The sequence below is a fragment of the Protomyctophum bolini genome (genome assembly GCF_963924005.1).
Source record: "Protomyctophum bolini genome assembly, chromosome: 19".
Classification (NCBI taxonomy): domain Eukaryota; kingdom Metazoa; phylum Chordata; class Actinopteri; order Myctophiformes; family Myctophidae; genus Protomyctophum; species Protomyctophum bolini.
In genome coordinates this window covers 11,615,894-11,760,072 of record NC_137880.1, presented here as the reverse complement: position 1 = coordinate 11,760,072, position 144,179 = coordinate 11,615,894, and the positions used below count along the sequence as shown (strand labels likewise).

The window sequence follows — 144,179 nt, the reverse complement described above, 5'->3', positions numbered from 1 at the left end:
TTTCAGTACAGACATTCCATGTTCAAGGCCTGTTCCTCCTACAGCTCAATGCTGCAGTAATTTGAACTTTTCAAGGCTAGAATAAAAAATAGAAACGCAAAAGCACCCGGAGACATCTGCTGAATGCCCAAAGGTGCCGTGGCGTAATGGTGTGGAGCGCTTGGCCCGATGCCTCTGCTACAGTCAGCTGGCCGGTTCAAGTCCCATGTCATGACATCAAGGTGCTGGAGGACCATCGGGAGTTCCTCCTACAGCTCAATGCTGCATTAATTTGAACTTTTCAAGGCTAGAATTAAAAATAAAAACTCAAAAGCACCCGGAGACATCTGCTGAATGCCCAAAGGTGCCGTGGCGTAATGGTGTGGAGCGCTTGGCCCGATGCCTCTGCTACAGTCAGCTGGCCGGTTCAAGTCCCATGTCATGACATCAAGGTGCTGGAGGACCATCGGGAGTTCCTCCTACAGCTCAATGCTGCAGTAATTTGAACTTTTCAAGGCTAGAATAAAAAATAAAAACTCAAAAGCACCCGGAGACATCTGCTGAATGCCCAAAGGTGCCGTGGCGTAATGGTGTGGAGCGCTTGGCCCGATGCCTCTGCTACAGTCAGCTGGCCGGTTCAAGTCCCATGTCATGACATCAAGGTGCTGGAGGACCATCGGGAGTTCCTCCTACAGCTCAATGCTGCAGTAATTTGAACTTTTCAAGGCTAGAATAAAAAATAAAAACTCAAAAGCACCCGGAGACATCTGCTGAATGCCCAAAGGTGCCGTGGCGTAATGGTGTGGAGCGCTTGGCCCGATGCCTCTGCTACAGTCAGTTGGCCGGTTCAAGTCCCATGTCATGACATCAAGGTGCTGGAGGACCATCGGGAGACGGTGCTCTCTCCCCCTGTTTCCTGAGATGTAACGGTTGGGGCTTATGTCTGAAAGAACCCTGTCCAGCTAATCTTTTACCATGAAAATGTCCAATTTAACATACTCTTACCACCTCTCAGTGTGCCATTTTCCAACTGGCCTGGAAGCCAGACATAAAAGAGGGACTTTCCAACCAAGTTTTGGGCCACCTCAATTTCCCAAATTTGCAATTTCCGCAATTTGCAATTTCCGCAATTTCCGCAATTTCCAATTTCCCAAATTTGCAATTTCCGCAATTTCCGCAATTTGCAATTTTCAATTTCCGCAATTTGCAATTTCCTCAATTTCCGCAATTTCCAATTTCCCAAATTTGCAATTTTTCGCAATTTCCGCAATTTTCAATTTCCGCAATTTGCAGTTTTTCATTGTTAAAATTCATATAGTCACAGACTATTCTGTCAGATGATGGGCCAAAATGCATTGATATTTCTTTTTAAAAGTTTGACCTAATTCTTATCTGTAAAACTTTAGGTAGACAGGGTTCTTTCAAACATAACCCCCAAATGCTACTTTTCAGGAAACAGGGGGAGAGAGCACCGTCTCCCGATGGTCCTCCAGCACCTTGATGTCATGACATGGGACTTGAACCGGCCAGCTGACTGTAGCAGAGGCATCGGGCCAAGCGCTCCACACCATTACGCCACGGCACCTTTGGGCATTCAGCAGATGTCTCCGGGTGCTTTTGAGTTTTTATTTTTTATTCTAGCCTTGAAAAGTTCAAATTACTGCAGCATTGAGCTGTAGGAGGAACTCCCGATGGTCCTCCAGCACCTTGATGTCATGACATGGGACTTGAACCGGCCAGCTGACTGTAGCAGAGGCATCGGGCCAAGCGCTCCACACCATTACGCCACGGCACCTTTGGGCATTCAGCAGATGTCTCCGGGTGCTTTTGAGTTTTTATTTTTTATTCTAGCCTTGAAAAGTTCAAATTACTGCAGCATTGAGCTGTAGGAGGAACTCCCGATGGTCCTCCAGCACCTTGATGTCATGACATGGGACTTGAACCGGCCAGCTGACTGTAGCAGAGGCATCGGGCCAAGCGCTCCACACCATTACGCCACGGCACCTTTGGGCATTCAGCAGATGTCTCCGGGTGCTTTTGAGTTTTTATTTTTTATTCTAGCCTTGAAAAGTTCAAATTACTGCAGCATTGAGCTGTAGGAGGAACTCCCGATGGTCCTCCAGCACCTTGATGTCATGACATGGGACTTGAACCGGCCAGCTGACTGTAGCAGAGGCATCGGGCCAAGCGCTCCACACCATTACGCCACGGCACCTTTGGGCATTCAGCAGATGTCTCCGGGTGCTTTTGAGTTTCTATTTTTACATTCTAGCCTTGAAAAGCTCAAATTACTGCAGCATTGAGCTGTAGGAGGAACAGGCATTGAACATGGAATGTCTGTACTGAAACCCTGATGATTAGACCACTGCACCATCAGTCAGACACTCTCAGGCAAAGTCTCCTGGTAATTTTGAAGTGATCTTTTGTTCGTTAGCCTTCAGTTAGTAAAGCTTAAATAACACAGCATCATATTAATCAGATCTTTCTTAGCGCTGTTGAGGTCTTCTTTTGTATGATAGTGTAACAGCCGGGAATCGAACCCTGGTCTCCCACGTGGAAAGCCAACATCTTAACCACTACGACAATTAGAGTTATCCTTGTTTTTCATAATTTTGGACCATGGTCTATAGCCCATATCGTACGGCATACTATAGCACGCCGTTTTTCATCATTTTTGAGGATTTGAAAAAAATGAAAAAATAAAAAAACGATGGGTTATAGCCCATGTTTTTTGAAATTTTGAAAAAAAAAGTTAGCCTCGTTTCTCATCATTTTGGACCATGGGCTATAGCCCATATCGTACGGCATACTATAGCACGCCGTTTTTCATCATTTTGGAGGATTTGAAAAAAATGAAAAAATAAAAAAACGATGGGTTATAGCCCATGTTTTTTGAAATTTTGAAAAAAAAAGTTAGCCTCGTTTCTCATCATTTTGGACCATGGGCTATAGCCCATATCGTACGGCATACTATAGCACGCCGTTTTTCATCATTTTGGAGGATTTGAAAAAAATGAAAAAAATAAAAAACGATGGGTTATAGCCCATGTTTTTTGAAATTTTGAAAAAAAAAGTTAGCCTCGTTTCTCATCATTTTGGACCATGGGCTATAGCCCATATCGTACGGCATACTATAGCACGCCGTTTTTCATCATTTTGGAGGATTTGAAAAAAATGAAAAAATAAAAAAACGATGCGTTATAGCCCATGTTTTTTGAAATTTTGAAAAAAAAAGTTAGCCTCGTTTCTCATCATTTTGGACCATGGGCTATAGCCCATATCGTACGGCATACTATAGCACGCCGTTTTTCATCATTTTGGAGGATTTGAAAAAAATGAAAAAATAAAAAAACGATGCGTTATAGCCCATGTTTTTTGAAATTTTGAAAAAAAAAGTTAGCCTCGTTTCTCATCATTTTGGACCATGGGCTATAGCCCATATCGTACGGCATACTATAGCACGCCGTTTTTCATCATTTTGGAGGATTTGAAAAAAATTAAAAAATTAAAAAACGATGGGTTATAGCCCATGTTTTTTGAAATTTTGAAAAGAAAAGTTAGCCTCGTTTCTCATCATTTTGGACCATGGGCTATAGCCCATATCGTACGGCATACTATAGCACGCCGTTTTTCATCATTTTTGAGGATTTGAAAAAAATGAAAAAATGAAAAAAACGATGGGTTATAGCCCATGTTTTTTGAAATTTTGGAAAAAAAAACTTATCCTCGTTTCTCATCATTTTGGACCATGGGCTATAGCCCATATCGTTCTAGTCAGGGTTCTAGTCTCCTGAAGAACATTTTCACTGTCCATCTAAATTCTAAAAGGCTGGTTTAAATGAGACATGGGCTATAACCCATCGTTTTTTTCATATTTTCATTATTTTCAAATCCTCAAAAACGATGAAAAGCGGCGTGCTATAGTATGCCGTACGATATGGGCTATAGCCCATGGTCCAAAATGATGAGAAACGAGGATAACTCAAATTGTCGTAGTGGTTAAGATGTTGGCTTTCCACGTGGGAGACCAGGGTTCGATTCCCGGCTGTTACACTATCATACAAAAGAAGACCTCAACAGCGCTAAGAAAGATCTGATTAATATGATGCTGTGTTATTTAAACTTTACTAACTGAAGGCTAACGAACAAAAAGATCACTTCAAAATTACCAGGAGACTTTGCCTGAGAGTGTCTGACTGATGGTGCAGTGGTCTAATCATCAGGGTTTCAGTACAGACATTCCATGTTCAAGGCCTGTTCCTCCTACAGCTCAATGCTGCAGTAATTTGAACTTTTCAAGGCTAGAATAAAAAATAGAAACTCAAAAGCACCCGGAGACATCTGCTGAATGCCCAAAGGTGCCGTGGCGTAATGGTGTGGAGCGCTTGGCCCGATGCCTCTGCTACAGTCAGCTGGCCGGTTCAAGTCCCATGTCATGACATCAAGGTGCTGGAGGACCATCGGGAGTTCCTCCTACAGCTCAATGCTGCATTAATTTGAACTTTTCAAGGCTAGAATAAAAAATAAAAACTCAAAAGCACCCGGAGACATCTGCTGAATGCCCAAAGGTGCCGTGGCGTAATGGTGTGGAGCGCTTGGCCCGATGCCTCTGCTACAGTCAGCTGGCCGGTTCAAGTCCCATGTCATGACATCAAGGTGCTGGAGGACCATCGGGAGTTCCTCCTACAGCTCAATGCTGCAGTAATTTGAACTTTTCAAGGCTAGAATAAAAAATAAAAACTCAAAAGCACCCGGAGACATCTGCTGAATGCCCAAAGGTGCCGTGGCGTAATGGTGTGGAGCGCTTGGCCCGATGCCTCTGCTACAGTCAGCTGGCCGGTTCAAGTCCCATGTCATGACATCAAGGTGCTGGAGGACCATCGGGAGTTCCTCCTACAGCTCAATGCTGCAGTAATTTGAACTTTTCAAGGCTAGAATAAAAAATAAAAACTCAAAAGCACCCGGAGACATCTGCTGAATGCCCAAAGGTGCCGTGGCGTAATGGTGTGGAGCGCTTGGCCCGATGCCTCTGCTACAGTCAGTTGGCCGGTTCAAGTCCCATGTCATGACATCAAGGTGCTGGAGGACCATCGGGAGACGGTGCTCTCTCCCCCTGTTTCCTGAGATGTAACGGTTGGGGCTTATGTCTGAAAGAACCCTGTCCAGCTAATCTTTTACCATGAAAATGTCCAATTTAACATACTCTTACCACCTCTCAGTGTGCCATTTTCCAACTGGCCTGGAAGCCAGACATAAAAGAGGGACTTTCCAACCAAGTTTTGGGCCACCTCAATTTCCCAAATTTGCAATTTCCGCAATTTGCAATTTCCGCAATTTCCGCAATTTCCAATTTCCCAAATTTGCAATTTCCGCAATTTCCGCAATTTGCAATTTTCAATTTCCGCAATTTGCAATTTCCTCAATTTCCGCAATTTCCAATTTCCCAAATTTGCAATTTTTCGCAATTTCCGCAATTTTCAATTTCCGCAATTTGCAGTTTTTCATTGTTAAAATTCATATAGTCACAGACTATTCTGTCAGATGATGGGCCAAAATGCATTGATATTTCTTTTTAAAAGTTTGACCTAATTCTTATCTGTAAAACTTTAGGTAGACAGGGTTCTTTCAAACATAACCCCCAAATGCTACTTTTCAGGAAACAGGGGGAGAGAGCACCGTCTCCCGATGGTCCTCCAGCACCTTGATGTCATGACATGGGACTTGAACCGGCCAGCTGACTGTAGCAGAGGCATCGGGCCAAGCGCTCCACACCATTACGCCACGGCACCTTTGGGCATTCAGCAGATGTCTCCGGGTGCTTTTGAGTTTTTATTTTTTATTCTAGCCTTGAAAAGTTCAAATTACTGCAGCATTGAGCTGTAGGAGGAACTCCCGATGGTCCTCCAGCACCTTGATGTCATGACATGGGACTTGAACCGGCCAGCTGACTGTAGCAGAGGCATCGGGCCAAGCGCTCCACACCATTACGCCACGGCACCTTTGGGCATTCAGCAGATGTCTCCGGGTGCTTTTGAGTTTTTATTTTTTATTCTAGCCTTGAAAAGTTCAAATTACTGCAGCATTGAGCTGTAGGAGGAACTCCCGATGGTCCTCCAGCACCTTGATGTCATGACATGGGACTTGAACCGGCCAGCTGACTGTAGCAGAGGCATCGGGCCAAGCGCTCCACACCATTACGCCACGGCACCTTTGGGCATTCAGCAGATGTCTCCGGGTGCTTTTGAGTTTTTATTTTTTATTCTAGCCTTGAAAAGTTCAAATTACTGCAGCATTGAGCTGTAGGAGGAACTCCCGATGGTCCTCCAGCACCTTGATGTCATGACATGGGACTTGAACCGGCCAGCTGACTGTAGCAGAGGCATCGGGCCAAGCGCTCCACACCATTACGCCACGGCACCTTTGGGCATTCAGCAGATGTCTCCGGGTGCTTTTGAGTTTTTATTTTTTATTCTAGCCTTGAAAAGTTCAAATTACTGCAGCATTGAGCTGTAGGAGGAACTCCCGATGGTCCTCCAGCACCTTGATGTCATGACATGGGACTTGAACCGGCCAGCTGACTGTAGCAGAGGCATCGGGCCAAGCGCTCCACACCATTACGCCACGGCACCTTTGGGCATTCAGCAGATGTCTCCGGGTGCTTTTGAGTTTCTATTTTTACATTCTAGCCTTGAAAAGCTCAAATTACTGCAGCATTGAGCTGTAGGAGGAACAGGCATTGAACATGGAATGTCTGTACTGAAACCCTGATGATTAGACCACTGCACCATCAGTCAGACACTCTCAGGCAAAGTCTCCTGGTAATTTTGAAGTGATCTTTTGTTCGTTAGCCTTCAGTTAGTAAAGCTTAAATAACACAGCATCATATTAATCAGATCTTTCTTAGCGCTGTTGAGGTCTTCTTTTGTATGATAGTGTAACAGCCGGGAATCGAACCCTGGTCTCCCACGTGGAAAGCCAACATCTTAACCACTACGACAATTAGAGTTATCCTTGTTTCTCATAATTTTGGACCATGGTCTATAGCCCATATCGTACGGCATACTATAGCACGCCGTTTTTCATCATTTTTGAGGATTTGAAAAAAATGAAAAAATAAAAAAACGATGGGTTATAGCCCATGTTTTTTGAAATTTTGAAAAAAAAAGTTAGCCTCGTTTCTCATCATTTTGGACCATGGGCTATAGCCCATATCGTACGGCATACTATAGCACGCCGTTTTTCATCATTTTGGAGGATTTGAAAAAAATGAAAAAAATAAAAAACGATGCGTTATAGCCCATGTTTTTTGAAATTTTGAAAAAAAAAGTTAGCCTCGTTTCTCATCATTTTGGACCATGGGCTATAGCCCATATCGTACGGCATACTATAGCACGCCGTTTTTCATCATTTTGGAGGATTTGAAAAAAATGAAAAAAATAAAAAACGATGGGTTATAGCCCATGTTTTTTGAAATTTTGAAAAAAAAAGTTAGCCTCGTTTCTCATCATTTTGGACCATGGGCTATAGCCCATATCGTACGGCATACTATAGCACGCCGTTTTTCATCATTTTGGAGGATTTGAAAAAAATGAAAAAATAAAAAAACGATGCGTTATAGCCCATGTTTTTTGAAATTTTGAAAAAAAAAGTTAGCCTCGTTTCTCATCATTTTGGACCATGGGCTATAGCCCATATCGTACGGCATACTATAGCACGCCGTTTTTCATCATTTTGGAGGATTTGAAAAAAATGAAAAAATAAAAAAACGATGGGTTATAGCCCATGTTTTTTGAAATTTTGGAAAAAAAAACGTATCCTCGTTTCTCATCATTTTGGACCATGGGCTATAGCCCATATCGTTCTAGTCAGGGTTCTAGTCTCCTGAAGAACATTTTCACTGTCCATCTAAATTCTAAAAGGCTGGTTTAAATGAGACATGGGCTATAACCCATCGTTTTTTTCATATTTTCATTATTTTCAAATCCTCAAAAACGATGAAAAGCGGCGTGCTATAGTATGCCGTACGATATGGGCTATAGCCCATGGTCCAAAATGATGAGAAACGAGGATAACTCAAATTGTCGTAGTTCTTAAGATGTTGGCTTTCCACGTGGGAGACCAGGGTTCGATTCCCGGCTGTTACACTATCATACAAAAGAAGACCTCAACAGCGCTAAGAAAGATCTGATTAATATGATGCTGTGTTATTTAAACTTTACTAACTGAAGGCTAACGAACAAAAAGATCACTTCAAAATTACCAGGAGACTTTGCCTGAGAGTGTCTGACTGATGGTGCAGTGGTCTAATCATCAGGGTTTCAGTACAGACATTCCATGTTCAAGGCCTGTTCCTCCTACAGCTCAATGCTGCAGTAATTTGAACTTTTCAAGGCTAGAATAAAAAATAGAAACTCAAAAGCACCCGGAGACATCTGCTGAATGCCCAAAGGTGCCGTGGCGTAATGGTGTGGAGCGCTTGGCCCGATGCCTCTGCTACAGTCAGCTGGCCGGTTCAAGTCCCATGTCATGACATCAAGGTGCTGGAGGACCATCGGGAGTTCCTCCTACAGCTCAATGCTGCATTAATTTGAACTTTTCAAGGCTAGAATAAAAAATAAAAACTCAAAAGCACCCGGAGACATCTGCTGAATGCCCAAAGGTGCCGTGGCGTAATGGTGTGGAGCGCTTGGCCCGATGCCTCTGCTACAGTCAGCTGGCCGGTTCAAGTCCCATGTCATGACATCAAGGTGCTGGAGGACCATCGGGAGTTCCTCCTACAGCTCAATGCTGCAGTAATTTGAACTTTTCAAGGCTAGAATAAAAAATAAAAACTCAAAAGCACCCGGAGACATCTGCTGAATGCCCAAAGGTGCCGTGGCGTAATGGTGTGGAGCGCTTGGCCCGATGCCTCTGCTACAGTCAGCTGGCCGGTTCAAGTCCCATGTCATGACATCAAGGTGCTGGAGGACCATCGGGAGTTCCTCCTACAGCTCAATGCTGCAGTAATTTGAACTTTTCAAGGCTAGAATAAAAAATAAAAACTCAAAAGCACCCGGAGACATCTGCTGAATGCCCAAAGGTGCCGTGGCGTAATGGTGTGGAGCGCTTGGCCCGATGCCTCTGCTACAGTCAGTTGGCCGGTTCAAGTCCCATGTCATGACATCAAGGTGCTGGAGGACCATCGGGAGACGGTGCTCTCTCCCCCTGTTTCCTGAGATGTAACGGTTGGGGCTTATGTCTGAAAGAACCCTGTCCAGCTAATCTTTTACCATGAAAATGTCCAATTTAACATACTCTTACCACCTCTCAGTGTGCCATTTTCCAACTGGCCTGGAAGCCAGACATAAAAGAGGGACTTTCCAACCAAGTTTTGGGCCACCTCAATTTCCCAAATTTGCAATTTCCGCAATTTGCAATTTCCGCAATTTCCGCAATTTCCAATTTCCCAAATTTGCAATTTCCGCAATTTCCGCAATTTCCGCAATTTGCAATTTTCAATTTCCGCAATTTGCAATTTTTCGCAATTTCCGCAATTTTCAATTTCCGCAATTTGCAGTTTTTCATTGTTAAAATTCATATAGTCACAGACTATTCTGTCAGATGATGGGCCAAAATGCATTGATATTTCTTTTTAAAAGTTTGACCTAATTCTTATCTGTAAAACTTTAGGTAGACAGGGTTCTTTCAAACATAACCCCCAAATGCTACTTTTCAGGAAACAGGGGGAGAGAGCAACGTCTCCCGATGGTCCTCCAGCACCTTGATGTCATGACATGGGACTTGAACCGGCCAGCTGACTGTAGCAGAGGCATCGGGCCAAGCGCTCCACACCATTACGCCACGGCACCTTTGGGCATTCAGCAGATGTCTCCGGGTGCTTTTGAGTTTTTATTTTTTATTCTAGCCTTGAAAAGTTCAAATTACTGCAGCATTGAGCTGTAGGAGGAACTCCCGATGGTCCTCCAGCACCTTGATGTCATGACATGGGACTTGAACCGGCCAGCTGACTGTAGCAGAGGCATCGGGCCAAGCGCTCCACACCATTACGCCACGGCACCTTTGGGCATTCAGCAGATGTCTCCGGGTGCTTTTGAGTTTTTATTTTTTATTCTAGCCTTGAAAAGTTCAAATTACTGCAGCATTGAGCTGTAGGAGGAACTCCCGATGGTCCTCCAGCACCTTGATGTCATGACATGGGACTTGAACCGGCCAGCTGACTGTAGCAGAGGCATCGGGCCAAGCGCTCCACACCATTACGCCACGGCACCTTTGGGCATTCAGCAGATGTCTCCGGGTGCTTTTGAGTTTTTATTTTTTATTCTAGCCTTGAAAAGTTCAAATTACTGCAGCATTGAGCTGTAGGAGGAACTCCCGATGGTCCTCCAGCACCTTGATGTCATGACATGGGACTTGAACCGGCCAGCTGACTGTAGCAGAGGCATCGGGCCAAGCGCTCCACACCATTACGCCACGGCACCTTTGGGCATTCAGCAGATGTCTCCGGGTGCTTTTGAGTTTTTATTTTTTATTCTAGCCTTGAAAAGTTCAAATTACTGCAGCATTGAGCTGTAGGAGGAACTCCCGATGGTCCTCCAGCACCTTGATGTCATGACATGGGACTTGAACCGGCCAGCTGACTGTAGCAGAGGCATCGGGCCAAGCGCTCCACACCATTACGCCACGGCACCTTTGGGCATTCAGCAGATGTCTCCGGGTGCTTTTGAGTTTCTATTTTTACATTCTAGCCTTGAAAAGCTCAAATTACTGCAGCATTGAGCTGTAGGAGGAACAGGCATTGAACATGGAATGTCTGTACTGAAACCCTGATGATTAGACCACTGCACCATCAGTCAGACACTCTCAGGCAAAGTCTCCTGGTAATTTTGAAGTGATCTTTTGTTCGTTAGCCTTCAGTTAGTAAAGCTTAAATAACACAGCATCATATTAATCAGATCTTTCTTAGCGCTGTTGAGGTCTTCTTTTGTATGATAGTGTAACAGCCGGGAATCGAACCCTGGTCTCCCACGTGGAAAGCCAACATCTTAACCACTACGACAATTAGAGTTATCCTTGTTTCTCATAATTTTGGACCATGGTCTATAGCCCATATCGTACGGCATACTATAGCACGCCGTTTTTCATCATTTTTGAGGATTTGAAAAAAATGAAAAAATAAAAAAACGATGGGTTATAGCCCATGTTTTTTGAAATTTTGAAAAAAAAAGTTAGCCTCGTTTCTCATCATTTTGGACCATGGGCTATAGCCCATATCGTACGGCATACTATAGCACGCCGTTTTTCATCATTTTGGAGGATTTGAAAAAAATGAAAAAAATAAAAAACGATGCGTTATAGCCCATGTTTTTTGAAAATTTGAAAAAAAAAGTTAGCCTCGTTTCTCATCATTTTGGACCATGGGCTATAGCCCATATCGTACGGCATACTATAGCACGCCGTTTTTCATCATTTTGGAGGATTTGAAAAAAATGAAAAAAATAAAAAACGATGGGTTATAGCCCATGTTTTTTGAAATTTTGAAAAAAAAAGTTAGCCTCGTTTCTCATCATTTTGGACCATGGGCTATAGCCCATATCGTACGGCATACTATAGCACGCCGTTTTTCATCATTTTGGAGGATTTGAAAAAAATGAAAAAATAAAAAAACGATGCGTTATAGCCCATGTTTTTTGAAATTTTGAAAAAAAAAGTTAGCCTCGTTTCTCATCATTTTGGACCATGGGCTATAGCCCATATCGTACGGCATACTATAGCACGCCGTTTTTCATCATTTTGGAGGATTTGAAAAAAATGAAAAAATAAAAAAACGATGGGTTATAGCCCATGTTTTTTGAAATTTTGGAAAAAAAAACGTATCCTCGTTTCTCATCATTTTGGACCATGGGCTATAGCCCATATCGTTCTAGTCAGGGTTCTAGTCTCCTGAAGAACATTTTCACTGTCCATCTAAATTCTAAAAGGCTGGTTTAAATGAGACATGGGCTATAACCCATCGTTTTTTTCATATTTTCATTATTTTCAAATCCTCAAAAACGATGAAAAGCGGCGTGCTATAGTATGCCGTACGATATGGGCTATAGCCCATGGTCCAAAATGATGAGAAACGAGGATAACTCAAATTGTCGTAGTTGTTAAGATGTTGGCTTTCCACGTGGGAGACCAGGGTTCGATTCCCGGCTGTTACACTATCATACAAAAGAAGACCTCAACAGCGCTAAGAAAGATCTGATTAATATGATGCTGTGTTATTTAAACTTTACTAACTGAAGGCTAACGAACAAAAAGATCACTTCAAAATTACCAGGAGACTTTGCCTGAGAGTGTCTGACTGATGGTGCAGTGGTCTAATCATCAGGGTTTCAGTACAGACATTCCATGTTCAAGGCCTGTTCCTCCTACAGCTCAATGCTGCAGTAATTTGAACTTTTCAAGGCTAGAATAAAAAATAGAAACTCAAAAGCACCCGGAGACATCTGCTGAATGCCCAAAGGTGCCGTGGCGTAATGGTGTGGAGCGCTTGGCCCGATGCCTCTGCTACAGTCAGCTGGCCGGTTCAAGTCCCATGTCATGACATCAAGGTGCTGGAGGACCATCGGGAGTTCCTCCTACAGCTCAATGCTGCATTAATTTGAACTTTTCAAGGCTAGAATAAAAAATAAAAACTCAAAAGCACCCGGAGACATCTGCTGAATGCCCAAAGGTGCCGTGGCGTAATGGTGTGGAGCGCTTGGCCCGATGCCTCTGCTACAGTCAGCTGGCCGGTTCAAGTCCCATGTCATGACATCAAGGTGCTGGAGGACCATCGGGAGTTCCTCCTACAGCTCAATGCTGCAGTAATTTGAACTTTTCAAGGCTAGAATAAAAAATAAAAACTCAAAAGCACCCGGAGACATCTGCTGAATGCCCAAAGGTGCCGTGGCGTAATGGTGTGGAGCGCTTGGCCCGATGCCTCTGCTACAGTCAGCTGGCCGGTTCAAGTCCCATGTCATGACATCAAGGTGCTGGAGGACCATCGGGAGTTCCTCCTACAGCTCAATGCTGCAGTAATTTGAACTTTTCAAGGCTAGAATAAAAAATAAAAACTCAAAAGCACCCGGAGACATCTGCTGAATGCCCAAAGGTGCCGTGGCGTAATGGTGTGGAGCGCTTGGCCCGATGCCTCTGCTACAGTCAGTTGGCCGGTTCAAGTCCCATGTCATGACATCAAGGTGCTGGAGGACCATCGGGAGACGGTGCTCTCTCCCCCTGTTTCCTGAGATGTAACGGTTGGGGCTTATGTCTGAAAGAACCCTGTCCAGCTAATCTTTTACCATGAAAATGTCCAATTTAACATACTCTTACCACCTCTCAGTGTGCCATTTTCCAACTGGCCTGGAAGCCAGACATAAAAGAGGGACTTTCCAACCAAGTTTTGGGCCACCTCAATTTCCCAAATTTGCAATTTCCGCAATTTGCAATTTCCGCAATTTCCGCAATTTCCAATTTCCCAAATTTGCAATTTCCGCAATTTCCGCAATTTCCGCAATTTGCAATTTTCAATTTCCGCAATTTGCAATTTCCTCAATTTCCGCAATTTCCAATTTCCCAAATTTGCAATTTTTCGCAATTTCCGCAATTTTCAATTTCCGCAATTTGCAGTTTTTCATTGTTAAAATTCATATAGTCACAGACTATTCTGTCAGATGATGGGCCAAAATGCATTGATATTTCTTTTTAAAAGTTTGACCTAATTCTTATCTGTAAAACTTTAGGTAGACAGGGTTCTTTCAAACATAACCCCCAAATGCTACTTTTCAGGAAACAGGGGGAGAGAGCAACGTCTCCCGATGGTCCTCCAGCACCTTGATGTCATGACATGGGACTTGAACCGGCCAGCTGACTGTAGCAGAGGCATCGGGCCAAGCGCTCCACACCATTACGCCACGGCACCTTTGGGCATTCAGCAGATGTCTCCGGGTGCTTTTGAGTTTTTATTTTTTATTCTAGCCTTGAAAAGTTCAAATTACTGCAGCATTGAGCTGTAGGAGGAACTCCCGATGGTCCTCCAGCACCTTGATGTCATGACATGGGACTTGAACCGGCCAGCTGACTGTAGCAGAGGCATCGGGCCAAGCGCTCCACACCATTACGCCACGGCACCTTTGGGCATTCAGCAGATGTCTCCGGGTGCTTTTGAGTTTTTATTTTTTATTCTAGCCTTGAAAAGTTCAAATTACTGCAGCATTGAGCTGTAGGAGGAACTCCCGATGGTCCTCCAGCACCTTGATGTCATGACATGGGACTTGAACCGGCCAGCTGACTGTAGCAGAGGCATCGGGCCAAGCGCTCCACACCATTACGCCACGGCACCTTTGGGCATTCAGCAGATGTCTCCGGGTGCTTTTGAGTTTTTATTTTTTATTCTAGCCTTGAAAAGTTCAAATTACTGCAGCATTGAGCTGTAGGAGGAACTCCCGATGGTCCTCCAGCACCTTGATGTCATGACATGGGACTTGAACCGGCCAGCTGACTGTAGCAGAGGCATCGGGCCAAGCGCTCCACACCATTACGCCACGGCACCTTTGGGCATTCAGCAGATGTCTCCGGGTGCTTTTGAGTTTTTATTTTTTATTCTAGCCTTGAAAAGTTCAAATTACTGCAGCATTGAGCTGTAGGAGGAACTCCCGATGGTCCTCCAGCACCTTGATGTCATGACATGGGACTTGAACCGGCCAGCTGACTGTAGCAGAGGCATCGGGCCAAGCGCTCCACACCATTACGCCACGGCACCTTTGGGCATTCAGCAGATGTCTCCGGGTGCTTTTGAGTTTCTATTTTTACATTCTAGCCTTGAAAAGCTCAAATTACTGCAGCATTGAGCTGTAGGAGGAACAGGCATTGAACATGGAATGTCTGTACTGAAACCCTGATGATTAGACCACTGCACCATCAGTCAGACACTCTCAGGCAAAGTCTCCTGGTAATTTTGAAGTGATCTTTTGTTCGTTAGCCTTCAGTTAGTAAAGCTTAAATAACACAGCATCATATTAATCAGATCTTTCTTAGCGCTGTTGAGGTCTTCTTTTGTATGATAGTGTAACAGCCGGGAATCGAACCCTGGTCTCCCACGTGGAAAGCCAACATCTTAACCACTACAACAATTAGAGTTATCCTTGTTTCTCATAATTTTGGACCATGGTCTATAGCCCATATCGTACGGCATACTATAGCACGCCGTTTTTCATCATTTTTGAGGATTTGAAAAAAATGAAAAAATAAAAAAACGATGGGTTATAGCCCATGTTTTTTGAAATTTTGAAAAAAAAAGTTAGCCTCGTTTCTCATCATTTTGGACCATGGGCTATAGCCCATATCGTACGGCATACTATAGCACGCCATTTTTCATCATTTTGGAGGATTTGAAAAAAATGAAAAAAATAAAAAACGATGCGTTATAGCCCATGTTTTTTGACATTTTGGAAAAAAAAGTTAGCCTCGTTTCTCATCATTTTGGACCATGGGCTATAGCCCATATCGTACGGCATACTATAGCACGCCGTTTTTCATCATTTTGGAGGATTTGAAAAAAATGAAAAAATAAAAAAACGATGGGTTATAGCCCATGTTTTTTGAAATTTTGAAAAAAAAAGTTAGCCTCGTTTCTCATCATTTTGGACCATGGGCTATAGCCCATATCGTACGGCATACTATAGCACGCCGTTTTTCATCATTTTGGAGGATTTGAAAAAAATGAAAAAAATAAAAAACGATGGGTTATAGCCCATGTTTTTTGAAATTTTGAGAAAAAAAGTTAGCCTCGTTTCTCATCATTTTGGACCATGGGCTATAGCCCATATCGTACGGCATACTATAGCACGCCGTTTTTCATCATTTTGGAGGATTTGAAAAAAATGAAAAAATAAAAAAACGATGCGTTATAGCCCATGTTTTTTGAAATTTTGAAAAAAAAAGTTAGCCTCGTTTCTCATCATTTTGGACCATGGGCTATAGCCCATATCGTACGGCATACTATAGCACGCCGTTTTTCATCATTTTGGAGGATTTGAAAAAAATGAAAAAATAAAAAAACGATGGGTTATAGCCCATGTTTTTTGAAATTTTGAAAAGAAAAGTTAGCCTCGTTTCTCATCATTTTGGACCATGGGCTATAGCCCATATCGTACGGCATACTATAGCACGCCGTTTTTCATCATTTTTGAGGATTTGAAAAAAATGAAAAAATGAAAAAAACGATGGGTTATAGCCCATGTTTTTTGAAATTTTGGAAAAAAAAACGTATCCTCGTTTCTCATCATTTTGGACCATGGGCTATAGCCCATATCGTTCTAGTCAGGGTTCTAGTCTCCTGAAGAACATTTTCACTGTCCATCTAAATTCTAAAAGGCTGGTTTAAATGAGACATGGGCTATAACCCATCGTTTTTTTCATATTTTCATTATTTTCAAATCCTCAAAAACGATGAAAAGCGGCGTGCTATAGTATGCCGTACGATATGGGCTATAGCCCATGGTCCAAAATGATGAGAAACGAGGATAACTCAAATTGTCGTAGTGGTTAAGATGTTGGCTTTCCACGTGGGAGACCAGGGTTCGATTCCCGGCTGTTACACTATCATACAAAAGAAGACCTCAACAGCGCTAAGAAAGATCTGATTAATATGATGCTGTGTTATTTAAACTTTACTAACTGAAGGCTAACGAACAAAAAGATCACTTCAAAATTACCAGGAGACTTTGCCTGAGAGTGTCTGACTGATGGTGCAGTGGTCTAATCATCAGGGTTTCAGTACAGACATTCCATGTTCAAGGCCTGTTCCTCCTACAGCTCAATGCTGCAGTAATTTGAACTTTTCAAGGCTAGAATAAAAAATAGAAACTCAAAAGCACCCGGAGACATCTGCTGAATGCCCAAAGGTGCCGTGGCGTAATGGTGTGGAGCGCTTGGCCCGATGCCTCTGCTACAGTCAGCTGGCCGGTTCAAGTCCCATGTCATGACATCAAGGTGCTGGAGGACCATCGGGAGTTCCTCCTACAGCTCAATGCTGCATTAATTTGAACTTTTCAAGGCTAGAATAAAAAATAAAAACTCAAAAGCACCCGGAGACATCTGCTGAATGCCCAAAGGTGCCGTGGCGTAATGGTGTGGAGCGCTTGGCCCGATGCCTCTGCTACAGTCAGCTGGCCGGTTCAAGTCCCATGTCATGACATCAAGGTGCTGGAGGACCATCGGGAGTTCCTCCTACAGCTCAATGCTGCAGTAATTTGAACTTTTCAAGGCTAGAATAAAAAATAAAAACTCAAAAGCACCCGGAGACATCTGCTGAATGCCCAAAGGTGCCGTGGCGTAATGGTGTGGAGCGCTTGGCCCGATGCCTCTGCTACAGTCAGCTGGCCGGTTCAAGTCCCATGTCATGACATCAAGGTGCTGGAGGACCATCGGGAGTTCCTCCTACAGCTCAATGCTGCAGTAATTTGAACTTTTCAAGGCTAGAATAAAAAATAAAAACTCAAAAGCACCCGGAGACATCTGCTGAATGCCCAAAGGTGCCGTGGCGTAATGGTGTGGAGCGCTTGGCCCGATGCCTCTGCTACAGTCAGTTGGCCGGTTCAAGTCCCATGTCATGACATCAAGGTGCTGGAGGACCATCGGGAGACGGTGCTCTCTCCCCCTGTTTCCTGAGATGTAACGGTTGGGGCTTATGTCTGAAAGAACCCTGTCCAGCTAATCTTTTACCATGAAAATGTCCAATTTAACATACTCTTACCACCTCTCAGTGTGCCATTTTCCAACTGGCCTGGAAGCCAGACATAAAAGAGGGACTTTCCAACCAAGTTTTGGGCCACCTCAATTTCCCAAATTTGCAATTTCCGCAATTTGCAATTTCCAATTTCCCAAATTTGCAATTTCCGCAATTTCCGCAATTTGCAATTTTCAATTTCCGCAATTTGCAATTTCCTCAATTTCCGCAATTTCCAATTTCCCAAATTTGCAATTTTTCGCAATTTCCGCAATTTTCAATTTCCGCAATTTGCAGTTTTTCATTGTTAAAATTCATATAGTCACAGACTATTCTGTCAGATGATGGGCCAAAATGCATTGATATTTCTTTTTAAAAGTTTGACCTAATTCTTATCTGTAAAACTTTAGGTAGACAGGGTTCTTTCAAACATAACCCCCAAATGCTACTTTTCAGGAAACAGGGGGAGAGAGCACCGTCTCCCGATGGTCCTCCAGCACCTTGATGTCATGACATGGGACTTGAACCGGCCAGCTGACTGTAGCAGAGGCATCGGGCCAAGCGCTCCACACCATTACGCCACGGCACCTTTGGGCATTCAGCAGATGTCTCCGGGTGCTTTTGAGTTTTTATTTTTTATTCTAGCCTTGAAAAGTTCAAATTACTGCAGCATTGAGCTGTAGGAGGAACTCCCGATGGTCCTCCAGCACCTTGATGTCATGACATGGGACTTGAACCGGCCAGCTGACTGTAGCAGAGGCATCGGGCCAAGCGCTCCACACCATTACGCCACGGCACCTTTGGGCATTCAGCAGATGTCTCCGGGTGCTTTTGAGTTTTTATTTTTTATTCTAGCCTTGAAAAGTTCAAATTACTGCAGCATTGAGCTGTAGGAGGAACTCCCGATGGTCCTCCAGCACCTTGATGTCATGACATGGGACTTGAACCGGCCAGCTGACTGTAGCAGAGGCATCGGGCCAAGCGCTCCACACCATTACGCCACGGCACCTTTGGGCATTCAGCAGATGTCTCCGGGTGCTTTTGAGTTTTTATTTTTTATTCTAGCCTTGAAAAGTTCAAATTACTGCAGCATTGAGCTGTAGGAGGAACTCCCGATGGTCCTCCAGCACCTTGATGTCATGACATGGGACTTGAACCGGCCAGCTGACTGTAGCAGAGGCATCGGGCCAAGCGCTCCACACCATTACGCCACGGCACCTTTGGGCATTCAGCAGATGTCTCCGGGTGCTTTTGAGTTTTTATTTTCTATTCTAGCCTTGAAAAGTTCAAATTACTGCAGCATTGAGCTGTAGGAGGAACTCCCGATGGTCCTCCAGCACCTTGATGTCATGACATGGGACTTGAACCGGCCAGCTGACTGTAGCAGAGGCATCGGGCCAAGCGCTCCACACCATTACGCCACGGCACCTTTGGGCATTCAGCAGATGTCTCCGGGTGCTTTTGAGTTTCTATTTTTACATTCTAGCCTTGAAAAGCTCAAATTACTGCAGCATTGAGCTGTAGGAGGAACAGGCATTGAACATGGAATGTCTGTACTGAAACCCTGATGATTAGACCACTGCACCATCAGTCAGACACTCTCAGGCAAAGTCTCCTGGTAATTTTGAAGTGATCTTTTGTTCGTTAGCCTTCAGTTAGTAAAGCTTAAATAACACAGCATCATATTAATCAGATATTTCTTAGCGCTGTTGAGGTCTTCTTTTGTATGATAGTGTAACAGCCGGGAATCGAACCCTGGTCTCCCAAGTGGAAAGCCAACATCTTAACCACTACGACAATTAGAGTTATCCTTGTTTCTCATAATTTTGGACCATGGTCTATAGCCCATATCGTACGGCATACTATAGCACGCCGTTTTTCATCATTTTTGAGGATTTGAAAAAAATGAAAAAATAAAAAAACGATGGGTTATAGCCCATGTTTTTTGAAATTTTGAAAAAAAAAGTTAGCCTCGTTTCTCATCATTTTGGACCATGGGCTATAGCCCATATCGTACGGCATACTATAGCACGCCGTTTTTCATCATTTTGGAGGATTTGAAAAAAATGAAAAAATAAAAAAACGATGGGTTATAGCCCATGTTTTTTGAAATTTTGAAAAAAAAAGTTAGCCTCGTTTCTCATCATTTTGGACCATGGGCTATAGCCCATATCGTACGGCATACTATAGCACGCCGTTTTTCATCATTTTGGAGGATTTGAAAAAAATGAAAAAAATAAAAAACGATGGGTTATAGCCCATGTTTTTTGAAATTTTGAAAAAAAAAGTTAGCCTCGTTTCTCATCATTTTGGACCATGGGCTATAGCCCATATCGTACGGCATACTATAGCACGCCGTTTTTCATCATTTTGGAGGATTTGAAAAAAATGAAAAAAATAAAAAACGATGGGTTATAGCCCATGTTTTTTGAAATTTTGAAAAAAAAAGTTAGCCTCGTTTCTCATCATTTTGGACCATGGGCTATAGCCCATATCGTACGGCATACTATAGCACGCCGTTTTTCATCATTTTGGAGGATTTGAAAAAAATGAAAAAATAAAAAAACGATGCGTTATAGCCCATGTTTTTTGAAATTTTGAAAAAAAAAGTTAGCCTCGTTTCTCATCATTTTGGACCATGGGCTATAGCCCATATCGTACGGCATACTATAGCACGCCGTTTTTCATCATTTTGGAGGATTTGAAAAAAATGAAAAAATAAAAAAACGATGGGTTATAGCCCATGTTTTTTGAAATTTTGAAAAGAAAAGTTAGCCTCGTTTCTCATCATTTTGGACCATGGGCTATAGCCCATATCGTACGGCATACTATAGCACGCCGTTTTTCATCATTTTTGAGGATTTGAAAAAAATGAAAAAATGAAAAAAACGATGGGTTATAGCCCATGTTTTTTGAAATTTTGGAAAAAAAAACTTATCCTCGTTTCTCATCATTTTGGACCATGGGCTATAGCCCATATCGTTCTAGTCAGGGTTCTAGTCTCCTGAAGAACATTTTCACTGTCCATCTAAATTCTAAAAGGCTGGTTTAAATGAGACATGGGCTATAACCCATCGTTTTTTTCATATTTTCATTATTTTCAAATCCTCAAAAACGATGAAAAGCGGCGTGCTATAGTATGCCGTACGATATGGGCTATAGCCCATGGTCCAAAATGATGAGAAACGAGGATAACTCAAATTGTCGTAGTGGTTAAGATGTTGGCTTTCCACGTGGGAGACCAGGGTTCGATTCCCGGCTGTTACACTATCATACAAAAGAAGACCTCAACAGCGCTAAGAAAGATCTGATTAATATGATGCTGTGTTATTTAAACTTTACTAACTGAAGGCTAACGAACAAAAAGATCACTTCAAAATTACCAGGAGACTTTGCCTGAGAGTGTCTGACTGATGGTGCAGTGGTCTAATCATCAGGGTTTCAGTACAGACATTCCATGTTCAAGGCCTGTTCCTCCTACAGCTCAATGCTGCAGTAATTTGAACTTTTCAAGGCTAGAATAAAAAATAGAAACTCAAAAGCACCCGGAGACATCTGCTGAATGCCCAAAGGTGCCGTGGCGTAATGGTGTGGAGCGCTTGGCCCGATGCCTCTGCTACAGTCAGCTGGCCGGTTCAAGTCCCATGTCATGACATCAAGGTGCTGGAGGACCATCGGGAGTTCCTCCTACAGCTCAATGCTGCATTAATTTGAACTTTTCAAGGCTAGAATAAAAAATAAAAACTCAAAAGCACCCGGAGACATCTGCTGAATGCCCAAAGGTGCCGTGGCGTAATGGTGTGGAGCGCTTGGCCCGATGCCTCTGCTACAGTCAGCTGGCCGGTTCAAGTCCCATGTCATGACATCAAGGTGCTGGAGGACCATCGGGAGTTCCTCCTACAGCTCAATGCTGCAGTAATTTGAACTTTTCAAGGCTAGAATAAAAAATAAAAACTCAAAAGCACCCGGAGACATCTGCTGAATGCCCAAAGGTGCCGTGGCGTAATGGTGTGGAGCGCTTGGCCCGATGCCTCTGCTACAGTCAGCTGGCCGGTTCAAGTCCCATGTCATGACATCAAGGTGCTGGAGGACCATCGGGAGTTCCTCCTACAGCTCAATGCTGCAGTAATTTGAACTTTTCAAGGCTAGAATAAAAAATAAAAACTCAAAAGCACCCGGAGACATCTGCTGAATGCCCAAAGGTGCCGTGGCGTAATGGTGTGGAGCGCTTGGCCCGATGCCTCTGCTACAGTCAGTTGGCCGGTTCAAGTCCCATGTCATGACATCAAGGTGCTGGAGGACCATCGGGAGACGGTGCTCTCTCCCCCTGTTTCCTGAGATGTAACGGTTGGGGCTTATGTCTGAAAGAACCCTGTCCAGCTAATCTTTTACCATGAAAATGTCCAATTTAACATACTCTTACCACCTCTCAGTGTGCCATTTTCCAACTGGCCTGGAAGCCAGACATAAAAGAGGGACTTTCCAACCAAGTTTTGGGCCACCTCAATTTCCCAAATTTGCAATTTCCGCAATTTGCAATTTCCGCAATTTCCGCAATTTCCAATTTCCCAAATTTGCAATTTCCGCAATTTCCGCAATTTCCGCAATTTGCAATTTTCAATTTCCGCAATTTGCAATTTCCTCAATTTCCGCAATTTCCAATTTCCCAAATTTGCAATTTTTCGCAATTTCCGCAATTTTCAATTTCCGCAATTTGCAGTTTTTCATTGTTAAAATTCATATAGTCACAGACTATTCTGTCAGATGATGGGCCAAAATGCATTGATATTTCTTTTTAAAAGTTTGACCTAATTCTTATCTGTAAAACTTTAGGTAGACAGGGTTCTTTCAAACATAACCCCCAAATGCTACTTTTCAGGAAACAGGGGGAGAGAGCACCGTCTCCCGATGGTCCTCCAGCACCTTGATGTCATGACATGGGACTTGAACCGGCCAGCTGACTGTAGCAGAGGCATCGGGCCAAGCGCTCCACACCATTACGCCACGGCACCTTTGGGCATTCAGCAGATGTCTCCGGGTGCTTTTGAGTTTTTATTTTTTATTCTAGCCTTGAAAAGTTCAAATTACTGCAGCATTGAGCTGTAGGAGGAACTCCCGATGGTCCTCCAGCACCTTGATGTCATGACATGGGACTTGAACCGGCCAGCTGACTGTAGCAGAGGCATCGGGCCAAGCGCTCCACACCATTACGCCACGGCACCTTTGGGCATTCAGCAGATGTCTCCGGGTGCTTTTGAGTTTTTATTTTTTATTCTAGCCTTGAAAAGTTCAAATTACTGCAGCATTGAGCTGTAGGAGGAACTCCCGATGGTCCTCCAGCACCTTGATGTCATGACATGGGACTTGAACCGGCCAGCTGACTGTAGCAGAGGCATCGGGCCAAGCGCTCCACAGCATTACGCCACGGCACCTTTGGGCATTCAGCAGATGTCTCCGGGTGCTTTTGAGTTTTTATTTTTTATTCTAGCCTTGAAAAGTTCAAATTACTGCAGCATTGAGCTGTAGGAGGAACTCCCGATGGTCCTCCAGCACCTTGATGTCATGACATGGGACTTGAACCGGCCAGCTGACTGTAGCAGAGGCATCGGGCCAAGCGCTCCACACCATTACGCCACGGCACCTTTGGGCATTCAGCAGATGTCTCCGGGTGCTTTTGAGTTTCTATTTTTTATTCTAGCCTTGAAAAGTTCAAATTACTGCAGCATTGAGCTGTAGGAGGCACAGGCCTTGAACATGGAATGTCTGTACTGAAACCCTGATGATTAGACCACTGCACCATCAGTCAGACACTCTCAGGCAAAGTCTCCTGGTAATTTTGAAGTGATCTTTTGTTCGTTAGCCTTCAGTTAGTAAAGTTTAAATAACACAGCATCATATTAATCAGATCTTTCTTAGCGCTGTTGAGGTCTTCTTTTGTATGATAGTGTAACAGCCGGGAATCGAACCCTGGTCTCCCACGTGGAAAGCCAACATCTTAACCACTACGACAATTAGAGTTATCCTCGTTTCTCATCATTTTGGACCATGGGCTATAGCCCATATCGTACGGCATACTATAGCACGCCGTTTTTCATCATTTTTGAGGAATTTTTGAGGAATTATTGTCTAATTCCAACCCAGGAGCCAATGGGGGCATGGTCCCGCCCCTACCTCTCAGTAATTCCAAAACAGCACGGCGGCGGCCATCTTGTTACAGTGTGCGGTGGATGGAGGTATTCATAATTTTAATAAATCGTACAAGGTGTTTGGAAAATATTTAAAGGCAGCAGGGCTTTCTCCAGGGGCCAATAAGGGAACGATTTTAATTTGGAACATTTCTGTCCATTTTTGGCTTAGTTATGGACATGTAGTATCTAGCATGTTAGCTAGCTGCTGGATGATGATGATGATGATGCATCATGATGGGTTCTTCTTATTATGTGTGAATATTTCATATTTTTTTATTAAATCGTACAAGGCGTTAGGAAATTAGTGAAAGGCACCGTGGCTTCAACCAGGTCTCACCAAGGAATCGATTTTAATTTGGAACTTTTTGGTTCATTTTGGCATAGATATGGACATTGCAGCATATGTTAGCATTAGCTGCAATGGGTTCTTCTCATTATTGCGAACGCAGTGATTGCGAATTCAGTCAGCACTTACTATGAGACCTAGCAGATCATGTCTGTCTGTCTGTCTGTCTGTCTGTCTGTGTGTGTGTCTGTCCCGCTATCCAAATATGGAGTGTGTTGCATCAGCAATCACTCAGCTCCATATATGGGCACAAAAGGGGCCAGGTCCACTCAGCTCCATATATGGGCACAAAATGTGGAAAATTATGTAATATGAGCCAGATTGTAGATTGGCTATTTTAGTATTTTTCTTGTTTTATTTATTTAACTGTCTAGGCCTATTCACATGCAATGAACACAAAGCAACACGAAAAGCGATGGTAATAGTACTATTAGCCAGCTTCTGCTGACCTATATGGGGTGCGAGGCCCTGCATTGCTCAATAACCTGCTTTGATGACACTTTTGTCCTTTTGTATGTTTAAATCAAATGTCAAATTATAGTTCAAAGACACCAAGAAGATAGTCTGTGATTACAATATCAATTTAAAATGTATTACCCATTTCTTGTTTCCTGTTTTCCACTTTATTGTGATTTTAAATGATCCTTCACCTGACTGTGGACCAGCCCAGTGTCTCTGACATTAGCTCCGAGCCTCTCTCTTCACCGTCCAATGGCTGCCATCAGTCTCCGTCCACTCATCATCCGCCAGCCTACCTGCTGCCTCCTCCTCCTCCTCCTCCTCTTCCTCCCCCTATCCAGCTCATCGCCCCTGGACTTCAGCCCATCGCCCCCCAGCTCCATGCGGCGAATCCGACGATGAGAGCGCCCCTCACTTCACATTGTTGGGATTCTTCAGTGGTGCAATTATATATACGCACGCATGTTTCATGATAAATGCTTTTATGTGATGTAAAGTGATGTAAAGCGGTATTCCATGTTGAGCTGAACACACATGTTCTGAATCTACCGGACCCCCCACTGGTATTTAATGCACTGTGTTTCCTGCATGTCGAACCACACGCATAGAATACTGTAAACGTTCCTCTTATTATTCAGCCTTCACCTCAATACCTTACTCGACATTTTTGTTGAAATGTTATGCTTTTTGTCCCACTCTCCGTAATTTATTATGTCCTTGTTAACAACCTGGCAAGACTAATTCATTGCATATGCAAACTTATCCTTTCAAGTGATTCTTATTCAATAGGCCTACTTTGTACACAGGGTCCCAGGGGTCTATCATTAACCCCCTCCCTTTTCCCACTACATTGAACGAATTTGCCGAAAATAGCAGTTCTAAAGAGATGACAACGTGTCATGTTGCGACGCCTTGTGAGCTGGTAGATCGGCTATTCTCGCTGAGCGTTTGCCTATTATGGCATGCCCAGAATAGGGATGCCAGGGTTCATGTGGTTAAAAGCATTCCGCTCATTAGCACAGCTGTATAGACTATAGACAGTTAATTAGAGTAGATCTCCATCATTCTAACTGTGTGTCAATGCCATACTTGATCAAACTACAGTGTCACACAAAAGCGTCAAAAGTGGTAGATCTGCAAGCTCGAGCTTGCGGATCTGCCACTTTTGCTTTTTTCTTTTGCTATTTTGTGATTTGAATCCTGAAAAGTAACAGTTTTGGACAGAGGCGATATATTTTGATCTCCCTTTGACATTCATTTCTGTTTTCTCCTTGCTCTCTCTGCCCCCCCCCCCACCCCCTCCCCCCGGCCAAATCACCCCCACTTCTTTATCCTACACCTGTAAACATGTGGTTGTGTGACAATAAAATGGATTCTTGATTCTAAACAACAAGGCTGCCAAAGGTTCAGATTATAGAAGAACACATGTGGTCAGTGTAAATATAGAATGTCCCCCCTGCCCCACCATTGGTGTCACATATACAGGCCTTATATATATATATACCGGTTATATATACCACATACCGGAGGCGGTTACCCAGTTCACGACAACCTGTTCTCTCTCTCAGTAAGGTTTGAGGTCCAACAAAGATTCAACAAACAATTGCAAATACTTTTGGACACAGTTTAAATATTTCTTCCCACTGGGCCACTGATTCCATGACATCGATTGCGGCCGGCGGCCGTGACACATCTAACATCTTATAAACAAGATTCAAAGGCTTTATCTGTCACATGCTGTCACAAGACTGACCAACTATTATATAACATAGAGTATCATTTTGGTACGATAATAACATGTCAAATAGAAGCAGCAATGATTACTAAAGTGGAATATAAAGTGTAGTATAAAGTATAAGCATAGTTCTGTGCACAGAACTGCATTACACACAGACATCGGTGCAGAGAATGACCATATACTGGCACAATTCAGATTTACAATGATTCTACCCATCTTCATTCTGAATTTGACTTGTTGCCATCGGCCAGGAGGCTTAGGGCAAAATTAGCTAAAAAGAATGGTTACAAAACTTTGTTTGTGCAAACTGCTGTGGACATTTTAAATATAGTGTAAATAGTGTAATCCCCACTGTTCATGATCACTGTTGCTGTGTTAATGTGAATGCATTTTATATAGTATTTTAATGCACCTGTGTATTTTAAAGACGAATTTCCATTTTATGTCAATTGGACAATGGACAATAAAGTTTTATTTATCTTTATCTTTATCTAGACTACTACAGCTATTCGGTAGAGGCCGACAATTTAGATTTTGGTTATATATGTCGTAGTGAACAGTAAAATAATAAAATGTACAAAATACATGTAACTGACTGAATAAAAAAAAAAATATGAACTAGAACTGCACTCTGTCGAGTGCATACTTGCTTGTTGCACACTAGTAGGCCATAAATGGCCAACTAGTGCGCAAGCAGAGCGCGCAAGTACTTTCGACCGCTGTAAACTGTCAAATCTCAGTATCTCTGTGAAGGAACGTTTGAAATGTATAATTATTAGGTGTAACTATTTGCTACCTACTTTATGCATATAAACACCTAGTATTATTAAGTATGGTTCAAGTTTCTATCTATATAGTCATATACGTATACTATATACATAATCAGTAAAATAATGTATGCATGTATGACTAGCTCTCAATGATGACGTAAGACATACGTATACATATACATATACTATATAGAGTATGTAGTTGTAAGTTGATTAGCGGTATACTGTGGCTACTTTGCGCCAAAAACCGTGACAGCCAACCCGCCATTTGATGCGTATGCAAATAAAACAGCAGATTTGTGCCTGGTTTGCTGGGACCAGATTACATAAATGACCATATTTCTTACATCATCATTGAGAGCTAGTCATACATATACACACCACGTACTCTGGTCCCAGCAGATCAGGCACAATTTGATATTTTATTTTACTGATTATGTATATGATACGTATGACTAGCTCTAAATGATGACGTAAGACATACGTATACATATACATATACTATATAGAGTATGTAGTTGTAAGTTGATTAGCGGTATACTGTGGTTACTTTGCGCCAAAAACCGTGACAGCCAACCCGCCATTTGATGCGTATGCAAATAAAACAGCATATTTGTGCCTGGTTTGCTGGGACCAGATTACATAAATGACATATTTCTTAGGTCATCATTGAGAGCTAGTCATACGTATACTGTATAATATAGTATGTGTCCCAGCAGAGCAGGCACAATTTGCTATTTTATTTGACTGATTATGTATTTAAAATGTTTATTCTTGTGTTTAGTTTCCAAGATGGTCGCAGCACCAGGTGGGGGTGGGCGGAGGTGAGCGGGTGCATGGGGTCAACATTTTGTTTGATGGGGGGAGGGGACAGAACACATCCATCAAACCTGTGTTCAGACACAAGTCAGGTGTCAGACACAAAGCAAGTGTCTTGAATGAAGGGTGGGGCCGAGTAAGGCCTTTATTGCAGTAGAATGCAGACTCATATATTTACTATTGAAGTAAATATAGTGTGGTTACCAGTAAGATGCCTAAGGGCGAGAAGCGACATCGCTAAATATAGTGTGTTTGCCAGTAAGACGCCTAAGGGCGAGAAGCGACATCGCCCTAAGCTGGCGCTTTGGCATGGGGGGTCAGATCAACATAGAATGAATTCTGTACTGGCCATATAAGGAGCACGTCTTGAGTGTACAGGGTTTGATGAGGTCAGATCAACTTATGGAATGTTAGAACAGGTCAGCTCCATATATGGAGATCTAAGGATGGTAGCGGGGACATTATCTTGAGTGTACAGGGCGCGGCTGCACAAATAACTTTTGGATTGTATAGGGTATCAGCTGGGAATGCCCCTTTACCTGAATACCCTGCATATATTGGCAGATCAACACTGACATCATCATTTAGATCATCAGGTGGGAATAACGACACATCAACTGACAGCAGACTAAACAGCATAAAAGAAACCTCTCGGCTTTCAACCAACGCACGGTATACCTTCAACGGTCTCAAATCCTACAGGAACCAAGCAAGACACAGGATACAGCTAGGACACAGCACGTAAAAAACAGGACTCAAGACACCACACTCAAGACAGGGGCTGATGTCACGTGATGTCACGATGACCCGGGGGCTTGTCTGGGGTGAGTGACGGCGAGAGTGACGTGTCAGTGGGATACGTGTCAAAAATGCAAGGTTTCATAGTTAACTGCGACCAAAACAAAATGCATGTAATTGACTGAATTAACAAATATACCCTATATGAATAATTGAGCAACCAAAGTAAAAATATATATAAAATACTTGCAGCAGAATGCAGACTAAGATATGCAAATTGCAGTAAATATAGTGTGGTTATAAATGTAGCAATTCTGAGCTGGATGGTACGGGGAACTGCCCGAGGTGGAGTACAATTTGTGAAGAAATTGTGCAAAAGTCCAACAAAAATGACACGTCTGTGCTCAAAGTCAAACATGTGCACACACTTTTCCGTTTGTTTGAGGTCAGCTCAATCATCACACACACCTCAAAAACAAGCTTCTATGATTGCGGCCCCTCTGGTTGTTTTGTTAGCTTTGTTTACACAATACTGTACTGTACTCCCTCCAACTGTACACAGCTACTTTCCCCATTGGCCCATTCTTTAAAGAGTTGTGCTTCAACACTTGCTTTGGCAATGTAATAATAGGGTTTCTCATGCCAATAAAGCTCCTTTGAATTTGATTCAAAATGTGTTTGCTCTGTAGTTATATAAATGTTCCTTGCAGACACCTGCAGACATAACGTGCAGTAGTGGGACAGAGGGAGGGGTAGACTGTGGTCTGATGCAACGTGTTGCTTCATTGCTCAGCAGAGAACTGAACTCAGAACAGCTCCTTGAAACGCACTGGAATGTTGCATCAGCCACCGGTCAAGCTCCAGAGTGATGCCACAGCCGACCAATTACAAACACAGCCCGTTTGAGTGACAGCCCACAGACCAATGCCTTCGAAAAGGGCACACGCGTAACTTCGAGAATTCCAACCAATGGACTAGCTCGTGCGTCATGAAATCCCGCCCCTAGGTGGCGGACCAGCATCTGATTGGACAGATTGCCTTAATCGCCCGCCCACTGTCGAAGCTCATTGGTCGGATGCTGCTGTTTCGATACACCCCTCGAGACAGAGAGGATAAAACCGTGCTAGCTCGTCGTCTCCATAATATCGAGGAACAACAGACGCATCTTTATTTCTCCGGATGGAGAATCGAGAATATTGACGAGAAAAGAGCCTTAACAATTTAAGCCGTGTTAGAGCCCGGATATCGGTTATTAAGTTACATTTCGGTTTTCAGTTGCTTTTGAAAGAAACGCACGTTGGCCGGTAAAAGCTGGCCACAAGCTTGTAGCTGTCGCCCCGTTCTTATCGACCCGAGAGCCTCGCAAGGCCCGGCCATGGCTTTTTAACGCGGCTATGCGGCAACACTAAACGCACCAGGCATGCATCAGGCACGACCACGCGACCCCCCTTCCATCACAACTGCTCCGCAGTTGGGCTCCGGTACCGTCCGAGGTATCCCGTTGAGCCAGCCCGTCCCCTTGCTCCTGGACCGGCGGAAGACAGCGACGCTGACCGCCACCTAGTCGGCTGGAAAAGAAAGAGGCCCTGCCATTTTTATTTTGGCCCTTTATAAAGAAACATCGCTAACATCTAAAGTTATCCACGTCGTTTTATTTATCAACAATAACAGCATGAAGCCTCAAGACATCGTGTCCGGAGTGAAGGCCACGGCCACCAGTCTGTGGATCTTCGGATATGGCTCGTTGGTGTGGAAGCCCGACTTCAAGTACCGGAGGAGCCAGGTCGGCTTCATCAGGGGCTTCAAGAGACGCTTCTGGCACGGAGACAACTTCCACCGTGGAAATGATGACTTGGTAAGATGATTCAGATCAATCAACCAATCAAATCAATGTCTTGTTATCCGTCATTTATTTATACATGTATTTATTGGTACCACCCACACGCCACACCTTGCTCGTCTGTGGTTATATCTGTACTCTGTACCAGGCAGGCAGAGATCATATTTGTGACCCATTTTTATCATCTTGTCCCCGCCCTTCTCCCTCTCTCTCTCTCTCTGTCTGTCTCTGCAGCCCGGTAGAGTGGTGACGCTGATTGAGGATGATGACGTAAGTGGAAAACGTTTGACTTTTTTTTCCTATTTGTCATTTCTGTTGGGGAAAGCAGCAAATCTTTAGTGCTTTAGCCTGTTCTATGCCTGATTTTATATACGAAATGGCCGCTGTACATTCAAGCTTTAGTTCATGCATAATGTCCCTCCCTCACAAAGATGGCTGACATTCCTCTCTCCCGTCCCTCCCTCCCACCCACAGGCGACCACGTGGGGCGTGGCCTTCGAGGTGACCGGCTCCCAGGTGGAGGAGTCCCTCAAGTACCTGAACGTGCGCGAGGGCGTGCGCGGCGGCTATGTCACAAAGGCGGTGGAGTTCTTCCCCGACGGGGGCAACGATGACAAGGAGGCCATGACGGCGCCGGTCCAGGCGCTGGTGTACATCGCCACCGCGGACGCCCCTCTCTTCCTGGGGCCCGCCAGCCCCGAGCTGATCGGCGCCCAGATCGCCGTGTGCCGCGGCAAGACGGGCCACAACCTGGAGTACCTCCTCCGCCTGGCCGACTTCATGAGGCAGAGCTGCCCCCGCGTGGACGACCCGCACCTGTTCGCCGTCGAGACGGCCGCTCTGGCCGTGGTGCCATACCTGTTGGCGGTCCAGTAGTCGGATTGATACTCTCTCAAAATACTGTGGATAATAAAGTAGATATAACACAATACATACTGTACCACACACACATATATATATATACTGAGGTTTTTCCATCTAGGGCATTTAGGCTGATATTAAAAGCACCTTCTAAACAAATTTTATGTAAAACTTTTTGTATTCCAAAGATTTACAGATATTCATGTTGCTATAACGCAATCCGGGAAAGCGTCCCTTTCCCGGATTGAAAGGTATAGCAATGTATATGCTTTCCACGTCTAAATGGGTTAATCCAACTAATTGAATTATCAGATTTATAATATATATTATCCAAGTCAAGATTTTCAAAATAAAACTAGCCGACCTACAAGCTCAACTCTTGGTGTGAGCTTGCAATTGTAAAATGGTATTTAAACATTAAGACACACCCCTAAACTTGATTAATTGACGCTAAGATCATCTGATAGTTGCAGCCCTGTTTCCATGTCATCCAACCGCCTGTAATCAATATTTGTGTAGGTCCTTGATGTATTTGTTAAACACTGTAGTTTCAAAGTGAGTCCCATCCGTCCACTGAACACAAAAGCCATTAAACGCTGTGAGATGACAAAAAGGGAAGCATGAATTTAAATGTGCAGAGAACATGTTTTTTTTTTTTTTTTTCTGAGCATGATCGTTAAGTTGTTTTAAAAAAAAGTTATCAAGTCTGTTCAGTTGGGTGAAGTTTTACTAATGAGCATTATGGTTTTATCTCAGTTTTTTTTTTGCCATTCTAAACAAACTTGTCAACCTATTCTTTTTTTGCACAGATGTCTGCAACTGGCTGCTGTGGTTTATTTCTATGCCTTTGTTTTAAAAGGTTTGATTTTTGGCACGGTTTCCATCTAAGTGTGTAACAGCAGATTACAATAAATGGTCAAAAGAAATTCATGGTTTGTTTCTTTGGAAAATTAATGTTATTTATATTAATGTCATTAGATCAAACTTCTCTCATTCTAAAAATCACTCTTATACATTTTTCATATTGAACTAACTTCTAGATGTTGAAATAATACTGGATCCCCATTTTGATAGTTCTTAAGTTTGATTTTAGTTTGGTAGGATTGAGTACCGGTAGTTTTTTTTAGTTTCAGGTAAAAATAAAAGTTTCAAAATGCGTCATTTTGAGCTTGTATGTGTGACGCTGTACTGTAGTATGATCAGTAGGCCATTCATTGTTAGAATATGGAGGTTTTTGCCTGACAGCAACTACTGTATTTACAGAAGCTGCCAAAGCTACAGTGAAAGATCAGATAGCATTACGGTCAGGCAGATGCATTGTATCTCCATATTTCAACGTTTTCCCCTGTAAATGATTACCCTACTTTGTTGTCACTAAAGAGTAGCTGATTTACAAGCTTGCAGTGTGCCGGGCCGCAAGACATTGAGCTTGTAGAACTGTTATTTTCCTTGGGGATGGGGGCAGGGGGGTGGTTCCATGGACTCTTACAGGTCTCAAGTAAAGTAAAACATACAAAAATTGTACATGAGTAAATTAAATTAGTTACTCCACCACTAAATAACCATTTACACGTGCTGAGTGACCGATGGCAGTGTTCTTTATCGCCGTAAATGACGATAAAGAAATAAATGCATGCTTGTGGAAATCAAATGACCTTACCTAGGTGTTTGTTGACCCTGCACAGAATGTCAGGGTGTCACTTTGATATTTGCCTTAAAGTAAACACATGGTAGAATTAATCACACTAATCACACACGTGCACTGCATGCACGGAACAAACACACACACACCACAAATAGCTTGGAGCAAATCGTCTGTCATGTGGAAACCTCATTATGTCCAAAACTTGTACTTTTCAGGATTAAAATTAAAACGTAAAAAGTAGCATATCTAAACGCTCAAAATAGACCTTGTGGATCTGATACTTTTATGCTTTTCTGTGACTATCAAGTAGTGAGTGTTAATTTACAGGGGGAAAAAACACAAGTGTTCCCCATTGCTATTTGCTACTGCATGGAGACAGGAAGGCCAGGAACATACGCACCCACAACACCTGACACCGTCTGGCTTCAAGCCAGCAGGCGTTATAATACTGCATGGCCTTACTGCGTTAGTGGCTGACCCTGAAGGTGGCTATACTGGCTAGCCGCCTAGAAGAGGGGTCTGTCTCTATATGCGTGTGTGCCTGACTTGTTTGTCTCAAATTGTCTGGAAACTAATCTCACAAACCACTGGAGCGATCAGTGCCATATTTCCTGTGCACACTGCCAGTAGAACCAACTTATAGTACTTACTTAATCACCTTCGTTCCCTGTGGAACATGAGGCTTCAGATCAGTTGCGACTTATGTCCCATCCTGTGCACAAGGAGTGGCGCAACAACATGCAACATTCCGCATACGTGTTGTATTCTTTGATATATTTAATTTAATGTCATAATGGACGTCATTGGGGCTCGTGTCGAGCAGAAACCAAATTTAGAGATAACAGACATCAATATGCCATGATCAATACACCAGAAATAAATGATAGGCCTAAAAGCTGAGTGCCAGCACCTTTAGTGTAATTATGGCGTGGGCGCTATAACAGAAACGATGCCTCATTACAAATCGAATCTTGCCAAGTGCTCCTGCAAAGAAATATGGTTGCTGTCGGGTAGAACTCCATATTCTAACTTTTTGTGGTTTTTCTGTACAGCAATGACATAGAACAGACAGAAAATTGGACAATACAACATTGGAAAAACATTGCCTGATGCGATGCATCACATTAGGCAATGTTTTTCCAATTTTCTACTGTCAGAGAATTAGTCTCTGTAAACCCCCAGTGTGCATGACAATCCCAGTAGTTGTGAAATACTCAGACCTGCCCATGTGGCATCATCAACGGCCATGCCACGTTCAATGTCACTGCTTTGCTTGGTTTGAACTGCAGCACATCGTGTTGACCCCGCCGATTGATATGTATCGTGTTTTATTTGATTTGATTTATTTGTTTTTCATAGTTATGTCTTTGAAATATCTCGATTATTGTCATTGTTGTGTTTGTGAATTAATGCATGGGACCCGAATGGACCTATCCTTTTGGACCAATGTGCTATGACTGTATCATGTACCCATTTTCTATTGTCTAATAAAATAATCAATCAATCAATCAATCAAAACCATGTGTACAGTACATGCCTATAAAAGCAGTCCATTGCTGCCTTCAGATTAGCTGGTTAGAAATCTGCGTTACTCGTGTACCCATTACGGTGGCCGTTGAGTGTATTCTTTTCAGGGATCGGCCATGAGAATTGTCACATGTCAGGGGCAACCATCAATTTGAAAGGTCGGAGAATCCCTGCATTAGTGCAACGTGTAAGGAAGGAGGGTGTGTGTGTGTGTGTGTGTGTGTGTGTGTGTGTGTGTGTGTTGGACCTGACAGGTTGGACGTGACTCAACTCAGAGTGCTTCCAGGACGGGAGCTTATGTAAGCGTGACCTCTGTCACCTGGACGTCCTGTGTTTACAGTCTGCTCCACCGAGAAAGTCACACACACACACACACGCACACGCCCAACAACACAACGAGAAACCCAACAGACACCATAGCAATGGGAAACAATAATGTGACATTTCTTAAGTCAGGAATAACTTTGGTCATTTATTTATTAAAGAAAGGAAATTATCAGATCAGGATTCGGAATGAATAAAGTATCTACTTCCTGTGCACAGTGCCAGTAGAACCAACTTAGTATACTTACTTACTTAATCGTCTTCGTTGGAACACAAGGCTTCAGTTGCGACTGTCTGCTTCCATCCGGTCCTATCTGTGCACAAGGGGAGAGGTGCAACACACCACCAACATGCAACATTCCACATGTTTTCTTTAATTTCATAATGAACGTCATTGTGGCTCGGATTGACCAGAAACCAAATTTGGAGATAACAAACAGACATCATCAATATGCCATAATCAAATCAAATAATAGCTGAGTGCCAGCGCCTTTAGTGTCATTACGGCGTCGACGCTGTAACAATGACACAATGCATCACACTACAGCATCACGCAAAAGTATCAGAATGTAAATTGTAATAACATGGGAGTGTTCAGAATGTGCTCGTTGGGCAAAACAAAGAATTCAGCTGCTCAGTTTTCCCAGAGCACTAGCAAACTCTAGCAAACTTTGGCCAACTTTGGTCGTACTAGGCGGAAATTGTAAAAAACTAACAGACATTCTTTTCCCATTGGACCCTCAATACTTTTGCAAAGATTGCATTTTCTTCTAAGAATTCTGGATATTTGCATCAAGCAGGTATGCAACATTATATAACTCTAGTTTTACAGGTCTTAAAATAACAAATGGTTTAAAAAAAGGAAAGAAAAACTACAATTGATCAAGAACGAGTCAGCGGACAGATTTAACACTCGTTTATTTTCACTTGGCTTTTCCTGTTAGTAAAATGGCAGATTTTCTTTTCATATGTACACATGAACTATAAAAATAGACAAGAGAATGAGCGAAAAACCAGCAGGAAAACGCGGCTCTTAATATTATGTACACCGATAGAGAACATCATCATATAATCAGCATATCATCACGCTATTAACACAAAACTAGAGGAACCCATGGGTGCTCAGTGAACGCAGGAGTCGGGGCACACTAAGCCATTTAATCCATAAACATCAAACATCACAGCATAGACATAGAACAGCGCTTCCCAACCTTTGCTGGACCCACTTGAAAATCTAAAAAAAACTTTCACGGCCCACCCATGTGTGTGCATTTTCAGAGCATGTTTATTTTAATGATCAATCAATCGATTATGTGCTGACTTGGATCAGTGGAACTTGCGTACCTATTTATCGGTATCACAATGTAAACTAATTTTTCACGTTTTTGAACAAGAAATACTGTGAGTTTTTTTTGTTGCAATATCCTCACAGCCCACAGGTTGGGAATCGCTGATCTAGCACAACACACTTCTCATTAGAATCGTCAGTGAGTATCCTTCCTGTTAAATATAAAGAAAATGGCTTTGATACATTTTAGCTCGTGTGAACATATGATTCACATCTGTCATGAACTGCCACACATAAATTAAATACCTAACTTGAAGTCATACTGTGTACATTTTTCAATTAAACAAAAGATATTTTTGATAAATAAATGTTTCTGACAACTTCTCTAAAAAAATGTTTTAGTTGCGAGTGTCTGCCCCAACAATAACCCCAAAATGAAGCAGGTGACCGCAAGTGTACCGGAAATGTATTTTTCTTTTCTTTAAAAAAATAAATAATACATGTATCCTTTCTGATCATTACCTTCAAAAGCATTCTCTGCGCTATGCAGCGTTCGTTTTGGAGCCAGTATTTATTTGGGATAGTTTCAAACTGAATTCTGGGAATCGCAGTTCGAACAGACCATAGACAGGTGGGCTTGCAATGACAACAGAGCTCATGGGCCTCGCCATAAAAGGCCACCAAACTGAATGATACAACAGCATGACTAAGAAACCTCCAAAGAGTTTGACGTGTGGGCAGCGCTTTTACATCAATCAAATTTCAAACAACATTGTTCAAAATATATTAACTGCTCTTTTCATGTGTCCTTCAGTCGGGACAAAGGCTTTTTTCCTCCGTAACGACACTGGTTATTCACATCTCTTCATTACAAAAATATAAGAGCTCTATTAGAAAAGCTCTACGGCACAGGGTCACTGAAAAGTTGGGATGGACAATTATCTACCGACAATTAAATAACCTACCGCGTGTTAACGCGTGAGCAACCACACTAAAGACTAAAAACCAAGGTTGACGGTAAGAGCCCGACCGGTGCCACGTTTTTAGGTCCAACGCTGGTCCCAATTTTGGGGGAGTCCTAGACCAGTGGTTCGCAAACATTTACATTTCAAGGACCCCCCCTCAACTCTGACAGTATACAGATGGAACTAAATGGACCCTAACAAGTTTCTATTTGAGACACATTCAACCAGAACTATTTCATTTAACCACTTAAGCCCTATTCAAAAAATATCTGATCTGTACAAGCTTCAAAATCTGCTATTTTTGAAAACTTCTGAAAGGTTTTGCGTATAACGACACGCCCCAAAATAGGGACACCCAAGTTCAAAGCGGTTAGAAATCGGTACGTATCGGCTGCACAAGTGTCAATATCGTTGTGAAACAAAAACCTCTAATAATGGCCAATATATCAGCCAGTCCGATATATCTCGGTTCGGGCTCTAGCCTGACGGAAGACATGGCTCAGTGCGTGTGACACGAAATGCCTCTTTAGCTACGTGATGATCGACTTGTCTCGTCGATCAGACGTGTCACCAACAAGGTAAATGAAAAGTACAGCGTGTGTCTTCTGCAAAATAAAAAAAAAAGCGAATGGAAAACCTCTTGTGGTCACAACGCTGACGGAAATACTCGGAGCAGATAGTTTCTGCTGACTGGGAAAAACATGAAAATAACAGACGTTGCGAGGAACTGCGACAGACTGTACCATGACCATAATGTGTGTGTGTGTGTGTGTGTGTGTGTGTGTGTGTGTTGTGGGCTAATGCAGTGGTTCTCAAAGTGGGGGTCCCCCGGGGAGAGCTTGAGGGGGATCTCCGACAAAACGAGTTAATCGTCGCTGTTGTCGTGAAGAAACCTCTTATCTCCATATTTTAACTTTTTGTGAGTTTATTGTAAGTTTAACGCCCTACAGCAGATCTACAAGCTCGAAACGTGGCTCAAAGCATTGAGTTTCGACCTTGTAGATCTGCTACTTTTGATATTCTTTCTATTTCTATTGAAAACGAACTAAAAGTAACAGTTTGGGACATACAGGTTTATACCCGACAGAAACATATAGCATCAAAACCAGTCAAGCATTATTTGATACTATTGCTATTTTATAGTTTTGAAAAAAGTGGAGGGGCCGATCATGCCCCCCAAAAATACTGATTTGGGGGTCCTTGACATGAAAAGGTTTGAGAACCACTGTGTCAGTGCGTGTGTGTGTGTGTGTGTGTGTGTGTGTGTGTGTGTGTGTGTGTGTGTGTGCGCACATGTTAGCAGCATGTTGAAGGGCAGCCAGTCTCAGCTACTGTAAATACTGTTGCCTGTGTTTACAGATGAATCACAGTGTGAGCAGGTCACTTGTGTGTGTGTGTGTGTGTGTGTGTGTGTGTGTGTGTGTGTGTGTACTATTGCAGTTGTTCTCAAAGTGGGGTCCAGGGACCCCCACTGCTAAATATGTTAATATAACATCACAATCACTTTAACCCAAATTTATACTTATTACTTAAAAATAGCTCACAAACGTGTTGTGAGCTTGTAGCTTGGCTATTTTTGAAAATGTTTGAATAATGGCACATCAAATTTACAGATGGGGGTCTGTGGCTAAATACATATCAATGTGGGGGTCCTTGACATGAAGATATTTGAGAACCACTGTATGTATGTATGTATGGTCTCTGTCAGGTGGAAACCTCCTATGTCCAACACTAAAAGCAAAAGTAGCAGACCGACAAGCTCAAAACGTAATGCTTCGCGCCGCATTTCGAGTTCGTAGATGTGCTACTTGTCTTTACATGCTTTCGTGTGACACTGTAGTATGACCAAGTAGGGCGTTAATTGAGCAGTGGAGACGAATAACAGTCTAAGTCCACACTAATTATCCATAATGTATAAATCATAGATAAGTGGTCAGGACAGCTGTGGGTCAGAATAAATTATGGACTGTTATTCGTCTCAACTGCTCAATTTACAACAAACAACCAAAGTTAGTACATGGCGATAAGAGGTTTCTGCCCGACAGCAATGACAATGTGCTGTATGCGTGCCGTATGGGCGCCCCCTGGTACTACCGGGCCCCAGGCCCTCCGGGTCCTTTGCCCTTCCTGGGTGGAGTGTGGCTGGGATGGTGCAGGCTGTGTGCAGGAGGGTGTTTCTGGGGGCTTGCGGAGGGCTGGGCGGAGGCCGGCACCGCGCCGGCTCCACCGAAAGCCCCCGGGCCGGCTCCGGGCCGACCCACCGACAGCGACGAGGGAGGCTGCAGGGGGACGGCTGCAGAGATGCCTGCTGGGAAAGAGGAAAAGGACGGTGCAATTGTACAACGGCTCACGGAATAAGGAACATCTGTGAATTGTGAGACAGCGTGAAAAGAGCCACATTTCCTAAACACTGAACACGTCATGTTGTAAAATGATGCCGGTAATTATCATTCTAAACCCATGTTATATAATTATGTTCTAGAATCTACAGCCAAAACAGTAGACGAAATCACAGATCGAGTGTGTGTGTGTGTGTGTGCGTGCGTGCGCTAACCTTTAGCCACGCTGTAGCCATAAGCAGCGTAAGCGGCAGCGGATGCGGCCGCCGCTCCCGCCATAGCTCCTGCCATGGCGGCCGCGCTGCCGCCGGCCGCCCTGCGGCCCCGCCCCTTTCCCGCAGACTTGGTCCCGGTCCCGCCCCCGGATCCTTTGGGCCGCCCCCGCGACCGGCCAGCAGAAGAACGGCCCCTGCACGGACTGACCGTCTCCTGACCGGACACACCTGAGCACACACACACACACAACCATAAACAACCTCTCTGTTATTTACACATTGACCGTCATCTCAAAAGCAACGCTTGACCACCATTGACGTAAAATGTAGTCTTTTCCTGTTTGCAGTGATTGTGATCAGTGATGGGGAGTGCATACACCCCTTCCTCGTCCCACTAGTCACAGACAGTTTGATGTTCTATGAAGGCCCTATACACATCTGGTAGGGATCCACAGACGTCTTCAACCATCCTCTGCAGCCGCCATATTGATGCCGTCTATCTGACCCAGTAAGTCCACTGACGTTGTTATGGACCTGGGTTGAAGGGCCTAGCTTTACACAGCCGCCTTCCCTCATGCCGTTGCGTATGCTAGCAGAGGACAGCACTGTCGACGTAATGAGTTCATCAGGGATGTGGCTCTTCAAACAGCCACAGGTGGTGGTGGTGGTGGTGCACCAGGTATGCGGGTGGCCTTTAGCACCTGCCAAGCTTATACCACAGAGACGAAAAAGTCTGTGTCTCCTGGCTTGAACAGGAAGCGTCGTGAGAGCTGAAGAGTCAGGGTGGGATGCGTGGGATGTCAGGGTGGCATCCCACCCTGACCACCTCTCTTCAGCAGTAGCCTCGCCCCGAGTAATAAGACAATGATATAGTAGTCTCCGTGCCGTCTGCAGTCTGCAATGCATGCCAGGACCCTCGAGACAATGTCAATGAGGCCTGGTCTATCCCTCACATACCGGCAAGTATATGGCAGGAGCTCTAAGCCATTGCTGGCCTGCTCTTTTTACTCCATCGATCAGGCCTGATGGAGGGGGGAGAGAGAGAGAGAGAGAGAGAGAGAGAGAGAGAGAGAGGCAGGCTCCAGCCTGGCGTTGACCGGGTCTCTCTGACTACTGGAGACGAGCGCCGCTCGGAACGCGGAGAGTTTTCCAGAACAGAGTGTCATTACACAGCATTACTTATCATTACACTAAGACCTGAACCGAAACCACTGCTGTTCTCCTCTTCCATAGACTGTGTGTGTGTGTGTGTGTGTGTGTGTGTGTGTGTGTGTGTGTGTGTCTGGTACGGAGCCTATAAGCCCTGCTTTATCCCTGTAGCCTCTCTCACTCTCATCCTTGCCTCTCCCTCTCTCTCTGTGTCTCCTGCTGGGATCCAGTAAAGCAGCATTAGAAAACCACACAGTCACACCACATCTCTCTGAGGAGAGACCTCAGGTCCACTGTCAGCCAGCACCATTTTACTGTCCTTTAAACAGAAGGGAATTAAGGAATAAGAGAGCAAGGAAACCAAGAAAACAGGGAGAAACGCCTGGTTTATCTCTTTATCAGACATCGGTCTGATGAAGAGGCTCCAAACGTTCCGTCCAAATGATGGAAGCAAAACATTTCAAATGTTGGAGCATGAAGTGGGCCAGACCATACATGGGCTACTGGCGGCCCGGGGGTTAATACTGATATATTAGTGTTTTCAGCTGTTACAATTCCAAACATGATACACTTTAATTACGTCGGTCTATATAATTATGTAGCTTAATTGACTAGCATTACAATGTTAATGTTATTTATTTATTGTTATTTATTTAGTTCAAGTTAACTTAACTAACTAAATGCATTTGATATAAAATAAAAATGTTACTTTTCAGGATTCCAATTCAAAACCAGCACAAAATAATTCAAATATAGCAAAAATAGCTGATCAACAAGCTCAAAACACATTGCAGTGCGAGTCATATTATGCACTTCATGCTCTCCTATCTCTATCGTTTTAAATAGCCAACGCAAAACTCTAAAAGGACACGGTTTTAATGGGTTAAAAAACATGCATTTCCTTTTTTGGGGAAATTAAGTCTGTAGACGGATTTATAAAAAACAAACAAAAAAAACACAATATTTTCATCATAAAGGTACTGATAAACTGATAGGTGGCTGATTAAATAATTGCGACTGTACGTCGCTTTTACTATGAAAACCTGCATTTCCCATCAGTCAGTGTGTCGTGTCACGCCCATGTCACGCCTCCATATATGGTCACGCCTCGTGAGTCGTGACACCATCATATATGGCCGTCTCCATATATGAAGATCACAACACTGACCTCATCAAATCCTGGATAGCCATACATGGAGAAGACTGGATCATCACCTAGATCTGCATATATGGAGCCAGCCAGCAACTCTAGATCTGACCTCAAACCCTTAGATCTCCAAATATGGAGCTGACCTGTTCTGACATTCCATACGTTGATCCCCACCCCACCTTCCTCTTCGATGTCTCCCTTTTGACTGATGTCCATTCAAACTCTAGATGGGCCCGCCCCAAAGTTATAGTAGAGTTCTCAACAGGCCCTGAAAATTAAGGCCCGGCCCTACCTGGGCGCTCATCAAACCCTGTACACTCAAGACGCTGCCCCCCGCTGCCATCCTTAGATCTCAATATATGGAGCTGACCTGTTCTGACATTCCATATGTTGATCTGACCTCATCAAACCCTGTTCACTCAAGACACGCGCCATATATGGCCAGTACAGAATTAATTCCATATGTTGATCTGACCCCACATCCAAAAGCACCAGTGCTCGCCCAGCAGTCTGCCGTCAACAAGGTGGATGCGTGCACGTGACCTCAAGGCGTCTCACTGGTACAATACCAGTAAAGTACCAGTAAATACCGGGAAGCGAACGCAGCTGAGACCCTGCAGATCATGTCTGTCTGTCTGTCTGTGTGTCTGTCCCGCTGTTACTGTATATGTGGACCTGGCCCCTTTTGTGCCCATATATGGAGCTGAGTGATTTGTTTGTGATTGATGCAACACACTCCATATTTGGACGTACACTCCATATTTGGACGTATAGCGGGACAGACAGACACACAGACACACAGACAGACATGATCTGCTAGGTCTCATAGTAAGTGCTCACTGCATTCGCAATAGGTTATTATGTGTGAGCGTAGCGCGTTGCTTGGAGTGCCGCCTGGCCGCCCCGGCCAAGTTGGATGCACCGTGGAGATTTCAAAAACCCACCCAGAAGCACAAGCGCCCAATGTTCTGTTGTTGTAGTAAATAGATCTGTCAGAACATTGTTGTCACCAAAACGGCACAGATGTTTCCTGAGTCCCAACATTACCTCAGACGTTCAACAAGGGATTTAACCCGCTTAGACCCGAGGCCGATTCCACATTAATGTCTTCCAAACAGTTTTGTGAGAAACTTGTTGTTTCTCAAACCTTTTCATGTCAAGTACCACCCGAAAGTATGTTTATTTGGCCGTGAACCCTCATCTTAAAATATTTCGTTCCATGGACCCCCAGAAGTACAGATTTAGGTTTTTAAAGCGGAAAAACGTTCGCTTTAGAAAAAACATATATTTAAAGATTTGCGCACATTCTTTTATGATTTTACAAAAGTAGCCAAAGTATAAAATGAAGGTTAAAAGTGGTTAAAATCTAAAGTGACATGGATGCTCGTGGTTTAAATGGCTTAAAAGATTGGAAGATTGTCCAGATTGGACAATCTTCACACAAATGAATGATAGCAGAACTATTCATAGCTACAGTATGCCCTAATTATAACATCATTCAGATATATCACTTTTATATTACTGGTGTGTATTGAACTATCTTCCAAAGGAACACAATGGAAATAAGCCTTCCATTCCAGATTATTTTTTGTACGCACATGTTTTTACTTGTACATGTCATTAAAGAATTCAATCAATCGAGCAATCAATCAAGCAATCGAGGATTCACATTTAGAGCAGCTACAGCTATGGATTATCTTTTAGCCTGTGACCCAGGCTAAAACAAATTTGAGAAAATTGTGTTGTCTTCCTTGGGACCCAAACTAGTGAAAATCTACGTCTGCTACTTTATAATTTGAATCCTGAAAAAGGGACAGTTCGGACATATGAGGGTTCCAACCATCCGAAATGAATCTAAAATGACACTGATGTTTTAACGTGTCGTTAAAGCGTATTCCTCCAGCTGCACGCTGAAGCCTCACTGTAAGCCAAGTAAAACAAACAGCCCTATACAAGATAGTATTATCATGTTGGATTGATATGGACAGGGGGGGGGGGGGGGGGGGGGGGGGTTAGTGGGACTTCCACGGAGGTCACGGAAAACGTAAACAGTGTTCCACACCGTTATCAAGTTTTAAATGTCTTTGGTACCTCACAATCACACTGCCCTTCAACTCAGAGCTGATTGCGTAGGTTTACATAGCGTCCGTCTCTGTCGGGTGGAAACCTTATATGTCCCGTTTGTGTGACGCTGTAGTATGATCAAGTAGGGCGTTAATTGAAGAAGAAACACAAAAAGTTAAATTATAGGAGATAGGAGCTTTAGACTGAGCATACATGGGCAAACTGGCGCCCTGGGGTCCACATGCCGCCCCCCACCTTCACTTAATGCGGCCCGCATAGGTTCATATCCGAATACTGATATATTACTTATTTCAGCTGTTACAATTCCAAACATGCAAACATCAATTTCTTAGTAGCTTAATGGCTAGTATACCAAATGTATTGTCTTTTTAATGTATTTGTATTTAAGTTCATGAAGTTAACAAAAGTAGGCCTATATGCATTTGAAATTAAATACAATTTAAACTTTTCAGGATTCCAATAGCTAAGAAATAATTCAGAAGAAATAGCAAAAATACAGTAATAGATCTACAAGCTGTGCGACGCGTTTTGAGCTTGTAGTAGATGGTGTATTTTTTTGCTACTAATGACAAAGTAGGGCATTAATTACAAACACATCTAAAACATGGAGATAAGAGGTTTCTGCCCGACAGTATATGTAATCTGACCCTTTGGAGTGAGTGTGGATCATCAATGCCCACCCCTGCCCCAGAACAACTAAATGACATAAAGCAAACGACTTGGGATTTAGGAGGCATTTGTAGAATCAGCCTCTGGTCTTAATGGATTAAGGGAGAACCGATATTTAGTACATGATGTACAATATGTTTGTGATTGCCGTGTGTTCTGTGTGCTGCCTAACACACGTCTTCCATTACTACGCTGTGTAAAACGGTTCTATTATTGAAACGGAGAAATAAACAACGCAGACCGCGTCGGGATTAAACAATCAAACAGTACGGTAATACCAATAAAAATAATAATTAAAAAGTTAAACACAATTCTTGCGTGTCTTTTCTTTGTGTGTGTGTGTGTGTGTGTGTGTGTGCGCGCATATGTGTGCATGTGCAATGCATTAACCAATACGGTAATACAGATAAAAAGTTATTAAAAACACTTTTGTGTGTCTATCACTTCAGTGATGCTTGCGGAACTCGACTTCGTCTCGTTCCCCTACCGCATCACTGTCGTGGCAATAATCACGTTAAACAACACCCTCTCGTGTGATATTGCTTAATTAGTGTAGGGATTGACTTTACCATCTACATGCTCCACCTGGCGGCATGGTATCAGATGGAAATCAATTGTGGCAAGTGAGAACTTGAATCCATGCAATAATTAAAATGATGCCTTTTCAGATGTTGTTGATGAGGACAGTAGAGAAGTGACCATTTTGGAAGTGCAAGTACATTCGACCACAGTAACAACGGCGTAAGGGCCGATTCATACTCCTATTTTAGAGCCGAATAAAAGTCGGTTCGGCGCTGTAGAGCCTACATTACAATGTGACGTCATTTGAGGTTCGGGGGGGGGGGGGGGGGCGGGGACCGTCCTAAAGTCGTCTCTTCGGTGCTACTGAAAATGTCTGACGAGCCGAAATCATTTCGGCACTACAGCGCCGAAACAGCGGTAAAATAGAATCGGCCCTAAGGATTCCATTATACAGCTTGGACGGATACAAATGTCAACTGCTTGTGTTCATATAATTTGGAAGCCTCGGGATTCGGGAATATCCATAAATTAGTTGCGAGAGGCATGCAGGGAATGCATGCAGGGAATGCCCAAGCCAAGAGTTATGGCATTGATTAGATTCTGTTCAGTGTCTGTGATAATTGCCAGGCGCCACATATGGAGGAGACGATGCTTCCTGTAACCGTGATCCGTATCCTGGAACACTTTCCCCAAGTTTGTGTATCTACTATTGTCTGTGTCCAAGAATCCCCCCCCCTGTCCCCCGTCAGGGATCAGAGCCATGCTGGCTTGTGGTGGACATTTTGGTCAAAATTCCATTTTTGCCACAGACAAACAAAATGAGGACACTGGACAATAATATTATCAGACACACGTAAAGAGCTAGTCCTGAATGGTCATAACGGGTCTGTAACTCTGAGAGTGATCATTTGAACACTAAGGGGGGAGTTAAGGGGGTCCTTGTAAATAAAACATTTGAGAACTGCTACTAGTTGGACTCCTAATATGCTAGCCATAGTAAATAAGTGTCCGTATATTCTGAAGAAGACTTGACATTGATTAACAGGGTCTTAACATCAAAATAAGAACATTATAACGTGTAAAAAATCACCCGTGTGAACTGAGTGGTGCAAATGCCCCCCACCTCCCTCTCTCTCTCTCTCATTAGCAGGCAACAGTGCAGCACTATCCCTTTCTCTGTTTCTGGCGCCCCATACTGGTACTCATTAACGTCACATACATAGATGAACAACACATAGGTGTACACGGACATTGCTGTTCCTTGGAGTCGTTGCGCCACTCAAAAAAGAAAAGAAAATCTAAAACCTGACACTTGGACAATTCCAAGTCTTTGCCACGCCCACGGACACATCAATTTGTCCATGTACTGTACGGACATACTGTACGGACGCCCCCCCTGCTCACCGTTCATGTTGTCAGACAGGGATCCAGACAGGGAGGTGGGGCTCTGGGGGGCTCTGGGCGTGGAGGACATGGGCTCGTCCACGATGACCAGCATGTCACTGCTGCTCTCGTCTGCGTCCACTGGCACCGAGCCAGGCTGCGTGTCACTGTTCACCGACACCTGGACAACACACACACACACACACACACACACCGTGTCAGAAATAACAGTGACAATCAGTGGCGTACCAGGAACAAGGCGGAATGAACCGTGTGTGTGGAGGAAGGTGGGAAGGATGAACCCATGAAATGACAGAGACGAATGAAAGGCAGGATGTTGAGCGGAGGAGGACAGACAGTAATGCACGCATAATAACAGCGCACACATTATAGAGAAGGCGTTTAGGCAACTTTCAGACTGTCGGCCCCAAATCAAACTTTAGGCCTACCCAGATTAGATGGGTTTTAACAATTCTGAACAGGAAAAAAAGGGAAAACTTTTTTCTTTTTTTTTTTAAACAAATCTTCTCTTCTGGGGGTCTGTCCCTAGTACAAAAATATTTCCAGATGGGGGTCTGCGGCCACATACATATCAATGTGGGGGTCCTTGACATGAAAATGTTTGAGAACCACTGCGATAATGATGGACTACTTTCCTTCCTCAGCTGTTTTGCTTTTGTTTGTGTTTACCACCATTGTTTGTACGAACACCCAAAATGAGAAGAACTGACGGTCAAAGATGCTATAGAGGCAACCGCAGAGATGGTGGTAAACAGAACATTTATTTTCAGGTCGGGATACCATTTTATTTTTATTTTATTTTAGAGAGAGAGAGAACTCATACAGGCTACAGGATAGACATGCGAAATTGGACGCGATGGCACAAAGAAGTGAGCAGAGAACAACCTGAAAATGTATTTTCTGTTTAATAAAGCGCTGGAGAGACAGGGAGACCCCTGTTACTGAAATACTCTATAGCAACCGTTACTATTAGAATATTGAGCTTTCACTTTTTAACAAAAAAACTTTTAACCAAATATATCACGTTCTGAAAGTGGGGTCCGCCAGGGGTCCTTGGGGGTGGGGGGGTTCCAATGGGTCTCCATTGATAGTAGTTAACATAGCATCACAATATTAACCACTTATATGTTGGCTACTCAAACTGCTATTTATTAAAATGGACGGATCTTCTCTTCATGGGCAGTGCACATTTACAGGCCCATTTGGTTTCATTTTACGCTCTCAAGAGTAACATTTTTGTTAAACATCTGCATTACTAAATTAATTTAACAAGAAGTCTACACAACTAGATAATGTAGAAGAATTGTTACTTTGATCAACATTTGCCTGTTATCTCTCCGAATGGTACCACATCAACACAGCATGGAATTGTGGATAAAGAACTATCCAACAACAACAAAATATTCTCTAGTCTTCGTGTCTTAGAGGCTAAGTGTCGTCAAATGGTGGTCCGTGGCTCAAATGCTGAATAAATAATGGGTTCTCGATATGAAAAAGGTTGAAAAGCACTGTCCTGGAAGGAGGAGAAAAACACGCACCTCGCTGAAGGGGCTGGGCAGGGCGGAGGAGTCCATGTCCACGCTGACGTAGGAGTCGTCCGCCGACAGGTTGGAGTTGTCTGCGGACGGAGCGACGGCGTGAGGGATGACCAGGTTCACCTCCTTCCTCCTCTTGGGCTCACACTCCTCACTCTTCTTCTGAACGGAACGGAGTTGTGTGCATGTTAACGGAGTCGTGTGCATGTCAACGGTTTGGACGCCACAAACACTTAGCCGAGTTATATTTCATAATGCCCAGGTAGCCACAGACGTTTAAGACGGCTTATGACGAATTAGCCTTTGATCCAGAGTTTTAAAAAATATTTTCACCGGTTTTTAGCATCATTGTTAGCCCCCGCTAACCTCCATGGAAGAAACAGACAAATACCGTAATTGTCCGTTCACACGCAACGTGCACGCAGACTTCACTAACATTGTGGCTCATAATGCGCCAAAATGCGATGTTCGGGCTTGATAAAACATTAATTTGAGATCGCACGATCAAAAATGAAGATCAGACGGACACAACAGAGCTCTGTGGCTGGCATGGAATGGCCAGCAACAGAGGTTCAAGCTTATTTCGTTCATTTGTCTGGCACTTTCCACCTACCGCCCCCTATGGTAACGGGTTAACTGGACCATGGATTAAGGTGGCTTCACCTGTGTGTTTAATCATCCTGCCTGTCGGGAGTTATTTCTCAACAACAACCGGCGCAGCGTCAATTATCCCGCTTATTGCACGGCTACTTAATAAATAATTGAATACATTCTTTTCAGCATGCACGTTTGACATGCATTCATAATGCATGTCAAACTGGGCAACCTTGAAATGAAGAAAGGTTAGAGAGTGGTTACTGTGTGTGACTTTACAGTATTACTGTGTGTGGCTTCACCTTGTCATTGAGAACTACTGAATTACGGTGTGTGACTTTACCTTCTCAGCATATTTCTCTCTCTTCCTCTTGCGGTCCTTCACTTTGCTGGTCTCCTCCTGTTCTCTCTTCTCTTCCTGCCTCATACGCACTGCAAAGCACACACAACACACACTTAAAACTTGGACCGTTTGTGTGTGTGAGTGAGTGTGAGTGTGAGTGTGTGTGTGTGTGTGTGTGTGTGTGTGTGTGTGTGTGTGTGTGTGTGCGTGCGTGCGTGCATGTGTGCGTCACAGAATTACCAGACGGCCAGAGTAACATGTTAGCGGTATTTACGTATGTGACTTTGTTAATGACTTTGACACATTCTGGTAGCACTGCATCACCCCATATGCCAGTTTGCATTGCTGTAGGAACACACTTGGGTTAACAAGATCAACCAGAACTAACAGGGTAGTCAACTAGTGGTACGTACTGTACATACACGTACAGTATTGCCAGGTGATGTGAGTAATGCAGCAGGCGGCCAATGGATCCGGATTGAAAATGAAGCCAAAGAAGACGTCAATGAGTGGCATTTTTACAAATGATGTTCCTGCTCATTTTAAAATGGATGATAAAGTGGGGCATGCTTCTTTTATAGTGTTCCAATGGTGAAGAGTGAGGACATCTCTGGACATGAAGGTGATGACATTTGGAGTCCTTTTCAATATGGGAATCGTCAAGGTTCAGCATGACATACAGTACTGTATCGGATTGACATGACATTACAGTTGATTATCTCCAGTCCTCATGGAAGTGAGGTAAATCCTGCTGTCGACTTGAAGTCAAAAGCATTTAACTTGAGGTGTAAGAACTTCTCGCCCACTGTAGAATGGCGTCAGGCTATTTTGGCCGGACACCATTGGGTGCGATTCTAAATGTTTTTTGAAAAGTAATCAATTGGAAAGTTATTCTCTCCCCTTTTACTACTTGGTCTATAAAGCTTTGAATGGTTTGTGGCCAAAACACATTTCTGATCTAGTACGATAACATGAACCACCCAGACGTCTCAGGTCATCTGGGAAAAGGTCTGCTCTGTGTCCCTAAGACCAAACATAACGTGGGGAAGCAGGATTTAGTTGTTATGCACCACGTATCTGGAACAAACTCCCAGAGAAATGGAGGTCTGCTGCCGCTCTTATTTCTTTTAAAACAAAACTAAAGACCTTTGTGTTTGCCGCTGCCTTTGATCGAGGTACTTTTATTTTTCTCTTCTGCACTGTAACTGTATCTGTTATTGTTTTATTCTATTTCTGTTTTTCCTTTGCTTGATGTTCTGTGTAAAGCACACTGAATTGCCTTGGTGTTGAAATATGCCTTGCATATAAAACTGCCTCGTGTTGCTGCCTGTATTTTTTGTCTTTCTTTTTTTACTTTATACCCTGAAATCTACAGACAAATATAATTTAAAACTTTGACGATATACATAGTAAGTAGCCTTGCCGAGCCATGAGGCCCATAGGGCAGGAGCCTATCTCCTGTTTCTGTAGCGTGAAGCAGCTACAAGTACACCCCCTGGACATGACGCTAGTATGTCGCAGGGACTTACCCCCAATCCAACCCTTGGTGATATACATGCAGTGTATATATATTTTCTTTTTATCAATGACATGACATGCATGCACCTGTCTGTGTGTGTGTGTGTGTGTGTGTGTGTGTGTGTGTGTGTGTGTGTGTGTGTGTGTGTGTGTGTGTGTGTGTGTGTGTGTGTGTGCGCGTGTGCGTGTGCGTGTGCGTGTGCGTGTACATACATTTCTTCTCCAGCTCAACGTCGTCCAGCAGTAAGCTGACCACTTCCTTGGGCTTCAGAGTGTCAGGTTTGAAGTTTCCTCCAGAGATGACCACACGCTGGATCTGTGGACACACCGTCAACACAACTCAGATGCTGCAGTCCACTGATCTCAAGTCAGTGTTTCAGCACATGCTGTCGGGCATAAACCTCTTATCTCCATATTCTAACTTGGTTAGGTGAATTTGAATCAGTAACAGTTTTGGACATACAAGGTTTCCACTCGACACAGACCTCAGGGGTCTGTAATTGGTACACTCCTTTTTCCCCCCTCTACACCAATAATAGCCGGTCTATATAAGGTTGTAGATTGGCAATTTTTGACCCAGAATTGCCAGGCATGTGGTTAAAATGGAAACGAGTGCTTGGATTTGGGCTTGCCAAAATGCCAATTGTGTCTCCCAGTACTGTAATAATGCTTAGTAAAGCCTCAAAGACTTTTTATTTAAGAAATTGGATTTAACTTTGACATGGATGCTTGCTTTGGCTATAATATTCAGAAAATATCAGCCACTTGCACATGCCATCTCTGCATGTGGGTACAATTGTAACAATTGCTCGGATATTTGGCAGCTATGATACAGTATACTGTGTGAGAGGATTGTGCAAATTGTTGGACTGGCAAAACAGGCAAAACAATGAGTCAAATATTGTTCTGTGTCTGGCAGTCTGCCAGACAAGACGCTGACATTTAACAGTTGTAGTAGCCTGCAGAGAAAATACAGTAATCTCTGATCTTGACTCTGATATGTTTGGATCTTTTACACGATTTATGTCTCTGGTTGAACTTAACTCCATGACTGTACTCTGACCACTCTGGTGCGTCACTGTTATCCAAAAGAATAATCAACAAATCAAACCATGGCATTTTCAGCATGAGGGCAATAAAGTCACCACAGATCCTTTGATTTTGGGTTGATTTTAATCATTTGTTTAGTGTGGAATGCCTATAAGATTGCTCATAGAATTCACATCTGGGATGCATTTATTGACAGCCCATACAACCTACTGGGGACCAACTTCATAGAAAAAACAGGTTCTCTCAAAGTTTGAGTGACTGGATCCCTGACTAATATTTGTTATCGTTCCATATGCCTCATATTGACAAATGTCATCTTATCAATATGAGGCACATGGAACAACAGAAAATATGGAATATGAACATTTTTCAACATGGAAACGTCGACGATTCTAGAAACGTATTGCGACAGGCCTGTGTGTGTGTGTGTGTGTGTGTGTGTGTACCTCGCTCTTCTCCTTGGCCCGCTGTAGGATCCTCTCCTCGATGGTTCCTTGGCAGATGAGGCGGTACACAGTGACCTGTTTGGTCTGACCCAGCCTGTGAGCTCTGTCCATGGCCTGCTGATCCACCGTGGGGTTCCAGTCACTGTCATAGAAGATCACCTAGAGAGAGAGAGAGAGAGACACTATTAATGGTATCTAATCACCATATTGTGTAGCGTTGCTGACCTTTCGCCTGTCATGCAGTTTTCGCAATGATGCACTAGAGCAGGGGTCCTCAACTAGAAATGCTGAAGGTCCACTAATAATTTTTGAAAGAGACTAAGGTCCGGTCCCATTAGTGAAATGCTGAAAGGTCCACTACATTTTTTTGAAAGAGACTAAGGTCCGGTCCCATGAGCGCGGCGCGGGCCACACAGTGAACAGCGGAGAGCGGGGCTCTATATTCTTTAGTACAGTCACACCAAGGGAAGCCCAGGGTCCACAGAGAGGTGGCCTATAAGGTTCCCCTACACTAGAGCATCATTGCTCAGAAACTAGTCTGTGCGTTCTATAAATACTTAAAACAATGGAAAGTTATTTCTTCTACACAGGAGGCTATTTTTATTTCCTGAAAAGTAATGATTTCGGACATACAGTACAAGGAATCTACCCAAGGGGAGGAAATCAAAACAAATAAATCAACAAAATGGACATTTCAGCTGAAGCTAGTTCCAGTCGGTTCCCGGTTGTTGCAGCTCCAGCTTGTTGTACGGGTGGATTTTACTGTCATGATATGGTATTGATGAGGTGACTGTTTGCAATGAAACTATAGTATTGTCATGATATTGTACTGATGAGGTGACTGTTTGCAATGAAACTCACGGTGTCTGCTGCAGTGAGGTTGATGCCCAGTCCCCCAGCCCTCGTACTCAACAAAAACACAAAGATATCCGTCCTGCACAGGGAGAGAGATAGAGAGAAATTTGTAAATTGTAGAGAAAAACGCACGCACGCACGCACGCGCACCCACCCACGCACACACTTTAGATGGTGATTTTATGAATTCTTTGACGTTTCTAATCAAAACCCTAAAGCCGAAATTCTCTGTGCACGATACTGGCACACAACTATGTCTAAATCAGGCATAACTCCAACCCCGATCCCCCCCCCAAAACTAACCTCTAAATAACTCATCCAGTGACCCTAACCCCAGCCTGAGTCTTTTCCCGACTGAAAGCCCAACCCAACTCCCCAAGTCTTGTCTTTTAACTGACCAGGGAAATTGTCCTCACAACGTCTATTTCTCAAATTCTACAATACTCGTGGACACACGCGCTCACACACGCACAGACAGACAGACAGACAGACAGACAGACAGACAGACAGACAGTGTAACATTAACCATGCTATTAGCATATGGACAGTGATTGTGTGCAGGGTGGATGGAACAGTGGTGAACTTCATGGATGTTTCACAAAACCGCAAACTCTACATATCCCCCCCACCCCCACAGAGACAAAGCCCCTATCCCACAGACACACTAATGCAAACCAGAGCATACCACACACGCACACGCACACATCTGACTCTGCACAAAAAACATACAGATGTGCGCAGTCGCATGCGCGCACACACACACACACACACACACACACACACACACACACACACACACACACACACGATGTGCCATTCATCCAAAGAAACAACACGATTGATGGACTGATCGATAAAAACATGCTCTGAAAATGCACGCAGCCCACCCATCTGACTACTATACTTCAACCACTGCGATACACCATTGTGTGCATGCTTATGCATACAGATTGTGTGTGTGTGTGCGCGCACGACTGCACGTGTGTGTGTGTGTGTGTGTGTGTGTGTGTGTGTGTGTGTGTGTGTGTGTGTGTGTGTGTGTGTGTGTGTGTGTGTGTGTGTGTGTGTGTGTGTGTGTGTGTGTGCGCGCGCGTGTCCTTGGCTGTTATAGGCAGTTCGTGTGGAGGAGAAGATGCCCATGAACTGTCAACCCATTAATTGTAATTTGTGGATTCAAATAAAATAAGGAATAGAAAACCTCAAACCCACCGACTCTGGAAGTCAGCCACCATGTCTCGGCGTTCAGAGATCTTAGAGGATCCATCCAGACGCATGTAGGTGTGTTTACGATGGACCATGTACTCCTGGAAGAGAGAGAGACGGAGGGGATATCAATGGGACTGGTATGGTATCGGCATTTCATCATTTTAGTGGCAGCAGTGGTAGCAGTATATTAGAAGTGTTAGTGGTAAAAGTAGTAGTAATACTGGTGGTATTAGCAGTATTATAGACAGTGTAGTGTTATGAGTCAGAAGGTTCCCAGGTCCAACTGTTCAAGCAATGCTAATAATAACACCGAAAATCGTGGTTTGTGGGTTTTTTCGTTTCGACATGTTTCAATGAAAAAGAACACACAACACACCTCTCACCCCCGCGTGGAATTCATGAATTTTAAACATGATGATCGTGAGGTTACTAAAAGCGTTACTTTCTCAGACCGCGGGAGGGATTACTCAACCTGGACCAGGGTCAGAGATCACTGCTGGTCATAGAGCAGAGTGAGCTGAACTGCTGTTCTGTTTTTTTTTGCAGTTTTAAGTGGATCTCTGAGGAACAGAGAAGATAGACTAGATATTTCCGGTCGAAGGTTCCAAGACGTTGGGGTGGACACTGGACAAGCACTTAATATTTAAAGCTGCAATGCCGAGGTTTTATGTTCCATGCACCCGATATTAGAACCTGGGTCTCGTGGCAGAGCCGCTTGTCCAGGGGAGACATACTGTAGCACTGACCTGCAGATCTGACCTGAGATCAGATTCTAAAAATGTCTTCTACATCCTGACAGTTTTCTGAAAAAGCTATGTTTCTATCAGTCTGTCAGTCGTAGCGGGCCACTCGGTGGCGCACTATGAGCTTGTAGATCTGCTATTTCTCAATAGCTAAATCACAACATTATGGGTAACCAAAAGGGGTTCAAGCCCCAAAATGGGTTAAAGAAATGTATACATTTTAAAACCAACAAACAATTCCAAGAAAGTCCATGAATATAAAAAAATAAATAAAGAAGTAGTGAAACTAGCCAATCTACGCCTGCGTCAATCAGTTATTTTCACTAGCTTGGGTCCCAGCAGGCAAACGTCTCATTTCTCTTTTGGGTCACGGGCTAAAAGGTTTGGGAACCACTGGACTATATGGTATGAAACGACCTACTTTTTCAATCAAATGAGTTCCGCACTGCAGCTTTAATAAATGATGTCTGCATGGGGCCAAGCAGCGCACAGAGGTCCCACACACACACACACACACACACACACACACACACACACACACACACACACACACACACAACTTCTAGAAAACCACAAGCATGTTCCCTAAGACACATTGAGAAACAGAAATTGATATTCTATACACCCGATTTGTGCTGAGCTATGCTTGGTGTGTGTGTGTGTGTGTGTGTGTGTGTGTGTGTGTGTGTGTGTGTGTGTGTGTGTGTGTGTGTGTGTGTGTGTGTGTGTGAGAGAGTGAGAGTGAGAGTGAGAGTGAGAGTGAGAGAGAGAAGCGACTAACACATGGGCACTTTATACATCGGCTATTTGAAAATAGCCGATCTAGAAGCTCACAATGCGATGTAATACGTTGTAGAGCAGCTTGTAGATATTTTTGGAACATTTTAACAACACAAATCTGGTCCCTGGCACAAAATGTTTTCAGATGGGGATACGCGGACAATTACATTATTCATCTGGGTGTCCTTGACATGAAAATGCTTGAGAACCACTGGTTTAAACAACATTTAGGAAGCAAGACCCAAATAAACAACTACATTTTAGAAACAAGCTAAAAAAACATAATAATTATTATAATAAGCGGACATGGCAAGGCCGTTGTGTGTGTGTGAGAGATGGCGTTGTGTGCGATGGGAAGGGGGTGGTGGTGTGGGTGGTTGTGGGTATATGGGGGTGGGGCTGGGATAACACTGATGAGGTGACAAGTCGATCTGCCCTCAGCGACCGCAGACTCCGCCAAAACATCTCAACCAATCACGCCTCACCTCGAGAGCCGATGACGACTCGCACAATCGTCACCTTCCCCGGCAATATCCATCATTTGACATGTTGTCCTGACAACCCCCCCCCCCCCACACACACACACACACACACACACACACACACACAGCTACACCCAACAGGGGTGACCCCCGGGGTCCCAACGTTCCCCCCCCCCCGCCCCGGCTCAGTGTCTGGCTCCGTTCCCAAACATCCCCATCTGCTGTGAGTGAACGCTGCACTAGAGGGAACATTAGCCTGGCAGCTCCGATGTAGGCCGACAGCCTGGGATGGAAGAAGTACTCACATTTTGTTTTACTTAAATATCAATACCACAATGTAGAAATACTCTGATAACCCAATTTGGGGCGGGAACCCCTATTGGTGTTAGCATTATGTCATGCTTTAGCTATTGAAAAATAGCAGATCTACAAGCTCTACAAGCTTGTACAAGATCTACATGCTTGTAGGTCTGCTATTTTTTTTTAAATCGAAGAACCACTGACATAGAAACATAGGCTTTTTCAGAAAACTGTCAGGATGTAGAAGACATTTTTTTAATCTGATCTCAGGTCAAAATGGGTTAAAAGTAAAAGTCCTCCTCTATTCCAAACTTCCAGTACTTGAGCAAAAGCACAACAGTGGAAGGAAGGCACTGGAGCAGTCTCCAATGGCCTTTATTAACAGGCTACTGATAAAAGCGACAACGTTTTGATGTCAATGCATCTTTGTCCGGTCATGAACACGATGATAATACTGAATATTTGGACATACTCCAGTACAGGAAAACATACCTAACAAGAACGAGTTAGTTTCCACCGTTGCCAACACCACCATGCTACAGTATAGCAGCTGGCAGAATGGAACCTTCACCTCCCTGCTAGAATCTCATGCTTGCTTTGGCACACTCATAGCTCTGGGTTTTGCAACGCTATACTTCTGGTTATCACCACAGAATTAATTAAATTGTCTCCAAAGCGCAGATTGCATCAATGTAAACGATGCAAAGGCACCTCCCTGACAGAATGCCCAGCAGCAAATATTTTATTTGGGCACTCCCAGAGCCGCCGCGATATTGAGGGGGCGGAAACAGAGTGCTCGGGCTCTGTTCATGCAGCCTGAACTGAGACACGCTGGAGTTGGAAATACATTGTTTTCAATGAGGGCGGCGCAAATAAGAGCTATTTTAAGCATGTGTGCAACACGACAACTGTTTTAAAGTATTGTACAGTAACAACTAAAGTATCTTTAATGTTTATGTCGTACGATTACTACAAACAATCTAAAATAAAGGGATTTAAGATCATTAAAGCTGGGCTGTTTGCCTGAGTCCAATGCATTTCTGCCTATGTCCGGTCCAGGACTTGTCCCAGTTGGTTCTCAATAGAAGAGAAGAGGTTTTTTTAGGTATGACTTTGGTCAGTACAGCATTCAGTCAATGCTGTACTCCTGCAGCCAACCATGCATTAGGTGGGTCCAGATTCTTCCACACAAATTAACGGAAATTCGATTTCAAGGTCGGTTAACCAGGCTAAGAAAGTCCCAGGAGTGGATCATAAAATTCATACAATCATATAATTAGGATATCTAAAAGGTCAGAGGACCTTTGACGAATGACTGTGAGCTTCAGTTCTTGAGCATTTCCCATGACCCTACCATATTGCCGACAGCACAGAACTGCAAAAAGTGGCAGAAGAAGAAAAAACGGTAGAAAAACAATAGGGGCCTTCGCCCCTTCGGGCTTGACCCGTAATAATGACATTATAATGTTCAGACAAGTATATAATGTGTCTAATAAAGAGTGATGATCTTGAATTGAATATACTGTTCTATAAATTTGGAATCCGGTGCATCCTGCTATTGCCACTATTACCTATATCTCCCATTAACATGACCTACAGTATGCTATTCTTAATATTGTTAAGGCTTTCCATCTGCATCCCATGAGTGAAAGATGCTGCAGAAGGCTTATTATTATTACGGACCGGGCAGCTATGCTGCCAGTTGCTCTCGAATGTATTTCCTCCCACCAGGCACATTCCATTCCATTTGAGTTATAAACCTGTAAGGGTCCATTTGGTTTCGTTACCATCTATCATCTAGCTCGGGGAGCCCCCTGGAACCCCTTTAAGGACCCCTGGGAGTCCCCGAAGAGCAAATTGTTTAATGCGTATGGATGGGGGTCGTATTGTGTTATCGTGACTCCTATCCCGAGCGTCACCCGGACATGACGATTTGGACGTGAAGGAAAAAAGGGGGAAGCTAATTGGCTGAAGGTCGCATACATCTGCAATCTGGAAGTACTTGATGCCTGTCTCTGGCTTATTATTTGGGGGCTGGCACTGTCCTGCCAGCGTAACGCGAGTCAGTCACCAGCACCACCGCAGTGCGATACGCTTAAAGCAGTCTAAACAAACACGGAGGCAGAGCGCATGCAGTTAACATGGAAACGCTGTCTGTATAAGCACTGAGGCTCTCTGTTAGGAGACTGCTGACACAGAGAGAGAGAGAGAGAGAGAGAGAGAGAGAGAGAGAGAGAGAGAGAGAGAGAGAGACAGAGACAGAGACAGAGAGACGGACGGACAGACAGACAGACCACCCAGAGAACCAGTGAGATGGGCTCCCCAAAAATGTGTCTTCATCCTGGAGTAGCCAACTGGCCACAAAACAGTGACAAATGCCTGTCCACATCTGTACCTCTCTCTCTCCATCTCTCTCTCTCTCTCTCCGTTTCTCTAAGAACGTATCGTTGCTGTCGGGAGAAACCTCTTATCACCACATTTTAACGCCCTACTAGCGTCACACTAAAGTATCAAAAGTAACAGATCTACAAGCTCAAGTGTTTTAGTAGCTATTCTTCCTGAAAAGAAACTATTTTTGGACAGACATACAGTATGACGATGTTTCCACCCGACAAGAGACAGGAGAAAAGTGGCAGCCCAGTGTAAACTAAACCCACTGGTTATCACCAATGGTCCACAGTCCACTAGTGGTCTGTGGCGTCATCACAGTGGTGGTGGTCCATGGGAGAATAGCAGCGTGGCTCAGAGCCTCTCCTTGAAGACCAAAAAGCTTAAAGGGCAAGACCACAAAAATATTCGTATGCTCCTCATTGACTTACATTGTACAGGAAGTTATAGCCTGTAAAAACGATTGCAAATAAAGCTGATTCTGACAATAGAACACAGTAAATTCCTGTTGATTTTACTATTTGAAGATCCGGATCCAGATCTGCAGATGCAGTGCGCATTTTCTTCCTAATGAAAGTAGCAATATCAACAGGAAGTTGACACTTTTGTTTGTGTTTGGTGATGTTCTACCGTCAGAATAGTCTTAGTTCGTGTTCGTTTACAGGCTGCTCCTGAGCCACTGTACAATGTCATTCCATGTGAAGCATACAGTACTTTAAAGTATACATTTCTAGTCAATGGAGAAAGTATTTTTGATTTCTTTCCCATCTTAGTTGTTACCTCATGGCAAATACTAACACTCAATACAAGACCAGAGGTGACCGAGCCTTCGCGGTGTCCGGCCTCAGACTCTGGAACACCCTGCCACTCCACGCTATGCTCAGTCATTGGAGGTTTTTAAATCCTAACTAAAAGGACACATTTCTTCTCGCTAGCTATTAGTGCTGTTTGACCGTGTTTGATATGCAGCATAAATATATGTACAACATATATGTTGTTTAATTTGATTTGTTTCCGTTTCTAATTTGCTTATTTCTTTTTCTCGGGTTTTCTTTCTTGTCCGTTTGTATTTTAATATGCTCTGTGCAGCACTTTGGTTCAACCTTGGTCGTTAGGACATTTGCAATTATAAATAAAGCTTGATTTTATTTTATTTAGGCTGATGGATAAGATGTTTGGCTTTAGCGTCTCTTCCTGTGCGGCCGCGAGACCTGGGTTCAAATCCTGGGCGTTATACAGTAGATATTATGTATAGTATAGTTGTAGTTGAGGTGGGGCAGGTCCTTGAGCATTGTTCCAAATACTGTATGCATAGGTTTCTTTTAAGTCCATTCATCTTAGTGAAAGCTGAAAGAAAGAAAAAAAAAAACGCATATCATCTAAGATTAGAAATACGTAACCGTCGGTTCATTTGTTTAGACCGTTGTCTTCATTGTGTTTCGGTGAGTGACAAACTCAATCGAAAACCCCGCCGAAGTGGAACAAAGTATAAGAACCGTAAAAGGTGTGTCTGTGTCTGCTGGGTGCGACGGTGGCATTATTAGCCATTAGCGTAGAATCATGGCTAAGCTGGGCGTTATCAGCTCAGTCATCTAAAAGCATTCCCAGCGCTGTGCATTTCCTACATGAGACGTTCCCACTGTTCCCATAGCCTGTCCAGACACACAGGAAGACGGTCCTTAAGCACCTGGGCTGGGCCCCGTCTGCCCTCACTAGACTAGACTCTGCACTGGAGGCGGAAAACAAAAAATAACTAAAGATTAGTTGTGGAAGAAGTACTGAGATTTGACTTATATTATAACACATTATTATCACTTAATGTATGCTTTGTATTAATCATCTAAACCAAATGAGTAAATTGTTGTAGTGGTAAAAAGTACAATGTTTGCCTCTGAAATAAGAGTGGAGCCGAAATAGGTACAGTAATTGAGTAATAACCTTCCACCACTGTTACTGGTGACCTCTCACGCCAAAGCTCCAATGACGTGATGTCACCAGTTCCTGGTGAATAAGCTACATTTCCGCGTGACGCTACGGCTACGGTGACAGAACAGGCCGCCACCGGTTCATTGTTGTTCAGTGGGAGCCGTTCAAGAGTGGCAACACTTCCTGTTGAGAGGCTAAGTCAGCTCAACACCAGCAAACCAGAACACCGTATAAACATTAGTTTTAGCCATATCAAAAGTAGCAATTGAAATAAATCCCAAAAAGAGAGCACATCCAAAATGTCAAATCAATGGAGGACAAAGTACTCACATTTTCATTTTTTTTATCAGGAGCACGCATGCACCGAATAAAAACAACCTTACGTTCACACCTCAAGAAAGTTTACAAAGCAGCCGAGTGTCACACCAGCGCATCTATCTATCCATCCATCTCTGTCGGGTGAAAACCTCATATGTCCCAAACTGTTACGGTTTAGGATTCAAATCAAAAGCATCAAAAGTAGCAGATCTACAAGCTTCAAAACACGTCGCTTCGCACCACGTTCCGAGCTTTTGTATCTATACTACGTTTGGTGCTTTAGTGCGACTCTGTATTATGATCAAGTAGGGTGTTGATTTACAGAAAACACACACTATGGAGATAAGAGAAGAGGTTCCTGCCCGACAGCAGTGATGTGTTGCATTTCTCTCCCGTCTAGCTGAGAGGCCCCTCTCCCCGTCATGCCCTCATGAACCCCCACCTCCTCCTCCTCCTCTTACTTCTTGCCAGCGCTCTCCCATCTGTCTCCCTCGCTGCAGATGAGGCCTGCCAGCTAATTAGGGCCCTGACCTGTTAATTAGCACCGCTAATGAGAGCAGTTAACGAGGGACAGGAGGTCGGGACGCCTCCCGACCAGGACAGACTGGTTGACTGACAAACAGAAAAAAGGAGGTGTGTGTGTGTGCGTACGGGGTACAGTACCTCCAGCAGGTCGATCATGCGGGTCATCTGGGAGTAGATGAGGACACGGTGACCCTGAACCTTCAGTCTGCACAGCAACACGTCCAGGGTGTGCAGCTTCCCGCTGTCTGTGATCAGGCTCTCCTTATCTGAGAGAGAGACACGCAGAGAGACAGAGAGAGAGGGAGAGGGAGAGAGAGAGAGAGAGAGACGTCTTTATTAAAATACTAAAGGAACACAAAGGAGTCCAGAGTGTGCTGCAGCTTCCTACTGTATGTGATCAGAGTCCTTATCTGAGAGAGAAATGAGAAGCATGCAATAAAAGCTCCATGGTCTGAACCTAACCCCTCCCCCTATATGTTGAGCTAAACATGTTAAGATGTTCCAACACATGTTCTTCACTTAGAAAGGAGCCAGCTTAGATGGTTGGGGGGCGTCTAGTAAGGACGCCTCCCCAGCGTCTCCCTACGGAGGTCCTCGCTGCACGGCGCAATGGGAGGAGAGGAGACCCCCGGGCAGACCAAGGATCAAGTCCCGACCCTTTGGTGTGGTTTGGGCTTAACACCCATTTGTGGGTCCCGGACACATTTTGTTCGGGGGCCTACATTTCTTTTTTCTTTTGTTATTAATTATTATTATTATTATTTAAAAACATTTTGCAAAGACATCCCCCCCCCCCCCCAAAAAGGTTACATTTTCATGAATTCAAAACAAGTGCAATGGTTTTCTTAAATAAATATATATCATGGTGAAATCAAAGAAAGAATCTAAGAAATTCCATGAATTATGTAGCAAATTAAATGTTTAAAGGAGAATTTCAGACTAGAAGGCTTTCTTGCCTTTATTTGTAGTTGTTATGTCCCCACCAAAGGGGTCCAGGTGTTATTTTGTGCAAAAACACATTATTGGCTAATTCCCCTACCATAAGCCGTCAATGGGGGTTGGGTTTTAGTGCTAATTTGCTTATTAAGAAGTATTAAAGTGTGCCGCTTGGGATACTATTTAAGAAAAGGTAAGAAAGCCTTCTAGTCTGAAATTCTCCTTTACACAACGTGGTGCAAAGTGATGCGTTGTAGATCTGCTATGTTCACTAGTTTGGGTGCCAGGCAAACGTCTAATCTCTCGTTTGGGTTACTAAAAAAGTTTGAGAACCACTAGACTACATAGTATAGTCCTCACACTACTGAGAGACAGAGAAAGAGCATGTTGCTATGTTAAAATAGCTTAATTTATAGATCTATAAAAAGATGAAATATGAAGATACAAGGTTTTATTTCTGGCCCGACAGTGACGATAAAAACACATGCTCTCGCTGGCCACAGTAATACAGAGAGAGAGAGAGAGAGAGAGACTGCATCGACGAAACCTCATATGTCCAAATTCAAACATAACAAAATGACCAGATCTACAAGCTTTTGTATCCGCTACTTTTAACACTTTACTGTGACGCTGCAGTATGTTTAAAAAAAAACAACGTACAGTAGAAAACGGAGATACGAGGTTTCTGCCCTGACAGAGACGATAAAGTGTAATTTACACTTGGTGTCACAGCGGGCGGCGCGGTGGAGAACCAACCCCGGTGAACAGTTGGTCTCGGACGCCCCATCGGGTGACCTCCAGCCTGACCATACAGTAATCACCAATCAAACAAGACCCCCAGCCCGCTTAGCGATCTGACCCTGTGACTCCGCCGGGCCACGAGGAGTTAACCTCAGCCGGGACAATGGGCCCAGAGAGAGAGAGAGAGAGAGAGAGAGAGGGAGAGAGAGAGAGGGAGAGGGCAGGGGCTAGCCATCGACCCGCTGACAGGCCCGTGGTTGTTGACTGCGGGGGTCCATGACCCCTGAGCGCGGGGGATGTGTCCGGGGTCAAGGGGTCAGGGGGGCTGGGGGGCACACGAGACTCCCTTTGGGGGAATTGGGGGGGTGGGCTTTTCTATGCCCCGCGCTCAGCTTCGACACTTGTTCACTGAAACCCTTCTGCCGTATAGCAGACCCCCATTATTCTGCATGGTTTCTGTGTCCTGAGAGGCACGTCATCGTAGACAGCGCCTCGTAAGCGCGACATATGTCACGCGACACAAAAGAGGCCGTGAGGTCATTGCAGAGCAAAGGGACGACTGTTGAGTTGCTTTATTATGAAGATGGTTCAACTATCAGTTCATATTGAAGAGCCTATAGCTGATCTACATAGACACGTTGTGAGCTATATAAGTCATTTTTGTCGAAAGTTAAAAACGACGCTAAAGGTTTAGGCGTAAGGAGCTTACTTACCCCCTTACGTTTTAGGCGTAAGTAAGGTAGGCAAAACAGGGACCATAGTTTTTATGGCAACTATGACTTGGGCCCAAAGAAAACCCACACACACAAGCAACAGTTGTTGAAACTTGGACTAAAAAACATCATCCCCTCGATTCCCCTGGTTCACAGAAGTAATTTCTGTAACATGGGGTCCTCAAAATCGTCTCATATAAGCGTTAAAAAATAAACAAGCTGTCTCTGCGTTATTGTCAGGGAGGTGTCTCCGTATCGTTTACGACAGTCAGTCACTCATATATGATACAGTCTGTTTCTCAGTCAGTTGATTCTTCATATCCATATGAGTGAAGCGGCCGCGATGACATTTATTTATTTTTCAAACACAGTTCTTATATGAGGTGGTCTAAAATCCCCTATGGGGATTACAATGCAAATAAAAAAGTACATGAACCTGTGGTTGTGCGCCCTCTACCGATATTGACGTCAGACATCGGTGCTCTATAAAAACAAAATAGTAAAGCAATGAAAACAATCCAATTTTATGAAGTCTTATATTTTCGGTCTCTGCACAACCCTGAGTGTGTATAAATGGACCTGTAAGGGTCCATTTGGTTCCATTTATACACACAGAGTTAAATGAACACAGGAGACATTAACGCGTGTACACAAGGACATCCCATCGACTGCTGTTAGCCGCAATACTAGCGCACATGCTAATGTGTACCCGGGCTGAACCTTGAGCTCTGACCCCGGTGTGTGCGACACCCCGCAAGGGTCACGTCCTGCCGAGGTGTTAAAGAGGAACTAATACAACAGATGAAGTGACTGCGGGGACCCACTCTGGGGACGGACCAAAGCCTGCTCACCTCTGGGGTCACTGCCGAGTGGTGTCAGCTTGTCAAACACACACACACACACACACACACACACACACACACACACACACACAGACCCATGCCGCACACATGCAGCACAGAAGCTGTTCTTGTTAGCAAATGTACAACGTATACTAATGGCCTAGTTACATAGCAGTACATATATATTATACACTCAAAATTCAATTGCAAGATTATTGCGACTGTAGGTCAGTCCGTCTTTCCATCCGTCGTTCCATCCGTCACGCCACCATATATGGCCGTCAGACCCTCACACCTCGTGACACGTCACGCTCCATATATGGCCGTCTCCATACGAAGACAACAACACTGACCTCATCAAACCATGGATAGCCATACATGGAGAAGACCTGCATATTTGGAGCCAGCCTGCAACTCTACATCTGACCTCAAACCCTTAAATCTCCATATATGGAGCTGACCTGTTCTGACATTCCATTATGTTGATCTGAGTCTGACCTCATCAAACCCTGTACAGACACACTCCATATATACTGGATACTGGTATCCTGTATAATTTCAATGAGGACAATCTGGTACAATCTTGCAATTAAATGTTAAGTTGCGGTGCTTCCATGTTGGTACATGCATGAGCATGGAAGCATGTCCGTCATGAATACTAACACATGAGAACAGTTTGTGATTTACCGTACATTGTTTGAATATGTACTGCTGTGTAACTATACTATGTGTACCTATTATGTAATTAAGATTGTGTTGCAGCACAGCACTCAACTGTTTATTTTATCATCCTTACATTCAAACTGAAATCCTGAACAGATACTGTCTCCATACACACACATGAGAGGAGAGGAGAGGAGAAGAGAAGAGAAGAGAAGAGAAGAGAAGAGAAGAGAAGAGAAGAGAAGAGAAGAGAAGAGAAGAGAAGAGAAGAGAAGAGAAGAGAAGAGAAGAGAAGAATTTGATCTGGGTAGAGAAAAGACAGGGGAGACAGAGGAGGAGAACGAGACAGATTAAAAGAGAGAGTGCCGCTGAGAGACACACAGAGAGAGGAGTGGGTCCGTATAGCGCTGTGGTCACAGATCCAGTAAGTCGGTATTATTCGGTGGTGATGTTGTGGTTTGGAGCAGTCGGGGCCCCTCGTAACCGCGGTGCCAGGCTAACCAGGGGCCCCCGCGCGGCGCTCCCACCAGCGTCACTCACTGGAGCCACCCCGCCCGCCACCCACCCAAAACGCAAACCCACCGGCTCCCTGGCAAAGCTGCAAAAAAATTACTTTTCTATAAGGCTGAATATTGTTCAAACCCTGTCATTCTAAAGCCGGGGAACACATTATAAGCAAAACCTCCAGACGCCTTCCTAAAGTCATATTTAAAGATGGGTTGTTGTTGGGTTTTGTTTTTTTTTCCTTCGGGGGGACCACATGAATTTGGTCGATATTGAAATAGTCAAGGAGCCAAGCCTGTGCTATAGAAACCTCTCTCTCTCTCCCACTAAACTCATTGGACTATTTTCTCCTCCCCTGTTTACAAACATTGAGTAATAAGTCATACTTAGCATACAATAAAACAGCCTCCACCATGCCAGTGGTTAGCGTTCCGTGGTTCAACCCTGTGGGAGGCACCGCAAGGCCTCCAATCCCCAACAGAAGTGCATTCAAGAGGGTTTTTGTTTTAAACCGTTTCAGACATGCTTTGTTACCAGGAAGTGATCTTATTCCCCACTGAAGGACGTTTTCGCAGTCTCTGTTACCAAGCCGCATGTTATACTTCATCGCTCAGAGGTCTCTTGTGGTGACAATAGCTCACGCAAGCCATTTTTCCACCACGAATACAGCCGAAATAGGTGATCTCTTCTTTGCTTGAAGTTGCGATTATTAGGTCGTCGACTCTGATGTTCTGAAGCCAGATTGGAATTGAAACAGCGGTTTTCGTTCTGTGAGACAACTACTGATCTGTTTGTGAATTCATCTCTCTATAACATTTATGGAAGACATTAAAAAACGTTGATGACAAAAAAAATACATTTATGGAAGAAAGGATGGGAACAGGGCGGTAGTTGGACGGTTCTAACCTGTTTCCTTTTTCATACAGAGGGATTACTCTCGGCTGTTTGAATTCTTGTGGGACGTGACAGTGATAGATACATTTGTAATGTGGGCTACCATGGGAGCAATAGAGAGAATCTGGGGATGTTGTCATGGCCAGTGGCCTTGGTTGGCTGAGGGGCGATCGTTTTTTTTTGTTGGACATCTGCAGTTTTTCCTGATTTAACTGAGAACTCGCTAAGTGAACATTGTTCCATGCATGGCTTTTGTTTTTTAAGACTTGACTATGTTTACATTTTCTCCAAAGTCAATAAGTTACTGAACTCGCATGAATAATTCATCGTGGTTGGCTTAACATCATTGCACGATTAATAAGTCTGACGTCAGAAATCAATCATTTCTCCAGGGGGCCACGTTCATGTTTCACGGTCCTGTCAGTGAGCCAACTACTTTGTTTTGCTGAAAAGAAGCACATTAATAGAAACAACGTGTCATGATGCAGTGAGTTGTTATCTTGGGAATCAATTGTTTTCGGGAAGCAACGGAATCGTGTGATAGAGCATAAACTACAAAGAAAGAGAGAGAGAGGCACATAGACAGAGAGAGAGAGAGAGAGAGAGAGAGGCACAGACACAGACAGAGGGGTGGTGAGGTTCATTCATATACGTGCTCCATATAGAAACAGTGTTGTTTCCAAGTGTTCCGATCATGCCCTAAATAAAGCAACGCCAAGCGGAGGATGAATGAGTGTTGGGAGGGCTGGGTGGTCCTCCCCCAGTCCAACTCAACACTTATGGCTTATATAATAAGCTGCATATGTATGTGCGTGTATGTGTGTGTGCGTGCATGCGTGCGTGCGTGCGTGCGACAGCACAGCTCATTACAGAACATCGTAAAAAGTCAGCAAATTGGTCCCAGCGAGCCAAATATGAAATGTTACAGGATTACAGGATTAGAGGCACAGCCCCGGTAACTGATCTTTAAGCCACAGAGCGGTCAGTTTTCAAACTTTTTCGGGTCGAGGTCCAAGGACGTCCCAAATTGATCTGAATTTGGCCACGGACCCACCATCTGAAGAGGTCTTGTGCCAGAGATCCCGCAGAAGAGAAGATTTGTTTTAAGAAATAGCAGACGTACAAGCTTGTAGATCTGCCATTTCTGAATAGCCAACGTATGAATTGATGAAGTGGTTAAAATGATTGCGATGCTGTATCAACTACTTTTGCTGTGGACCCCCATACTTTGGGAACCAATGCTCTATATGGCCTAGAATGTAAAAAAGAATATGGACGAAGGAAGCCACGACGTCTCCCATTGGTTGCTAGACCCGCTTTGAATCCACCATTTCAGCCAATCCAAATACAGCACCTTGGAACAATGCAAAACAAAGCAACCCCGGAAACAAACACTATTGGCTGGAACTGGCGAGGCCCGGGGCGTCACTCAGTAGAACCAGTAGAAGCCCCAGATGTGTAGCCTACTTTATCATAAAAATACAAAAATAAACATAATTTACAAGAACGCACATCATGATAATTGAAAGAAGACTTTACACTAGTAGCGACTGAAAGCAATAGTATCAACTTCTGGGGCCATCAGAGAACTGCAGCGTTTGAATTACTTCATACAGAACCCGGGATCGTTGCTGCCTGCTTTAAGTCCAGTTTCAACTTCGAACATAGCCGATCTAAAAGGCACACAACTCGTCACAGCTGCGAGGCGCTGTGGGCTTGCCTTGTTGATCGCCCTGCGCTCCTCCCCCCGGCGTACGCCAATGCATAAATCACGCAGTAGGTCCAATTCAACGGTGAATCCGTAACTTTTACATCCGTTGTCTCTCTCTCTCTCTCTCTCTCTCACCAGAGAGAACCGATCTGAGACGGTGGTTCAATCTGATGGTAGTGTCCAATCTGGATGAATCTCGGATTCAAATAACTTTATTGGCATCGTCAACAGTTGGTAGGTGGTCTAAATGTCTCAAATGAAGAGTAGACGGACCACCTCCAATCACTGTAGAAGACGTAGTACCGGTAGTTATATTGAAGTAACATACATAAATAACATACTATACAAATAGGTTAATATAGCATTTTATGGATTGTAGCTTTTCTACACACATATACTGTATAGCAATAGCCTCAGTTCCACTCATCCAGCAGATGAATGATGCAGCTATGAGATCACACACGTGCACACACAAAGAACCCTGACACGCCCTTACATTATTGTTATGTTTATTACCGTTTTGTTTTATTACTCTTGCTATTTTTATTGCTTTATTCCCGCACCACTGGCATTGTCACATTTAATAACGTGATTGTTTTATTGATTTTATTGTAGTGCTGCGTTGTTCTATTTACTGTTTACAGACGGGGCTTTTTGTTGTACCGTGTTTTAACTTTTTACACTTAAAGCCGCACTATGTAACTTTCCTCTTTAAGCCCGGTTTCTGTGCTGAAATGTTTTACCTAATAGTCAATAGGGCCTGCCTGCTTGCTCAGGGGATGAATTGAATGTTGACCATCAGCCAAGATTTGTGTCAGGTCTTGTGTCTACAGGTCACTGGTCTACTGTCCTGTGTCCTGTCCTGTGTCTCCAGGTCACTGGTCTACTGTCCTGTGTCTCCAGGTCACTGGTCTACTGTCCTGTGTCTCCAGGTCACTGGTCTACTGTCCTGTGTCCTGTCCTGTGTCTACAGGTCACTGGTCTACTGTCCTGTGTCCTGTCCTGTGTCTACAGGTCACTGGTCTACTGTCCTGTGTCCTGTCCTGTGTCTCCAGGTCACTGGTCTACTGTCCTGTGTCCTGTCCTGTGTCTACAGGTCACTGGTCTACTGTCCTGTGTCCTGTCCTGTGTCTCCAGGTCACTGGTCTACTGTCCTGTGTCCTGTCCTGTGTCTCCAGGTCACTGGTCTACTGTCCTGTGTCCTGTCCTGTGTCTACAGGTCACTGGTCTACTGTCCTGTGTCCTGTCCTGTGTCTCCAGGTCACTGGTCTACTGTCCTGTGTCTAGAGGTCACTGGTCTACTGTCCTGTGTCTAGAGGTCACTGGTCTACTGTCCTGTGTCTCCAGGTCACTGGTCTACTGTCCTGTGTCTAGAGGTCACTGGTCTACTGTCCTGTGTCTCCAGGTCACTGGTCTACTGTCCTGTGTCTCCAGGTCACTGGTCTACTGTCCTGTGTCTCCAGGTCACTGGTCTACTGTCCTGTGTCTCCAGGTCACTGGTCTACTGTCCTGTGTCCTGTCCTGTGTCTCCAGGTCACTGGTCTACTGTCCTGTGTCCTGTCCTGTGTCTCCAGGTCACTGGTCTACTGTCCTGTGTCCTGTCCTGTGTCTCCAGGTCACTGGTCTACTGTCCTGTGTCCTGTCCTGTGTCTCCAGGTCACTGGTCTAATGTCCTGTGTCCTGTCCTGTGTCTAGAGGTCACTGGTCTACTGTCCTGTGTCCTGTCCTGTGTCTCCAGGTCACTGGTCTACTGTCCTGTGTCCTGTCCTGTGTCTAGAGGTCACTGGTGAGACGACAGACATGACCTTTGAAAATGTCATCACAAAGCGGGTTCAAGAAGAGGACAGTTACATAGTGCAGCTTTGATAGTGGAAACGGACCATCTCTAGAAGCTCACAACCCATCGGAGCACGACAAGTTGTTGTGTTAAAATGAAAATGTTTCAATATGGAAACAATTATGGCAATTTATGCAACGATAATTGTGATTAGGTGATTATGTAATAATTTTGACAGGCCTAAAACACATGTTTTGGAATAGTGCTATACAAATCAAATGACTGACCAGCCGGCCTGCTGCTCCTTCCCTCCATATTTACACCCCCCCCCCTGCCTCTCTCTCTCTCTCTCTCTCTCTCTCTCTCTCCCCCCCCCCCCCCCCCCCCCCCCCTCCCCACAGTGTAATGTGATCCCTGGCCTGGCTGCAGGGTCCAGAGCAGGGGGTCTCACACGGTCCTGACCCAATTAAGAGGCCCTGCTGCCAGATAATGATCCCTGACCGACTGCCCCTGATGCCTGGAGCCCTGCATGGTCCTGTCTGTGTGGCCCTCTGCCTTGGACCCGTTTGTATATACCTTGACTGTACCCTGACTGGCTCGGTTTGTACCCCGTTTGTACCCTGGCCATGTGATCATCATCTCATTAACACAGCGTTTGTTTGTCGTATTGCAAAGCTATGGTTAAAGCATCGTAGTGTACCTGCAATATGTAAATTGAAGATGAGAAGTTAAAATTAATGTTTTTCACGCTCCCTAACCACAAAACAGCGCCGTTTGCATCTCCAAACACACGTGATGTTGATTCCCTTCCCCTATCCGTCCTATAAATTGTAAACGGTGCATTTTATATAGCGCCTTCATCCATGTCGCTTCACGTAGATTGTGCGATACATTCACCCATTCACACACATTCATACACCAATGGCGGAGGAAACCATACACGGCACCAACCTGCTCATCGGGTGCAATTAATGTGGCTCAGGGTCTTGCTCAAGGACACATTGACTCTAACTCACTAACTCTGGGGGATCTAACTGGGAACCGGAAGGTTCACTGCTGCCCGCTGTATCCTGTCTTCCTATACTGTACATTTTCCTGCATCATGTCTTCAGTCCTACATTCTGTCCTATATCCAGTCTTATAGTCTATAGCCTGCCCTTCCTTGATTTAATTTATTTCTTCATTACCATGAAAGAAACATCAATATAACATATCATAATGTTACATCTAATAAACGCAAACATATAGTTCAACTGCATCCCCAGGGTCCACATAGAGCAGCACACATATAGACAGGAGAGAGAGAGGGTGATGAAGAGGAGAAAGGAGGCGAGAGTGTAGCAGAGAAGAGAGCCCCGTACAAAAGAAACCGATCCCAGACGATGAAAGATGGATAGATGGTTATGTGAGATAGAGAGACAGATGGACGGCGAGATCCAATGAGCGATCGGATCTCACTGTAGACCCCGCCGATCAATACGTCAATGGACAACACTTGTTCAGCATCGGCCAGGAGGACATATTAACCCCCGCGCCACGCCGCCCCTCCCCCGCTAAAACTTAATTTCCTCTCCGGTCGGGAGACCAGATGCTGGCACACGGACGTCTGATGTAATGACCCGTGTCGGCGATGGACGATGATGATGAACGGCTCAATGTGACAATGTGACTAGAGATGTCCAATGATATCGCCCCCCCCCCCCCCGATATTAACGGGCCGATATCTATCTATGAATGTGTGTACAGTACGTGTGTACGTCTGTAATCCACGTAACTCGAAAATTGTTTGCCCCACCGACGTCAAATTAGACACACGCGTTCCACACCACCACAGGGAGTGCAGTGTCCAGTGTCGAGTCCATCGGATAGCCGGTTGTCCAGAACCAGCACAAAAGCCTCTGCCCAGTCTCTGGACCCATGAGTGATCACCCCTATATCTCCATATATGGAGCTGGCCTGTTCTGACATCACAACACTTGGGCATGCCTGACACAGAACTCCAAATATAGGAATAAAGGGACAGAGACAGATACAGAAATATCCATATATGGGCATGAAAGGGACACAGACAGATGGAGGAACGCGTACTCTGACGAAGTGGTTCTCAATGTGTGATGAGTTGCTGTCTCTACAGAAGTGGTTCTCAATGTGTGATGACTTGCTGTCTCTACAGAAGTGGTTCTCAATGTGTGATGAGTTGCTGTCTCTACAGAAGTGGTTCTCAATGTGTGATGAGTTGCTGTCTCTAAAGAAGTGGTTCTCAAGCTTTTTTTTATTTCAAGGACCCCGAGTTTAGTAGGTTATTAAAGGCCCCGGACCCCCATAACTCTGAGAGTGTACAAATGGAATGGTGTGTGTGTGTGTGTGTGTGTGTGTGTGTGTGTGTGCCATTGTTGACACCAAATACCTTGGCTGAAATGTTCGTGAAATGTTCGCCCCGATGTGACACGATGCCCAGAGAAGAGATGGTAAGGTTCAAGTGGCTAACAACACAGCCTCTCATTAAGATAGATTACATGGTTCACAGAGAACAGTAGAACACTAGCACTACATGGAGAATGTCACCCCCTACTGGACAGCCTGTCCTCTTCTCTCTCCATTTCTCCCTCTCCTCTCCTCTCCTCTCCTCTCCTCTCCTCTCCTCTCCTCTCCTCTCCTCTCCTCTCCTCTCCTCTCCTCTCCCTCTCTCGCAGCCATAATATAAATGTGTATGCGCGCACATACTGCACACACACACACACACACACCCAGCAGACAGACATACGCATCCGTCCGAATCAAACGTGCACCGCAGGCGACACACTTGCACACATGAAAATATCATACTAAAATTCAGCGAATGTCTGTCTGTCTGTCTGTCTGAATGTCCCTGACAGCGCTTTATCTCAACATTGCCTGGCCCAATCACTCCCACTTTTCACACACAGGCATGGACCATAATTACATGGAGGTCTTAATGGAGCCCTTTTTCAGATTTGACACATTAATGATTTATAATGAATTTATTAGTGGATTAAAAAATGCAAAAATGGGTATTGTACTGTCTATATCACATGAATATGAATGCAAAGTAGCGGTCCATGTGTGGACAGGCTACCTGTCGCCGTTGTGCATGGTGAGATGTGTGCAAACCGTGTAGTTTATCAGGAGAAGAATACCAAAGGATGCAAGATTTATCAGTGAATTAAAACCACACCGGGCGCAGTACCCCCCCACGGCCACAAGAGGGGGGCAAATATCTCACAACGGGTAAGGGCTAGTAAATACAACACATCAATGTTTGTTCTTCACATCTCACGAACACACACATCATTTTGTGGCTCGCTCGCTTCTAATTATGGCGCACGGCGCAGAGGCCACACACACACACACACACACACACACACACACACACACACACACGGTATTTCCGTCTGACTTAGGAATGTTCTACAAATAACATGCAGAACCACGCTGCTCATAAGCATCCATAGAGAACATCAAAGAGAGTTGGAAGCTCTCGGTCTGTCTCAAGTGACGGAGGCCAGATAGGGAGCAGAGGTCAGAGGTCATCACTGCATGCCATGCTGGCTCGTGGTGGACATCTTGGCACAGACACACATACAAAATGAGTGGACGATAAATAATGTCACCAGAAAAGCACAGCTATAGCCCCGAATGACCAGAACAGTTCTGTGACTCTGAGGGTGTTCCAATGGAATTAAACTTATTGTTGTTCCTCCCCCCGATAAGATGGCCGACCCCGATATCACCGCGGCCCGCGGAGTTACTCACGCCACGGCGCTCGAAAACAAACAGACGTTCCTTCGCTTCAGACATTTGTTCTGGTGGCCTGAGCGTGTGGCGGTGTGGCGGGGGGGGGGTCTTTGGAGGGTGGGGGTGTCTCTGGGAACCAGTCCACTGTCTATTATATTATTATTCTATCTACTGTCCATTATCTGGGCCTTGATGTGGCCGTTAACAATGTGTTGTGCTGCTGCGGAGACCGTGGCACACTGTGTTGGGTCACTTCCTTCCTGCTCAGCGCTGAGAACCTAACGTGGGAGAGAGGCGCGCGCGAGAGAGAGAGAGAGAGAGAGAGGGAGAGGGAGAGGGAGAGGGAGAGGGAGAGGGAGAGGGAGAGAGAGAGAGAGAGGGAGAGAGAGAGGGAGAGAGGGAGAGAGGGAGAGAGAGAGAGAGGGAGAGAGAGAGAGAGAGGGAGAGAGGGAGAGAGGGAGAGAGAGAGAGAGAGACATGGGCGCTTGTCAGCACTGACCGTAGTGCTTCATTTGTGTGCGCCGAAATTGGCCGATCTACAAGCTCACAGCGTGCCGCGGAGGCGACGCGTTGTGAGCTTGTAGATTGGATTAGGCCTCTCACAATGAAAGTCTGACCGCGGCTGAGTCAGTCTGTGTGTGTGTGTGTGTGTGTGTGTGTGTGTGTGTGTGAGAGAGAGAGAGCAACATAGAGGTGAGCGTGGGAGAGTGTACTAATGTGAGGTGAGAGACACCTTGTGAATGGATGCAACACACACACACACACACACACACACACACACACACGCTAGCATTACCTAACACGCTAACGCTAACAGAGTGCTGGAACAATAAACTTCAGCTAAACTTCCTTGCTTTGTCTGCCCCCCCACAGCCCCCCACCATACAACTTCACAAGACTGTTCACACACACACACGCACACACACACACACACACTCTCTCTCTCTCTCTCTCACGGTTGACGTTCCATTTTGCACATAAACACAGCGTTGCACACATACAGTAATGAGTTTCATGTGTGGGATAATATCGTCTCTGTTGGGTGGAAACCTCATATGTCCAAAACTGATTACATTGTCAATGTACAGTATAGTAGTAGGTGCAGTGGATGCATTTGCAACTTCTGTGGACTACGTAGCTTGCATACAAGAAGGCACTACTCGCTACCCGACGGCCCCGTCTCCCGCGTACAGCTACCGGGAAGAGAGGCATCCATTCAGCGGCACAGAATGTCCGCACACTGTCGGAATAGCGTTTGTTGGACTTCCAGGCCCATCAGAACAACTATAGACGAATTCAGAAACGGGTCTCATGGCCGCAGGTAGCTTACGTATTTCCTGTAGGCGGAGCCGACATAGCTGCGGGGTAAACCCGCACCTCTTCTACTACAGTTAACTGTAGAGTGACTGATGTTAGTCTGCCTCAAACGTTAGGCCTACTCTTTTACCTGCTTTTTACACAACACTAACATTACAAAGATGCCCAGAACATCGGGATGAACCTGTGTAGAGAGTGTACAGAAGTGGCAACATAAAAAAACCGGTATATTTCTCTGGTGATCTGGTGAACATGACCTACCCACGGACTGGTTGGTTGTTGGAGGGTTTCCACAACTTGGGATGTCCAAAGGCAGAAAGACTGCTTCAAATATTGGCAGTCTCTGCTGCCATATATGGCAGAGCAGCCGTTACTTGGTTGAGTGCCATGCGTGTATGCGTGTATGCGTGTGTGCGTGCGTCATTACCGGGTATCCTGATGTAGGACCAGCCGTGTTGGGGGCGGATGGCCGTCACCCCCCCGGGACGGGCCGCGTGGAACGCTCCGGCCCTCGACAGCCAATCGGAAGCCAGCTCCAGGGAGCCGTACAGGAAGCAGTTCTTGGGGGCCACGCCCCCTCCTGCGCGGACCACCCGCCACTCGTACGCGGCGCTCCGGTCGTCACAGTAACGCTCCAGGGGCGTCGTCGTCACCTAGGAAAGCACGCAGGGCGATTTGAAGCACTGTTTGGCAAACAATGGATCCATTTTGATAGTGAGGTGACAATTTAACCCATTTACCACTGAGAACTGATTCTACAAATGTCTTCTAAATCATGTCAGAATTCTGAAAAACCTGTTTCTGTGTCAGTGGTTCTCAAACTATTTCAGGTCAAGGAGCCCAAACATTATATGTAATTGGCCTGCCGACCCCCTTCTGAAAATATGTTGTTCCAGGGACCCCCCCCCAGAAGAAAAAACATTTGCTTTGAACGAATATATATTCTAAGATATTGTCTCTTTATTGTTAATGGTGTTTAATGTTTGTACCGTTTGATTTACATCACCATATCAACATGAGTTAGACTTTAATATTAGTGCCCCTCACTTCACACGGGTGTGATTTTTCGTTAAAAAGGAATTTCCCTGACCCCACCCCCCCACCCCACAGGTTGAACAGCATAGACAGAAAGGATAATAAGCAAACGGATAAGAAAAATATTACAATACAGCAAAAAAGCTAGAGCAAGACAGGTTCATACACACATGCACACAAAGCTGAGCGTAGGCGGGGCTGGCGCACCTCAAACTATTATAACTTTGGTTTACGGTGGTATGTTCTTTCTCAAGTATGGATACGCAGGTGTGACTGCAGTTGACCCGACTGATTGAAGCTCTTGTCACACTGTTTGCAGTGGTATGGTTTTTCTCCACTGTGGAGACGCAGGTGAGTCTTAAGACTATCTAACAGACCAAAACTCTTCTCACAATGTTTACAGTGGTATGCTTTTTTTCTCCAGTGTGGATACGCTGGTGTTTCTGTAGATCGGCTAAGCGACTGAAACTCTTTTTACAGTTTTTACAGTCGAAAGGTTTTTCTCCACTGTGGAGATATAGGTGAGTCTTAAGACTATCTAACCGACCAAAACTCTTCTCACAATGTTTACACTGGTATGGTTTTTCTCCACTGTGAAGACGGAGGTGTATCATTAGATTATCTAACCGATTGAAGCTCTTGTCACACTGTTTACAGTGGTAAGGTTTTTCTCCGGTGTGGATACGCATGTGTTTCTGCAGATCGGCTAAGCGACTGAATCTCGTGAAACACTGTTTGCAGTGGTATGGTTTTTCTCCAGTAGTATGGATACGAAGGTGTGACTTCAGGTGACTGGACGTATTGAAACTCTTGTCACACTGTTTGCAGGTGTATATTTTCTTTCCTGCGTAACTCGGCTGACGTGTCTTCACGTCTCCCACCTGAGCCACATTCTTGATAAACTGTTGACGACCGTCATATTCTGGTCCATCCGTGTCTCCTTGTCTCTGGCTGGCTACAGGGCTGTAGATTTGCTGACAGGCGGCTGAGGGCGTCTGTTCGTTCCTCAGCGCTTGGCAGTAGAGGACGTCGGTGTGGCTCCTCTTCGGGTGTCGAGGGAGGAAGGTGGAGGAACAGGCATATGGGCACTCGGAACAGGAGAAATGAGTCTGGACATAATATTGGGACTCACTCCTTCCTTCCATCGTCAAATCTGATGCTATATATGGACTGTGATGGGGCTGAGGGTTTTTGGTTCCTCTCTGCGGGTTGTCCTTTACTTTATATTAATCTCTCCATCTTCTCCGTCCGTCCCACTTCTCAGTCTGTGTCTAAGCCCTATAGGTAGACAAAAGTCTACACCTCGCACTGAGATGAAGTGAAAACGACAGTCCACACTTTATGAAGGCAGCCGAGGAGCTGAGGTCTGACGTCACACACAACATAAACCGTTGCAGTGCAAGCCTGGTAATGGTGAGCAGCGCAGGCCGCCCATGTTTGAGCCAATTGTCTACACTATGACATAATAAATTATGACAACATCTCCATGACTGCAAAGATCATAGAAGCCATGCCGATCCGGTGTGAAACCTCACCTCATTTTCATAAAATCTGCCTCATAGTGACGACGCCATTAACTTCCATTGACGTCCCTGGACCTCAGACGAAGGGTGCTCCAGGGGGCGACAATGGCAGTCTAGTGTTGTTTTGGTCTGACGTCACACACTGTATAAACCGTTGCAGTGCAAGCCTAGAAATGATAACTGGCAGAGAGGGTATACGGCTCGGTGAGCTACGACCTGCTTCACTGCTTTTTACAGATGATGTGTTCCTGACAGTGCCATCGGTCCAACACCTTCAGCTCTCACTGGACCGGTTCGCAGTCGAGGGTACTGGAACAACATATTTTCAGGTTGGCGGCCAATTACATAGAATTTTTGGGGTCCTTGACATTAAATAGTTTGAGAACCACTGATATAGAAACATGAGATTTTTCAGAAAACTGTCGTCCTCAGGTCTAAATGGGTTAAGTATCTTGGGGTCTGAGGGGTGAGGAGTGAGGGGGGGACGGAGAAGGAGATCAGCCGGAGAATCGGAGCAGCAGGAGCGGTATTGCAGTCGCTGTACCAAACTGTAGTGATGAAAAGAGAGCTGAGCCAGAAGACAAAGCTCTACCGAGCAATCTTAGTATAAAAACAAAATAGTATAAAAACTAGTCAAACATTGGCCAAATTGTCAAATACTAGCCGATAGTTCTTCAATAATAGAAAACAGAAAAGACACTAGTATAGAGCCCTGAGGGACTCTGGTCAACCATACATGGTTAAAGATGAGGTTCAGGTCAGGAGGAGCGTTTGGTGATGAGGACATGCTGAGCACGGCATTTTTCTGACCACTCAAAGCTCACCCTACCGGTGTCATGACCACATCGATGTGTTCTCCATTGATCTGTTTCTCCTTTTCTAGGAATAGGAATTTTGAGGACGGTTAAAAGGTTATGGTTAGGTTAGGACAACAGGAGAAACAATGTTTTGATGTCACCACAAAGATAGTAAGACAAACACGAGTGCGCGTTCGTGCATGGTGTGTGTGTGTACACATGCGTGCGCCGTGCGTACAGGAGGAAAGTAAACATGTAGAGGAGCTCAGCAGTATCAAACTGTGCAGTGAGGCCTTTTTAGAAACCGTTTGTTTTAATACAGCTGGAGACACTGCTGGATAGTAACCCTACACACAAGCACACACACTCACACACGCACGCAGTACGCACGCACACGCACGCACGCACAACTGCATTACTATACTTGTGTGGACATGAATGTTTTAGGCTATTTAACTTTTATTTTATTTTTAAACAAATTCCCATATAAGCCCCACACCGAAAATAGATGATCTACAAGCTCTGCTATTTCCGGTATACAAATCTGGCGTGCAGCTAAGTATAAATCAGGCATGAATCCAAGCCCAAACCCTCTCTAAACTAACCTCTAAACGGAATATTTTTTCTTAATTGTAAGCCTAACTTCCCAGATGTTTAACCATAAAAAACAACGATTTATCTTGTGAGGACCAGGAATATTGTCCTCACACTACGCCAATGTTTTCTTAGCTTTAATTAAACAGAATCTACCCAAACTAAAGAGCATTCTTCGGCACATTTGAGTGCTGCTACAGTATGTTTGTGCAAAATAACTTTTTCTTCAATTCTACAATATCTATTATTATAATATGAGGTTCACATGCCTTCAGGGCGCTCACATCTAGCGCCACAAATAATAATAAAAGAAATAGGAAAATGAAAGGACTAAATAAATAACTTCCGGAGTGGTCGGTGTGTTTGGCTGCACACGCAAAATGGGACAAAGTCAATACAAAAGGCAGAAATGGTAGGAGCCATGTCAATATCGCTCAATAGCGCGGCGCAACGCTGAAGTGCGTTATGCAGCTGGTGACTAGTGACGTGTGATAATTAGAGATGTAATGGGCGCAAACATAGCAATGCAAAGTGGGAAGTGGGTGCAGTGATAGCGGTTTCGCGATAACCCCACTTCCGCCCACTTTAAATTCAGAGCAGTGGTTCTCAAAGTGTGGTCTGAGTTAGGGTTGGGTTACAATTCTGCCTTTTAAGAAAGTTTCATGAATGTGCATGATCACTTCTCTTAGGAATTCACTTGTCGCCCAATGTATTCCTGTTTTCCTGTAATCCTGTATTCCTCAAATTCTAGTGTAAAACAGTGTAACCGGTTATACATTTTGCACACTCTCAAGAACTGCACACCTGTAAGGGTCAACTAGGAATCCTTGAGGGTCCCGGGACCCCACTTTGAGGATAAAAGACAGAAATGATGTGTGGTTCTCAATCATTTGCGGGAACGTTCTAGGGATGTTTGGCCCTGACAAAGATAGCAACACACACACACACACACACAGAGAGAGAGAGAGAGTCATGTCTCACCCTGGGCGTAGCAGTGAGCACGAACTTGGGTGGTTGTGAGGGCCGACAGGGTCTCAGGGTGACCGAGTCTCCGTCGTGGATCAGCTCGTCAGTGTGGCCCACTGCACCTGGACTGTACGCTGTGAACAACAACCCCTGCACACACACACACACACACACACACACACACAATGTTAATATGGGTTCGATAAAAAAACAGTTGTATTCAAAACAAGTGAAATATGCAACACATCCCTTTTAAATGAGTGAAGATGTGTTCCATCAATATCATGACGTGGCAGAAACCTCTTATCTCCATATTTTAACTTGTTACGTTTTGTTTTGTTGGTGTTAATCAGATGTAGGCTTGAACTGAACAGAATCTCTCTGAGAGTGTACAAATAGTTACAAATGATGTTACAAAGGTTGCACACCAGTACAGGGCCATTTGTATACACTCAAGGACACTTTGAGACCCACTGGTGTAGCAGAGTGTTTTCCAGTGAGCCAAACACGCACCATAGCTACACCCTGACTCTGTTTGACCAGAATGGAACAGAGCCTTCATTAGTATCAGCGGTAACACCTGTGAAGGAAGTAGGGAAGAGGCCCATGTTCTTTCCAAAATGGTGTGCGCGCAACTGTGCATATAGAGCCCATTCACAAAGATATTTGGAGAATTGAGCTCATTGGCCTGCTGGCAAATAATATGAGACAGATCTGTGTAGCAGTTTACACCATTAGCTGCGGAAAGTCCGAAACACGCTCCTGGCAGAGACAATGAACTGGTATGAAAGCCATTTAGATCACAGCACCGAGGAGGCCTTGTTTATGTCAATGGTTCGCTTAAACGCTATTATTTCAAGAAACCCCTGATCTTGTGTGATATTATAAACCAGTGGTTTTCATATCAAGGTCCATTATTTATTGGGCATTTGAGCCACCCGAAACTAAAGAATATTTTTTTATCGTTGGATAAGACTCTTCAGAGCGCCATTGAGAGAGTCTTTGAGAGAGTTAAATGAAACCAAATGGACCCATACGGGTGCATTTGGTTTTTATGCTCCAGAAATCTAGAACAAACTCAAAGCTGTGCGTACGACATGTTTTCTGTGCGTACGACATGTTTTCTGTGCGCTGTGCGTAAGACATGTTTTCTGTGCGCTGTGCGTAAGACATGTTTTCTGTGCGCTGTGCGTACGACATGTTTTCTGTGCGCTGTGCGTAAGACATGTTTTCTGTGCGCTGTGCGTAAGACATGTTTTCTGTGCGCTGTGCGTACGACATGTTTTCTGTGCGCTGTGCGTAAGACATGTTTTTCTGATTAAACGTCTAAATGTTAAAACTATCCAACCTGATGATTCATGCTATAGCTATGGAGGATAAATGGTGCAGAACGACTATAGGCCAGAAACATGATGGATAAACAGTGCCACCTAGTGGCGGAGCTGGGCACATAGCACCTTCTCTGACTGAAGAGAAGAGACCCCACACACACACACACACACACACACACAGGGTGATATATTTGCGATTCGATATCGTGACTTTTTTCCAAAGTTAGTTGCTTTTATTATACTACAATATTTTAATACAAAACTATTCTAAACAATATAGACCATGAAAGGTTAAATCATACACTTCAATACAGCCAGATAAAGTCGGTCAGTCTTTCTGACATGAATGAATGAATGAATGATTGAATGAATACATCACAATGTGTGCGTGCGTGTGCTGACCTGAAGCAGAGTGCTGGTGTGTGTGCTGGGCCTGCTGGTGGGCCGGTCGGGCCACAGGATGAGGTCTCTACGACAGAGGAACGTCCTCCTGGGCTCCCCTCCCCCTCCTCCTCCTCCTCCTCCTCCTCCACACTCTGTCTCCGTCTCCACAGGGCTGAACAGGCGTCCCTGGTGGAGCCGGTACGCTGCTTTCAGAGACAGGAAAAGAGCTAACCACCTGAGAGAGAGAGAGAGAGAGAGAGAGAGAGAGAGAGAGAGAGACAGCTTCCATCAATCACTGAATTCTGCAGTGTGTTGTTGAATAATGACTAAATAACAGACCGCTACAGTATATAGTCAAAAGCTCAGAGCACCTGGGCTCATATACTGTATCAATCTGCATCGCTTGATATTGTGCCGTATCCAACATGGCAGCTACTGTATGTAAACATGGCTCTCATAATGTATTTCTTTTGAAGCGAGACATAGGCAATGCCATAACCAAATATTGAATCTATTTCATCAACATTTCGTTGATAATGACCTGCTCCCCATTACATTGATCATCCCTTGCAGTAGCATGTGAATGGTTTCCGTTGCTCAGCTGTATGATGTTCTCGGGGAAAGTCTGACAGTACCTGACCAGAGTTCCCTGCAGCATGAGGATGGACATCTCAAAGTCTGACAGTACCTGACCAGAGTCCCCTGCAGCATGAGGTTGAACATCTCAAAGTCTGACAGTACCTGACCAGAGTTCCCTGCAGCATGAGGATGGACATCTCAAAGTCTGACAGTACCTGACCAGAGTCCCCTGCAGCATGAGGTTGAACATCTCAAAGTCTGACAGTACCTGACCAGAGTTCCCTGCAGCATGAGGATGGACATCTCAAAGTCTGACAGTACCTGACCAGAGTTCCCTGCAGCATGAGGTTGGACATCTCCGCAGGAGACATGTCTATGAAACGTAGGAACGAGAAACAACTTCCTTCATCATCCCCTGGAGACCAGAGAGAGAGAGAGAGAGAGAGAGAGAGAGAGAGAGGTTTTCATTTTTACAATGTTGCTTGTTATTCACATATTCTCATCATCATTGTTTGGATTAATGTCCTTCACTGAGTATTATACTGCATCAAGCATCTTCTTATCTCCATATATTCTAACAGGTCTACAAGCTCACAACGTGTTGATATAGACTGGCTAGTTGAATATTTGACTGACAGCAGGTGTGGTGTGAGGTGACGTGTTAGGAATGGAACTTACGTCTTCTATGGAACAGAGAGCGCTGGATGTGATCTGGAGAGAACGGAGACAACAGCACCTGTAGCAGCCTGTGTGAGAGAGATATGGTACACTGTTAAACCTCTGTGTATGTGTGTGTGTGTGTGTGTGTGTGTGTGTGTGTGTGTGTGTGTGTGTGTGTGTGTGTGTGTGTGTGTGTGTGTGTGTGCGTGCGTGCATGCATGCATGCGTAAGTAAGTAAGTACATTTCTATAGAGCACCGAAGTCTGACGTAATTTAAACATCGTACCTGGGGTCACATTTTTCCCCCACTCTGAATTCGGATTAAATATCGCGTCACATAAGAACAAATGATCCTCATATGGATATGAAGCATCAACTGATGGCTATAAAACGCTACGGTTACTGCCGCCGAATTAGTTCAAATTTGGCCAGAAACAGACTGTGTCAAATATGAGTGACCGACTATCGTAGACGATACTGAGCCACCTCTCCGACAATATCGGCGAGACAATGTTATTCTCCATAGAGAAATTACTTCCGCAAACCGGGGGATGAGCGAGTGACGTCAGGACTTCGGTACTCTTATACTTGTGAGGACCAAATTGTCCCCACAAGCATGCTAGAATTGGCAAATCTTGAGTGTTTTTGAGTGTGTGCACTCACTTGTTCCTGGCCTGGTTGTGTGTGTCCAAGAGTCCTTGTCGGTACATGAATCTGGACATGGCGTACGGCCTCCGGGACATGTGGAACGGCGACCGAGTGTCTTGCCGCTCAAACAGGTCTGGGTGGTTACACACCTACACACACACACACACACACACACACACACACACACACACACACACACACACACACACAAGGGAAGGGGAGAGACGCCATGTGAATGCGTTGGAGCCCGAGGAAGGTGCAAACAGAGGTGCAATCTTGCATTTTTATGGCTCAGGAGTGTGACAAATGTTTGGACACACGCACAGATATCTGTTATAAAGGATATGGCCATGGACGCCCATCTGAAAATGTTTTGTGCCAGCCCGCCAGGCACCGCAACATTATGTACAAGCTTGCAGCGCGGCACTAAGTGACACACTGTGAGCTTGTGCCTTATATCTGCTACTGTTGAATACGCTACATATAAATGGATGAAGGGGGTTAAAAAGATTTTGATGCTGTGTTAACACATTTAGCTGGGGACCCCCCGAAACCGCCCTATGAGCTTGTAGATATATGCACATTGTTAAAGCTAACATCTTTGCTTCTGAGGGTCCCTGAAACAAAATATTTGAGATGTGGGGGTCGGCGGGCAAATTTATATAATTTTGGTGGGTCTTTGACCTGGAAACGTTTGAGCACCACTGATGGTTTAAGTGTATGTAGTGTATGGTTATGAGAGCCAGTAGGACTGGCTGGGTGGGTAGTATAAAGTAGTAGAGGGTACCTACCTTCCTGAACTGCATGACCAGGTTCATGAGGGAGGAGGTGGTGGTGTGGGACTGCTGAGAGCTGCCCATGGACGACTGCAGCAGGTCCTCGATGGAGATCTTGTTCCTCAGGGCGCGGTACAGCAGCCGCTGGCGACACGTCAGCTGACAGTAGGTCAGGATCTCGATCTGGGAACGCGTTTGATAATTAGTTCACCCCCAAAAAAAAAACATGATCATCAGCCAAGTACTATGATTATACAGGAGAATGATTATTTTAAAAAATCTAAAGAAAGTGTACAGAAAGTGTTTTTTATGTGGACACAACCACCAGTTCACGAAGTATGCCTGGTGTTCAGGTGGGTGGTGAATGGTGATCCACCTGAACTGAAACCCACAGCTGTTGTATGATAAAGGGGGAGAGGTTAGGGGAGGGGTTGATATTGTATATGTCACTAACGTGGTGTAATTCGATTGGGCCTTTTGACTCAAAGGCTTTCAGCTTTAAGGGAAGAAACCACAAATACGCAGGGAAGACATATTTCAATATTCTAACCACACATGGGGGTCTATTAGACGTAATGTTAACTCCATAGACACATACTGTACAAAACAGAAAAAGTACAACAATCACGGCACACTTAAATAAAACTATTGTGATTGGTTGATTTGGGAATAAATGCTTTGTTGAGTTTCTTAAGTTTTGAGTAAAACATAACACAGGTTGTGGCTTTAGTCTGTCTGTCTCATGTTCTCCGTCAGAAGTGAAGATACATTTTCAAAACAGCTATAAAGTGTACAAGAGGAAGTGAAGCAGCAGCAGTAACAGGTAACAGCAGCAGTAAAGTACAAGAGGTTCCCAGACAGACAGACAGACAGACAGACAGACAGACAGATAGACGGACGGTGCCAAACACCTACGCTGAACTCTCAGCTGGAGTCGTGAGCGGAACGCGATATTCTCTGCTATAAATTGATCCGTCAAACTATGGAGTGATTCATGCGAGTTCACTGTTCCAGAGGCTTTACTCTGCTGGACTCAGTTTGAAAACACGCCATTTGAAGTACCACAATGTAGAAATACTACAATACAAAAGTAAAAGTCCGGAATTCAAGTACAAAAGTGTTGGTATAAAAATGTATTTAAAGTACCAAAAGTAGAAAGTACTCATTTTTGCACAATGTGCAGAATGTCCCAATTCAAGTTTTCAAATGTATAAAAATCTTTAGAAAATAGCAGATCTAGCGGATAGCAGATCTAGCAGATCAACTCACAAGTTTGTAGATCGACTATTTTCAAATGGCCAAAATGTATCTGGCTGTGGCGTTTAATGTATGTTTTGTAATAATAATCAAATTTGAAAACTAAAGTTTTCAAATAAATGTAGAAGAGTAAAAGTACAATTAAGATTATTGGAAATTGCAGTACTCTCTGCTAACTCTACTTAGTTACTATCCAGTCCACAACTGAAAACCACCTAGTAACTGTTGCTCTGTTGTGCAACACGCCTCCCACGGATCCATACATCAATCAGACATCCTTCAAGGGATTGAGACGCTGCGTTTGGCAACAACACATTTGTCTACGTCAAGACGTGATGGACGGTGTTGTCCTACAGAGCAGGGGTTCACTAATCAGTGGTCCTTGAGGGGGCTTCCAGGTGGTCCCCAGCTAAATGAGGGAGAGTTGGTAACCAAATGGACCCTTAATAGATCTTTAACTCTTGAGAGTGTAAACCAAATGGACCTCTAAAGAGTTCAATTATTGTTAAAAAAACGAATTTACAATATGTCTACACAATTAGTGAATTTAGAAGAATACTTTGATTTCAGCAGCTCTTGCCTTGAGTTCCTTCGCCGGGCTTCTCTACGCATTTATGCGTGCATGTAAAATGGACTAGTATAGTTGACTGTAGGGTGCGAAGTGTGGATGAGGCCGGATTAAACAGAAATGAGTCAAACTCATCCATGCATGCAATCGGGTTCTGCACACACTGCTCATCTTCTCGCATCCATTTCGGGCCACTTTTCCGTGTGCTTCCTCTTGGCTTCTTTTCTGGGGTGGCAAGAGTGTTGTGAGCAGCTCTTATGCAGGCCGTGTTGGAATAGGCGTTACCTGTGATGGACTGAGTGAAGTTAGTACGAAGGAAGGCAACCTATTCAGCAGGGAGAGCTGTGAGCATCTCCCAGAAGTCAGGCAGGCAGCCACCTCCCATACTTATTGTTGTCGTATGCTACCATCTACGATAGCATAGCACACAGAGAGCTGACATACTGCAGATATGGACCGCATGCACATTCTGCATTAGCACATCTGTCATGGACAGGACGTCTCTCCAGTATTCTGCCATCTCACTGACCTCTAATTGGGAGAAAAGGTTTCTGATGAGATTCTTGAGATCAGCATCAGTGCTGCATGAGCAGCAGCAAGGGATTCCTGGGAGTGACTTGTATTCCTCAGAATATCAAGATTCTCTCCTGCCTCCTCTGTTAGGTTGGGTATCAGCCTCTCCTTCGCCAGCTGACTCATAAGTGCCTCATACATCAACAACGCTTCGCCTCGCCTTGTTATTTTGTTTTTTGTATTGTTATCCATGATTGTAAATGTCTTTGCCATGTGAAGAAGAAAGAAATCGTATCCAACGATAACAAAAAAGATTCTTGGGACTGAGAGGCCTGTCTGTGAGGCCTCACAGACACAGACACAGACACAGACACAGACACAGACAGGTCTCCCCTGTACCTTGTCTGAAAGCTCGTTCTCCACGTCCTTCTTGATCCTCCTCAGCATGAAGGGTTTGAGGATCATGTGCAGCCTGGACAGCTGGTCTGTAACGACACATCACATTTACATCACATTAAACGCATCACATCACAGCCTGGACAGCTGGTCTGTAACGACAACATCACAACACAACTAGTCCTACACACAAACCACACAACGCAAACATACATCACATCTACACACATAAACCACACAACACAAACACACACACATCACAGATCACATCACAGCATTCAGCAGCAAACTAAACACATGAACCACATGCTTGACGGCCGGAGAAAAGAAACACATCAACTCCCTTCTACCCCGAAGAAGGCAGAAAAAGTCAGGTCGAATCCAACAAGTGATCAACTCAACCATGCCTGTTGTGGAAGGGAGCTTCCCTTCCAGGAGATATGAGCTCTATATCGTCTCTGTCGAGTGGAAACCTCATATGTCCCAAAACTGTGACTTTTCAGGATTCAAATTCAACAACAGCAAAAGAAGCAGATCTACAAGCTTAAAACGTGTCGCTTTGTGGCGCGTTTCAAGATTGTGGAACTGCTACTTTTGAGTGACAGTGTTGTGTGATCAAGTATGGCGTAAAATTACAGATAACTTAAAATTGGGAGATAAAAGGTTTCTGCCCGACAACAACGATACGCAAGCTGCTAACTCTCTGTCCAATGCTGCGGAAGGTTGTTCGAGGGAGAGGGGGAGAGAGGACCCAGAGCTCCTGGGCTCTGTGTCCCCGCATAGGAGGGAGAGGTCTCTGTCCTTGGCTGTGGGGGATTTTTAACAGAGAGGGGAACAACCGAGACCTCCTGGCTGGGCTACTATGAAACACTTTGAACATTCTTTCACCGAGCCTGGTGAGCCATAGTCTTCTTACTCTGGATGGCAAACACACATCACAACTAAACACATAAACCACACACGTAAATGGAGCGGAGAGGAAGAAAATGCATGATGTCAGCTGGCAAAGAAAGCAGTAGAACAAACACCCCCCCATAACAGTTGGCTACAATATGTTCTTTATATAAACAAATGTACTTTTCTTTTCTGGTCTTTTTTGACTGGCTAACAGCAGGGCTCTTGGATGACATTCAGTATGTCTGTCTGTCTGTCTGCCCAGTCCACCACTTTCCTCCCAAACAAGATACCTGCTCAAAAACTAATGTCCGGATTAGGGATGAGACGATATGAACATTTCATTTTCATGTCATGATTATTGTTGCCAAAATAATCTACGATTTATTATTTTAGTCTGTAAAATACCACTTTAGTAAACCAGACTTGCACCCCGGCATCTATAATTTGGTTGCTAAGATTAGCTGCTATTTTTGGTGAAGAGATTTGGTGTCGACAGTACAGAGGTCAAACTCAGGTCCAGTGTACGACAGACAATTTCACGATAAAATAAAAGCTCAGTGATATGAGCATTTATTATCACGATGGCCTATAAAATAATTAATATCGTCCCATCACTAGACCAAAAAAGCACACTTTTTTTTGCTTCTAGAAGCAGCTTTCATTTAAAAAAAAACGGATTTGCATAGAGATTACATCGAAATAAGAAGCAGCTTCTTATTTCAACTTCCTTGGTGTGTATGTGGCTTTAGGCAAACATTTCTGTTTTAAATGCTTTGCAATCGTGGAAATCCATCTGAATTCGGAGCTTAAAACCGCCACAGTTTACTCACTCTCGTCGATGCACGACTTGTTCTCGGCGTGGCTCTCGATGTCCTTGGAGAACCACTCGTTGAACTCATCGTGGGAGTCGAACAGTGTCGGCATGATGAAATGTAGAAGAGCCCACAGCTGTGACACACACACACACACACACACACACACACACAAGATGTGATAGTGACCAACAAAAGATCCAAGGGTGATCGAGCCTTCGTGGCGGCTGCCCCCAGGCTCTGGAACACTTTGCCCTTTCACATCAGAGCTGCCCAGTCCACTTTTTAAATCTTTGCGTAAAGGACCACTTCACCACTTTTCAACCTATCTTCATATAATAGTCCTCACTAATAATCTTGAAAAAAATGGCGCATTTCTTTTTCTACCGTCTGTGTCACATAGGAGGGCTGTGGGCAGTTAGGAAACCGTCTTCCAGTGACATCATTGGTGGGGAATACAAGCTAATAAAAACTGCAGGCTTTCTAGTCCTGAAAAGTTGCAATGCAAAAATGGAAGCCATCGTTCTCACGATAATGAAAATCTAAACATTTTTGTAAAAAGATCTTGTTTAAAAAATAATCTAGCCTAATGATGATGTCACTGGAAGACGGTTTCTAAACGGCCCACAGCCCTCCTATGAGACACAGACTGAGTAGAAAAGAATCGTGCCATTTTATCATGATTATTAGTGAGGACCTATTATATGAAGATAGGTTGAAAAGTGGTGAAGTGGTCCTTTAAGACCCACTTATTCTCCCTGGCTTGCCTTTTAGTGTCAGTTGATATAGCCCTGTTCCCCTCACTAGTGCAACAGCCTGCTTTGTTTGCTCCTTTTGTATTGTCTGCTTATATTGTATAGTTTTGCTTTCATTTCTTCTGAATGCCTGTTTGTTTTCATGGCTGTTTATATTGTATTGTTTTGTTCTTTGCTTCTTTTGAACCTGTACAGCACTTTGGTTGACCTGGTCATGTAAAATGTGCTATATAAATAAAGTTGAGTTGAGTAGAGGCTATAGCACGACACCAGCAATGCAACTAAGTATTTAAACCCATTCTGGCCTGACCTCAACATTTAAAAAAGATCTTCTAAATCCTCCAGTTTTCTGAAATAAATATTTTCACGATTTTTCAAAAATAGCAGACCTACAAGCTCGAAGCACGCCACTCGGTGGCGCGCTATGAGCTTGTAGATCTGCTATTTTTATAACATAATGATAATAATAACATAACATAAATATAACACAGCTAAATTATAACATAATGTTTAAAACACCAAAAGGGGTTCCCGCCCAAAATGGGTTAAAAAACATTACTTTCCATCATAAAACACCCATTTTTCTTGTGATAACCAGGAACATGGTCTTCACAATGTTCTTAGCGTACGTATGATTCATGATGACTAGTATTACCATGTTTTTGTTTACTGTAAGTTGCTTAATTAAGAGCGTCTAAATTGTAAATTCTAAACACACAAGCATGCATTTTGTGTGCACACGAGCACACGAGCACACGCACACACACACACACCCAGGACTAACCTCAGCCATGGTGTTCTGGATGGGTGTTCCAGTGAGCAGCAGTCGGTTCCTACACTGAAACTGTAAGAGAATCTTCCATCGAACACTGTCCACACGTGCGTGCACGCGCACAGACACACAGACACACAGACACACAGACACACACACACACACACACACACACACACGTTGTGAACTTGGTGATGTGATATTTTCGGAGAAGCTCTAGCAACAATTAAAACAAGCAGAACGTGAACTTGAAGAACCCGTGAGCATTTTGGAGATGTCTTTCCAAATAGAAACTGTGAGGAAATAGATTGCGAAGGAACCATTTTCATGCAGCTAATATTTATTCCAGAATAAATGAATCCATTGCGTCATTGTGCTATGCTTTATTTTATGCCTTTGTAGCTCATAACTGCCACAAAACATACGAGACATTTTGCCAGTTCGACGTGCACAGGAGTCACACGGAACTGAGAAGTCTTCCTCACACTCCATTCCTCATATCTGTATTTAAAATGTTCCTCTAAGCAGCAGAAGTGTGGGTGAGAATTCCTTGTGTATTTTGATCAAAGACAAAAATGTGTGCTTCTGCGAATCTGCGTGTGTGTGTGTGTGTGTGTGTGTGTGCGTGCGTGTGTGTGTGTGTGTGTGTGTGTGTGTGTGTGTGTGCGTGCGTACCTGGTACTACTCTTCAGGGCCTGGGCCTCGTCCAGGACCATGTACTGCCACTTGACCCTCTGGAAGTACTTGACGTCCTGGACCACCAGCTGGTAGCTGGTGATCACCACGTGGAACGGAGCATTCTGCGTGTACACCGTCTTCTGCAACAGGACACACACATGACACATGTCTTCTGCAACATGACAAACACATGACACATGTCTACTGCAACATGACACACACATGACACATGTCTACTGCAACATGACAAACACATGACACATGTCTACTGCAACATGACAAACACATGACATGTCTACTGCAACATGACAAACACATGAGTCATGACACATGTCTACTGCAACATGACAAACACATGACACGACTTCTGCAACACAAACTCTCTCTCTCTCTCTCTCTCTCTCTCTCTCTCTCTCTGTCATTTCATGCCACGATCCCATTGCATACATTGACTGTACCAAATAGGCACCAGGTTCTTGCACGCGCATGCCACACGAAACCAGGGAGAGGATATAGTCCATAATTTCACTACAATATATATATATATCCATCATTTCCATTGCTATTATCATCATCATCATTACTATCATCATTATCATCTCCTTACGTGGCTCCAGAACTTCCGGATGACCTTGCGATCGTGAGGGTTCCCCCAATATGGCAACACCTGAGGGACAACAAAGACCATACAGTGAGTCATTTACTAACTCAGGTTGATATATCACAAGTTAAACTCAAATATGCACTTTAATAGACTGTTTGGACAACACTTGTGAACGTCATTATACTGTAGTATGTAGTGTAGGTAGTCTAGGTACATAGCACTTTATTTGAAATAGGTTTAATTTAAAGGTAAAATGTATAGGTTAAAAACAGGTTAAATTGCATTGCCTGCAGTCAATGTAAGTCTCTAATAAAGACTCTAGTTTTAGGTAGTTGTGTTTGTTATGCTTGTTTAGTGTATTTTTGTGAAGATAAATAAGCCCTCTGGTATTATTGTGTTTTCATCCTTGTGATGCTATACTGGAAAGTCAGGAAAGTTGTGCTCGTTTTATGTCACCAAATAAAACCAATCAATAAAGAGCACAGTTAGTACAATGAGACATCACCGGTGGGTGTTTTTCTTTCCACGCCTATTCTACACATTCTAATGAATCCAATTTTCTGAAAAACTTTCAGTGTTTCTATGTCAGTGGTTCTCAAACCTTTTCATGTCAAGGACCCCAAAAAGGCAAAAATTATAGATATCTCCAAATATTTTGTTCCCGGGGAGACCAAGAAGCAAAGATTTGAGGTAAAAATGTTCGCTTTAAAAATATATACATCCAAAGATTTGCAAACATTTTCACGGTTTTGCAAAGATAGCTGATCTACATGCCACTTCGTGCCACAATATGAGCTTGTAGATCTGGCATTTATGAAAATCTAAAAGGACACATTTGTTCACTTCTGAGTGAACAACAGTACAATTACAGTGTTTTCCTTCATAATTCTCAGCGTTGTATATGAGCCGCTGAATGAAGGACTGAATGAAGGACATGGAGGCCGAGCATGCATTGTGTTCTTCTGCAGGAATGTCAGCGCTCTTATCTGCAGCGGAGCCAAATTGGATATTTTCACAGCTCATTAGTTAAACACACACGAGTTGATTTATCGTCAGCTGAGCACATCGAGCGATGCACGTCACTTTGGGATTGTGTGTGTGTGTGTGTGTGTGTGTGTGTGTGTGTGTGTGTGTGTGTGCGTGTGTGCGTAAAAAGAGTAAAGATCTGAGCACTAGTGTAAAGGAGAGGAGGGCGTAAAATCAAAGTACTTTAATCATGTCTAAAACATTTTTTTAATGTTTTGACCAGAATTGGTCTTCACCATATCAGGGCAAATAGAATAGACCAGGTCTGTTCTATTTTTGTAAGTGTGTGTGTGCGTGCGTACGTACATGCGTGCGGGGGCATGTCATATATTTAGAAACACAATTTATATACGGCAGTAGCCACTTGGGAAGCATTTTTATAGTCTTTGGTATGACCCGGGCGGGGATCAAACCCCAACCTCCCAGTCTCAGGGCTCTAACCGCAAGGCCACTGAGCTCTGGGTAAAGCTGCTAATATAAATGACCTTTTTACCATTTACCAAAACAATCTCAGACCTGTCAGTCTGATGCAACACTGCCTCCCAGTGGCTCTCGCTAACCCTGTAGGCCGGGGAGTGTAGATTCTCATCTACACTGAATATTATATGTTTACCTGACCATATATGACCATATTTTATATTGAACATATGACCACCTTGAGGAGGACTCACCTTGAACTTGGGGACAAAGCGTGTGAACTCCTGGTGCCAGTTGTTGAGCGTGGAGGCGGGAGAGATGATGAGGAACGGACCCCAGATGTTGTCTCTCTGCAACAGCAACGACAGCACACACGTTCAACCAGGCACGTGCACACATATACAGCAAAGGGGGGCTTCAGCCGCTGCCCTGTTACCCGTATTCAGGAGAATTGCCTGTTTCCGAACTCTCCCGCACATAAACGCAGCATTTTGAGTTCATGTCCTATGTGTAGAAATCCATGTCCGCATCTTCAGTAGCTAGAGTGCAGGCAGCGCGTTGTGAGCTTGTAGATCCGCTATTGTTTTTATAGTTAAGTTCCCTTTTAGGGAATTTCAGGCCTTGCCTTTGCGTGTGTGCGTGCGTGCGTGCCACTTTTTAGTGTCGTTTATTTGCAGACGATAAATTATAGGATATAGATAGATAGATAGAATACTTTGTTGACAGTTTAACATTTACAACAGTGTCATCATTTAGGAAAACGCCAACACGGATAACGATGAAGTAGGTCTACTTGGGAGTTGGCCATAATGGCCAACCCCCGACGTGGTCAGTAAAGTCAAGGGAGTGGCCGATACGTAATGGGTCAGTGACGTGGCTCTAGTGACGTGGCTCTCACCTCGGCCAGGTGGGCGAGCAGGGCGATACTCTGCACGGTCTTCCCCAGGCCCATCTCATCTGCCAGGATGCCATTGATACCCTGAGGGAGAGACACGCACAACATCACACACACACACACACACACACACCTCAGGATCAGTGACAGAGGTGACAGACACATAGTACATAGTACTGTACAGTATGTACTTTTTTACACAATGTTCCGTATTCTAAGCGTCAGTCATATCGGGTATAAAGCTGAAACCTGAACAAATGGCAGATCTACAAGCGCAAAATGCGTCGCTTCGTGCCCACACTTCTGAGCTTATCGATCTGCTACTGTTGATGCTTTTGTGTGACATTGCAGAATGATCAGGTAAGACGTCAATTTACGGGGAAAAAATAACCCAAGAAGTCAGAATATGGAGATAAGAGGATATAGACTGTGTCTAACACACTGACCTGTTCATAAAGGATACAGACTGTGTCTAACACACTGACCTGTTCATAAAGGATATAGACTGTGTCTAACACACTGACCTGTTCATAAAGGATATAGACTGTGTCTAACACACTGACCTGTTCATAAGAGGATACAGACACAGCCCAACACACTGACCTGTTCATAGAGGATACAGACACAGCCCAACACACTGACCTGTTCATAGAGTATATAGACACAGTCTAACACACTGACCTGTTCATAGAGGATACAGACACAGTCTAACACACTGACCTGTTCATAGAGGATATAGACACAGTCTAACACACTGACCTGTTCATAGAGGATATAGACACAGTCTAACACACTGACCTGTTCATAAGAGGATATAGACACAGTCTAACACACTGACCTGTTCATAGAGGATACAGACACAGTCTAACACACTGACCTGTTCATAAGAGGATACAGACACAGCCCAACACACTGACCTGTTCATAGAGGATACAGACACAGCCCAACACACTGACCTGTTCATAGAGTATATAGACACAGTCTAACACACTGACCTGTTCATAGAGGATACAGACACAGTCTAACACACTGACCTGTTCATAGAGGATACAGACACAGTCTAACACACTGACCTGTTCATAGAGGATACAGACACAGTCTAACACACTGACCTGTTCATAGAGGATACAGACACAGCCCAACACACTGACCTGTTCATAGAGTATATAGACACAGTCTAACACACTGACCTGTTCATAAGAGGATACAGACACAGCCCAACACACTGACCTGTTCATAGAGGATACAGACACAGCCCAACACACTGACCTGTTCATAGAGTATATAGACACAGCCCAACACACTGACCTGTTCATAGAGGTTGGCCAGCCAGTTCATGCCTTTCAGCTGGTACCCTTTGAGCAAGCCTTGGAACATGAGGGGCTGTGGGATCTCGTCCCCGGCGTGGATGGACGGGTTGGCCAGGCTGTAGCTCTCCCCGAACCCGGAGCCCGACGCCCCCGCCACCGAGATGCACGCCGGGGGAACGTGCACCACGCTCACGGCGTGCACGCCGCACGCACCGCGGATGGTCTTGGCCTCCTCGTCAAAGATCCTCGTCTGAAATCAGTGAAACATTAGACAGCGAGAGGAAGGAAAGATTGATTGTGTGTGTGTGTGTGTGTGTGTGCGTGTGTGTGTGTGTGTAAACTGTACCAGGTGTTTACATGTTGTTCATATACATGTACCGGCTCAACTTGACTTGACTGCTGTGGTTCTCAACCCTTTCTGGCCCACCCATTGGACCGATAAGTGGGCCGCGTGCATTTCCAGAGCACGTTTATTTTAATGGTTAATAAAATAATTGTGTTCCCGCTTGGATCAATGGAACTGACATAGTATTAATATTAATATGTATTTTTCAGTATCACAAAGAAAACTTTCTTTTAAAAGAGAAAGGCCCTCAGGTTGAAAATCTACTGCTTTCCTGGCTTGACTGTCCTAGTGTAGAATCACCATTACAGTGCTTGTAAAGGTGTACTTACTCTCTCCTGGTGAATGTGATAGGCATCCCTGGCGTTCCTCAGAGCCTGAGACTTGTAATAGTCACTGTCTGGAAACGGAACACAAAATGAACGTCAAAGAAAACAAGAAATGACACATAATATATCAGCTCGCAGAAAGCTACCCCACTTAAAAAGTACTGTCAACTCATGACTCTTAAGAAACATTACCAAACATTGCACTCGCATGTTGCCGAGATGCGTTGGAAGCTTGTACATCGAGAAGCATCGCGGAAGGTTTTCAACAGGTGAATCATAATCAAATTGAATCTTGCGCCCAGTGAAACCTTAACCTAATGATCTTTACAGCATCGCGGGAAATAGCCCCATTTTCAAGCTCGAGCTACGAGATTATAGATCGTCTATTTTCTGTGTTTTCGTGTAGCGGGGAAAACAGGGGAGGGGGGGGGGGGGGGACTCCGTTCAAAGACGTACAGTACATTTATTGTACATACATTTATGTGCTTACGTTGTCATTGTGAGTCATTCTAATTGCACCAACACATCGTCTCTGTTACCGTACTTTTCAGGATTCAAATTCAAAAGTAGCAGAACTACAAGCGCAAAACGTGTCGCTTCACGTTTTGAGCTTGTGGATCTGCTACTTTTGATGCTTTTGTGTGATCAAGTAAGGCGTTAAAGTTTCCCAAAAAACACAAAATGTTAGAATATGGAGATGAGAGGTTTCTGCCCAAAGACAACAAAATAATAATGGCGTTAAACGTCAACATGGACGTCAGTGATATATCGTTGAATCAAGCCGTCGGTGGGTACCATAGTCCTCGTGTCCGACGTTGACCATCACCCCTCCCCCGATGTCGATCTGTCTCTGGGAGGACGAGTCGTCCAGCCTCCGGAGGATGTCCTCCTGAGAGACGTCTCCTCCGGTGATCTTACCCCCCATGAAGTGGGCGTACAGCTCTGTCTGCGTGATGAGGAAGTTCAGCTTACGCTGCTGCCGCTTAGCCTGGGAGGGGAGGGGACAGGACAGGACAGGACATACTTTGTCAAATTAGAAATCCGCATAAAAATTCCATCCAGAGCGCAGCGCAGTTCCGACCGTGCACGCTGGGTCTTAGGCTAAATCGGTAATTCTATAGCTTTAAATGTATTTTTTTTTTTCTACACATCTGTCTTTCATAATGACCAAAGTCGTTGCGCAGTGTTAACAAGGTGAACGAGCTTAAGACCCAGCGTGCATGTTCTGAGCTGCGGTCCCCTCTGAATGTTGTTTGGTTTTTTTCTGCCTCTACCACTGGTTGTTAATAACTAGATCAGATTACAGTAAGAAAAGCAATGAAGTAGGTTTTTTTTGCCAATCAGTTGGCGTTCCAGCATAACGTCAACCGGGTATGATGCTGATGATGCCAGGCGCATACCCTCTCTATAGGATCCTTGGGTTGTTACCTACCTCCCTCATCTCCTCGTCCAGCTTGCGCTGCTCCAGAGCCTCCTTCTCGGCCCTCTTGCGGTGCTCCTTCTCCACCTTGTCGTACTTCTTCCAGTAGAGCATCATCTCCTTGGTGAGGCGGCGGGCGCGCGGCAGCGTCTCCTTGCAGTTCTTCTGTGCCTGGATGGCCGCGCGCCGCACCTCCCTCATGCACTGGTGGGCCAGCTGGGAGGGAGCACACAGATCAGTCCTTGATTTTGACAGCAATGTTTTTTATTTCGTTTTAGTCTTTTGAATGACAGTTTGAGTCATATTTTAGTCATCTGAAAAGTTTTAGTCTAGTTTTAGCCGACTAAACATCATAAGATTTTAGTCGACTAAATACAATTGATTTTGTCGATAAAAGTGTATTTGTGTAGTGCCTTGATGGCGTCGTAATGGCAGATTTCATGCTGAAGCTGAAGATCACACATCATCAGATACCGACCACACATTATCAGATCAAACTCCACCAGTTGTACAGCAAGTTAGCATACATTACTTTATTACTAGATTACTTTGCATTTGATAAATGTTCTCCCAATCACCGTTAGATGCATTGCTTCGCCCTGTCCTCACTGTCGGAATGACTAACAAGCATGAAACAACACCATGGTGTCTTTCTGCAGAAATGTGCGTATGTGTTTAGCACGCATCAAACATCACTGCTCACCTTCTTTGCGTTGGTCAGGACAAGGTTCTTAGCAGACGTCTTCTGCTTGAATGTCTGTAAAAGTAAATCAGATAAAGACATCCATTAAAACTGGGAAGGCATCCGTGTCATTTTACATTTTAAGTAGTAATTACAGCATCAAAATCATTTTAACCACATTAACCATATTTTATACTTTGGCTGTTAATAAATAGCAGATATACAAGCTCATATCGCATCACTTCGTGCCGTGCTATGAGCTTGTAGATCTGCAATTTTTGTATATATTCTATCAAATCATGAATATTTGTGAACAAATATTAAAGCAAACATTTTTAACTGAAATATTTGCTTCTGTGGGTCCCTGGATCACAATATTTAGAGATGGGGATTTGCGGCCAAATACATATCATTTTGGTGGTCCTTGAAATGAGAAGGTTGGAGAAGAACCATTGAAAAAGCAACATAGGTTTTTCGGAAAACTTAATCAGCTAAAGTGTTAACTGGGTGCTAATCCTTTCTTAATAAGGTGTTGAATCAGATATTTAATCAGGTGTTAATCAAAAGCGAATCACTTATCAATCAGCTGTTAATCAGGTGATAATCAGAGTCTCTGTCGGGTGGAATGCTGTCCAAATACATTTTGGATTCAAATTTAAAAATAGAAAAAGTAGCAGATCTACAAGCTCATAACGCATAATAATGTACAGGGGAAAAAAACGGAAAAAGTACAAATATAAAGATAAGCGGTTTCTTCCCGACAATTCATCCGACGTTAACGCGGAGGTATAATTCCTGACCTTGGGGATCTCCTTCTTGGCGATGGCCAGCCAGACTTTGCGTCGCCGGGCGTTCAGCTGCTCGATGGTCAGGTGCTTCTTCTTGACGACGGGCAGAGGTGCATCGTGGGAGAACTTGGCGTAGATCTTGGTGATGTAGGGACGCCCCTCCTCCAGGAAGTCCCCCTCCCCCCTCTTCTTCTTCTTCTTCACCTTCTTCAGCTTGGCTGAACAGACACAGGAGGAATGACTTTATTTAAATCACATGAAATATGAGTAGGCAAGTTTAGGCCGGAGAGGCTTATTGTCGGTGTCAGTCAGAGCGCGCACATTTGTTGACTTGATTCTGAAGAAGGCCTAAAGGGCTACAAACACTGCATATGGAGCGGGAGTGTGCAACTTATTCCCTCCTATTTTAGGAGTGCGCAACACCTACCATCAGCTCCCAGTACTCACAGTTATGAATATAAATAAATTACTTTTATTAACTTTAAAGGGGAATTCTCTAATCTGGATTAACCATTTTCTTACCTTGATCTGATAAGGCACGGTAAATTATTATATCCAATAACGAACGAGAAAATTACATACCGGTAACTCCACACAGAGCGCACTGCAGCTCCGCCCATACGCGGCGGGTGAATCGCTAAATCGCTTATTTCGATCGCTAGACAATTATTATGTATTTGTTTACATCTGTGCCACATGATGTGTGAAATGCCTTCACAGACTTTCGTCACAAATGCTCCTAATGCGTGAGGACATGACGCAAATATAAATCTGTGAAGTTGTCCCGTATCTGTTCCCTTACCTTTAAACTTCTTCTCATCTTTGATCTTCTTCTTCTTGTTCCCCAGCAGATGGCGCTGTTGTTCATAGAAGGGGTCATGGGTGGAGAGCAGTCCAGTGCTGTAGTACTGATACTGATGGAGCTGATACAAAGAGAGCACAGTTCTGTGTTAGTGTGTCCACACGTGCATGCGTGCATGTGTGTGTGCGTGCGTGCATGTGTGCGTGCGTGCATGTGCGTGCATGCGTGCGTGCGTGCACACCTCGTGCTCAGTGTGGAACTTGCTCTGGTGCAGCCTGGTGTAGCGATGCAGTCTCAACATGTCCTGCAGCTCCTCTCTGGACACACACATGTCTGAGTCTGAGGAGTCCGAGGAGTCTGAATCTGTGGTGTCATCACTCAGCAGGATACTCTACAGGGAGGGGGGGGGGGGGAGAGAGAGAGAGAGAGAGAGAGAGAGAGAGAGAGAGAGAGAGAGAAAGAGAGAGAGAGAGAGAGATTGTATAAAGCAGTGGTTCTCAACCTGAAAAGGTTCTATCACTTTCAGTTCTCTCAGAATTTCCCTAGCGTCACTATTCTGGGGGCTAAAGCCTTAACCACACCAGAGGGTCGCCGACTCGCCATGCAACTCCTTGCAACTACTTGCAACCATTATTCCCAATGGCAGTTGCAAGGAGTTGCATTGGTGTGGTTTGTTTTGTTGCAAGGAGTTGCAGCTGGTGTGGTTTGGGCCTAACATTTAGAAAGTAGCAGATCTAAAAGCTCACAAACGCGTCACATTGCAATGTGTTGTGAGCCTGTAGATCATGTCACATTGCAATGTGTCGTGAGCTTGTAGATCCTGGCAGAGGTCCATCTGGTCGGATAGAAAAGCAGCGATAACAAGACACCAGAACTGGGAATCACCTTGAGCCATCTCCTGTTCTTCTTCAGTTTGGAGAAGTTGTAGAGACTGGCCTTGTCTGCTTTCTGGTCTGTGGAGGAAAAGCACATGAATGCAATGACTCACATGAAATACATGAATGTAATGACTCACAATGATCATTCTGGGAGATTATATTTAGTTGTTTCCTGGCAGAAACCTCTTATCTCCATATTTTAACTTTAAGTTAAAAAGTTAACAAGTTAACAAGTCTGAAACGCGTCCCAAAGCGACGTGTTTTGAACGTGTCAATCTGATACTTTTGGTACTTTCAAATTCAAATACTGAAAAGTAACAGTTTTGGACATGTGAGGTTTCCACCCGACATAGATGATTTTCTAGATGAATTAAATAATGCATTTGCCAATAGAGTAGAGAGAAACTGTGCAGCTATCTGACCTTTGACCTGTAGCAGAACGCCATTCAGGGGTTTCCCCTCCACTAGCCCCTCCTCCTCCTCCTCCTCCTCCTGCTCGCATGGCTCCTCCTTCACAGTCAACGCCGCAAGTTGATTGGTGGAGTCCAAGGATAGGCCTGCCACCAGTGCACCATCATCACTGTCATCACTGTCTTCACTAGAAAGTGAAGAAAAAACCGTGCCAACACACACGTTAAATGCCATTAACAATAAAGAGACAATATGGCGCAATGAGGGACAATATGACGATGATCATTGTCAATGGCGTTTTTAAAACAAACATTGAACTAAAAACAAACATTAAACCTGTATATAGGAGGGGCTAGCGCCCCTCAAAAATAAAACGGGGGGTGAAGAATGAGATGTTTCTGTTTTAATGCATTTATACATAAAAATGTATTTAATCTGAATTTCTTATTTGTCAATTGTCAGTATTTGTGGCCCGTGCACTCATATGTTTGTACCAACATGTCTCCGTTAGGCCTGATAGCTATTGTTTTTATTATAGCTTGTCTGTTATGGTTCAGCTTGTCCTTGATGGTGTTTAAGAATTTTATATGTTGTTGAAAGTTGTACAGACATACAGGGTTGCTTATGAGTGAATGGAATCTGAAATAGTGACAGAAATACAAGATGGGTGTGAACAATTAGAGGTCCTAGTGTAGGTAACAGGCCAGTAATGTAACTTTAGCACACTGAACCACATACTAAAGGGATTACAGACATATGCAAGTAGGGAACAGACTGCAAGTCATGTTTCAAACGTTAGCTTAAATGGAGCCTCATGAGCTAATGGAATCAGGAAGATAATGTTAGCAATTTAGCATGGTAGCCTAATTAACATACAAAAAACGATCTTTTGGACAGTATATGTATAAATTCTTCATCATACATCTTTACAAATACATTTATATTGTAACCTACTTCTTCAAGAACACATTCTGTAGCTTCTGTTTGTCTGTATGCATGTAAGATGCACAGTATACACAACTTGGGGTCCTCAGAACAACTGAGGGTGCCCATACAGGGGCCTGCACTAAAATATGAGCCAGGTCCTGGAGAATTACAAGGTGCCTGAAAAGCCTGCACACAAAGGGCAAAAATGTAACTATAGGGAATTTTCTACATGAATATTGGGGCATATGTCGCAGTGAAACCGGTTGCTTGGAGACGTCAAGATGAAGGGTCTGTTCACTAGAGTTGATACCAATACCAGTGTCAGACAAGCAGCCGATACTGCCTAAAATGCTGGTGTTGTTTCTGCAATGGCGAGTATACCATTCCGATACCATGTAATTTATCACACAGTGATATGTCATTTAATTGTGATCAATTATTTGGTATTTTGAATACTTCAGTTGCTGTTGCACTAATAGTAATAGTACTTACTCTAGTCTTACTGTACTATTTACATTATTATTTTAACTTGTAGCTGCACTTGAAGAGTTATTAATGGAAATTGTATTGTATTCCTAGATCAGTGGTTCTCTCAAACTGTTTAATTTCAAAGACCCCCATAACTTTGAGAGTTACAGACATATAAGGGTCCATTTGGAACCTCCTCAAGGAACCCTGAGGGTCGCTGCCTGGACCCCACTCTGAGAGCCACTGTAGCTAGATCTTTTATTGTTTGTGTTTTCATTACACACTGGTATCAGATCAGTACTCTGTATCCACCGATACGCAAGTTATGGATATTGGAATCGGTATCGCTTAGTGATGGGAGAATAATTTGCCGATTAATCAATCGGTCCGATTAATCGGTCTGTCTTTAAAGATAAACAAGTCCAAAGTAACAGCTTGAACAGTTCTACAAGCTCACAATATTAAATACAAAAGGTATTAAAGTTAAATCTGACTTGCGTAAGCCTGCAGTGCAGACACCCTGCTATATGTATTTTTCAATTAATTACATCGGATATCGGCCAAAATGTCCCATCGGCACATCCCTAGTATCGGTGCATCTCTATTGTTCAGTGTTCACCAGCTGGCCGATGCCGCTATGAGAAGAACCCACACCGCTTCAACACAATCTATGTATGTGTATAAATGCTTGTACTGGCACTTTCAGTTTAGCTCTTCCTTGAATCATCGAGGACTATACTATACGAATAATGTTGCACCGTGAATTGAATTGAATAATGGCCTTAACTCCTTATGCAAAGTACATACACAGTGGATGCTATGCTTGTTCACGCACCATATATTATCTCATCTCTATGTGTAAATGTATTTGTGGAAAAGAGACCCTTTGGTTGTACGGCTGTACAGCCTGTAAATAAGATATGAGAAACAGCTGTGCTGCATGTGAAAACAAGCTCCTGAAACCCTTTACTTGTGCTTTTTTGTGGTAAAAGCGCACAAACTTTCTTCTTTCCTGCCATGATCTCCTTACGCCCGGAATCCAGTTACCTTTAATTCATACGCTATATTATATACCTGGTTAATATGTCTCTGTTGAAGATGGCAGAGGTCTGGCGCAGGAAACAGTCCAGCCTCAGCGAGCGGTCCAGGCGCTGCAGGTAGAGAGGTTTGGCCAGACCGGAGCTCCCCCCTGTGGCCGCCGTGGCCTCCAGTCTGCCCTGCTGTCCTGACGCCATGCAGGACAGAGACGCCTCCACCCAGCAGGGTGGGACACACTCACTGGAGAGAGACAGACAGGCACAATGAAGGAGGGGAGAAACCAGTGTCATATGAAACGAGTGCTGCTGAGAAGTGGTTTCTGTTGTTGTGTTTATAAGTGATAAACATTGGTGAAAACCAAAAGAACAAAGCTTTTTCAGGAAATGAAGAAAACCTTATATTTTGAAAATGACGCAACACTGCCTCGTCAAAGTTGGTGTTGTGACTTTATATAGTGGGAATTAATTGCATGAGATGGGGAGAGGTGGTGGGGTTATAGTTGCTTTAGCAGACAGTTTGAGGGTCCAATGGAGTTAAGAGGTTTTGTCCAAAGCACTTTTTACTACTTTTCACTGGTTCAATAGTTTTTATCCAACACAACAGACATATTCAACAGACACGTTCAATAGCAGATCTATGCAAAAAATAATCAAAAACCTCAAAAAATTGAGTTAGGTGGTTTGCTCACGACAAATTATTACTTTATGCACATGAATCACTTTTCCAACAGGACATGACCACCTCATCTAGACTGAGTGTCAAAACATTGAGCAGCATGGAGCGTAGGTGTTTGGAAGCGCAACTTTAGTCAGCCTACTCTTTTTACTGTGTTGTGTTATTAGCTGTGCGTTATCGTTTGCAGTTATGAACATAACATTGTCCTCCATGTTTTTTTAAACTAGCATAAAAGTCAGTCAAATATTAGCTTTCCCACTCCTGTCTCTCACCTACCGCCTGTGCCTTCAACCACTCTAACTACTACAACCTAACCTGTCTATCTACTTCAAAAGAGTATCACCCACAGGCACAACACCAGAGGGAGCTCCACTGATCTCATTGCCGCCCAGATTCGGCACAAACATGGGGATTAATTAATTCTACTATTATGCCACGAAAATGTGGAATGCCCTACCTACACTCTCTACACTCCTTCAAAACCGATAAAAGCAACTGGACCTCTGGAACTCTTCTAGCTTGCCCCCCACTGTGTGATCTGTGTGCAGTAGTAGTACCTACCTTCTGAATTACAGTGGTCATTTGTATTTCCAAGACTGTCAGATAATTGAAAGACCTACAGTAGGACAGACAGAGAGAGACATGTCAGCATAAGTCCAGTACTGTACAGTGACTTTAGTCACTAGTAACTTTGTATATTTTGATTATTACAAAACATAGACTTCAACTCTATGTACAGATTTCAGCCATTTGATATAGCAGATCTTCAAGCTTGCGACACATTGTGAGCTTGTAGATCGTCTATTTTCAAATGTTTTTTATACATTTGAAAACTTAATGTGCAATTCTGCATGAGTACTTTTACTTTTGGTACTTTAAGTACATTTTGATGTCAATACTTTTGTACTTTTCCTAGTATCTCTATATTGCAGTATTGATACTTTTGCTTAAGGGGAAAAAGTGTACTTTTTCCACCACAGCACAAGTCAACGGGGCCATGCACAGACATTTTGAGGGGCAGGGGCTCAAGCAAAAAACAGGCAATGACTCACCCCCCACCATAAAAGAGCACCTGTCTGCAATCTGCAACTGGACTTAGTATTGTACAGTAGCTTGCCAAAATATTTTTTTAGTGCGCCCTCTACCCATATTGCCAAGAGAAAACCTCAGACAAGATTTTTCAATCCCTTTCTGGCCAAACATTGCATTTTATACGTGTGATGGGGGGCTAAAAGTGCGTCCACTAAGGAAAGTAGGCTTTCTAATAACACATAATGGTGAGTAGGTAAAACGTTCTTTAGATTTATGCTACAGACGAGAGGCTGGTCTGCATTTATGCAAGCGCCGGAAGTCGACAGTAACATAGCTCTAAATGCAACGGCATTAGAGCTATGGACCAGAGCTACCACTGACATAGCGTGTGATAGTGTGGGTGTTGGTTTGATTGATTGAATACTTTAAACAGTTTGCAAAAAGTACAGAGGTACAGTTATTATACAATAATGCTAAAAGGATAACACAAAGAGCCTGGAAGGATTGTTTCCATTGTGATCCTGTGTATCCAATTCATCTACTCATGACTCAGTAACTACGAAAGAAATCAACCGGTCAGCCATATCAGTGCTATTACACTAATTCTTGAGGTAATTTTCTATCCTAGTCCAAAATCATGAAGGCTAATCTGACCTTTTGGATACACAAATAGGTTGGTGTATTGTGCATGTTTGAGTCGAATTGGATACACAGGACCACAATCCCTCCGCGCTCTTTGTGTTATCCTTTTAGCATTATTGTATAAGTACCTCTGTACTTTTTGTTCATAAAGTATTCAATCAATCAAACCAACACCCACACTATCACATGCTACGTATGTCAGTGGTTCTCAAAGTGGGGTCAGGGTTCCTTGAGGGGATATTCCAACAGTATTGTATTCGCACGCACGCACACACACACACACACACACACACACCTGTGCATACTAATATGGTTGAAAAACTGAGGGAGGCGAGAAGCCGTTCATTAGAGTGTATTTGCCTCTTCTAGCATTTCTTAATCATTGACTGATTTTATACCCAAAACAATAACATTAATAACATTTTAATGAGAATGAGTTAGATTAACTTGATTACTATACAAAGGCCAGTAACTAATGAGTAGAAGCCTACAGACACGTCCTACAATGAACTATAGATTTTTTTATTACAGGTATAGGCTACAGTATAACATAATTGTTTATGTTCCATAATTAAAATAGTGGCTACTGGAGATATCATTCACCAGAAATGAGAACCAACAGACAGACTTACAACCTACATAATAGACTTTTTACAGATATATAATATAAAACAATAAACGGGTTTAGCTGGAGTGATGCAACTTAATAGCAAGTGCAGACACAAACCATTTAAAGGACAACTTTAGTTTTTTCAACCAATGTTCATGTTTTAGGTTATTAGAGAAAGTAAGAATTTGCTGCTTTCTTTCGTTTTAGGGATTTTAGTGGTTTTTGACAGGGGGGCGGGGGCATTCGAGCATGGGGCTAAATATGTATTTTTTTTACAAAGTTTAATAGTGATTTATTTTTATATTATTTACTATAGTCCTACTAGACCCCAATAAATTACATCTGGCCACAAAGCACGAGATCTACTGAATGTGTCAAACTATTGAGCCTATGACACAGTATGGCTTCCCCCCAGTAGGCCTCCTTCACATTCAGTAGATTCAGTATAATCTGCTAGGGACGTCATAGACATAGATCCACTGTTCTTACTGTATATATTTGTCTGTGTGTGTGTGTGTAATAAACTCTAGAATGTATAATGTGAATGTGAATATGTCGTCAATTTGTTTGTTCTACAGAGCAGTTTTGAGGTTTCATTGCGTACAAATTGAAATACTTTCTTTATTTTCCGAATAGTAGTCTCTTTAAGCACCGTGAACTTGGATCAACCATTGCTGTAGAATATTATACAAAAAGACCTTTCAACTCAAAAACAGCCAGCCGCTATGCTGAGAACAATTTATTTACACTTGATACAGTCATCTACGCATGTTTGTGTGTGCTGCATTTTGCTTCCCCGCCCAGGCCACTGGGACAATCATCTTATAGGGCCCCTCCCTCCTACCCCCCTAGGGGTCATCAATGTGTCCATACACAGACAAATGTATCTGTGGCAAGACTTGGCCTTGTCCATGGCAAATTAGACTTCTTTTTTACACACCATTATAATGTTCTTATTTTGATCATTACTGCCAATTACTGAATGTCAGTCTCCAGATGTTCTTCAGAATAGATGGTATGTGTGTGACATCATCATCATCATAACCATAAGTTATGGTGGAGGTAAGGAACTTTCTGGCATTGACAGCCCACACATCCAAACAGAGAGAAGTCCTATCTGACTGCATTGAACAACATTAAACTCACCTTGCCACTCACTTTCATGCATGACACCGATTTACTATAACACTACTGTACGTGTACACACATTAGGAGTCCACTAGGAGTCAGGACAGCGGTTCTCAAACGTTTTATTTTCAAGTAGCCTAACTATTTGTACACTCTGAGAGTTACCGACCAGCAATGGTCATTTAAGGCTATCTATTTGTGTTTGTCTACTGATTTTGTATGTCCATGGCAAATACTTTCTTGGGTTCATCCTTTTAGCGGACCTTGTATTGTACCATACAAACTGTAGTTAAAGTATTCAAAGATATCAGCGGGCCAGCATTTAATTTATACTGTAATTATTTCACTCTCTATTTAGTGTTGTTGGTTCTTGTCACAATCTTAGCCGAAGGTCTCTTGGGTTTCTGATCACTGGCTGCTGTTGCCATGACACCTGACCTGACTTTCCCTTCTTGACTGCAATGAATACAGGTTTTTATATTTTTAATATAGGTTTTTTTTATATGTTATTTTATTTACCACAAAATATACAAAATGTCAATGTACACTGACTCCATCACATTCAGTATGTACGTCAAATGAGGCGTTACAACAATGTATCAACAATGTATCCTATCCATGTGAGCCCTCATCGCCGAAAATAGATCTCCAAGCTCACAACGCAAAACGCGTTGTGAACTTGGAGATCCATTTTCGGCGCGTGATTTACCGTAGTGCCACGGACTGCACGGAGCATAAATTAGGCTTTTTGGTTAGTACTAAACACCACGGGTTGTCACTTGTCAGTCACGGCAGTCATTTAGCGCGGGCTAATGATAGGAGGAGGCAGCAGTTAGCTTAGCTAGCTGGTTAGCTCATGTATAATGACAAACAGACATACTAAGCTAATGCTAACGTTAGCTTAGCTGCTTTCCTCGCTGCAGTGAGTGAGTGGAATAGTGGATCAATGAGAGTGAAGGGTCAAGGTGCTGTAGGCGCGCGTAGGCGCGCGCACACTCGCACACACCATTGTTTACACACAAACAAGACCGCTCACTTTGACTCCTGTCATGACTTATTGCAGAACATTAGCGGTTTAATAGCTAATAGCCTAATACTATCTTGCTCCACTATTTGACATGATCTCCTCAAATATGACATTTATGACCTCTCCACCCGCCACCCCCCCACAAAAAAAATCTACAAATGCACTTTGACCTTTATTTTTCTGCTTGAAGGCCTGAAATATACCTCCTTTTGTATGAAATATATTATACACAAATCCCCCCCCCAAGCCAGCACATACATTAGATTACAGTTACACACACACACACACCATTAGCTAAGCATTCAAATAGGCTCTGTCACTTTAAGCCAGTCACCTCCTGCTACATAGTATCAACAATCTTATATACAAGAATATTTATACAGTAGCAGGTTAACTTGTCAGCCTTCCTTTTGGCCCTTAATGAGGGACACACTTCGTTCCTTATGTTGGGGAATCAGTGACACATCTTAGAAGTTCAAACAGCTCTTATACACACGTACATATACACGCACACCACACACACAGTCTACTAGGTTGTTTTCTGAATACATCAAATCTCTCTGGCCAAAAAATTAAAAACAGCTAGTCTACATAAGCTCATTGTGTGCTTATAGATCTGGTATTTTATCTGGCTAATGTCCCCCCCAGAATTCTGGGGTTGAAGTAGTTAATATTAAATACAGTATACATTTTATATATTACCTTGTGTTTACCTTGCTTACTGCAAGTTGCTAATGCCTAAATTGAAATTGTATACAAAAACAGCATTCAGTCAGTGTCTTATCTTGTCTTTCTTCACTTATTTAATTCATCCTGCATCATTTGTATATTATATTTCAGGTAGCTGGCAGTGGCAACCATAAGCAGTAGGCGATAATAACCCCATATTGGGGGGTTCCAAAAAGGACCCTTTGCAGGTCTTGTAACTGTCAGAGTGTACAAATGTAACCAACCGAATGGACCCGTTTGGATACATTTGTGTACACTCTCAGAGTTATTGGCTCCTTTGAAAGAAAAAAAAAAAAAAAGATTTAAGTCAGTGAGATCAGTCATCCCACTGATATTACAACTGACTGCAGATCAGTATATAGATCCGTGTTGGATACATAGCAGTGGCTGGTGTTACTTCGCTCTACCTACTAGGCCTCGCGTCCTAGCCTGGCTGCTCTCGTACACACCGCATCCTAAAGCCCCGGCGTTCGGTGGATCTAAACTCCTCCACGGCCGGGGCCGTGTTTCCTTCCTATTTCCCCCCCATCCCCAGCGCGTCTTCCCCGGGTCTCTCTCACCTCGGCCAGCCCGTGTCACCCCTCTCCTCTCCTCGCCTCTCGTCTCCTCTCGTCGCCCGCGCCCCGCCGCCGACCAGTCTCGGCCGTCTCCAACGGGTTCTCTCAAAATGGCGACGAGGCACAGAGTCAGCCCGTGTTTGTGCTGTGTAGCTTTGGGTCGACAGGCAGGCGGCGAGGAGAGAGAGGCGGCCACTTTCTGTTGCTGAGAGGTAGAGCAGCGACACGACGCCATGGCGAGGGTACAAGCGAAGGAGCCCAGGGGAGGCGAGTCGACGGCCGAGTACAAGGATCGCTCCTCTAGACCATAATAAGATTGACTTCTAATGTATTTTTTGTTGTCATTATCAATAAAATAAAACTCTCAACCACAATAAAGGTCTATTTCTTTGAAGTTCAAGGAACCATGTAACTCTGAGTTTGAGAGTGTACAGATGGAATCAAATGGACCTTTTCCATTTATATGCTCTCAGTTACCCATTAAGGGACCCCGAGGGTCCCTGGGCCCCACTTTGTGAAATGTCCACAATTTCAGAGAATAAACGATGTTTTTTTTATTTTGTTATTTTTGTTAAATGACTGATGTTTTCGTCCATGTGACCAGTATGCATGCGCGACTGTTTTGGTTGAGTTGTTTGTTGTGATGATGTCGATCCGATCATTCCTATTTCGATTAGTAATGTCTGCCCCTGCCGCGATGACTGAGGGGCGACGTGCTACGTCATCCGAGGGGAAATCCATTTAAGGGATTGTTGTGTCTGATCACAATCCAATGTGATGTTGATTAATTATACACAAATACTGGTACAAACCACACCATTTAAGTATTGCCATTATTATTACTATTATTACTAATTATGTGATTATTATTTATATTATCATCATCATGTTATTAGGCTATTCCAGGTCTCATGGGCATGTTATTTTTAGTAGTAACAAACTTTATTTCAAGAAATCAACCTATTTAATTAGTGTATTACTTTTACTGTCTCTGGTAGCTAAAGCGTTGATTATTTTAAGTTAGATAAAAAATACAATGTTGCTGTTGGCATCAAACAAATTTCAGGACAAGTGATACTTAATAAAATGCTTTATTAAATATGTATTACACCATGATGATAACAGCCATTAGACAATCATAGATATGCAACACTTGGATTGCAAAATAAGAGTATATGAAAAGCCTTTTTTCTAACCAAGAGCTTTGTGGTAGGGTAGGTAGGGTAAGAAGTAATGTTTGTTTTGTTAAAATAAGTGTTAAATTGCTATATATTCTGATAGTAGGCTACTCATTGCTATAGTATTTGTTCAGTAACTAACAGGGGTCTCCCCATCCCTCCAGCTAAATAGAAAATGCAGAATTGTTAGGTCGAGACACCAATTTTATCCAATCAGGATAGAGAACTCACACATGATGCAGCAGATCATACAAGTGAAATTGGAGATGATGATCATGACACAATGAAATGAGCAGAGAAAACTTAAACTGGAACACTATATATTTTAAATTGATAATTGGGTAGATTATAATTTCGCCAGATTGGCCACCCACCTGAAAATGTTCTATTTTCTGTTTATTAAAGCACTGGAGATGCAGGGAGCCCTGTTACTGTTACCTGTTACTGAACAAAAAGTTTGGACACCCCTCTATACCAGGGGTGTCCAAACTTTTTTCAAAGGGGGCCATATTAGAAAATATTAAAACACTCAAGGGCCAACTACATAATTTAGCTTCGGATTTAAACAATTCTATTTAACTATCATCATCAATATTTTGTCTGGTGTGTGTGAACAAAAAGTGTATCTCAGCCTTTTTTCCAAATGTACCAAATGTACAGTGAAGCAAGTAATAAAGCAATAAAAATAAAAAAATACAAGAAACAACGAACATTGACAAATTATACTCTGGGAAATGCCCAGGTTAAAAATCTTGAATGTAAAAATGTCCCATACTGTTGGGCGGGCCGGTTCATAATACTGTACAATTCAGGTATGAAGCCGAGGGCCGTATAAAAATCGCCCCAGGGCCGCATTTGGCTCACGGGCCGCACTTTGGACACAGCTGCTCTACAGCAATGATTACTTTCAGAATATAGTGCTTAAATATTTTAACAAAAAAAATCACTTACCCTACCATTGAAAGTCTACACTCTGAAAAATGGACGGTGTCTTGCCTAACAGAACTCATAATCAACTTAATTTCATTGAAGCTGATGAAGTTTGAACTAATCCACGTACACGCATAGCAGCTCTCCGTTTAGCTTGTAGATCAGTTATTTTAGGCAATGGATATTATTGTGCGATTGGGTATAATGAAAGTTGTGTAATCAGTAGCTCTGAAAATCAGGAAGCAGGCTCTCACACGAGTAGCGCTTAGCATGAGCTGCTTGGCCAGGGGAGATATACTGCTTACCGCTTATGAGCTAGGGGCAGTACTACTTCTTGTCAACCAGTAGATGTCAGCCAGACAACCATTCCACAAAATCTCCGATTGCCATACTGTACAGTCTAGTTAGGAAGCCGTCATCCGTTTGACATTTATTCTTTAGATTTTATTTTCGATTTTCATTACTGATAAGCAGAAAGCTATATATGCTTTGATTATTTTGACATTAGGACACAATTGCGCGACTTTAAAGACAAAATGGAAGCGGGGAGGAGGCGCCACATTTGAAGATCGCGGGAGGCAACAGTGTGGCTCGCGAGACGCAGGGTCTAAATGTTATATTAATATTGTATTAACGTATTCTACCATACAGATTGGTTAAAAAATGATGTTTTATTCAATAAAGTTGCAGATTTAAGCTTTAGAGAGGGCAAAAACAGACAGGAGGACAGACAACGCAAGCTGTTGTAGCCGTTACACACGAACAAGTGCATCATTTAAATACATCTCTACGAGCAATCTGATCTGAGCCTGTGTGCAGTGTCTCTTTCTCTACGCCAGTGATTCTCAAACTGTTCAGCTTTCAAGGACCCCCAGTTTGATACATATTAGCCCCAAAGACCCCCTGTATCGCACAATCTCTGAGAGGGTACGCATGGAACCAAATGCACCCGTAAGGGTCCATTTGTACACTCAAATTAGAGCTGTGAGGATCACCCAAAAGGACCCCGGGGGGGGTCCCGACTTCACTTTGAGAACCAGTGCTCTAGTCTACACATATCAGCAGGGTAGTTCAGGCACATACATCCACATACGTACAGCTCAGGCATTGTTATATTAAAGCCACATACGTACAGCTCATCATGTGTGGGTGGGTGTATTCATCCCATCTTCGATGTGTCTACAACAGTATGGTCAAATAACAGCCTCTATCGCTAAGGCTCAGAACGCAAGCAAATCCCGTTTGACTGTCCAAACGTTACTTGTACTTGTAAGTTGTAAGTGATCAGACCGGCTATTGTTTGTGTATGCAGACACCGTAGAGCGATCTGCATTGGTTTTGGTTGCGGTGCTATAACATGACATGTGTGCGCGTAATGCTTATAACTTAAACCCTGACATATGATGGTGTATAACATCAGGCTTCAGTGTCAGAGAGTGCAGACTGCAAATTGAGACACATCTGTAGGAATCAGATTTGAATCACATGTCAAACCACCTAAGGAATGTGGCTCGAATCTGATTAGCAAAAATCTGTTTCCATGTGGATATTTGTGGTGTTCAGACTTGATAAAAGAGAAGGTAGAACATCCGCACACTGGTTTTGACGCTCACAATCGACTTCATTGTTATTGTTGTTATTGTTATTATATTATTATATTTAAAATCAGTGTGTGGATGTTTTGCCCTCTCTTTGATTCTTGCCTTGATGTCCAGCACCTGGCCTAAATACAGGTACAAGATGTGCACACTCTTTGAACAGACAGACAAACCAATCCGAATCCAATTTGGAGGATAGGCGCACAAATCTGATTTGAGCCATCGGTCTGAACACAGCCTATATATGCGTTCCCCCGCGTAGGGTGCAAAGTTCTCCAGATCAGCCTCAAACACTGTCAACAACACAAACACGTTGGAACCAAATGAAGCCGGTTGCGGGTTGTTGTCGTTAGGCAGTGGGCATTCTCAGCAGGCAAGAAGAATCCCCGTCATCGCTGAGCGGATCGGTCCCACGTCAACCGATCGATCATACGATCGAGACACAAGCAGCTTTTCTGGTTCATAACCAGCTGTCTCTCTCCTCCTCGAACTTGAGCGGATCGATGAACGGCTTGTCGATGGACTTGATCATCAGCTCGCCACAGTACACGCACTCGGACGCCACAATGTCGTCGATGTCCGACTTGATCTGTTCGCGGCTGGTGCCGCTGGCGCCAGCGCCGGCGCTGCCCTTGCCCAGGCTAGCAGTGTCGCCCTCGCCCTCCTTGGGCGCCGACGGGCGATGGCGGGATCGGGACGACTGCGCGGCGGCGGCCAGCTTCTTCTGCAGGTCGTCCAGACGACTCTGCTTGTAGGCGGTCAGGTGAGGGGTCACCTCCTGAAATATCACAATTATTACACTTAATCAAACAAATCCATTAAAAAAAGAAAGAATAAGTAGTAATCTATCCCTATTTTGTCATTAAAGGTGAACATTTTCAAAATAAATTCTAAAGGAAATTGTGCAATTAGCTGATCTATTGTTCCACAAAACCACTGTGGGACAAAGTAGTAACGCTTATGTTGTTAATTGATTACACTGTATCGTATCCACCACTGAAGCAGATCACTGCGTCGCGGTGTATGGTGAGTTCAAGTGGTTACAAAACGTGGGTTGACTAGGTTAAAATACGGTTACATCTTTAACTTTAACTTTTTTTTGTATACATTTAAATAGTCTTGAGAAAAAAAGCTGATATTTGTCCCAAAGTGACTGCAAAACATTGTGTTTTTTTACGCTACGTTATTATACCCGTATAACATCTATATAACGACGCAATGTGACATAGCTCAGTTTACACAAAGCTGTACTCCCTCCAACTGTATATACTTTCCACATTTTCACCAGTTTTTATTATATTTTTGACACTTGCTTTGGCAATGTAAACACATGTTTTCACATGCCAATAAAGCTCCTTTGAATTTAATTGAATTGAATTGGGTACCTGGATGAGGCAGTCTGTGTGGAACATGTGTCCACACAGGAACAGGTAGAAGGGCCTGTTGAGCAGGGGGAAGTCGCAGGCGGCACACTTCTCCTGGGACTCCACCATGCCGTACTTGTTCCTCATCTCCTGGATGTCCTCGCGGATGCGCTTGGCGCTCTCCGTGGCCTCCTCCATCTCCTGCTTCAGCTCCTCGATGTGCTGGTTGTACTCCGCCAGGGAGCTGCAGATGGCCTCCTGACGCACGCACACACACACACACACACATTAACACACACACACATTAATACAGGATAATGTTGCCGTTGGGCAGAAACCTCTTCATCTCCATGTTCTCACTTTTTTCTTATATTAACGCCGTACTTGATCATACTACAGCGTCACTCAAAAGTAGCAGATCTAATTTTATTTAGTTGGGGACCCGCTGGTATCCACCCCGGACCCCACTCTGAGAACCAATGTAATAAAGTATTAAAATCAACAAAACGACAAAGAACCTTGAAGTGGTCGATGGTGACGAAGTCGGGGAAGAAGGGCAGGATGTCCTCTATCTTGAGCAGGTTGCAGCTGGACAGACAGTTCATGGCCTTCTTCACGTCCTTCTCCTCCTGGACCACGTGGCGGGCGATCTTCAGCCACAGCTTCTTCCTCAGCTCCTCGTCGTCCTCGGGCAGGTCGGCGCACGACTTGGCCAGGTCCACGTCCACCTGAGAACGCCACGCCGCAAGGTCAGTGGTTTTCAACCCCTTTTCACATCGGGGTCCATCATTTATTCTTTATTCTTTTTTTGGGGGGGCCACCTTTTGATGACATTTAGCCTCAGACCCAAAACTAAAGAATATATTTGTTAAAGCATATAAACTACCTGAAATATCTGCTTATACGCCTATACATTATAATCATGCTTTCACCCCTTCACTGGATAAGGATAGCTTCACACTCTGGGAGAATAATGGCATAAACACTTTATCTGACCTCCATATTGATAATGTCTTTGCCTCTTTTATACAACTTCGGGAGTTTTACACACTCCCGACTTCACAGTTCTTCCGATACCTCCAGGTCAGAGACTATACTCGCAGAAATATACCACATTTTGAATCTACTCTACCTCCCTCACATGATTTCTATGCAATCATGAACCAACAACCCGATTCTAAGGGTCTGGTTTCACAAATGGTAGACTTTTTCACATCATATGAATCTCCCTCTACACAACACCTGAAAGAGGCCTGGGAGGAAGATCTAGTTATAACAATTGATGATGATGCCTGGGAATCATATCTTAACACCATACACAGTTGCTCCATAAACTCCAGACATCAATTGATCCAATTTAAGGTAATCCACAGGTTGCATTATTCCTGCACTAAGCTTCACTCATTTTATCCCTCTGTTTCTCCACTATGATCAAAGTGTGACACGGCAGAGGGCTCCCTAGGTTTTTGGGTCAATTTTGGACTGACATCTTTAAGTTTTTCTCAGACGTATTTGACTGTGTTATCACCCCAAACCCCTACTGTGCTATCCTGGGCGGATTTCAAGACCTGTCATTTCTGATTCACTACCAACATAAAGCCATACAATATGGCATGGTTATCGCAAAAAGGAATATTCTGACCCATTGGAAAGGACTGGAAGTACCCACTTTTAAAGTATGGCTAGCAGAATTGACCAACCTGCTACAAATGGAAAAGATAAGATATGACGTTTCTCTTAAAACGAAAGTATTTGACAGAATGTGGCAACCGTTTTTTTCTCACCTATCTTTAACAGGCTGAAGTATGTATGCACATACATTTTTAAATTTTCTAAAAAACTCTTAACTGTGATCTGTTGTATAGTATTATTTTAATTTGTGTATGTTTTGTTTCTGTGCTAAATGTATTTTTTTTCTTTCCTTTGAATGGGGGGGTGGGAAGGGTTTGTGTGTGTATATGTGTATGTGATGTGATTGTTTGTAAAGTATGTCTTGTCTTTAAACCTGAAAATGTATAAATAAAATTGTAAAAAAAAAAGAAGAAAAGAATATATTTGTTGTCGTTGGATAAGATTGTGTCCACAATTCCATGCTGTTGTGGGACACGGCAATCAAAATAACAACAATCTTCTAGATTCAGCTTCACGTTGTGGCGTTCAAGAGTATGGATTTTATGCCGTTCGTTCAGACTATGGGTTTTATGGGTAAGTCTCCCATTGGCTTAGAGGCAGCCTAGACAGGGAGCCAACCATGAAAAAGTGTCCACTACGGTCGCTACTAGCCCATTTTGGGCGGGAACCCCTTTTGGTGTTATGTTATGCTTTAGCTATTGAAAAATAGCAGATCTACAAGCTCATAGCTTGTAGGTCTGTAGGTCTGCTATTTTAGACAATTAGACTGACATAGAAACATAGCTTTTTCAGAAAACTGTCAGGATGTACAAGACATTTATAGAATCTGATCTCAGGTCAGAATGGGCTAGAGGAACGTGTAAATGTTGTCCAGGCGCTTTTCAAGTAGCTGGCAAAAAAAAAACGTCTACCCTCGGCTCCGACAGTTCACACATTGCAACTGGCTGACACACGATCTTGAACACGCCACGCTGACACACACACACACGTACGTACGTTCAAGGCGAGATCCACGGCCTCCTCGTAGAGCTCCATGATCCTGTAGACCAGGACGCAGGCCTGCAGGAAGCCGTGCTCGGCGCACAGCCTCAGGGCGTACTTGAGGTCATAGTGGATGTCGGAGGCGTGCGTCCCCGCCTGCTCCAGGTAGACGAGCAGCGAGTCGGGCTTGTACTTGGCGTAGAGGGACAGCAGGTAGTTGTGGATGGCCTCCTCGGTGACGGCCAGCTGGTAGACGCAGAACTCCATGTAGCGGACCGTCTCGTTGATCTGCTGCGTGCTGCCCATCTGGCTGTAGTTCATCAGCGCCGGGATCAGCTTCTTGGGGTCCAGACGCTTGCCCATCTGGATCCAGGCGTCCACCACCTTGAAACAGACACACGGACCTTTATTAATCCCCCCAATGATAGGCATGGTGGGCGATATGGCGATGAATATCGTTGAGACGATACAATGTCTCCACGGTATGCCTTTTCAGAGATATTGTTTTTCTTTTTCTGCTTTAGAGATATCGTACAAGACGTATATATTGTGATACAGTGAATGCACTTTCTATGATTTGCAGTTCTATGTCATAATTTATACTTCTGTAGAATGATGGTTTCATTCAAGTCTTTTGGTCTACTCTAAATGGTCTGTTACTCCTTTTTCTTTTAGTTTGTGTTACCTTGTAGGTGGTTGTACTTTTAAGTAACTTGAGAAATAACCATAAAAAAAGAATCGCATGAAATATTCTTGTGATAATATTGTGTATTAAGTGAAAGAGTGTCTTTATATTATTGAACCAATGAAAAGTATTATAAAAAAGAGATTGTGACTATATAATAACTACAGTGGACCCATTTGGAACACCGTTTCTGTTTTCAATTTCCTGAAAATGGTGGTTTCCTCCGAAATTGATGATTATAGTAGTTATAACAGTTCAAATAAAACACAACAAAAACTCACGGCAAAAAGTGTGTGTGTGTGTGTGTGTGTGTGTGTGTGCCCGCACCTTCTTGGGGATGTGCTGCATGAGCACGGGGGAGAACTTGTAGAAGAGCTTCTCGTCGCAGTGCTTGGAGAGCACCTCCAGGGCGGCGCCATAGTCGTCGTGCTGGCAGTGGTGGGAGATGACCCTCTCGTAGTCCTGCATGATGACGGAGAAGTAGACCATGTCGTCCACGTTGCCGTGGCTGGCCAGCAGGTCGTAGATGGTGGAGCGGTTGTTGAACAGGCACTCCTTGTGCTTGGCCCCGCCCAGGAAGCGGCGGAACTCCTCGCGGGTCTCCTAATGAGGCACACGGTCAGTAGGGCAGCGGTGGGAAAAGCACTCAATTGTTTTACTTAAGTAAAAGTAACAATACTGCAATGTTGAACCAATCTGTTACCGTTAAGTTCAAGTCACAATGTACTTGAGTAAAAAGTACCAAAGTATTGACATCAAAAAGTCCAAAAAGTAGTGCAGAAATGTCCCATTTCAAGTTTACAAATGTATACAAGCTTTTGAAAATGGCAGATCCAGAAGCTTTTTTTTTAAGATTTGTTTTTGGCTTTTGTAATAATCGCAATGATTTGTCTGTAATTAACCATCAACTAAAACAGTGGTTGTATCAAAGTGGAATCTGGTTTAGCATAATCCAAAATGATTGATAGTTATGAACCAAAAGTAACCTTACAGGTCTATAACTCTGTACAAATGGAACCAAATGGACACATTTTGGTTCCATTTCTACTCTCTGAGTTATGGGGGTACGTGGCATAATGCATACCACACTTGACTGAAGGTCCGGAATTAAAAAGGTTCGAGGAGCGCCGACCGACCTGGAAGACGAGCGTGTTCCCGTCGCTCTCCAGCCGGCCCAGGCGGTTGAGGTAGAGCTCGGCCAGCCAGGTGACCAGCAGCGTGATCTGGGTCCGCTCGCTCGCCTTCAGGTTGCTCAGCTTCTTCAGCAGGAACTCCTTGAGCGCGTCCTCCTGCTCCGCCTCGATGAACTTGAGCGCGATCTCCTCGAAGTAGTTCTGCGTCAGCGCGTAGCACTTGGCGCTCTCTATGTAGCGTTTGTTGGCGAAGCAGTGGTCGGCCTCGCGCGCCAGCACCGTGTCCATGCACTCGGGCCGCTCGCGGCAGTACTCCTTGGCCAGGTCGAACTTGCTCATGTCCATGTACATGCGCCAGACGTCGCGCGCCTCGCGCTGGATGTGGTAGCGGAAGACGGCGCGCTCCGTGTAGATCCACACCAGGCCGCCCGCCGGGTCCTGAGGTTAACGAAATGGCGGAAACTAAAATTTAAAACACCTTTACCGTTAATTGAACTAAATAAAAAAAGAAAAAACGATAACTAACTGAAACTGTATTGTGTGTTTACAAAACGAACTGAAACTAATGTTTTGTAACACTTGTTTGTGGATGGTGTCGGTGGTTCATCTGTAACTGAATACCTTTTTAAATTATATCTTTTCAATCTTGCACCAGTGAGAAGTAAAAGAAAAACTAACACCAAAACTAATAAAAACAAACTATTCACATTTTCATGAATTAAAAACTAGCAAATCTGCTCAAAAAAACTAACTGAATTCGAAAAGAAACTAATATTCAAAACGATCTCAAAATGAACAGAAATGAAACTATTACAATCTTACCTTGATCATCTTCTTCAGCTCGCCGAACTTGTCGGGGAAGACGTCCTCGTAGACCACCTGTCCGTTGAGCGTGCAGATGGCCTTGACGCGGTCGGGCAGCAGCAGCAAGAAGTGGAACTGCGTCAGAACGATGGAGATGGGCTTGTTGAAGCCAAAGTCAATGTCGGCTGTGTACTCCCACACCTGAGACATGGAGAGAGAGAGAGAGAGAGAGAGAGAGAGAGAGAGAGAAGGGGGGACAATTTTTTTATAATGGAATCAGTAGCATTAACCTCATTAACCAGCATTAAGTCCTATTTGTATACTTAGTCATAAAGTGTCGCACCAATAGCAAAAAGGTGAGGTTGTAGACCCCCCCACACACACACACAACTTTTTCTGTTGCACACCACCTCTGGTGAAATGAATCCAAAATACCTGTACGTCACTGAGCAGGGAATCAGGCCTGACGTAGTCCAGCTGACCGTACAGGACTCCGTTCCCCATCATCCAGGCAAAGGCCTTGGGACAGGAGCGCAGCTTGGACGTGTAGAAGGTGATCTCGCTGTAGCCCATGTTGACGGGGAACTCCTGGAAGCTGGGCAGCAGGTCCTGGTTCTGGGAGAAGATGGAGCTGAAGCCCTGCTGCTCCGAGCCCTCCGGCACCTTCCCCACGAACTGGAAGAGGCGCTTCCGGGTGGTGGCGATGATGAAGTACTTGTTCTCCAGGCCGCGCTCCACCTCCAGGCAGCACACCGGCGCCGGCTTGCCGTCCTCCTCCAGAGAATGGACCTGACCCAGGGAATACGGACCAGGGGGGCAGTCAGACAGATATTTCGTGAAGCCACTAAGGAAATCGGGACTTCTTGAACGTTCATATAATGGCCTGTTGCGGCGCTGTCATTGGGCCCAAAAAAACCCATAGCTCCATTAGAGGCCCATGTATTTGGGCCCAACTTCACCTAGACTGTATTACCTTAATAAACATGGTCATGAATACTTTCTGCTTCCAGTCACTAGTTTAAAGTCTCATTTCTCATGTCATAATATTCTTTTTGGAAAATAATGGTCCCATTTATTAAAAAAATGACCATGAGGGGTTCTGAGGGGCGTGGCTACCGTTACAGTCTATGAACGGGAGCCACCCCCTGTTCAGTCAAAATAAAAACCAACAAAGAATAAGGGGGGAAGTCTCATTGTCTGGGCCAGCCAATGGCTTTGTCCATATTTTTTACAGTCTATGATACGGACACAATTTCATACAGTGTGTAGTGTAGACTAGAGTGGAATGTGTTTAACCTGTATTTACGTATATAAATTCAGAAGATCTATTGAAACATTGTGTAGACATTTGAAAGATTCTGGCTATTGAATCACTAACACTGGTATGTACTGCATGGTTCAGTCAATATATTGGCCGTTATTAAACTTTTCCTATGTTTTTTCCAGGCAATGATACAGCAAATATGCCCGGATATTTATTTATTTCAACTTGGCCTCCCTATTTCGGCATGTCATTAGAGTTGATTGTTTTGAGGGGCGCTCAAAGGGCCACTCCAAAGTATGGCTTTTGAAGTCACGTGTTTAGAGCACTTAAGCTGTAAATTGTTTGCCAGCCAAGTCTATGGACTAAATGTTTGTTTAGAAATATGATACTCTCGCATGCGTTTCCAAATGGAAGTTTTCAAATCTGTAGCCAATCAAAACCGGAACAGGAAATGGGTATGCAACCCTCTGCAAACCTGGGACTAGCCCCCAGATATTATTCCTCCTGATCTCCCATCAGAAGACGCAACATGATCCACTCTCTCCACGCTCCACCGACCTGTTTGAAGTACTGGTCCGGGTTGGTGTTGAACAGGCTGCCCTCCGTCGCCGAGATCTCGGCCTCGAAGATGATGCCCTGGCCGGTGCCCACCAGGATGGGGCCCGTGTTGGCCTCGGTGCCCAGCAGCTTGTTCCAGCCCACGCTCTCGATGAGGTGTCCTCGCCAGCGGGACAGGCTGCGCACCCTCTGTGTGTTCCTGTTCAGGTAGAGGCACTCGCTGGTGCTCAGGCTGATCACCAGGTGTGAACCTACGAGGGAGACACAAAGGACAGTGTTGATTTTGCCGACTAAAACTATGATGGAAAATGTTTGTCGACTACCTTTTTTCACCGAGGAAAATTAAATAAAAACTAAGCTATGACGACTAAATATATTGACAATTTCGTCAAATAAAACAAATAAAAACTAGACTAAAGTGGAGGGACTAGTGGAGAAGAGATCCTGTAGAACTAAAAGACAAGTCATTTTCTGCTTGGTTGCATGCTGAAAACAGCAGATAAAGCTCACAAACAACGTGTTGCAGCACAACACGTTGCAGCACAAGGAGTTGGGGGCTTGTAGATCGGCTAAAATCAGCCATTACGACGCCATCAAGGTCGGCCAAAATACATTTTAAATTAACTAAATGAACTGTAGATTTAGTCAAATAAATATGATATATTTAGTCGACTAAATATGACTGGACTAAAACTAAATTTGTCAAAATCAACACTAGCGTTACATCATGTCACAGTGATACTATCTATCAATCAATCTATCAATCAATCAAAACAATATGTATTATGTTTCTAGGTATTGTAATTCTAATCATATGTTCTTGCTGTTCTACATACAGTCAGCTAGTTGAAGACATCGCAGATTGAGGCTTTAATCTTTGCTTTTCTGAAATATCCGAGACTTCTATAGAAAAGGCTATTTTGTGGCTAGTTTGACCTATTCCAATCAATCTTTATTATAGAGCATATTTCATGTACAGAATGTGCACAGTAAAAAGAAAACAATAAGGAAAGTTATTTCCCTGTTCAGTTTTTGTCCAAATTCTGGCAACCTTTTTTTACTGAACTAACTAAAATAGTCAATCCATTATAGGTCGGTTATATTGTCGCTAATTTCGTAAGACAACATCATATGATAAAGTATAAAATAGGACTTAGTAAGTGTAAGTGAGTAGTACATTTTCACTGATAATAATTGAGCAACAGAATGGAACATGTTCTTCTGGAGTGTAGAGTATCGAAATACAGACCCAGGCTCAAATATAATATCTAACACATTAATACTTCAAGGCAGACTGAGATATTGTAAATGTCCACACCTAAATCTCAATGTCGTCCAGAAACCTCTGATATCCATATTCAGTTTTTTTCTGTAAATTAACGTCCTACAGCGTCACACGAAAGCACCAAAAATAGCACATTCAAAAGCAGCAAAAATAGCAGATCTACAAGCGCTTTTGCTATTCTATATATGAATTCTGAAAAGTTAACATTTTCCAGTTTGTTAATGACACCGTCATTTCCACACCACCAGCACATCATTTAATCGCAAGGTGACCTCCTGGTTAATTAAAATGAATCAAAAGATAAATGATCAGCCCACATGATGAATCATTTGCTCTTTAGAATGCCTGGCATCGCATGATAACACAGAGCATCAGACTGGCTCACAGACGGTTGCCATTTAATGCTTGTGATCTGACATTAAAACGTAGGCGTTTGGTATTTCTGTGTTACCTGTGGGGTCCAGGAACAGCTTATGTACTTTAGTGTCATCTTTCCTCCCCAGCTCGATGTGGTTAGGCTGATCCGGCTTGGCCAGGTCGATCCTGAACAAGACAGCATCCTCTCATTACAAAACAAACAATGGATACTAATGTCCGACAGTGGATATCGTTTCCGTCGGGCAGAAACCTCTTATCTCTCCATTCTAACTTTTTGTGTTTTTTCGTAAATCAACGCCCTACTTGATCACACTACACGCAAACGCAACAAAAGTAGCAGATCCGCAAAGCAACGCATTTTGAGCTTGCTACTTTCGCATTTTAATCCTGAAAAGTTAGTTTTAGACATATGAGGGTTCCACCCGACATAGACAATATAAGTTATGTCAAAGTAAACTATTTCAAGGATTTTCATGACCGTGGGAATCCAATGACAACGTAAATCAGGAAATGTCATTTGTTTTGCAACTACTGCAACTCAACATTGAATCACATAGATAGAATAGAATGGATGAATGACACGATTAGAGATGGCGTGCTATCAGTAACAAGTCAAACATAACCAGGTGTTAAGAGATACCTATGCATTAAATGTCAAGACAATGTGTGTTCTAACCCTAATCAACACATATAGGAACCATGATCACAGCTAATCGAATCAGATCACCCATACAGTCTCAGATGGGCTTTTAATACTGTGTAATTAGCTGTGATAACGGGATGTCACCTCAGCAGTGTGTCTTTTCCCAGGCTCATGCACAGCTGATTGTTGCACACCGCAAAGTGATTGATCTTCTCCGGCGGGGAGAAATCGATCCTCTGCTTGTTGAATATGGGCTTCTCCTCTTCCAGTCTCACGTTCACAAAACCTGTTGGGAGGACAAACGAAAGTCGACCTAAACATTTATGAATCGATAAACGTTTCTGGAGTAGGTCACCCAAAAAATTACTTATTTTCTATCAATTACACACCCCATGAAGCAAGATGTTTTTCCAATAATAATCCTCCGCCGGTCATCAAATTATTGTTTTAGGAAAGCGACAAAAACAAATCTCCATGAATTCAAGGCTTCATGGGGTGTGAAATTGATTGATTGATATTTGTGGATCCTCAACATGAAAACGCTTGAGAACAGATTTCATTTGTTGACCTGGCATCCTTTAGTTTGTATAGTTTCAATGTACAGATTATTTTTTGTTTTGATATTAGGCCCTCTATAGAAGGTATGCGTGTGACAAGTTATGCAGGAACGCCTACTGAGTGGCAAAACACTACTTTCTGGCCTCGACAGCTCATATACATCCAAACAGAAAAGTCCCATTTGATTCCATTAAATGACTTTAAACAAATTCACTTTGCCACTCGATCTGCCATTCACTTTATGCATGCGCATACCCTCTATAGTGTAGTGTTTAGTCTGATGATAGGTTATTCTCGGTTTACCTAGATTACCATTTCTATGCATTTGGTGTGTTGCCTTGTGTTTACCTTGCTTACTGTAAATCTCTCCGGATTAAGAGTGTCTGCTAAATGCCTACATTTTAATTAGTAAATTGTAGAACCACTGTCCAAAATGTGGGACCCCAGGCCCAGGTTGAGAGTGGTTTGTTTGTTTATTGACAGGTAATGATAATCAAACACAATTCAGGGCGCCCAAGCAGAGGCACAGAGCACCAAGTGGGCTCCCCGGTGTACCTGAGTGTGTTATCCCGATGTTAGTGGCCGACAGGCGGCTGTGCTGCTGGAGGGACTGCCTGGTGTTCTGCGAGTCCTCGTATTCATCCAGAATGGAAGCCATTATTGCTGCTTACATTTAACAACAGAAAACGCTTTAAAAAATAAACGTCCCTGCTGCTGATACAGAAGCTGGCGTTGCCTTCTTCATTCGTCTGTTGAAAGGAGGTTCAGGATAAATTTAGGATTATTAGAGTACTAAATTATGAAATATGCAAACAGACACACAGCTACATGATACAGTAGCATAGCTTCCGTGTGCGCCCAGTCAGGTGACGGCTGTGTGTTGTGTGTTGTGTCATGTGACCACAGTCGATGTAGTGCTGTTCTTTTGGCAGCAGGGGTCGCAGTTCTCTCACATTTTAGTGTCCCTTATGCTAACTTATTGTGCTGATTTTGTTGTGGAAAATCAATGATGTTAATAATAATAATAATAATAATAATAATAATAATAATAATAGAATAGAGTATTTCCAAGTGCCATGGTGGAGTAACTTTATAATCATAAAGGCTTTATTATTATTGTATAGTATAAAATGTATGTTTTGCAATAAACCCAATCAAAGTAGGCCAAACTCATGCTGTCAAACAATTGTAGGCCTAGTTGAGTGAAAAAACGCTTTTTCAGATGGGGGTCCACGGTCAAATACATTACAATTTTGGGGGTCCTTTACGTAAAAAGGTTAGTCTGAGAACCATTGATTTATAATGCTGTCAAATAATTGCAGTTATACAATAGAAATGGGAAATAGGCTACTCAAGTAAAGGAGGCTACATCGCTAAAGTACAGTAGCTTACTTGAGTAAATCAATTAAATCATGTTTTTCTTTCTTTTCAATTCAATACTTGAGTAAATCTACTCAGCAGGGCTGTCAAGTGGCTTTTTTTAATGGGGAGAATGACGCATGAGAGGGGCTTGGCTTATCCATATGCAAATCACAACCAACCTGTCTGACTGGGGCGGAGAGTTAAAATCCGACACCCGCATTTCGTCACTCAGCACAGCTTTCACAGTCTGGAACTACAGGAGAGGACAGACCATACTTGGGGACACTGACAGTAGTACTGCATATCCTACTACACAGACACTCAGACAGAGCTTAAGTGTTTTCTGTTTCCACACTCCACAGTCCACACACAGCAGCGGCCACCTCGTCTCAGTAGGTTTTTTTAGGACGTTAATGTTTGTCTCGACATGCCACCCCACATGGATTACTTCCACCATGAGTCCAGAGTGCCGTCTGCCTGCGGCTTCAGCCAGGAGGACGAGCTGCAGACCGGCGCGATCAACTGCATGCTGGTCGGGGACCCAGCCGTGGGCAAGACCAGCATGATAGTCAGCTACACTTCCAATGGATATCCCGTTGAATACAAGCAGACGGGATTCGACGTCTTCTCCGGTGAGTTATCTATACATTTATACACCAGAATCAGAGTATGGAAATAACCACAACTGAAAATGAACAAGGTTCTCAAAGTGTGGTCCTTGAGAGTGTTCCAGGGGAGTCCCCAGAAAACTGACAATCTATCATAAATTCAACCACTTTAAACCAGTTGTATTACTTCGGATATTCCAGCCAATGAGCCAATCTAATCTGCAAGTTCACAACGCATTATTATGCTATTATTTATGTATTATTCGAATAATCTTATTTTAACAATCCAAATCTTGTTGCGGCTCTTTGGCACAAAACGGTTTAAAATAGGGTTCAGTGGCCAAATACACATCAATGTGGGGGTCCTTGACATGAAAACCACCAATCTAGAGAAATACAAAGTCAAACTATACATTGAGCATAGCCTAGCATAAGTTATTCTTTGATTCGTTAATTATATGAATGTATTGTAATGAAAACATGTGCATGTTTAAAAAGGAAAAAAAATCATGACTCATTAAAACTGTTATTTTAAGTGCAATACATCATAAAAGAACATTAAAATATATAGTTCAAGTAGTGACTATATCCTTTTAGCTTTAATGTCTGTAGCCTCTTCTGTTTGCATTTGCATGACTAATAACGAGTAATAAACTAATGTGGAGGGGGGGAAAAGTCAGTGGCATGCACTGGCAACTTCTAGCAACTGCGTTATAACTTAATAAGGAGATTCCACATCAGTGTGTTCAGTGGTGGAAAGAATAGGCCTACTCACTTAAATAAAAGTATTAATACTGCAATGTAGAAGTAAAAGTCCAGAATAAAATAAATTAGTATTGGTATCAAAATGTACATTAGTACTTAAAGTAGAAAGTAGAAGATATAGAACAGAAGATGTAGAACATCCCATTTCACAAGTTTTCAAATGGATACAATGTTTCGAAAATAGCCGATCTACAAGCTCACAATGTGTCGTATGTTTTGTAATAACAATCCAAATCTTCAACTAATACCTTGTAATTGTAGTGGAGTAAAAGCACAATATTAGCCTATGAGATGTAATGGAGTAGAAGTAATATATGGCGCCCAAGCAGAGGCACTGAAAAATCGGAATATACCTCAAAATCGTATTTAAATACAGTAGTTGAGTAATTATATGTACTGTGTTACTTTACACCACTGTCTGGTGTGTGACTGTTGTTTGAGTGGAAGTCTACTCGTCTCTGACGCATGTCCCTGTGTCTCTCTGCCTACAGGACAGGTTCAAGTGGAAGGAACCCCCGTCAGAGTCCAGCTGCTGGACACTGCTGGACAGGTACGAATATTATTGACACACATTCATGTCAAGATGTCACCTGTTAGCCACGATAACAAGGATGTCGTTGCTGCTGGGGCAGAAACCTCTCTGTTATTATAATTTTGTTAAAAAGAGCCAAAAACAATGTGCAAATCTGCAAGCTCACATGGTGTCGCATTGCGACATTGTATGGCTTCAACTGTATAGTACCCATTCCCTCATTGTCATTAATTGATTAATCAGTCAATTTGGACTTAGCCTCTGTTCATTGATTAGTCCCACCCATGTGCATCCCTTGTAAACCGTAGAGAACCATTTAATCATTCCAGTTAGTTGTATCCATTCTGAAATCAACATCAAGAATGGTCAGTTCTCCGCTTTTCCAACTTGATCGTATATAGGCTGCTCCCTGTATATTAAGCAGCAAAGAGCAAACACTATTTTACACGTAGATTAAATCAATTCCCATGACTATTAGTCGAGGACAACCATACACTTATAGTTGGTTTATGCAACAAGCATCATGTCACTAATTGTGACACAGAAACCCAATGAAACTCTGACTCAGACTGAATCATCTGCGGTTAATTTCACTGAGACGTTAGATCACTGGTTCCCAAACTGTTTAGCTCCAGACCCAAAAGACAAATGTCTCCCTGGCATACCAAACTAATAGCCGATCTACAAGCTCACGTCACGTTTCGTAGCTTCCTAAACGTTTTTTTCCCCCCCTTTAATTATCTGATTTTATTTTTTCATGGGATTGAAAATGCTTTTAATTTATAAAAAAAATAGAATATAGAAAATAGTTAGATCACAGCACAGTGAACTAACCCTTCGTTTCCACCCCCGTCCCTCTCCAGGACGAATTCGACGACTTCCGCTCGCTCTCCTACGCGCACGCCGACGTCTTCCTGCTGTGCTTCAGCGTGGTCAACCCCGCCTCGTTCCAGAACGTCACCGACAAGTGGGTGCCCGAGATCCGCGCCCGCAACCCCTCGGCGCCCATCGTGCTCGTGGGCACGCAGTCGGACCTGCTCGCCGACGTCAACGTGCTCATCGAGCTGGACCGCTCCGGCGCCGGCGTGAAGCCCGTGACCGGATCGCGGGCCCGGAGCCTGGCGGAGAAGATCCGCGCGTCGGACTACGCGGAGTGCTCGTCGCTGACGCAGAAGAACCTGAAGGAGGCGTTCGACGCCGGCATCTTCGCCGCCATCAAGCACAAGACGCGCATGGTGAAGAAGAGGCGCTCGTCGGAGAGGAAGGCCAAGGCCTTCTCCAGGTGTAGCTGGAAGAAGTTCTTCTGTTTTGTATGAACTTTGGGACAACCTCTCGTTGGGGGGGGGGGGGGGGTCGTGGACAGAACTTGAGTGTTATTTATTGCAGTTGGACCCCAATCTATTTTCCTTGGAGGGAGTACTCAGTACATGTGACAAAAGCTGAGACCCCCCACCCCACCAAACATGCACTTGTGTGTTTCTATGTTAACCACTTTCAAACAGTTTCCGAAATGGCCTATCCACAAGCTCACTTGGGAGATGAGGTTGTAGATCGCTTATTTTGGTCAAATATGACGACAAGCTGGACTGCTATCACATTGAGAACATTACGGGCAGACGAAGTGGATGAAAGCAAGTTATGATTTTGTGCAACGTGTTTTAACATATGGACTACCTCCAAAAAACAGACACGGCCTCGTCACAAGGTCCCTGTGATCTTTGGCAAACCCCCCCCCCCCCAAGGAGGGCCCAGTGTCCAGACCCTAGGTTGGGAGACACTGATTTATTGGAGCCAGCCAACAGTTCCCCTTCCTCTGCTCTCAGCTCACTCTACTTCAAAAGTGACACAAACGTGAGTGAGCCCTAGGAGGGGGGGGGGGGTTTGGGTACTTCCATCGGGGAACTCTACAGGAGGCAACAGTTGGGATTCTGGGGATTTTTTTCTCTCTCTCTCTCTCTCTCTCTCAGCTGAGTCGTCTCCTGTTGGCACCCGGTCAAGGGTGTCATCTTTCAGCCCTGTAGTGTCAACTACGTGTTTCACACGCTCGGCTGCTTTGTGTAAACAGACCAAAAAGGAAAAAAAAGAACGCAACGTCTTGGCGTTATGATGAAGCAATCAAAGAGCAATACGTCTTCTGTTATGAATCAACCGAGAGAGACAGTGAGTCGTCCGGACTGATGAGAGTCAACTGTCTTTCTGTCGGAACAGGGAAACAAACAGTCATGGAAATAATAATTGGCAGGTCTGGTCGTGTGTGTGTGTGTGATAAGATCGAAGGCAATCGTGGCTTCATTGTTCATCACTCAGGGCTGGCCTGTTTATGCGCCATTCACATGCAGTAGGAGTCTGGAGCCTCCATTGTAAATGTACTCCGTTATTACCTGCGTGTGAAAGCCTTCCTGGTCAGCATGGAGGGCCAATTATCACCTGGCCTCTGGCTCAATCCACACTGGGAGTTGACATGTATTTAAATAACATGGGAAAATTACTCATGAGGAGTAGCCTAGTTAGTTTCTCCTTAGAATAACATTACATTAAATTACTTATGACTTGATATGAAGAGTAACTTCAGAGAGAGAGAAAGAACACGTGAAAAGAACAAATCTACAAGCTAACAATGTGTCAATGTGCTACAAGCTATCAATGTAGATCTGTTCTTTTTCCCCCACATGTGACAACCCCAATAATATAGTCTAAAAACACATTGTGTTCATTATAAATTAGTAACTCAAAATTACTCTGATTAATAGCTACTGTTTAGTGTTTCAGTAAATGGAAAAAGGTTACGTTACTAGTTACGGGAGAAAGTAATAATATTACACTAATATATTACTTAAATGGTCACTGCCCAACACTTGCATTTAACACGCAACAGTCAGCTCTAACACCCGCCGACACTTGGCACCCGACGGTCATTTCTAGCAACGAGCTGGGTCACCGCAGGGGGTGGGGCTTTGTGTGCCACGGATCAGATAAAAACATATAGTCCCTGCTTCTGATCAATGAGCTGATAGATCAGAGAGAGAGAGAGAGAGACTGTTTGTTTGGCGGTTTGTTGACTTCTCCTGTCCGTTCCGTTCCCGTGTCCGGCCTCAGTTTGCCTGGAGGTTTGGTGGATGACGTGTGTGAGTGGTCAGGGGTTAATCCCTATAGCTGGCCCCTTTCAGGCAGGCCTGACAAATCTGCATCTGCAAAGACGAGACACCGCTGGAGGCTCTGGGTTCCACCCCTGCCGACAAATCCCCCCGCCTACCCCCCCTCCTCCAACTGGCAGGAACCTGGATGTTAGTGGCAGGGGTCCATTTGTAACAAAAAACAGAGGGGGGGGGGGGGGGGGGGACATTTTCTTAGCCATTTGAGACAGAAAATACAGAAAACACAAATTGACTGACCAGAGAGGGCCAGCTAGAGAACTCATCAGAGGGGGCCAGGGAAGGGATATCAAAAAGCAGGGGTATAATCATGGATTTATACCCCCCCCCACAGCGAAATAAACTGGTTGTAATGCTCTCCCTCCTTGGCTCATAGTGTGCTCAGTAAAGTCCTCCGTGTGTTTAGAGTTGACCGCTGCTCTGTGCACAAACATACATGGCCCACAACAACAGCCTCTGCTTGGATCTAAACACACTTGTACTAACCTCGGTGTAGGTCCCATTTTGTGCATTACTTACCCCCCCTCCCGACACACACACACATGCGTCACAGTCTCACAGACAGCCGGTTGGTTGTGAGACAGCTCTATTGCTCAATGCTTCTTGTGGAAGTGCTATTATGTATGTATACTAAAGCTATTCTGTTTGTTAAAACAGTCTGTACTTTCTTTTTTGTAAATGTCTTGTAAAATTGTAAATATCTATGCGAGAAAAGATGTGGATATTCGATGCATTCGCGTATGTGAGGTCTCACGGTTGTGCTGTGACTTCTGTGGCGATACATTTATACATGCTGGGAGTGATGGAATATCAATAAATTAAGTATGAAATTATCTGTGCTATTTGTATTGTCTATCTATCTATGGGAGGCCGATATGCTGTATATCGTCTCTGTCGGGAGGAAACCTCATATCTAAAACTGTTACTTTTCAGGATTCAAATTCACGCTTTTGCGTGACAATGTAGTATCAATTTATGGTGTGAAATAACATAAAAAGTTAGATTATATTAATGAAAGGTTTCTGCCCGACAGCAACGATAATGCTGTATATGTGAGTATAATTGACAGTGGTGACTGCTTCACAGTTTAGTCATTGTCATTTAGTCATATCAAGATTATAGTTGTCTAAATCTACAGTTGATTTACTTTACAATGTATTTTGCCTGATTTTACACTTCATTGCATGCTGAAAATAGACGATCAACAAGCTCACAACGCATTGCTCTTGTGAGCTTGTAGATCTGCTATTTGCTAAGACCCGAGCGCAAACAAGCATAAAATGACTTGTCTTTTAGTTCTACTGTATCTCTTCTCCACTAGTCCCTCCTAAACATTTTAGTTTAGTCTAGCTGTTTTATGTGTTGACAAAATTGTCAACATATTTAGTCTTAAGTTTTAGTCAATATAGGTTAGTTTTTATTTCGTTTTCGTCTGTGAAAAAAGGTAGTCGACGAACATTTCCTCGCCGTGGTTTTAATCGACAAAATCAACACACAGTTCCCACTGTGACGGTGGCGACTGAGCATTATTCTCCACAGGAGGGCTCATCAGTGCCCCTCCCCACAGCCACGTGTGCTGTGTCCCTGTCCCTGGACCTAAGCAGATGACAAGTGACCGACCCCGTGACTGCAGCTGTGAGTGGGTCGACTGTTCCTAATTCATTCCACATGAGTGACGCTGCGGAGCAGTGGCAGTCAAGTCATGCTGTGACTGATTGGCCGTCACATGAGTGGGCCTGCACTGGTGGCACGGGTCACGCTGGCCGCATGGGGACGGATGATATGATGATGATGGCCGTGTGTGATCCACAGTGTTGCCATGGCTGCTTATTATCAGCGACTCTGGGCTTGTTTTAACACATTTTTAGACCCGGGGCAGATTATAAAAAAGGAAAAGAATGCCTTCTACATCCTGGCCTATTAAGTTTTCTGGAAAAAAACGTCTACTGTACCTTTTGGGGTAGCAACAACTATACCCCAAAAGAAGTTCAAAGGGTTGACAGGTAAAAACCCTAAAAGGGGTTCCTGTCTTTGTTGGTGGTTTTTTGGGCTTGTTTCTTAAGAGTAATTCCTTATTTGGAGCAAAACAAAAACAAACGAATAGCCATATAGGCCTGAACGCTTATTATTTAATCTGGCAACACTGGCCAGTGTGTGATCGAGTCTCTTCAAGGGAAGTGGCAGAACGAATGACACTGGACCAAAGGGTGAATGACACTGGACCAAAGGGTGAATGGAGCGATTGTAGGAAGCTTGTTTATCGGGAATCATGATGTGACAATTATTTGCCACGCCCGGTGAGACTTCAAAAAGGAAATTGACTTTGGCACACGGTGCCGTTGGTTCAGAAACCACGTCTGCCGACAGCAAGTATACTGACACTGATCTGCTGCCCTGTCAATCAAACTCTATTCATCATGAGTCATAGCACAAGGTGTGCTGAACATGAAAAGAGGAAATGAGAGGATGGTAAATAAAGAACAAAAAAATAAAGAAATATTTTTTTTTACAAAATACAACGCAAGAAATTGATGAGAACGTAAGAAACGGGAAATGACATTGAAATGAAATACCTGTATACACAACTTAACTGAGGGGGGGGGGGATACTTTTTAACAATGTTCACCTATTATGACACGAATAGAGAATCAAAGGATTCATCATGTAGTTAAAAGTGAATTTGAGGACAAAATGACACATGCAAACAACCCAGCAGCCATACACCCACACACACATCCCAATGAACACACACACACACACACACACACACACACACACACACAGACCCTCAAACACTACTAGAACGTGATGTTGCAACATGTTTACCACACGGGTCGGCATGCTGTCCCTCTTGAAGGCACTACGTCTGAAGCGGCTGTTATCTGTGAGAGAAAACAGACTCTGGGGCCGGTGACCTCTGCATCTGAAGAGAGAGGTCCCCACCTCTGACCTTCTGTCACGTGATAGCCTGGACACTAGAGGAGCCACACTCTCAACACAAGCGGTTCAATTATGCACCCGAAAAAGATCAGTCTACGACTTTTAAGTCCTATATTTAGTGACCTGCTGAGTCTACAGTATTTTGTATACTGTACGATGATGTCGCGCGGTGAAAATAGCCAATCTGCGTCTACGGCAGCCGTCCGGGCACCTATGGGCTGCTAATCCATCTGAAAAAAGCACTTACACACACACACACACACACACACACACGCACGCACAATTTGTTTTTCAGACACATCAACCACTTAAGCCCTACGTTTCGTACGACAACATTGTTTGGGGGGAAACATAATTTTGTGCAACAAATTTTGGACTACCTGGAAACATAACAGACAATCACCCCTTAGACTGCGGCAAGGATGGGCTCTCTACACTTTTTGTGGATGCTTCCCAATACACTCTCCAATACACTCTCTCTCTCTCTCAGCTGTCCTATACTGTCTGTCTTTCCTACACGGTCTCCCTCTCAGCTTTCCTACTGTCTGTCGCTCAATAAAGAAAGAAATTCAACAGAAAGTGACCACGCTACTTAAAAATAGAAACTGGATATGGTGGAAGGAGAGACAGGCAGTAGGACAGCTGAGAGGGAGACAGCTAGTGTACCAGAGACGTTATAGGAAAGCTGAGAGCGAGACATTGTATGAATGTCTCACATTTCAGATTAAACAGACTAATGCTATCAGATCCTTTAGACGGGTTAAAGTGAGGTAAAGATTAAAGGGACAACCTAACTGTGATCCAAGGCTTCGTCATCATATTACGGGTGCTTTGTCAACATAACAAAGGTCTTTTATCTTCGTAAACTGCCTGAGCTTGTGCTCTGTATCAAAGTAAAGGATTTTTGAATGATGCACGATCTCACAACAACACGTCGGCCCGTGGCGCCGTCTTAAGAACAAGTATAAATCAGTCGCGGAAAAAGTACTCAAATGTATCAATACTGCAATGTAGAAATACTCAGTTACAACTTACAAGTAAAACTCCAGATTTCAAAAAGTACTGTTTAAAAGTAGTAGTAGTAGTAGTAGTAGTAGCAGACGCTCTTAATCCAGAGTGATTTACAGAAAGTAAGAACAACAAGGTATAATACATCAAATACATAGAAAATAGTCATCAAGAATCATGCGTAAGCTAGTAAGAACGTAAGATCCGTCTAACAGTGGAGTATCTATATAATGAAACTATGCGTATACACTTTGTGCTATGTCTACATTAAATGCTATCTAAAGCCTCTATCTATGCCTGTAAGGTCGTCATGGCTAGGGCAAGTGCTACAGCAAGTGATACGTGCTAAGATGGAGTCTGAAGAGGTGGCTTTTCAGACTACGGCGGAAGATTGGGAGTCTGCAGTTCTGATTGCAAGGTGAAGGTGGAACAGCCCAGAGGGCACTGACCCCTCTAGGGTCCAGGGATCGAGACTAGAGGGGCCATGAGACCGCCTGAAAGACACGCTAGAATGCCAGCCTCTCTCTCTATGCTGCGGCGAGCACAGGGCAGTTCCTGGTTCAATCCCCCGCTTCTCAATGGCTTCCCGTCCAAGTGTCCTTGAGCAAGACACTGAACCTTTAAACTGCATGCTACCGATGTGCTATAGGTCGGTTGGTGTCTTGCATGGTTTCCTCTGCCGTCGGTGTGTGAATTTAACGTGATGCGCGTTGTAAAGCAATTTGGATGAAGGCGCTGTGTAAATACAGACCCATTACTACTTGGTACTTACACACACATGCACATGTACACGCACAGACACAGACACTGCAGACACACACACACACACACACAAGACAATATTTGTGCATGCACGCACGTAAACACGGAGTCGCGCACACACGCACGCGCAGTCACAGATACAGTCATTGAGTAATCATAAGGGCCACGTTGGACAGGTTTTTGGTTCTCATGAGTCAAAACACTGTTCCTCCTCTTTTTGGTTAGTCACCTCTCTCCTCTCCTCTCCTTCCATCGCCCCCCCCCTCCTCTCCTCCGGCCCGGCCCTCTCCTGTCCTCTACTCCGCTCCGCTCCCCTCTCCTGTCCTCCGCTCCCCTCCCCTCTCCTCCGCACCCCTCTCCTCTCCTCTCCTCTCCTCTCCTCTCCTCTCCTCTCCTCTCCTCTCCTCTCCTCTCCTCTCCTCTCCTCTCCTCTCCTCTCCTTCCCTCCCAAGTCCCCATCCCCCCCCCCTCCTCCCCCCATACTGTCCACGCTCCCAGGGCTCTCATACAGTGTGTGTACAGTCAGGTAGGTTGCAGTAACAGCTCTCTTCCTTTACTTCACACACTGGCTCGGGGCCAGTTTCACTCTCTCCCTCTCCGGAGTTTCAGTGGAAGGCAGAGCTTGGCAGCGAGGCCTGGGAATCAGCAGGTGCACCGACAGGTCCGCCTGGGAGCTCATTGGCTCCCCGTCACGTTTCCCTCTTCCTTCCCTGGTCATCCAGAGCGACAGTTAATGCAGTTAAGCCCCGGGGGGAGGAGAGGACACACAAACGAGCACGCACACACACACACACGCGCGCACACACACACACACACACACACACACAAGGTGTAAGTACACTTACTCAAGTACTGTGGTTTGAGGTACTTTTACTTTACTGGAGTATTTCCAATTTTCTACGTCTATACATCTCAGAGGCAAATATTGTACTACACTACAATTTTGTGACAGTTAGTTACTTTGTAGATTTTGATCAGAATTACAAAACATGCATTAATCACTTTAGTCCTACATTTCGGCCATTTGAAAATAGCAGATATCACAATGCATCGCATATAGCAACATGTTGTGGGGACATGTAAGTAGCAGCACATGCACGCGCACGCACGCGTGCGAGCGAGCGAACAAAATACAGCTTGTTTTTTTTTGCTTTCTTGGCCGGCCTATATGTGATTGTGAGACAGACATGTGTTAATACATTCTATCTTTTGATCTGTACAGAAGAAAACATAAGGCTATATTGTGTTTGAGGGTTTCTCAAAGTGGGTGCCGTCACCTTAGGGTGCCATGAGGCAAGTCCAGGGGGGCTCCAAATACATTGATAATATTTGGAATTTGTCACTTAATTCAGTTTAAACGGCAACTATAAAAGTTATTGTCGGCCTGTCCTAATGGAAAGAAATATTCTCTCGAGTTTTCCTCATAACATACTGCATCTTTGGGGGAACGATTTACACTTTTATGTGCCGTTAATATGAAAAAAAGGTGCTATAAAGTAAGAATGTCATTCAGGGGTGCCGTGGATGAAATAAGTTATTTACAGGGGTGACCTGAGCCCAAAATGATTGAGAGTTAAACGGTTAAACGGTATCCTACTAATGATTAACCACGTATATGAACCGTTATCCTTCATGATATCCTATCATTTCTAACAAGCAGATTAAGGGACCACGATACGATACGATCTATAAAATAAGCCGACATGCCAATCAAATCCACCGCAGCGGGCCTGTTTGATTAATTAAGCTCTCTAATCATTTGTGTTCACGGATCATAAACTGTGAGTTTCGGCTGCTGTCCCAGTTGTTGCTGAGTGTGACTGTCTATGACAGCACCCTAAAACCCTGCAGGCTACAACCACGAGGCGCCTGTTCTCACAGTAAAAAAAATAACCAGGTTTCACGAGAGAAACAAGCAACACAAAGCATGGTCTAAGACAGTGGTTCCCCCCCCCCCCTCATTATTTGACCACACCCTGATAAGAACTTGGAATATACAAGTTGAGGCATTACATTTTCATCTTCCACAGATAGAAATTGTGAAAAAGACTATCTCCAAGATCGCAATGGTTTGCTTTTCTGTGCTTGATCGATCTGCTTTTTTTTCCCAAAAATGCCTCATATTCTTTATATTATTTGACAATTTGGCTAATGTTTGACCAGTTTTTATAGCATAGTGTGTTGATTACCTTTGCATTAATGGTCTTTTACTTTTCTTTATTTTTGCGGTATTAAAAAAAGGTCTTAAATTGTCACTTCACCGTCCTCTGGGGAGCCCCCAAACCACAAGTTGAGAACCACTGGTCTAATAAAACAAAAGTATTGGGGCCTAGGGATGAAAATAGCATTCTTGCTAAATCTGGTGTATTTACGTGTTTTCCACATTCTGTTCATGAATATGCGCTGGTCACATGAGCATCGGCTATTTACCAATATGTTGAAAGAAATTGTTGCAAAAAGTTACTTTTAAATGCGATGCTTTTCTGGAATAACCTCCGTTCAAATAATGCATGCCATGCCTTTTGCTAGGTCTGTATGAATATTGTTATGTATAGTATACTGCCTATTTTTATTTATGAATCCATACCATGTGTGAACATGGACTTGAGTTAGGGGGTAGATAAATACATTTTTTTTTTTTTTTTGAGAACCACTGGTTTTAACAACATTAGGAAACAAGCCCAAATAATACTAGGCCTACACAACCAAAAAAAACATCAAACCGCAACCACCAATATTCACACGCTTGCATGCAATGAACAAGCCCAAAATCGCTTACAATACGCAGACATGGCAACCCTATGTGTGCACTGTACTGTCTGTTGTTTATTATATTACATCCAACTTGCGGTCGACTTATTGCGCAAGGGAACCCATTCCCAACTGTGCAACTTTGTCAAACAAAAAGAAGAAAAACATGCAAAACCACAGACAGAAAGGCCTATGAGTACAAGTCAGTGATGGGAACTGGCAAGTAACATAGGATTTATCTAAATGTATGTGTTAAACAAACAATAGACAATACATGAGAACAGTGCTGGCTGTGCACATAAGAGTTGGAACTTGGGTCTCTCTTCAAAACATATGGGCATGTGTCCTATTTGCACTGTAAATGTCAGTTATGATTTATGCACTATATGTCCATCATGCAGGCTCTTGTCTGTTTGTTCTGTGTGTGTGTGTGTGTGTGTGTGTGTGTGTGTGTGTGTGTGTGTGTGTGTGTGTGTGTGTGTGTGCGTGTGTGCGTGTGTGCGCGTGCGTCCGCGCGAAAGCCAATGTCATGCAGGGCAACTTCTGAGGGTTTGCCTGACGTCAGAGAAAAGAGTCCTGATTGAGGACTTGAGTGATGGCGTTCAGTTCATGGTTGTGGCTTTGCAAACATACACAAGGCCTTTCATAACCAATGGTGGGAAGTAGCTAAGCACATTTACCCAATAACAAGTAATGCAGGCTAGCTACCTTAGTACAACTCTGAGAAATCTCATATCTCCATATTCTACATTTGTGTTTTTTCGTGAATGTACTCCCTGCTTGATCATACAGCGTTGCACAAAAGCATAAAAAGTAGCAGTTCTACAAGCTCAAAACGCAAAGTGACGTGTTTTGAGCTTGTAGATCTGCTACTTCTGAATTTGAATCCTGAAAAATAACAACATAGCACATGAGGTTGAATTCCCCCCCACAGAGACGATATAGCCTATATACATATAGGCCTATATACTTCTACTCCACCTGGGGCAAATGTACTGGTTTTAGTTAGGGCTGCTAGTTTGCAGATTAGATTATTAATACAAAACATGCAAATTAGGCATCGACCCTCCTTCAAAACCACTCTAAAATAGCACCTACAAGTGGTTGCAAATGATAACTGGGCCCTTTAAAAAGCAAAAAGTCTAAGCTTATCAGCTAAACTGTTTACTGTACCATAGGCCTACATACTACTTTTTTTTTTATGCCTTGATGAATTGAACACACAGGACCCTAATGGAAACAAGCTCCGAGAGCTTATCTGGGTTATCCTTTTAGCATTCTTTTGTATAAATCTATGTCACCGTGCCTCTTTTTGCAAAATGTAAATAAAGTATTCAATCAATCAGTCTACTCTAAACAGTATAATATATAATAATCTGTACCATGAAACTATATACAAACGAGGATGCCAGCTCAACAAATAGACCTGGCTTCTGTCTAAATAACATCTCAAACTAGATTTAAACCTTTGCATATGAGACTGCATGGTCGTCAAAGCTATAGGTCAAGTGCTACTGGCTATTTGTACAATATTAACATACGTAATTAGGCTGTGACCTACATCTCCAGGCAAACAAACATCTCACTCCAACATATCACTCCACAATCACTAAAAGGCCAAACAGATTTTCTCGTCGCACGTCGGCCCCTTTTATAGTGGAGAAAAACAACCATTGTCGTCACTCAGTGCATCATGAAGTACAAATGAACCCCAAAGTGTTGTTTCAGATGCACGGCTGATGAGATGAGCTTAGCACATCAAAAGCAGCTCAGCCAGACTTGCGTTACAACAGTGACGGTGATGAGGCTCAGAAACCCATTCATTCAGCACTCAGCAGCACAGTGTCATGCTGATTGGGCATGAATGAGGAGGAGGGGGACATTACATACATACACACTGCTGCACAATGGACCTCCTTGATGAGTCTGCGTCACCAATGCGTTGTCCGTGGCAAATTTGATTTGATTTTTTTTTTTTACACACCATTATAATGTTCTTATTTTGATCATGAGACCCAATTACAGAATGTGAGTCTCCAGGTTTTCTTCGGAATAGAGGACACTTATTTATATGACGCTATGGCACATTAGGAGTCCGCTATAGCTAGTGGTTCTCAAATTTGTTATTTGCAAGGACCCCCTTAACTCTGAGAGTGTACAAATGGGAGCAAATTTGAACACTCTCAGAGTGTTCAAATTTGTTTAACTGTTTCTGGTAGTATTATTGACCAGACCACTGCTTTTGTCAATTTGTGAATTTGACAAAAATGTCCACCACAAGCCAAAACCTAGGGCAAATGATCACCTACCTAAAGATTGGGTTGAGAGTTATATTAACCCAATTTCAAAGGGGTGCAATTCAAGTCAAGTTTATTGCATTGTACTATATTTATTGTACATTTGTACATAAACGTCTAATCGATTTAAGTTCAGATTTTTTCTTTTATCTTTTAGAAAGACTGACTGACGTTATCTGGCTGCATTGAAGTGTAGGCTATGGTTCAACTTTTCAAGGTATCGAGATTTTATCGAACTGGGAAGTAAATAAATTATCCACGCAACGTCCAGTCACCTTTTTTTATCATCCGTGTTTCACAATGCAAGTGAATAGTGAACAGGAGTGACATGACGTCTTCTTTCCCTTGTTCTAGTTAAAAAAAACCTATAGCAGCTGCATTATAAGTCATGTGTAATCCAAAAAGGGCTTGAATGGGTCAACCCCAAATAGAGTGAATTACAGTGAGTTGTGAGTCATATCATCTGAGTCACGTAGTGAGCTTTGCCTCCTCCACCACACACACACACACACACACACACACACACACACACATCGCCAACTCTTAAGCATTGAGTTATACTCACTGACAATATAGTCTATTTACAAGCTGAAAACACGTCACCTGTTTTAGGCTGGCTATTCTTGAATGCACGCCGCCACACAAACGCATGAATGAGGATAAATCATGCCATATGCTCCTCCAACCGGTAAACCTGAATGTATTCATGTCAAATCCTAAACCCCAATTTCAATATTTTTAACCATAAAATAACAGTTTCTCTTGTTGTGTAGAACTTGTGGACCAGGCAAATGGGCATCACAATTTCTAAAACACACGCACAAACACACACACACACACACACACACACACACACACACATTTCAAAAGAAAGAAAGTCAATACAAAATTGACAACTCTTACAATTCCATGTGCTTGTCGGGGGGGGGGGGGGGGGTTCAAATAATAATAGTTCATGTAATATGATTATTTTGAGGGGCCGTGGCCTGGGAACCTTTGATCCAGAGTGCTCATTCAGTAATCTTATCAATATGCAGAGTGTTCTTCCCCTGTGATCAGCAACCCACTGATCGGCCTTATCTCTCCACATTACACACAATGAGAGGCTTTTCTCACCTCTTAACACCTCCAATCTGTGTTTGAGTCTTTGAATATAAAAGACAATGTGTGTGTCTGTGTGATGTTGAATGGTTGATGGGAGGGTGGGGGTGGGGGGGGGGGGGGGGGGGAGGTCACGTAGCCATCATAAAGGTGAGATACACATTAGTTGTGGATTAAAGCAGACAAACTCGTAGCTCTTGTGCCGAATGGTGATGAGACACTTTAAAAAAACAATTGATTTTAACGCCTACTTGGGCCTGTATGGCATTGTGGTGGACCTCTGACATAGATAACAGGTATAAACGAGAAAAAGTGCCCCTCTGGGCGTGGGAATATGCGTGCATAGTTTCACCGCAATCGGGCATGATTTGCGTCATTTTGTACAAAAAGGGCCCCTCCTGAGAAATTAATATAAAAAAATGTGTAAGTCTACCTCCTGGTGGCACTATAAAGAGAAGATGTGAAAAATGCAGGTCAAAGGTTTTCCCTTGGCCTCTAGGGAGTATGCATACAAAGTTGTACACAGATTGGTGCAGTTATAGGTAAAACATGAATGGGCCAGTTATAGCGACACCATGGGGCTGATGTGAAAAGTCTCAAGTGGCAATTCTTCCTCGGCCTAGTGGGAATGTGCATGCAAATCACAATCCTTAACTTTTGAAGGTAATCTTGGCCATTGGGGATGGAATATGGGGAAGCGAACAGGTCTGTGTTGATCACATGACTATAGAGATAGTGTATACCAATTTGTGTGATGTATGGATAAAATCTGTACGAGTAATGGTATATAAAGAAATGTTTTTCTTCTCTAAAAAGCGGCCTCGTGGTGGCACTATAACAGGCCGTTGTGGAAATTTGGGGCAGAGGTTCATCGTTGACATCCAGGGAGTGTGTGTGTGTGCACAGTTTGGCGTCGATCGAGCCAACAGTGCCGGAGATTAGCTGGTAACAGATGGACGGACACACACACGGTCACACACGGACGGAGTGCAAAACACTCTCCCCCATGCCTTCGGCCAGTTGGAGACAATAATCGTTTCTGTTGGGCAGAAACCTCTTAAATCCAAACTTTAAACTTTTAGTTTTTGTGTTTTTCGTAATTTAACGCCCTACGTAATCATACTACAAGTAAGACGCGCAAACGCGGGAAGCTAACGCCCTACGTAATCATACTACAAAACTTATAAGTAGCAGATCCACAAGCTCGAAACGCAGCTGCCACTTTTGCTATTTTTGAATTTGAATCCTGAAAAGTAACCTTTTTGGACATATGCAGGTTTCCACCCGACAGAGAATAAATATAATTGTACAGAAACGTTAAGGTAGCCTACATATACCATGAGTCATGAATTGTAAGATTGCCTGCATGTGGATCTGCAATTTTTGAATAATTATGTTTGACAATTTTCTCCTTATACAAAAGCATGCCCATGCAAAATAGTGAGGGTAGGATGAAAGTGGTCGAAAACCATACAGAAGTCATTGACTGCCTGACATGACATGACTACGAATGTGTTACCTCAGACTTCAGATGTTTCAGATTAAAGTTATCCTTGGGTATCCATGTCAATATCACTTTGAGTCACGGGTTGG

The 144,179-nt window shown here is 43.7% G+C and overlaps 4 protein-coding genes across 6 annotated transcripts; 2 read left to right on the top strand and 2 right to left on the bottom strand.

Annotated features, from left to right (window-relative positions):
• The first annotated feature begins 29,923 nt into the window (after positions 1–29,923).
• chac1 (ChaC, cation transport regulator homolog 1 (E. coli)) lies at positions 29,924–32,419 on the top strand. Its single transcript, XM_080791166.1, has 3 exons — positions 29,924–30,647; positions 30,867–30,902; positions 31,107–32,419. The coding sequence occupies exons 1-3, from the start codon at positions 30,465–30,467 to the stop codon at positions 31,506–31,508; spliced, it is 621 nt and encodes a 206-aa protein (XP_080647292.1). The 5' UTR covers positions 29,924–30,464; the 3' UTR covers positions 31,509–32,419.
• Positions 32,420–35,896: 3,477 nt separating this feature from the next.
• ino80 (INO80 complex ATPase subunit) lies at positions 35,897–110,520 on the bottom strand. Of its 3 annotated transcripts, none has more exons than XM_080790505.1 (37): positions 110,321–110,520; positions 105,154–105,208; positions 103,954–104,157; positions 101,496–101,671; positions 101,081–101,148; positions 100,437–100,586; positions 100,196–100,316; positions 99,406–99,611; positions 98,627–98,680; positions 97,936–98,139; positions 97,299–97,491; positions 96,507–96,574; positions 95,830–96,081; positions 94,525–94,605; positions 93,881–93,976; positions 92,187–92,246; positions 91,577–91,719; positions 90,914–90,998; positions 89,393–89,510; positions 87,669–87,754; positions 84,947–85,114; positions 84,171–84,304; positions 83,526–83,593; positions 83,169–83,262; positions 82,287–82,503; positions 80,569–80,703; positions 76,066–76,291; positions 61,923–62,050; positions 54,326–54,420; positions 53,123–53,195; positions 52,262–52,420; positions 50,979–51,081; positions 49,248–49,336; positions 48,314–48,472; positions 46,776–46,935; positions 39,797–40,024; positions 35,897–39,550 (listed from the first exon to the last, which is right to left on the bottom strand). In XM_080790505.1, exons 3-37 carry the CDS (start codon positions 104,112–104,114, stop codon positions 39,333–39,335), a joined length of 4,776 nt encoding a protein of 1,591 aa, XP_080646631.1. In that variant the 5' UTR covers positions 104,115–104,157; positions 105,154–105,208; positions 110,321–110,520; the 3' UTR covers positions 35,897–39,332. The 3 variants fall into 3 exon arrangements, with proteins under 3 accessions (XP_080646631.1, XP_080646633.1, XP_080646632.1); XM_080790507.1 differs by having other exon boundaries at positions 48,314–48,469; XM_080790506.1 differs by lacking the exon at positions 110,321–110,520 and adding an exon at positions 110,172–110,263.
• Positions 110,521–113,077: 2,557 nt separating this feature from the next.
• Positions 113,078–126,159, bottom strand: vps18 (VPS18 core subunit of CORVET and HOPS complexes). The gene is made up of 12 exons (XM_080791145.1): positions 125,864–126,159; positions 124,895–125,036; positions 124,181–124,272; positions 122,445–122,695; positions 121,058–121,411; positions 120,641–120,823; positions 119,822–120,256; positions 119,013–119,288; positions 118,016–118,384; positions 115,906–116,115; positions 115,409–115,645; positions 113,078–114,801 (listed from the first exon to the last, which is right to left on the bottom strand). The coding sequence occupies exons 1-12, from the start codon at positions 125,964–125,966 to the stop codon at positions 114,484–114,486; spliced, it is 2,970 nt and encodes a 989-aa protein (XP_080647271.1). The 5' UTR covers positions 125,967–126,159; the 3' UTR covers positions 113,078–114,483.
• Positions 126,160–126,951: 792 nt separating this feature from the next.
• rhov (ras homolog family member V) lies at positions 126,952–132,050 on the top strand. The gene is made up of 3 exons (XM_080790538.1): positions 126,952–127,302; positions 128,535–128,593; positions 129,439–132,050. Exons 1-3 carry the CDS (start codon positions 127,098–127,100, stop codon positions 129,889–129,891), a joined length of 717 nt encoding a protein of 238 aa, XP_080646664.1. The 5' UTR covers positions 126,952–127,097; the 3' UTR covers positions 129,892–132,050.
• Positions 132,051–144,179: the final 12,129 nt, after the last annotated feature.

Excerpts from the sequence above, each read along its gene's own strand:
- chac1 (XM_080791166.1), top strand. The coding sequence starts at position 30,465 with ATGAAGCCTCAAGACATCGTGTCCGGAGTGAAGGCCACGGCCACCAGT. Across the intron at positions 30,648-30,866 it reads ACCGTGGAAATGATGACTTG|CCCGGTAGAGTGGTGACGCT; the intron begins GTAAGATGATTC and ends CTGTCTCTGCAG. Across the intron at positions 30,903-31,106 it reads CGCTGATTGAGGATGATGAC|GCGACCACGTGGGGCGTGGC; the intron begins GTAAGTGGAAAA and ends TCCCACCCACAG.
- ino80 (XM_080790505.1), bottom strand. The coding sequence starts at position 104,114 with ATGGCGTCAGGACAGCAGGGCAGACTGGAGGCCACGGCGGCCACAGGG. Across the intron at positions 92,247-93,880 it reads GCTTTGTCCCCAAGTTCAAG|GTGTTGCCATATTGGGGGAA; the intron begins GTGAGTCCTCCT and ends GTTGTCCCTCAG. Across the intron at positions 84,305-84,946 it reads TGGTCATGCAGTTCAGGAAG|GTGTGTAACCACCCAGACCT; the intron begins GTAGGTACCCTC and ends GTGTGTGTGTAG.
- vps18 (XM_080791145.1), bottom strand. The coding sequence starts at position 125,966 with ATGGCTTCCATTCTGGATGAATACGAGGACTCGCAGAACACCAGGCAG. Across the intron at positions 120,257-120,640 it reads AGCTGAAGAAGATGATCAAG|GACCCGGCGGGCGGCCTGGT; the intron begins GTAAGATTGTAA and ends CGTTAACCTCAG. Across the intron at positions 114,802-115,408 it reads ACACAGACTGCCTCATCCAG|GAGGTGACCCCTCACCTGAC; the intron begins GTACCCAATTCA and ends GTGATATTTCAG.
- rhov (XM_080790538.1), top strand. The coding sequence starts at position 127,098 with ATGCCACCCCACATGGATTACTTCCACCATGAGTCCAGAGTGCCGTCT. Across the intron at positions 127,303-128,534 it reads GGGATTCGACGTCTTCTCCG|GACAGGTTCAAGTGGAAGGA; the intron begins GTGAGTTATCTA and ends CTCTGCCTACAG. Across the intron at positions 128,594-129,438 it reads TGCTGGACACTGCTGGACAG|GACGAATTCGACGACTTCCG; the intron begins GTACGAATATTA and ends GTCCCTCTCCAG.